This window comes from Desmodus rotundus, chromosome 10 (genome assembly GCF_022682495.2).
Source record: "Desmodus rotundus isolate HL8 chromosome 10, HLdesRot8A.1, whole genome shotgun sequence".
In the NCBI taxonomy this organism is placed as follows: domain Eukaryota; kingdom Metazoa; phylum Chordata; class Mammalia; order Chiroptera; family Phyllostomidae; genus Desmodus; species Desmodus rotundus.
In genome coordinates, this window is record NC_071396.1 from 42,832,228 (window position 1) to 42,969,354 (window position 137,127).

At 50.3% G+C, this 137,127-nt stretch overlaps 6 protein-coding genes, 1 long non-coding RNA gene, 11 other non-coding genes and 1 pseudogene across 35 annotated transcripts in view; 6 read left to right on the plus strand and 13 right to left on the minus strand.

Annotated features, from left to right (window-relative positions):
* LOC112297498 (olfactory receptor 2V2) overlaps window positions 1–2,694 on the plus strand; it is a 4,704-nt gene extending 2,010 nt beyond the window's left edge. For 3 of the 4 annotated variants that reach the window (XM_053913291.1, XM_053913292.1, XM_045189071.2), the window contains 2 exons: window positions 1,069–1,180; window positions 1,273–2,694. In XM_053913291.1, coding sequence (XP_053769266.1) covers window positions 1,131–1,180; window positions 1,273–2,242 — 1,020 coding nt within the window. In that variant the 5' untranslated portion in view covers window positions 1,069–1,130 and the 3' untranslated portion in view covers window positions 2,243–2,694. The remainder of the gene's footprint in view (window positions 1–1,068; window positions 1,181–1,272) is intronic. The other variant, XM_053913293.1, reaches the window with a different exon arrangement.
* Window positions 2,695–17,401: 14,707 nt separating this feature from the next.
* TRNAL-AAG (transfer RNA leucine (anticodon AAG)) lies at window positions 17,402–17,483 on the plus strand. Its single transcript has one exon. It is a non-coding gene; the product is annotated as a tRNA-Leu (tRNA).
* A 401-nt stretch (window positions 17,484–17,884) lies between these two features.
* Window positions 17,885–17,957, minus strand: TRNAV-AAC (transfer RNA valine (anticodon AAC)). Its single transcript has one exon. It is a non-coding gene; the product is annotated as a tRNA-Val (tRNA).
* Window positions 17,958–18,114: 157 nt separating this feature from the next.
* Window positions 18,115–18,186, minus strand: TRNAP-UGG (transfer RNA proline (anticodon UGG)). The gene has a single exon. It is a non-coding gene; the product is annotated as a tRNA-Pro (tRNA).
* A 3,294-nt stretch (window positions 18,187–21,480) lies between these two features.
* Window positions 21,481–21,553, minus strand: TRNAT-UGU (transfer RNA threonine (anticodon UGU)). Its single transcript has one exon. It is a non-coding gene; the product is annotated as a tRNA-Thr (tRNA).
* Window positions 21,554–22,989: 1,436 nt separating this feature from the next.
* Window positions 22,990–35,819, minus strand: TRIM7 (tripartite motif containing 7). Of its 3 annotated transcripts, none has more exons than XM_024552266.3 (7): window positions 35,004–35,819; window positions 31,709–31,804; window positions 28,333–28,563; window positions 27,619–27,641; window positions 27,231–27,346; window positions 26,742–26,777; window positions 22,990–25,352 (listed from the first exon to the last, which is right to left on the minus strand). In XM_024552266.3, exons 2-7 carry the CDS (start codon window positions 31,748–31,750, stop codon window positions 24,841–24,843), a joined length of 960 nt encoding a protein of 319 aa, XP_024408034.1. In that variant the 5' UTR covers window positions 31,751–31,804; window positions 35,004–35,819; the 3' UTR covers window positions 22,990–24,840. The 3 variants fall into 3 exon arrangements, with proteins under 3 accessions (XP_024408034.1, XP_071075586.1, XP_024408035.2); XM_071219485.1 differs by lacking the exon at window positions 35,004–35,819 and adding an exon at window positions 33,990–34,162; XM_024552267.2 differs by lacking the exon at window positions 35,004–35,819 and adding an exon at window positions 32,676–33,981.
* A 48-nt stretch (window positions 35,820–35,867) lies between these two features.
* On the plus strand, window positions 35,868–35,939 carry TRNAA-UGC (transfer RNA alanine (anticodon UGC)). Its single transcript has one exon. It is a non-coding gene; the product is annotated as a tRNA-Ala (tRNA).
* Window positions 35,940–36,503: 564 nt separating this feature from the next.
* TRNAK-CUU (transfer RNA lysine (anticodon CUU)) lies at window positions 36,504–36,576 on the plus strand. Its single transcript has one exon. It is a non-coding gene; the product is annotated as a tRNA-Lys (tRNA).
* Window positions 36,577–50,941: 14,365 nt separating this feature from the next.
* Window positions 50,942–51,014, minus strand: TRNAV-AAC (transfer RNA valine (anticodon AAC)). The gene has a single exon. It is a non-coding gene; the product is annotated as a tRNA-Val (tRNA).
* A 3,358-nt stretch (window positions 51,015–54,372) lies between these two features.
* Window positions 54,373–54,445, minus strand: TRNAK-CUU (transfer RNA lysine (anticodon CUU)). The gene has a single exon. It is a non-coding gene; the product is annotated as a tRNA-Lys (tRNA).
* A 393-nt stretch (window positions 54,446–54,838) lies between these two features.
* TRNAV-CAC (transfer RNA valine (anticodon CAC)) lies at window positions 54,839–54,911 on the minus strand. Its single transcript has one exon. It is a non-coding gene; the product is annotated as a tRNA-Val (tRNA).
* A 1,472-nt stretch (window positions 54,912–56,383) lies between these two features.
* Window positions 56,384–66,687, plus strand: TRIM41 (tripartite motif containing 41). Of its 10 annotated transcripts, XM_045189065.2 has the most exons (9): window positions 56,384–57,940; window positions 58,745–58,801; window positions 61,734–61,829; window positions 63,530–63,793; window positions 64,332–64,354; window positions 64,553–64,680; window positions 65,106–65,287; window positions 65,869–65,930; window positions 66,277–66,687. In XM_045189065.2, exons 1-9 carry the CDS (start codon window positions 57,131–57,133, stop codon window positions 66,290–66,292), a joined length of 1,638 nt encoding a protein of 545 aa, XP_045045000.1. In that variant the 5' UTR covers window positions 56,384–57,130; the 3' UTR covers window positions 66,293–66,687. The 10 variants fall into 10 exon arrangements, 5 of the variants coding, with proteins under 5 accessions (XP_045045000.1, XP_045044997.2, XP_045044998.2 ...); XR_008425401.1 differs by lacking the exon at window positions 58,745–58,801 and having other exon boundaries at window positions 63,563–63,793; window positions 65,106–65,739; XM_045189062.2 differs by having other exon boundaries at window positions 65,869–66,687.
* Window positions 66,688–68,084: 1,397 nt separating this feature from the next.
* On the minus strand, window positions 68,085–72,715 carry RACK1 (receptor for activated C kinase 1). Its single transcript, XM_024552263.4, has 8 exons — window positions 72,485–72,715; window positions 71,351–71,522; window positions 70,660–70,807; window positions 70,400–70,495; window positions 69,693–69,803; window positions 69,130–69,270; window positions 68,556–68,666; window positions 68,085–68,211 (listed from the first exon to the last, which is right to left on the minus strand). Exons 1-8 carry the CDS (start codon window positions 72,591–72,593, stop codon window positions 68,146–68,148), a joined length of 954 nt encoding a protein of 317 aa, XP_024408031.1. The 5' UTR covers window positions 72,594–72,715; the 3' UTR covers window positions 68,085–68,145.
* LOC112297501 (small nucleolar RNA SNORD96 family) lies at window positions 70,964–71,042 on the minus strand. Its single transcript, XR_002974057.1, has one exon. It is a non-coding gene; the product is annotated as a small nucleolar RNA SNORD96 family (small nucleolar RNA).
* On the minus strand, window positions 72,168–72,235 carry LOC112297502 (small nucleolar RNA SNORD95). The gene has a single exon (XR_002974058.1). It is a non-coding gene; the product is annotated as a small nucleolar RNA SNORD95 (small nucleolar RNA).
* Window positions 72,716–72,754: 39 nt separating the features above from the next.
* On the plus strand, window positions 72,755–83,316 carry LOC139440314 (uncharacterized). Of its 3 annotated transcripts, none has more exons than XR_011650456.1 (4): window positions 72,755–72,962; window positions 75,125–75,577; window positions 81,165–81,329; window positions 82,556–83,315. It is a non-coding gene; the product is annotated as an uncharacterized lncRNA (long non-coding RNA). The 3 variants fall into 3 exon arrangements; XR_011650457.1 differs by lacking the exon at window positions 72,755–72,962 and adding an exon at window positions 72,972–73,488 and having other exon boundaries at window positions 82,539–83,316; XR_011650455.1 differs by lacking the exon at window positions 72,755–72,962 and adding an exon at window positions 72,974–73,488.
* A 961-nt stretch (window positions 83,317–84,277) lies between these two features.
* LOC112297492 (BOLA class I histocompatibility antigen, alpha chain BL3-7) lies at window positions 84,278–99,638 on the minus strand. The gene is made up of 8 exons (XM_053913350.1): window positions 99,406–99,638; window positions 95,642–95,749; window positions 90,027–90,287; window positions 88,783–89,058; window positions 86,386–86,661; window positions 86,178–86,273; window positions 85,847–85,879; window positions 84,278–85,557 (listed from the first exon to the last, which is right to left on the minus strand). The coding sequence occupies exons 1-8, from the start codon at window positions 99,539–99,541 to the stop codon at window positions 85,538–85,540; spliced, it is 1,206 nt and encodes a 401-aa protein (XP_053769325.1). The 5' UTR covers window positions 99,542–99,638; the 3' UTR covers window positions 84,278–85,537.
* A 9,515-nt stretch (window positions 99,639–109,153) lies between these two features.
* On the minus strand, window positions 109,154–113,149 carry LOC112300545 (INO80 complex subunit C pseudogene; annotated as a pseudogene).
* A 2,270-nt stretch (window positions 113,150–115,419) lies between these two features.
* LOC128779386 (BOLA class I histocompatibility antigen, alpha chain BL3-7-like) lies at window positions 115,420–129,783 on the minus strand. 2 transcript variants are annotated; one of them, XM_053912705.1, is made up of 8 exons: window positions 129,551–129,783; window positions 125,783–125,890; window positions 120,169–120,429; window positions 118,925–119,200; window positions 116,528–116,803; window positions 116,320–116,415; window positions 115,989–116,021; window positions 115,420–115,699 (listed from the first exon to the last, which is right to left on the minus strand). In XM_053912705.1, exons 1-8 carry the CDS (start codon window positions 129,684–129,686, stop codon window positions 115,680–115,682), a joined length of 1,206 nt encoding a protein of 401 aa, XP_053768680.1. In that variant the 5' UTR covers window positions 129,687–129,783; the 3' UTR covers window positions 115,420–115,679. The 2 variants fall into 2 exon arrangements, with proteins under 2 accessions (XP_053768680.1, XP_053768679.1); XM_053912704.1 differs by lacking the exon at window positions 115,420–115,699 and adding an exon at window positions 115,774–115,949.
* Window positions 129,784–137,127: the final 7,344 nt, after the last annotated feature.

The following is a 137,127-nucleotide window of genomic DNA, read 5'->3' on the forward strand; positions in this document are numbered from 1 at the left end:
CACTCCAGGGGCTGCCAGTGTCGTGGTGAAAGTAAATGGTGCTTCTCTGTTCCGGTGGATGACACAGACAATACACGTCAAAAATGTGAGCATATGTGGGTTAAATGGTGCACATGCTCAGGAGAAAATGCAGGAAAGGGCTTTGGCTTCAGAGTGAAAGACATGTGCACATGCGTGTCATGCGTCTTTCACAGAAGACATCTCTAAAGAGATTGGCATTGAAGTAAAGTTCTAAAGCAGGTGAGAGATAGAAATTGGGGGAAAGACAAAGAGAAGGCAAGGGTCAAAGGTGAGGGTGAGGCCAGGTTGTCTGAGGAAATTAATGGAAGCACAGTGAATGAAGGGGTCATGGTAGGAGATGAGGCCAGAGGTACTGGCACCAGGGTGTGTGTTGGTGGTGGGGGTGAGGGGAAGAGAGAGGGAGAGAGATTTAAGGCCTCATAGGATTTGGGCTTTATTTGGAAGATTTTGGGTAGTCACTGACATACCCTTCAGTAAGAGAGTTATATCATATCACTTATATTTTCGCAGAAGCATTTGAACTGCTATGAGAATAGACTCAAGAGATTCCACAGAGAGCAGCCAGGAGACTGAGTAGAACCCTAAACAATCCAGTGGAGGAAGGACTGTATCTTTCACCAGGGCAGTTGCATTAGGATTACAAGGGTTAGATGGGTTCTGAGATAGTCTGAATATCAAGTTAAGAGGCTTTGCTCATGGTTTGGAATTCGGGAGTAAATGACATAGAGGAATTAAAATGATTTTGATTTATTTGGCCTGAGCAAAATAAAGAACAACTCCTGTCTCTATTACCTACCCATATAAACTCATTTTATTAACCCATACAATAATACATTATATGGGATTTTAAGCCATATAAATTATTCTTTGGGCAAGAAATAGTTCTAGTCTTGTTAGAGACAATTGAGTACCTCCACAGAATACCTGCTTTATAAAGTAAGTTTCTTATGGGAAGGCCAATATTTTGCCTGCTGAAAGAGGATTGTTTAATAGTCCTGTGCACACAGAATAATTCACTTTCTATTGTTTTCTTATGGAAACATGCAGGTATATTTATATGGTCCAACCCTATGAGCTAACAAAGATCCTACCATCTGAGACATGGGGATATGAAAGAACATCCACCTGTATGTTCCACAGCAAATGTTGTTGAGCTCTGGTAGGTTACCAAACATATAGCTGAAAGAAGAAGAATTCAGAAGTAAATAAAGTATATCACTTAATTTATGATTACTTTCTCCAAATTCTCAGGATGACTGTGAACAACAGAGCCATGGGGATGTGGTTGAATGAGTCATCCACAGATGACTTCATCCTCCTGGGCATCTTCTCCCACAGCCCAGCTGACCTTGCTCTCTTCTCCATGGTCATGGTGGTGTTCTCAGTGGCCCTCTGTGGAAACGTCCTCCTCCTCGTCCTCATCGGCACAGACCCTCGACTGCACACACCCATGTACTTTTTCCTCAGTCAGCTCTCTCTCATGGATCTCATGTTGGTCTGTACCAATGTGCCAAAGATGGTGGCCAGCTTCCTGTCTGGCAGGAAGACCATCTCCTTTGTGGGCTGTGGCATACAAGTTGGCCTTTTTGTCTGTCTCGTTGGATCGGAGGGGCTTTTGCTGGGGCTCATGGCTTATGACCGCTACGTGGCCATTAGCCACCCACTGCACTATTCCACCCGCATGAATCACAGGGTCTGTCTCCAGATTGCTGGTAGTTCCTGGGCCTTTGGGATACTAGATGGTTTGATCCAGATGGTGGTAGTGATGTCCTTCCCCTACTGTGGCTCAAGAACTGTGGACCACTTCTTTTGTGAAATGCTATCCTTGCTGAAGCTGGCCTGTGTAGACACAACAGTTTTTGAGAATGTAATATTTGCTTGCTGTGTGTTCATGCTGCTCCTTCCCTTCTCCATCATCGTGGCCTCCTACGTTCGCATCCTGGGGACCGTACTCCATTTGCGCTCTGCTCGGGCTGGTAAAAGGGCCCTGGCCACCTGTTCCTCCCATGTGACAGCTGTCTCCCTCTTCTATGGGGCAGCCATGTTCATCTACCTGAGGCCTAGGCACTACCGGACGCCCAGACAAGACAAGGTGGTCTCTATCTTCTACACGGTCCTTACCCCTATGCTCAACCCCCTCATTTATAGCTTAAGGAACCGGGATGTGATGGGGGCCCTGAGGAAGGGGCTAGACTTTTGCAGGGGTGGCAGCCAACACTGAACAGCCAGGGTAGCCTGTGCCTGGTGCCACCCAATCTTGGTTACATGATGTTGGCAATCACTCACCTTTTGTTACTGTTTTCTTACCAATGAACAGGAACAATGCCACCTGCCCAGCCTCACAGGCACGCACCTAGGGATCACTACATGGACCTCTAACAGCTCATGGGAAGCAACGCATTGCTCTTGTCGCTGGTCCCCCTTCATAGAGTCCTTGAAGTGAATTCACTCTATGTCTCAACTGTTCTTTTTGGTGACTGTTTTATTGAGTGCTTACAAAGTGTGGGGCACTATCCTGGTCCCTTTATATACTTGTATATTATTTAATTGATGATTCAGTCTAATAATCATGGATATTAGAATTCTAGATGGCAGAAATTATGTTCATAATTCTTCCTGGGTAGGTCCTAGCTTTCTCCTTTGACTCAATGAACACATTATAAAGCTTCTGATACGAAATAAAAATATATCCCTCTATTTAGAAGTGACATCTGCAGGGGTAGTGCCTTTTTATTTGCATATTATCAGTACCTGGCCCTGTGCCTTATAAGTAGAAGTTGCTCAGTGAAAACCTTGTTAAACGAACGCAACAGGAAGCATCAAATGAGATAAAATGTACAAAACATTTTTAAAGCGCTGTGTGTGTTCACATGCCAAATTTGCTGTAACAGCTGTGATTCACTCAGAACTTCAAGTTCTACGTAGTGTTCTGCTTGGAGGATGTAGATTAGAACAGAAGTAAAGACAGAATTTGAGCCATTATTTTAAAACCTATGTATATCATTCAAGATCCCTTCAGGAAAACACCACGTCAAATATTTTAACAGAGAAAAGATAATGTAAAGAGATGTTAACTGTATGTCTGAGAACTGAAATAGCACAAGAACAGTAAGGATTGCAGAGAAAAAACCTGCAGGACGAAGCTTTTTCTAGGCCTGAGAATGTGAAGGGAGGGGTTCGGGTCAGTAAAACCTGGAGTCTTGTGCCCAAGTGTCAAAGGAGGAGACACGGACCAGCTGGTCCTCAGAGGGGCGTCTGTGAGGGTCGCCCAGGCCACTGAGAAGGTTGCCCAGCCCTGACTCACCGTGGGTTGTCCAGACCTCAGAGGAAGAAGAGGGGCCTGCAGAGCTGGGTGTCAGACGTGTTACTAGTGGGTGCTGTGTGGTTGGTTCAGTAATGCAGGGGTTTAGAGGTCACTGTCTGTCCCCAGATGGCTGAGGAACAGGTGCTGGTCAGCCAGGGCTTGTTCCTCTGAAGGACGGGAGGAGACTGGCATCAGGAGAGTGAAGACAAAATCTGCAAAGTGGAACCGACAGCCAGAGTGGAGAACATGTCTGAGATGATTTTGGTGGAGAAGTGGGAAATCAAGAAGGAGTTTGTTTTCTCTCCCCTCTTCTCAGCTTACTGTCCACTTCTGTGCCTTGTTGGCAGATGCTCCTCTTAACCTTGGTGGCAAAGCAGGCCCCACATCTCAACTGTAGTGAAGACATGTGGGCTTGGAGCTGAGGGAACAGCCTAGAAACGGCAATGTCCACCCCTTTGGCTGTTCAGCAGACACCTCATTTTATCTGTATTTGAACTTCCATGCAGGGCGGCAGCAGCATAACCACGTGTCACCATTCTTTGTACTGATGGCACCTTCTTGTTCACGGTAACCATGTGTGGGCAATGATGTTACTTACACCTCATCTCTGAGTGTAGCCCCACCCACACTCAGGGTGTCAGGGAGAAAAGGAAGGATGACAGGGAAGAACAAGTTAGCTTACATACACGGTCACTCACACGTACACACGCACACCAATGGATCACGATGCCATACTTGATGTTTATAACTTTCTTCTTCTACTTCCCATTCCCTGTTCCCTTTGCCCTCTGCTAGAACCTCATTGTTCGGGATGATTTAGCTGTGGCTGTAGTCTAAATCTTTATTCCAAAGAGGTCTGAATACTCAGTGGAATTGCCTTTGGTTGGTGGCCACACATTTCCTTTATCTTTTACTCTTGGACATGGAAGCACTTGGAGAACAGCCCAATTTCCCCGTGGTTGTCATATCGATCAGCCCACCCCACTCCCTAAGAGCTGCACTCTTATCTGCCTGTTGGTTCCCCGCCACAAGGGGTCCAAAATGACCAGGTGAAGTTTCAACATCTCATTGGATAGAGCATTGTAATATGGTGGTGGAAGGAATAGCAACACCTACTGATCACTGAATCAAAGTACACACTACATTCTGTGAGCTAGAACCCCACATTTTCAGGGCTTTGTTGCTCAACTGACACCACAAATGAGTTAGTATTATAGCCAAGGCCAACTGCATCTGGGTGATGAAATCTATTCAATACCAGTCAGTTCCATGGACACACATCCATCATCGCCCTTCTTAGCTTCAAAACGAGTTCCTGGCTCCGAAGCCATGCTGTGCAGAATTCTGTGAGGATGTCCCAGGCATCCTGTCAGCGCATAGGTGGGGGTGCTGCACAAACATGAAGGGCAATGCAAGCAGATTCATCTGTAGAATAGATGTCGATTCCAGTGAAATCAAATTGCTACCTTGCCCAGGATAAAAGGGATCCAATACAGTCAACTCTTTACAGGTGACAGCGGTTCCCCAAGGGAAAGCCACCATGTTGGAAAAATTAATTTCTACTTAAAGTACAGCATAGGGAATATAGTCAATAATATTTCAATAACTGTGGGTGGTCCCAGTCACGTATGAGACTTGTCAGGGGATCACTTTGTGAGCTATATAATGTCTATTCACTCTGTTGTATACCTGACTATAATATTGTATGCCAATGGTAACTGAAAAAAAATTTTAATTTTTAATTAGTGTGTAATAATGGAAGGCTAGCACTCAGTGGTAGTGGTAAGCAGGTCAGTCTAGTGAGGATGAATCGGTGTTGATAAGCCTATGCATAACCTCTGTTCCTACCACCACTGTCTCCTACTACCCGGTCCACTGAAAAAGCACCAGAGTGGCCCATAGAATGTGGCCTCTGAGATGTGAGGAGAATCAAGATGTGTACATTGCATTGTAGGGCAGCAGCACGTGGAGAATTGGTGTGATATGCGACAAGACTGTAACCTACTTTGATTGGTCCTTGCAAGTTGTTATAGAGAAAAAGAATGTTCTAGGTCAATAAGCTGCATACCAGGAGTCAAGGGCTATATGATTTATTGCAGTAAAGTTGACCACATGGTTAACAGCCTCTGTGGTTAGAGTTATCCTCCATTTAACTTTACAGTAATCTACAGGAACTCTTAAAAATTCCTTCCTCTTCTTTAAAGAACAAAAAAAAAAGATGTGCATATTTCAAGTTAATGGTGGCACTAAAACCTGGAACTGCCCTAGCAATGCAGTATTGACTTTGGTTTGCTATTCCAGGAAAGAACAGAAGTTCCTGAACTTCCACTAGCTCTCTCTACCATAACGGAACGCTCTCCACAGTCCAGAGAGAAAATACCAGTTTCTGAGAATGTTTATTCCAAATAACCATTGAAGACCTGGGAAATAGTCACACGGTCAGTTTACAGACCTACTTCGGCCACTGTGATGTGAACTTGGGCCAAAATACCACTTATCAGTTCAGCGCCAGAAGCCTCCGCCTTGACTGGTGGACCAGAGTGGAGTTTAGGGTCACAAAGACTTAATAACGATTTAGGGCCATTATCTAGAAAGAACTAAGACCATCTGCACTCAAGTGGTTTAATGATAAAGACTCAGAATTAAAGCTTCTACATTAACAAGACATTTTATTCCAGGAAATTCTTACCCAGGAGGACAAGACTGTAAATCGGAACCTAAGAGCTATAGACTTCCTAATCAGCCACCTTTTCAAGTCAAGAGATGACTCAATTGCTCAAAATCAGTTGCTATCAAATAGTTGTTTTTCATCACGATTCTTCCTCCTTGGCTGGTGTGGCTCAGTGGATTGAGCACCAGCCTGCAGACTAAAAGGTCGCTGGTCAGGGCACATGCCTGGTTGCAGGCCAGGTCCCCAGTTGGGGGGGTGTGAGAGACAACTGATCAATGTTTCTCTCTGTCCTTTCCCTTCTTTCTAAAAATAAATAAATAAAACAGTTTTTTCAACAACATTCTTCCACAACTCACGCTCACTCTGCGGTGCCATGAATTTTGACCAGTTTCAGCCAGATCCTTGCACCACAGGAGCTGCTTCAAGTCACTCAAACACACACCCCAAAATTCTATATGTTGACCCTTGATCATCCCCTCCTGAAACACTAAGTTCTTTCAACACATGTTTACCTTCACTACATAAGTGGTTGACTTGGCCTTGTTTAATCAGGACGTTATCCTGGTCATCTATTTCTGCGGAGGTCAACACACAATAGTTTTAATTCCTAAATGTTTGAGGTTTTTTTCCTGCATGCACAGTCACTCTAGTCAATGACAACAGGTCCCTCTGGCTGAAGGTCAGAGGAAGACTTACAGTATATAGTGTCGGTGACTTCTTTGTGTCCTCTCCCGAGGACATTTTCCTTCATCAATTATTTACTAAATCTCATTCCCTTCTTAACTCTAGCATAAAATATGAAGACAGACCCTTTCCTTTGGGAGAAGCTAAAATAAAAGAGGATGAGAAGATGAGAATCTAGTAGAACTAAACCTTATGCTCTTTCACTTCTCCTTCAGTGGGTCTCACTGTTGAGGATATGCCTAGACGTGCCCCAAAGGGTATGGTGCCCCGTCACCTCCAGCGAATGTTGGTGTCCATGGGATGAGCAATGAGCCAGGCCTGGCTACATTCCATGGCCTCCTTCCTCAGTCCCTTTGAACCAGAATTTCTCTGTAAAGCCTTCTTCCTGTCTAGCTGAGGTGACCCAACTCACACACCCCCAACTGGGGACCTGGCTCACAGTCCAGGCGTGTGCCCTGAATGGGAATCTAACCAGTGACCCTTTGGTTCACAGGCCGGCGCTTAATCCACTGAGTCACACCAGCCAGGGTGGGTTTGAACATTTCTTACATTGAAATTGACTTGATGTAGTATGGCAAAATTCTGAAGAAGCCCACCCAGGACCACCCTGTGGACTCAAACCTGGTTGTAAGTACTAACAAGGGTCCTCTGTGACCCACTAGTTGCCTGCTTGGCTTTTGGTGAACTTGGATGAGTTTCTTTCGGAATCCCAAGCCTCCTTGCTTTAAATAGCAGGCCATGACTTTGTGTGAACTGTTCTTAGAAAATCTTTGTGGTGAATAAGGGTTGGGATAACCCAGGGAAAGGGAAAAAGTGGATAGCTGCTTTTAATGTTGGCTTTTTAATTGGATTGCTAACTGAGAGTGTGACAAAATCTTTGCTGGGTAAATGAGACTGAACTCTCTTTAACTGCAAAAGAGAAAGGACATGTATTGTGTTTCCCAACCGCCAGTGGGCTGACAACAGTTGTTCAGATCTCCAAATCTGGAGGGGCAAAGATGGGCATCAGAAGTCGTCCAGCGGGTGATGCAACTGATCCCAGAGAGGCTGGTGAGACCCCCCGGGGAGAGGGGCAGCGGCTCTGGAATGGCTTCACTCTGAGAGAGGGGCCCAGAGAGGAACCTGTGCCTGGGAAGGCGTCCTGGTTCTGACAGCAATGGCAAGCTGTTGCTGGCCTTGCTCAGGTATCCTTAGGTGACTGAGAATCTTTGTGGATTTGCCCGAGGAAGAGTTTCCTCTAGGACAGGGATTTTCAACTGGTGTACCACAAGAATTTTTAAAAACGTGCAATAGGTGACTATTTAGTCAGGGGCACTGACCTCTTTTCTCTTAGATTGTCAATTAAAAAAATGATAACAGCCAACGCAGCAATACCCATCTGGTGTGGATTGATCAAAATTATGCCTATTCTTTTTGGTCATATGAGCAAAGATATATAATATAATTTTTGGCGTGCCGCAGAATTTCAGTAATTAGTTTATGTGGGCCATGAGATGAAAAAGGTTGAAAAATCACTGCCCTGGAAGTTTGTCCAGACGCTACAGACCTCACAATGAACCTGGGAAACTGTGCCTCCCAGACCAGGGAGGCCATGACAGGCATACTCCCTTTAGGACTCAGATGGCCGAGATGAGCGTCCTTTTTTGGCATAGGTAGCTAGGGATCAGTAAAGGAAGGAAGCAAAGGGAATCAGACATTGTTGAGCATGGTCAACCAGGAAGCTGCAACTTGACCCACACACTCCAGGGAATCAGAGCACTGTCCCTCCAAGGAGATGACATCCCTCCCTTCCCCCATGTAAGGAGCAGCCCCCCTCCCTACAGGATTGTTGGGGAGCTGGGGGAGGTGCTTCTATGAGGCCTGAGCAATAGGAGACTGGTTGGTGAACACAGGGGCCTGTCGGTCAAGCCTGGGAGGGGGATGGGTTGGTTAGGAGGTGGCCCCATCAGAAACCCAAGAAAGCTTAGGAAGTATATTGATTATTTTGAAAAAAATGCCTGGTCCTTCCCAAGCCCTAAATAATATAATCCCAGGGGACAAAGCCCTCCTGTCTCTCTCTGTCTCTCTCTCTCTCTCCCCTTTTCTCTGTGACATGCTCACCCTGGTCATTAGTGCATTCTCTCTCCACAGGAACCAGGTGACCCTCAGACCGCAGCTGGGAACAGCAGCTAAGCCACCTGGACCGAGACTGAGACTGCTTGTGTCCGAACGATGGAGCAAAATCTCTGGACATTGGCCCTACTTCTGTCCCTGATTTTCCACAGGTGGGACGGACGGAAACAGGACACTGGGCAAAAGCAGCCTTCTATTTCCCCCCTCAAAATCTTGCCACCCCACAAACTCCTGTGTGTGAGTCGTGAAAGAGCCCCACTTTCACCAACAACACTTCAATACTTCTAAATTAATTTTTGCACAGTTAGAAAAAGCCGGCTATAAAATTAGGAAGAATGAATGGAAACACATTTGTTCCTCAAAGCTTCAAGAAGAGGATTTAGATAACTATGGATAAATACTGCTGCCCTTATTTTTTAAAGGAGATCATTGGGAACTTGACTTGTCAAAGACAGGTATAAATTGTAAATACCTCCAGGGCAAAATTGGGATACAAGTATTCTTTTATAAACTAGTGAGTTTTTCTCATGGCTAAAAGGTTTCTCTGTCTAAATGTGTTTTATACACATCTGTTGTAAATGTTGAATGATTTTCTACCTCTGGATGATATCGTGAAATTTAAAGACAAGTGCTTATAAGAACTGACTATTCTTAAATTCTCAGAAATATAGAAACTAACTCAAATACTGTTTAAGTTCATATGAGCTAAGGCTAATCCTTAGTAAATAAAAACTAGCTTAAGCTTGTTGGTTAAAGTAAAACAGACACGTCTTTATTTTACCTGGGTTTTCCCAAAATAAGTCCATGTTAATAATTGACGTTTTATGTTTATGAAGTTTCTAGACATTATAAAATGTAAAAAAAGCACTTATTAAAAATTAATTGATGCATCTGATAAGAGTCAGAGTAAACAACATCCAAGTTGCCTTTCAACATGAGAAGTTTGATTTCCAATGCAATGCACTCTTTTTTAAACACCCTTCCTCCTTTATTCATTTCCCCCCTCCTTTACATTCCCCCCGCCAGCACCTTGTCCAGAGCATGACAGGTGATGCAGGTGATGGACATCATAATAGCTGCCGCAACGGATTTACATGCCTGGCACTAGAGTGGGGATTTTCACACACACTATCCTGTTTTATCCTCACAGCCATGGTGGATGATGAAACCAGAGATCAGAATGGTTAAGGAACCTGCCCAAGGTCACACAGCTGGTAGCCCTCTCCTACTTAGACAGTCAGAGCTGCTTCCTAGCATTACAGAATGGACTTGAGGGTTACGGAGTCCCTCTGTCACTGTGGATTCTTAGCCCACCACCAGGGAATTGGAATTATGGCTCTCAATGTAACAGGGTGCAGCCAGGGGACCTCCCCTGCAAAGAGGAATTTGTAATGGGGTCCAGAACTCAGGGTGTCCAGGAAATATTAAAAACATAGGATGGCTGCACCCCCACAAGTCTGTAACTGGGAGAGGGAACATATGGAACAGGGCCATTGAGTTATTTTGCATATCAACAGTTTGGCAAATAACCTCTAGAATGGTCATTTAACATATCTATAACTTTCAGCTGGTTTTATGGATATGTTAAATAGCTGTGGCCATGCTTTTAGCCAGGTAGATGGGAGTGACTTTGACCCATGACTAACTGGGAGGCAACTCCCCCTGGTTTACAGCACCTACACCACAGCTTGGAGATGATTGCTCCATGCCACGGGGCCACACCTGCCCTGACTTACTATGGCAGCCCAGAAAGGCTGGGAAATGCGGGTATGCAGGCAGGTGTAGCCGGTTGTGGGAGGAGTGAGAAATGGGGATGCAGAGGAAGACTGGTGCTGGGATTTAAACCCAGGCGGGGCAGCCATGCAGAGCAGAACCCTGCGGCTTTGGGTGCTTCCTTTGCGACATGGCTTAGGAAGCAGGAGAGACCTTTCAGGGAAGGAAAGGGGTAAAAGGACTCTCATTGGTGGACCAGGAAATGTGCCACGTGGATTTGGATTAAGACCTGGAAATCCCAGCGACACAGCTGATGGTGCTGGGAACTGAGGGAGGCCTGCCAGCCAAGCACAGATTACTAGGAAGGCTGAGGGGCTACCTGAGCCACAGACTTCTATTTCTTTTCCTGAGATATGGTACCCCTGACTGGGCAAAGCAGGGAGGGAAGGACTGTGTGTGTTTGTGGGTGTTTTAAGGGACTATCGGATATTAACAAAGACATTAAGTCATTACTCTAAGTCTGTATAACTTTTTGAGTAAATACTTCCTTCCATTTTCACCAATCTCTGGCACTGAGAGCAATAATTTCCTGGCGGCAGGCAAGGAGAACCTAGTACAGGGGGACTCTGGGGAGAAGGGGGTCCATTCAGTAATAGCATCTTGCCCCATCCCACAGGTCTGTTCTGTAACACACCAGCACAAGTCCTTTCACCCCTTTCCTTCCCTGCAAGTGTTACACAACAGACCCATGGGCGGGGGGGGGGGGGTGGTGAATGATATACTATTACCGAAAGGACCCCCCTTTTCCTCCACTAGGTTCGCTTTGCCCACCACCAGAAGAAAGAGACTCTCAATGCCAGAGATTGATGGACAGGAAAGGAATTATTTATTTAAAAGTTATACAGACTTGGAGTAATGACTTAATGTCTTCATTAAAATACTAAAGTCCTTTAGAATACCCACAGACGCACACAGTCCTTCCCTCTCCCTTTGCCCAGTCCCGGGTACCTTATCTCAGGAAAAGAAGTAGAAGTCCGTGGTTGGGCAGCCCCTTGGTTCCCGGCACCAGCAGCTGTGTCACTGCCTCGATCTCCAGTTAATCCAGATCCATGTGGGTGACGTGGATGCTCCAGATGACGCAGATCCCAGCCCGCAGGATCTGCTGTTGTGGCCGCAATATACAAATACACACGGACTACCGAAATCCTGTGGAGGAAAAGGGATGGCGCGGCCACTCCCTCAAGAGGAGAGCTCGCTGACCCTTGCCTTGACAGGCTTTTATTGTTTTTCTAGGCCCCTTACATCAAAGATGGTCCTCCTTTACTATGCAAAGGTTTGTTTTGGGTGGTTATCTTTTGCAGACAAAAGAGAGGGTGTCACAGAATACATCAAAGGAGGATATTTGCAATGTAAAGGAAGAAGTGGTCAAAACAGGCTGTGCTCCATATCTGGAAGGTCTAGCTCAGATTTTGGGAAGATAAAGATACTCAGTAAACATTTGCTGCCTCAGGGTGAGGGAGTTTTAGCAAGAGCAAGTCTCATAGCAGTCTAGGTACAATGCAGGCCTGATTTCCCACTGGAGAACCTATCCATGGACATGGGTCCTGCCCGCCAACCTCGCTCCCCACTGGCTTTTCTGAGTGGGGGCTGAGCCACATTTCCCACACTTGGAACAGTTCCCCACAATGTGGCGCCTTCTCATGGCCCACCAGCAAGAGTCCTTTCTCCCCTTTTCTTCCCGGCAAAGTCTCTCCTGCTTCCTAAGCCGGGTGGCAAAAAGGAGCAACCCAAAGCCACGTGGTCCTGACTCTCACCCAAGTCTCGGGGTCCCCACTCCACCAAAGCCACGTGGCCCCAACCTACTGTGCCAAAGCTGTGTGGTCCTCTCCCTTCTCTGCCAAAGCTGTGTGGTCCTCTCCTGGCATGGCTGCCATGCCTGGGTTTAAATCCCAGCACCAGTCTCCCTCTGCAGCCCCATTTCCAACTCCTCCTACAATCAGTTACACCTGCCAGCATTCCCTATTCTTCCATCTTTACTTTGCTGCCATAGTAAGTCTGGGCAGGTGTGGTCCCATGGCATGGAGCCAATCATCTCCAAGCTCTCACACAGGTGAGTTGCCTGTGTGAGTTGCCTCCCAGTCACATCTTGGGTGGAAGTCATTTCCATCCCCCTGGCTCAAAGCATGGCCACAGCCATTTAACATATCCATGAAATCAGTTAAAGGTTATAGATATGTTAAATGACCACCCCAGACATTAGCTGCACAGCTGTTGCTGTACAAAACAGCTCTGAATGGCCCTGCTCCATGTGTCCCATCCCCCAGCTCAGACTTGTGGGGGTGAGGACATCCTATGTATTTTTTCTAATATTTCCTGGACACCTTGAGTTCTGGACCCCATTACAAATCCCTATTTGGGGCCCCCCTCTTGGCTGCACCCTGTTACACAGGGTCTTGCATTGTCCCCGTCCCTAGTCCTGCATTGTCTCTCCTGTGTTCTTCCAAACCGCTAAGAGACAGCTCTGCATGTCTGCTACATCCCACGGCTCCATGCCACAGGGCCACACCTGCCCTGACTTACTATGGCAGCCCAGAAAGGTGTAGCCGGTTGTGGGAGGAGTGAGAAATGGGGATGCAGAGGAAGACTGCTAAGAGACCCAAACCGCTAAGAGACAGCTCTGCATGTCTGCTACATCTTGCTCTCCTGCTTCCTAAGGAGCCTCGAAACTACATGGTTCCAACCCACACGGCTCCAGTACCTGGCTTTTAAATCCCAGTGTGGATCTTCCTCTATATCCCCATTTCTGACTCCTCCCACAATCGGCTACACCTGCCAGCACTCCCATATTTTTCCAGGTTTTCTTAGCTGTTGTAGTAAGTCCGAACGGTGTGGCCCCGTGATATGGGGCAAACCACCTCCCAGCTCTCATGCAGGTCCTGTAATCCAGGGGAGCTGCCTCCCAGTTACATCATAGGTTAAAGTCACACCCATCTCCCTGGCTCAAAGCATGACCACTATTTAACATATCTATGAAGCTAGGCTACTGTTATAGATGTGTAAAATAACCATTTTTGCATATCAGGTATAAAGCTGGCCAACTGTTGATACGCAAAATAACTCAATGGCCCTGCTCCATGTGTCCCATCCCCCAGTCCAGAACTGTGGGGGTGAAGATATCCTATGTTTTTATATTTCCTGGAAACCCCAAGTTCTAGACCCTGTTACAAATCCCTCTTTGGGGGGGCCCCAGCTGCACCTAGTTACACTAGTACTTTCTTTCCTTTTCTGGTCTCCCTGAATCTCTGCCATGCAATGAGCAGGCTTAGACCTATTCCTTTGCTCAACAGCCAACAATGGCCACCATTTGGTGAGTCTTTTCTGTGTGAACCAGGCAAGTGTCTGGTGCTTTAGATTATATGAATGCATTTAATCTTCATACCCACCCTGGAAAATGATTATTACTGTCTTCATTTGCAAAAGAGATAAAAGGCCCAGTGAGTACTTTCCCAAAGCTAAAATTAACTGAATCCTAGCTCCTAACTGTGACCCAGTGATGCCAAAGATCCCAGGTCCTCATCCTGACCTCCACTGCTCTCCTGTGTGGACCTCGTCGTGCTTGGCTGACGGGCCCAACTTTACTCCCCCCTCAACATTGTTCTTGTGCCTCTCTGCCTATCTCTCTGCTTGGCATATCTGATCAGCTTCTGCTCAGCCTCAGATATTCCAGTTATCCTCCAGGATCCAATCTCCCCTTAGGGCTCCAGGAGGCCTCTCACAATTCCACCAAACAGATGAGAATTTCCTCTGCGGCACCTTCAAGGGTAGGGCACCCAGGGCACCTGTTAGGGCACCTGTTAGGCCACCACCTCTCCTGAGAGCTACAGGCACTCGAATGGAGCACACAGAGACTGCACTCAAGGCCTTTGTGCTCCATAAACACACTATGAGGTTGGAGAAATCCACTTTCAAAAATGCAAACACTGCCACCAGATAAATAATTTCAATTAAACAACAAAGGTCAGGGTCTTTTCACTTTTATGAAGAATGTGGCCCTGGCTGGTGTGGTTCAATGGATTGAGCACTGGCCTGTGAAGCAAAGGGTCACTGGTTCAATTCCCAGTCAGGGCACATACCTGGGTTGCAGGCCAGGTCCCCAGTAGGGGGCGCGTGAGAGGAAACCACACACTGATGTCTCTCTCCCTCTCTTTCTCCTTCCCTTCCTCTCTCTCTAAAAATAAATAAATAAAATCTTTAAAAAAGAAATTATAATGCTTAAAAAATGAAAAATGTAATAAAATGTTGGACATTCTGTGCAGAACTGTACACATAAGCACCAGATTTTGCATACAGTTTCAGGGTTCATAAACCCCCTTATTAGGAACCTTTTATATTCTCTTGGTCACCAAGGCCACACTTGATTAATCAGCAACTTAATGATTCTGACACCAAGAGCTCTAACAAAGAGGTGTGATCACTGAGGAAGAGGAGGGAATTGACTGAAGAGTGAAGGTTTTGGGGCGGGAGGAAAGGGCAGACTGGAGAGTCAGCTCCCAGGGTTAGGCTGTGTCTCTTTGTCCAGTGTATTCCCAGCACCGAGGGCAGTGCCTGGCACATGGTAGCTGCTCAGTAAATATATGTTGAATGAACGAAGTATCAGGGAGGACATTCCAGGCAGATGGGTTGGTGAGTCTGGCCATCTCTATGTGGGTGGACTTCAGCTTATTGAGATGAAGAGGAAAGCTGAGACTGCAGGGACAGGCCTGGAATGTCACAGGCTGGCAGGCTATGTGGACCTCTGGTCACCTAAAAGAGACCAGTCACTTGAATATGAACCCAGGCATTCCAGTACTGTTGGAGGAAGCTGGGAAGGGTGAGGCCGTGACCCTCGTTTCTGCCACAATGGAAGTAGGTGCTCTGGTGCCCAGGGGACCAAGGACATTTATGAGAAGACTCTGAAGGGGGCGGGGTAGTCCATGTGATCTGAAGGGGTTTGAAGGAGGTGCAGTGGGCTCCATAGCCCTTCCCAACACGGTGGGGAGAGTTGGAGACACTGGGTTCCAACAGCCCCTGAGACCCAGAAGTCAGAGAGCTCATCACAGCGTTGGTAACTGGAGTGCTGTCCCTCTGCCTGGCTGCCTGCTTCACACAGGTGCCCCTTCTCTTCAGTGTCTTGTTCCACCTGTGTCATTGTCTTTCCCCTGATTCTTTTCTCCTTGCATCTGAGTTCTCCTTTCTCACCACGTCCATGTTCTAGTATCCATTGCATTGGGTCTTTGTCATCTTACTTTCCATCTCCTCTGGGAAATAACATTTCTGATATTCTAACATTTCCTCTCTTTCTTTTTTTCAGTCCATCTTAATGACATTTCTTTATCTTGTCTCCTTTACCTGGACATTTTCCCATTACTCCTTTCACACCTCCCTTCCTCTCCTGGTCCACTGTTAATGCTTTTTCCACTTCCCCTCCTCCCTGATGGCTCCCCCTCTTTCTCGTGCCTCCTTGCATTCCATGCTCTCTCTCTATGAGTTACCCTAGTTTTCCTCAGGGGGCTTCTCCATTTGTTCCTACCTGCTGTGAGTGTGGTGCGTATGGCCAGGTAGTTTTGACAACAGAGATCCCTCACAACACCCAGAGGTGACATTGAAGATAGTATCCAGTCAATGTTACTTCTTTCTTTTTTTTAAATTAATTTATTTATTTTTAGGAAGGAGAAAGGGAGGGATACAGAGAGGGAGAGAGACATCGGTGTGTGGTTTTCTCTCATGCACCCCACACTGGGGACCTGGCCTGCAACCCAGGCATGTGCCCTGACTGGGAATCGAACTGGATTACTTGTGGTAACTGAGCTTGTCCAGTTTATTGCATAGCCCCATTGTCATTCACACTGTTCTGTTCCTTTACTGTTGACTTTAGTTAAAAAAAAACAACAAAGTTTTGTGTAATTTCTGAAGAATTGTAATGAGGAAAAATACTGACACAACCCAAATTTTGCAGGCATTACAGAATTATGCATGCCTCATACCTGAGTGCTTACTGTCTTTGGGTTTTTTGTTTGTTTTGTTTGTTTTTGTTTGTTTGGTTGGGTTTTTTGTTTTGGTGGGTTTTTTGAGAAACAAAATAGAAATCATTTGCTGGTGGGCTCAGCGGGCCCACCCAGGGCAGATCCCAGACCTATGCTTGTGACAGCCTCCAGCCAAGCAGTTTACCCAGGAGAAAAGACTCACTGTTTCAAGACGTGCTGTGAGATTTCTCTTTTGTCTTCCTTTTATAAATCCTACATTTGCCTTTATTCAAGAAAATCAGCCAGTTGATTGGTCTCTGTGGGTTACTCAGTCACCACAAGTAACCCACACAGGATGGTATGATCACCATCCTAGAAATGGTGAGAAATTTAGGAGTGCAAATTTCTAACTGGGCAGGACATGGTGGGTAGTCGTATCACAGGACTATAGCTTCCTTAGCAAAGGCCAATCTTTACCTTAAGTGAGCCATATTCATGGTTCTTACACATCTAAGATAACATACCATTGAAATGTCAGAGTAATTCATGAACAATCTCAACAAGTGAGTCTCCTAGCTATCCCTGACCCTTCACACAGCCCCTCATTTTAAATGGTTGCAGTAATTCCTTAGACTGGCCGTCTGTGGGTAAAAGTATTATAAAAGGGTCTTTTTAAAGTCATCTGAAGTTTCTTAGAAGGAGTTGTGGGCAACTACCCAAAAGTATGTTTAAATGAACTTCGGTTTATTTCTTTAAAACTACCCATGCACCGCCCTTTTGGCCAATTGTTCTTTGTTTAAAATTCCATACATGCAAAAAAAATTTCGTGAGGCTCCTGGGGACCGTATCAACATTAAAAAAAGAAATCCAAATGCTCTTTTTTTTCACGAGTGGGGTAGCGTGGCCGAGCGGTCTAAGGCGCTGGATTAAGGCTCCAGTCTCTTCGGAGGCGTGGGTTCGAATCCCACCGCTGCCAACTGTTTTTATCCTGCGTGTAAGCATTTTTCTTTTTTTCTCCGTGGATAGCAAAAGAAGAATATGAAATTGAACTCCAGCGGGATGTTCTGCCCTTACTTGGAATTTAGGACTCCGTTTAGAGCATGTGGCTGCAAAGTAGCCGGACTCCCTGCAAGCTCCTTGCTCACAAAAACGGAGCGCATTATCAAGATCTGCACAGATGCCTGTGGTTGCCGCGGGAAATCAGGGATGGGATGCTGTTCTCCTCCCTGGAAGACAGCACATCTCTGTAACCAGGAGGATATGATGACGTGATGTCCTGAATTGGGACCTAGTTTGTCTCACAGAGTTACAAATTTAACCCAACGTGATAATTTTCAAATAGTAGAAGGAAAAAGATGCAAGATCGTAAAACAGACCTGTTTCCGCCCGGTTTCGAACCGGGGACCTTTCGCGTGTTAGGCGAACGTGATAACCACTACACTACGGAAACCACTACACAGGTCATCGCAGTTTCACTATTGATTGGTAGAAAAAGCTTACCCTGGTCATAGTAGCTTTACATCTGTGTAAGTACGAAAAGACCGATCCTATCCAAAACCGACAATTGTTCGTACAAGAAAAAAATTTTGTTTCGTGAAAGAAAAGGTGGGCTCGTCCGGGATTTGAACCCGGGACCTCTCGCACCCAAAGCGAGAATCATACCCCTAGACCAACGAGCCAGTTATAATGGCAGCTCACCAATCAGTCTTTAATTCTTTGTGAAATCATTTCATCACCAGGAAAATGGATTTTTATTTCTGGTATATTGGGACCACGCTCTGGATTTCTGCGTCTCCCGCGTTCGTCCAATTCCTCTCCGCCATCTTCGCGTCTGCCGCTCACTCTCAGACGCAGATAGGTCGCCCGGTGCAAACGCTTCTTCCCTCTGGGCCCCTCTCAGATGTCCTGGCATCCAAACGAGCGCCTGATCGCTAGGGCGCCCAGGCAGCAGGAAGGGGCATCCTTCCGCTTCTGGGGACTAGAAGTTCCATCCCAAGGGAGCCCAAATAAGGTGCAAGACTGGAGGCCCAGAGACCGGACGCAGAGGCCGGGAGATCCGGAAGGCCCCTGGAAAGAACCGTGCGCCGGGCTCGGAGGAGACGCAGTACGGACGGGGTCATCAGCGAGACGGGCGAAATGAAATCCAGCGTAGTCTCTTCACGTGGGGCGCCTGGTAAAATGGAGGGACTTTTCTATATCGTTTTATGGAAATATTTTTAAAAGCAACACATACTTATTTGCAAAGTGTTCGAGAAACGTAAGCAAGTGTAAAGAAGAAATGAGATGACCAAGAACCCCGCTGCCAGCGTCCGGCACCAGTGCGCGCGCGCGCTGGTCGGTACTGCGGCCCTCCGCCCTCCCGGGACTGCCCTGGAGCAGCTGTCCTAACCTGAATACCAAGAAACCGTGCGGGCATTCTCTCCCTTTCTCGTCTCCGATCTGCTCTCCCCAAAGGGTTTAATTGCACTGTTTTTTAGGAGTAAAACCGTGACTCTGATTCCCTGCTGTAAAACTCACAAAATTCACTCACCGGGGGCACAAAGGTTTATTTTGTGCCACCAGCTAGCTGTTACAAAACAGTGTAGGAGACACTAGGTGGTTGACCTACTCCGAGGGAAAAGGGGCTAATTTCTTTCATTGACGCTCTCCACTCTCTTACTCAGACTATAACGGGGTGCAGTCTGGGGCCCCCAAAGGAAGGATTTGGAACAGGGTCCAGAACTCGGAGTGTCCAGAATATATAAAAATATAGGATATCCCCACCCCCTTAAGTCTGGACTGGAGGATGAGACACAAGGAGCAGGGCCTTATGATAGTTATTTTGCATATCAACAGTTGGCCAGCTTCATACCTGATATGCAAAAGTGATTTTTTGCATATATCTATAACTGCTGGCTAGCTTCATAGATTTGTTAAGTAGCTGTGGCCATGCTTTGAGCCAAGGAGATGGGAGTGACTTTAACCCATGGTGTAGCTGGGAGGCAGCTCCCCCTACAGCGCCTGCCTGCGTGAGTGAGACCTTGGAGATGGTTCGTTCCTCTCCTGGAACCTCGCCTGCCCGGACCAAGGATGGCAGCCAAGAAAGGCTGGCAAAAATATAGGAATGCTGGCAGGTGTAGCCTATTGTGGGAGGAGGCGGAAATGGGGTTGCAGAGAAAGATTGGCGTAGGGATTAAAACCCAGGAGCGACCACAGGGTTTTGGGGGTTCTTCACTACCGGCTCAGAGAGCAAGAAAGCAAATGTTGCAGACACGCAGAGCTGTCTCTTAGCGGTTGGGAAGAACGCAGGAGAGACAATGCCGGAAGGAAAGGGGTGAAAGGACTCTTGCTGGTGGGCCATAAGAAGGTGCCACGTGGGTTTGGATTAAGAAATGGAGATCCCAGGAACACTGCTGATGGTGCTGGGAGCCGGGGGAGGCCTGCCAGCGGAGCACGGATTACTGGGAAGAACCGGGAGCTAGCCGAGCCACGGATGTCTACTTTTTTTTTCCTGAGGGTACCCCTGACTGGCCTGACTGGGCAAAGGGGGAAGGAAGGACTGTTTTGGGGTGTTTTAAGGGACTTTGGGATTTTAACGAAGGCATTAAGTTATTACTCTAAATGTGTATAAATTTTGAATAAATGCTTCCATTCCTTTTCACCAAACTCTGGCATTGAGAGCAATAATTCCAATTCTTTGGTGGCGGGCATATAAATCCACAGTGACGGAGGGACCTCATAACCCCCAGCCCGTTCTGTAACAAGCCCTCTGAGCCGCAGCTCCGGCTCTCGCCTCTTCCTTAGGGACCTGGAGGCTAGCGCGCCCCTTCCGGTTCACTGAAAGTAGGGTGGGCGCTCCTGGCTCTCCGTCTCCGTGTTGTAGGCCTGTTATTGCTTCTCTTCTCTAGGCAATTATTTAAAGAAAAGTGCAAATAATCATCCACATCCGTGACTTCCAGGCCTAAAAGCTATAAATGTGTCATATTCGCTTTCGGCCTTTTTTTTTTTTTTACCATTCATGTTTTTTTTTTCCTTTTAAACAACCAAAGAAGCAAAACTCCCACACAACTAATACATGCTGACCTTCTAACTGTTATTTATTTATGCAGTTAATGAAGTCAAGTGTACAACATGAGCCTAAATCCCCAGTGAACAATGGAGGGGGTAGCTGCCCGGCAGGCAGTTCTGGGGCGCCCACCCGCCGCGGCCTTCGCAGGCACGACCCCAGGCTGCAGGAGCCTTCGGTCCAAAGTGGACCCTCTAAAAAGCCCTGAGCGACTTGCAGCCCCGCGTGGGGACACCGCTGACTCCGGGGGTGGGGGGCGCTCTAGCGCGGCTCGCGGTTAGAAAACAGAACCCGGGTCTGGTGCACCAGAGCAGAGAATCATTCGCGGAAACCTGTGTAGACTCCGGAGAACGGGGTGAATGGAGCAGATGTGGTGCGTGGAGAAGTGGGGACCCGCTTCCCTCCCCCTACTGTGGCGCCCCGGGCTGCCGGGATTCATCGACCCCTGTGTGCCTGCCCTATGGGAAGGCCACCTCATATATGGAAGCCAGATTGCGAGGGCCATCGGAACTTTTAGTCACCGTCCCAGCTGAAGCAGTAGGTTCTCAGGGGGGCAGGAAGGGACCCCACCAGGTGGACCCCACTCAGCTAAGAAGAAAGAGTGAGAGACGAGGACGAGACCCTGCCCCCGCCCCCAGGAGGGAAACGGAAAGACCCGCCACGAACTCGCCGGGAGCGCGCGCAGAAGGAATCGAGAGAAGGATCGAAGGGGGGTGGAGTCCCGGAGCCTGTGATCACAAGGCCAAGGACGCAGTGGGTACAGCTCTTCCAAAGACAAGCGATGGGCGGCTGACACCTGTAGGGCAAAGAACAACGAGCTTCACCAGGGTCTGGCTTCCCCGAAAGGCGGAATTCTTGCTGGCTTACGCATTTTGCGCTTTTCCACCTTACAGTTTAAAAACAAAACAAAACAAACAAAAACGAGGATAGGCCCCAGCGGGATTTGAACTCGCGACCCCTGGTTTACAAGACCAGTGCTCTAACCCCTGAGCTATGGAGCCAACTACCAGCTACGCGTCTGCGCGAAAGTAGTTGATGTAAAATCAGCCTCTGTGCAGCTGCAGAATAACTCCACTGAAAGGCCAGGCAGGCGATTGGAGGTGGGGCCCGCGTTCCTCCGCCCTGGAGGGCTCAGCTGGGCGCCCAGGCTTAGCCTGCGGCGTCTGTACGTGTAGTGCCGCGAGCCGAGCTCTCTCCCTGGGAGAGAGCCCCACAGGGAGAAGGCCCCCGGTTTCACTCGCGGGCTGACCTGTGAGGGCGGGACGTCCAGTGGGCGGATCTGTGCGGACGTCCGGTCTTCCGAGCTTGTGCGGGCACGGAGGCGGGCACCCGTCGAGAGCAGGGGTCTGCGGCTTATTGTGTGCGAGGATCGGAGTCCTAGGTCAGGGCTTCGAGGGAGAAATTAGGGGAAGGATGTCAATGTGACTGTCCTAAGGGGAATCCAGGGTCGGGGGCTGGTAAGGTAGGCTGGTCGTGAGGGAGCAGAGGAGGGATCAGGAGGGAGAGGCTGAGAGAGTGGTGGAGAAATGAGAGTGCATGGGCGGGAGGAAGTGCTGGGCCAGGGACTTGGTCTGGGCCCGGGGTCCTTAGCCCCTACCGCTCCGTTAAGCAAATTAGGAAAGGCAACCTTTAGGGTCCACCTTGGACTCATGGGGAACTTGTTCTGTCACAGGGCCCATGGGGTTGAGGGCAGGGAGAGAGGGTGAGAGCTCAGGTGAGGGACAGGAGCCCTAGCCCTGCAATGGTCGGAAAGTGGCAGCTGTAGGTGGTGGGTTTGGCCTGGTTGCCCAACCTGCCCTATGGTCCTGCGAGGCCAGATGACTTAGGTCACTGGATGACCAGGACAAAATCAGGCCCCTAGGGGACACCCAGCTGGGACACTGAGGAGCCAGCTGTGTGAGAATCTAGTGGCAAGAACCTGGGTTCTTACCGCTCTGCAGCTCACAAAGATCTGGGACTAATGGGTGGCGTCAGAAGGGCCGAAGTTAGGCCAGTATTTGCTCTCAGAGGCCCAGAGATCTCAGATACCTTATGATGCCCAAAGGAAGGGAGAGAAAAATGTAGACATGCACAAATACTCTCACACCAGCATTGTGACATCCAAAGTCACCACACTGCCCTGGTGACCAAGAGAGAACATCCCTCTCACCCTCCCCACATGCAGCTATTAGGTAACTGTTGTTACATCTCCAGATATACAGCTACCTATGCACTGATAGTTCTACAAATTCTGACAGACTCACAAACACAAAAGCTGGAAATACACAGACGCTGTGCCTGCCGTCCCTAGACCTGGCCCTACAGGGCCCCCACCAGTCACCCTACCTTCTGTGACCCATGACATGTGTTACAATACTTCAGCACAGTTGCCAGATGACATAAAGAGTCATTGTGATACTCAGTTCAGAAGTCATACAATCCCAGAAAACATTATGGCTTGATGATAACGAAAGACCATTTAATTAGATAATAAATGTTAAAATGAGTTTTCCTTGCAGAAATCAGTGGTAGTCAAATACTTTGACTGGCTAGTGTTCTAGAGCTACACTTTGTGTATGAACAGGGCATAGAATTCACCTTCTGGAATGCTGCTGTAGGCTAAACTCTTAAATGGTCCTGTTCCCAGCCTGTAGGACACTGGATTCTGATGGCCTGGTGCTGCGTGCACTCGGTCTGCCTCCAGAACAGTGCCATGCCTGCCTTACAAGAACCCTGTATACAAAGTGTGCTTGAAGCGCCTTACGGGACAGAGCACTGAAGCTCCATGACTCTTGCAGGCCAGGCTACTTGACTGTCACTGTCCCTGCATCTGGATAACAACCTAGGCAGGACAGAATTAGGTTTGAAACTGGCTTTCATCTAGCCGAGCAGCCCATTAGTGGGGTTGGAAACCTAAGGCCATCACCTAACTATGGGGTGGCTAATACTTAACCACAAGTTAATAATAGGGCATGACCTAATTGCCCTAGGTCTGTTTCAACACCTAAACCCTATGCATGTGCCCATACATGCCCCCTCCAAGATCCACACATCCCTCTCCCCCACAGTCTGATATAAACACGTGTGCACATTTCTCACACAAAGAAGCACACATGTTCACCTCATCTGGCAGACTCCCCTGCTCATACTTGTGCTCTTGCTCTCAGACTGGGGAAATCAAGAATGAGCTAAGCCACTGTAGAAATGAGCTCACAATCTGTATTTCCATCTCCATCTCCCTTCGCTGGGGAGCACTAAGCAAGGAAGAGCCCACCGCCACCCTCCCAGAAGCCTAGCCTGAAAGGAGCTGGTGAATAATTAGCCAAGGTGAGAACAGCCACCAGGGCACAGGCTGAGCTAGCCTTGGCACCAGGGTCCTCTGCTGATAGCATACATTTGGCAAGTTCCAGAATCTGTCAGGGGCACGTTTGTGCTCTGCATCTCCATGCTTGTGTTAGTTACACCTGTAAAATTATATGTGCTCTCTTGTGTTTCAAAATTCTAGAGCCTTTGGTCTCCTCACTCAGAAAGACTGTACTTTGACACTTGAGAGGGATTTAGGTATCTGTGAGAACACGTGGCTGTCACTGTGACTGAGGATGGACTTATCACTCCGTATCATCAGTTTAGGGGTATTAGAGGGTAGCCATGCCTACAGACTGTTGTCTGGGGCTTTTCCCTCATGCACAGGCCAAGGGTCTCTTTCCAGCTCTGGCCCAGAACTGTCCTCGGAGCTGGGAGGCCCCTCCCTGAGTGGACGAGTTGGTCAGGCCAGCTGGATTCAGGTATCTGAAGGCAGAGCTGGCAGCTGACAAGAAGGCAAAACAGAAGTGATCATGAATGCACTTGGCCTGGCCCCAAACATTGCCCTTGGAACTGAGGACAGCACAGGACCGGGGTTTGGTGTTGTTCCAGGAAGCCAGAGGCCCTGCTGAGTCTGGGCAGTAAGCCCCGGTGAAAGGAAGCACCCCTGTCAACACTGGGGCTCCAGTGCTCATAGGCCTCCACCTCCTCACAGCTGGTACCAAATCTACATGCCAGAAACAACAGGTAGGGGACAGGCCTGGAGATCCAAAGCACCCCTTCCTCTGCTCAGTTGAACACAGGGCCTCTTTCCCACCATGCACAGTCTCATGCCTCTGGGGTTGGGTCTCCAGAAGCCTAAGGCAGCCTGTGGCAGGGGAGGGAAGGGCAGACCCAAGGTGGCCAGGCAGCTTCGGTGGAGAACAACAATCCTCCGGATGGGCAGCCAGGAGAATGCGTTCACCCTTGACTGACTGTCCCTTCTCTGGGAGGCCTGCAATGTTCCTCAAGGCCAGATTCGCAAGTAGGTGCCAGTGGAGCAGACAGAGAAAAGGGGGAACACGCGCTCTTGGAACTTGACACGAAAGGTGTAGAGGTGGCGCATGTCCTCAGTGGCATAGAAGGACACGGCCCCCACCTCCAGGTCCAGCGCCACCCTCACGCGGGACAGGTGGCCGCAGCTGAGGGGTGTCCGCTCAGGGCTGGTCACGGCCCAGTACTGCCCGCCATTGAGTTGCAGCGCCCAGACGCCCTCCTCGGGGGTGAAGGGCGTGAGACCCTTGCGGCGCACGCTCTCACGGGCCACACCAAAGGCCCAGCCATCCTGGGAGCCCACTTCCACCTCCCAGTGGTGCCGCCCGGAGGAGAAGCCGCAAGACGCCAGGACCCGGGTGTTGGTATCGAAGCGACGTGGGTGGCTGGGTAGGTCCTGGGCTCGTTGTCCTAGGCGCACACTCTTAAGATCCAGAGAGAGGATGAGGCGGGGATTGGCAGTGTCAGGATCCAAGGTCAACTCCACTACAGTGGGGGAGACAGAGAGCCAAGGCCCATGCAGGCCCCCCGCACAGCTCCCACTCCTCATTCCCGCCCACCCCTCCCAACATGTACATGCTGAAATCAAACCAATGCAATGTATGAACTTGATTTGAATCCCAGTTCAAATACAGGAGAAACCCAACTGAAAAGACAATTGAGGGATGTCGAACACTTAGAAAGAATCATCCATTTGTTCTCATTATGATGTTTTTCTGGTGGTTTTTTTCACAAAGTCTATCTCTTTAGAGATCAAATAGAGATATTTATGGAAGTGATATCTGTGATTTGCTTCAAAATAATCCCATGGGAAGACACGAGTGGGAGTGGGAGTGAAGATTGCCGAGGGTGTGTGATGAGTACATAATACCTGTTATGCTCATCTCTCTGCTTTAGTGTATGTCTGAAGTTTCCCACACTAAACAGCTCAAATGAGCACACTGGTAAGCACTGCAGGGTTCCAGGCCTACGCTAGGCCCTGCAGCTTCCTTTCACAGGGGAGAGGAGGATAGATGACACGTGATTTAAAACAAAAAAAAACAAACAAGGAAAATAAGAGGGATCACGACAGCAGGCTGTGATTTCAACAAGAAGGGCCAGGGAAGGCCTTGATGAATAGGAGCATTTAAGCAAAGACATACAGATGGCGAAGAAACCAGATAGGTGCTGTCTGGTGAAGCGTGTTCCAGGCCCAGGTGAGTGTGTGCTAGGTACATTCCAGGAGCAGTGGAGTACATGGGGGGTGGGGGGCGGGGGTGGGGGTGGGGAGGGCACAGGACGCCGTAAGGCCAGACCCCCTGGGGCCTGGAAGATCACTGTGAGAACTGCAGCCTTTACTGAGTGACAGGCCCTGTGCACGGTTCTAACAGAGGAGAGGCATGGTCTTACCCAGCTGGTTTAGATTCCGCCCAAGAAAAGTCTGACTTAGCCCTCCTTGTGGGATCGGATCCCACTCACCCCAGACCTCTGCAGGAGTAAGAACCACCTCCTGCTTTGTCCTCAGATTCCTTCAGCTTCCTCTTGGGCCTCCCTAGGCACACAGCCCCAGTCCCCAGAAGAGGTCTCAGTGTGAGGTCTCAGTCGGGAGTGAGGACAGGGGAGAAAGGCCAACAAGCCTTCCCCAATCTAAGTCTCCTGAGGCGCAGGGCACTGCTGCTGTGGACCGTAAGTCTACAGGCCCCACAGTGACCTGAGGGAGTCAGCGCTGTGAGGTGAGGATGGGGGGAAAGGTGAGTAGAGGGCAGAGTTGCCCAGGTGGGCGGGCAGAAGGAAGCAACCACACACAAAGCCTAGAGACACAGTCACCCGCAGGGAGGGAATTCTCTGCTTCACCAAACTAGGGGCTCGCTCTCAGTATCAGCGCAATCATCGTACCTTTCTCCTCTTTCTCCAGCTCTTCTCGAAGATCCTCTGAGGAGGAGACACACAGCAGGGTGTGCGTGAATGACACAGGAGATTGTCTGTCTGGCCATGATAGTGACACCACCTCTTCTGACACATTCATGGCCCCAGTGGCTCACTCACCACCCCAGATAGGCTAAGGGCACTGGGCCCAGCATGGGGCGGGAAAGGCGGTATTCTGGTTTTCCCCCCATCCGGCTTCTTTGTTCCCTCTTATGCCTGGTGCTGGTCAGAGCTGAGATCTCCTTCCTCACCCCTCTTTCTGTCCCCAGTGCCCCTCTATCCTGTCTGCCCCCAGGGGAACTTTGTGACCCAGGGGAGCCTGGATAAAGTAGCCCTCACACACCCCAGCTCTGGTCTTCTCACACAGCTTCTGGAAGGGCACATCTTTGGGCCCCAAGTCACCAGAGCCATACCACTGCCACTGGCATCTCACGGCCCAGCCCCCCACACAGGCCCTACCTTTGAACTTCTTGAGCAGCCCCTTTAAGACAAAGGTCTTGAGGGAAACATTCCAGACTTTATTCTTCATCTCAGAGGAGACTGTGCTTGGCTTGGGGGCAGGCACATTGCTGCACCTGCAGGACAAGGAGGAAGGCCCACCAACACTGTCCCACTCCCACAGTTAGGACGGCGGGGTCCTGTTGATGCAGAGAGGTAGGAAAAGGAGAGCCTGGTCTCATGCCCATAACCGCGACCAGGCAGGTGGACCGGACGGCTGCCTCAGGAGGCACCAGGTAGGGCGCGGGGAATCAGAAGGTGAGAAACTGGGAGCAGAGAATAAAAAGAGCACGCAGTGGAAAAAAGAACCAGCTTAGAGGAGACCAAGGAACTGTTAGGGTCCACTCACCTGCTTAGTGTGTTTCTGAATTCCTAAAAAGAGAGATGAAAGCAAACCAAATCAATGCCTTTGAAAAAAATACAACTGTGCCCTGCCCTGCTTCCAGAGGAACAAGCAATAAGCAGGTACTCCTGCTTATCCGCTGCCTGCGTGGGCCCTGGTGCCAAGGTCTTCCTGCTGTGGCTGGCAGCTGGGTGTCTTGTCAATGTGGCGGACCCCTGTCCACAGTCTGCAACTGCTCCCGTCATTACAGAATCATCACTGGAGCCACGTTCTGGGGCCCAGGGTCGTCTCTGCTCTCCAAGTCATGGACACAAGTTATAGCCTTTATGCAGCAACTGCTCATTCCGACCAGTGTCTTTTAAATGACTGTTCTTGACCCACTTGTGATAGTAGATTGTAACTACTTTTTTTAGATGAAATAAAATAGAATAGAAAATATCAAAGTGCATCACATTAGTAAAGGTGCTATTTTCTAAGACTTTTGTCTCAAGGATGTATACACTGAAATATGATGTAAGATACATTATTGTTATTCGTGGTCAGGAAAGTCTTATCATAGCCCTTCAGACCTCTAACCCCAGGAGAATCAGGGTACCTCTCTCCAGTCCTTTTTGGCTCCAGAGTTTGTGAGTCCACTAAATTCTCAGGATCTGACTCTGTTCTCACTGCCTTCACAATGCCTTAGGAGAAAGACTCAAAGTCCTGGGTAGCCAGACTCACCTGGAGAAAGTCAAGGTCAGGCTTGCGAGCTGTCTCCTGGATCTGGCTGATGAGCTTGGATAGCTGGGTGATCTCGCCCCCAAGCTGGGCCAGGTTCTCATTCTGCTTCTGTGTCACCTCCCGGGACAGCTCCTCCAGGCGGCCCAGGAGGCGGCCCTCCTGCTCCACCAGGAAGGCCCGCAGTGCCTGAAACTCTGCCCCTACCTTCTCTCGCTCAGCAGCCATCTGCTTCTGTCTCAGGAGAGGAGAAGATGGAGGGGTGAGGGGACATGGGCATCAAGACTTGGCATTTGGACAGGAGTCTGGAGCCATCCCACAGGGCAGGGCTCCATCCACCACACTGCTCAGGGGTCACAGGGTCACCCACACGTGCACACCCCGCACAGGCTTTAATTTAAATATTCCAACTCTGAGCTCACAGCAGCTTCAACACATGTACTCGCTTCCCCATTCACAGGTGTGCCCATATGTTCCTTTGCTCCTGGGCTCCCCCACCAACATAGGGCAACTTTAAACTCGCCTGAGAACTACTCAGGGCAATGGTTTCCTCATTTGAAAAGTGGGAGGAATGACTTAGTGCCTCCTGGGGCCATTATAAAGATTAAACTGAGGTCACTCTCTCTTCCCCAAACACCTTTATTATGTGTTAAATTCAAGAAAACAGTATCAAAATGGAGTCACTTATGCCAAGACCCACATCACCAGACTTCATTATAGTTTCCGCTCTCCCAGAAATGGAATCTTAAACCAGCCAATCAGAAATTGCCTTTGTTCAGTAATCTGCCATCCCCTATGGGGAAAGTAACCTTGCAATAACCAATCCAGTTTTTTTTTTTTTTTTGCAATTTCCTTATTCCTGCTTCCTCTGCTTCTAAAATCTCTTGCCTTATACAGCTCTTTAGGGATCCTTTCTGTCTGCTACATTAGTAATTCATCAGTCACTGAATAAAACCAATAAGATCTTTAAAATGTACTCAGTTGAATTTTTTTAACACTCACCTGCCCTCCAACTTTCACTCCTCACTTTACTTCACATTAAGAGCATCATTTCTCTTTAACAACCATGAAGGTAACATATGCTCATAATACATAATCTGGGAGTTGCAGAAAAGTAGGAAGAAGGAAGGAAAATAACACCAGCGACCAGAGGTAGCAGCACACCCACATGACCCAAGGGAGACTATGTTATGTGCAGGCTTCATATTCTGTTATTTCCATTATATTGTGCACCGGAGTTTTCACTCCTGTGTTTCCAGACACGGGCTCATGTTCCTGGTCCCTGGATTCTTTGCATGAATATGTGGGAGGGACCGTACGTGGCATGACAAGCAAGGCCACCTATGGCTAATGAGAAGTGAGAAGGATTCTGTTCCTCCAGGACAAGCTCGACTGTCACAGTTCCTCTTCTTTAAAACTCTAAGGGTGGAAAGGATGGCTGGAAGAGGAGACTGTGAGTGGATTTTGAGGTCGGGAGACCTGGGTTCAGGCTATGGCTCCCCCGGGACACCGGGCGAGCAGGCAGCTGCAGCCTGGGGCGCTTCACACATGTTAACTCACTCAACCCAATGATGTGGGCGCATGTCACCAGTAAGTGGGTGACATGGATTCTAAGTCAGAGGGTCTGACCTCAGAATCTGAATTTCTTGCAATTTTATCATATGGTCTCCCAAGGTAATAACACAAGTGAAACGATATTAGCCAAAATACTCTAAATCAGCGTTTCCCAAGCTCCGCATTACTGACATTTGGGACCAGATAATTCTTTGTGGTGGAGGGCTGTCCTGTGCATTAAGGATGCTTAATCAGCACCCTGGCCTCTACCACTAAATGCCAGTAGCCCTTCTGCCCAATGTTGATTGACAATGGGAAGTATTGTCAGACATTGCCAAATGTCCCGAGGGCCAAAATTGCCCCCAGGTGAGAAGCACTCCTAAAGAGTCAGAGCATTTTAAAATAAAAGCATTCATTCTCTTCGGTATCATGCAGCAAGAGTTGTCCTCTGCCTCTATGGCTTCATTAAGCATGTATTTTGTAATTCTAAACCATATGTGGGCCAGAGGGGTGGTGAATTGGCAGAGGACTGAGTGGAAGGTGCTAAGCAGTGTCATGGTGGGTGGGGTCAGGGACCGTGAAGCTGCCCACGCTGTGGGAGTCCCTCTGGGTCGTGGATGGGAGAGCCACTGCTTGACCCTTTCTCCCGGAGGGCAGGGTGGAAGTCTGGAGATGAGTGTTTAGCTCCTCCGTGGGGAGGGAAGTGAATGATCAGTTGCACTTTGGAGGCAGGTTCACCAGGTGCAGTTGAGGGGCAGGAAAGGAACACCTGAACTCAGGGTTTTCCCCTCCACACCACCCTCTCTCAACCTTGAGGGCAGAAGGGTCCTCAAGCTCCTGCAATTCCCAACTCCAGAACTGACTGGCCCTGTCCTAACTGACCCTAGTTACCCTTTCACTCTTTTAACACCTATTTATTGAGCTAAGAACTGAGTTTTCGAGGTAGAAAATTACAGTCCGCGATCCACGTTGTCCATCTTAATCAAAATGAGCCCCATTTCACTTCCGTGATCCATTGTAAAGAAGACAAAATAGCATTCCTACCCACCAGGGGGCGCTGGGCACACTGGGCTGCGCGTGGGGGCTGCTGGAAACTGCTGGAAACTGGTCGCCAGACCTCCTGCCCTCAGCAGCTCTGACACCCACTAAGCTCCCTTTTACCCTTAGCCCAATTTCAAAATCTAAAAAAACTCTCAAAATGAAAGAAAGTTTTTTCGTAACTCTTGGTGACAAAAATGCCCTGGGCTAACATGAGGCTATTTACTGTGTTTATGTTTTTGTTTGCATTCAATTACAAGATGCTCCAAGGCCCTAATTGCGGTGTCCTGTAATATTAAAATGATCATATATCCAGATTCGCTGGGACAGTTCCAGTTTTAGCCAGCTGCTCTAGAAGGATTATTTTAGCACTCCCATTCACTTTCAAAAGTTCTGTGTTTGCCCTGGCTGGTGTGACTCTGTGGGTTGAGCCTGACTGCAAACCAAAAGGTTTCCAGTTTGATTCCCAGTCAGGACAGGTGCCTCGGTTGTGGGCTAGGTCCCTCTTCTTGGGGACGAGGGAGGAGCAACTGATCTATGTTCCTCTCACACATCAATGTTTCTCTCCCTTTCTTTCTACCTCCCTTCTTCTATATCTAAAAATAGTCTTAAAAAAAAAGCTCTGGTTTTATAATAAAGGATACATTCATCCTTTATAATATGCACCTTATTATCTTTCTAAAATCCACCCCTGCTATTCCACAGGCACACACTCCTACACCACACACCAAGACAGTGCCAGGGTGGTGCTTGGCCCTCTGTTGTTGGGGGTGGGGTGGCAGCTCACCAAGAGCTCCTTGCCCTCCTTCTCTTCCGTGGAACGAAACATCTCATAGTCCTCCAGATCACTCTTCAAGACCTTCAGCCTGGACTCCAGGAGCTCCTGCCACAGGGTGAGAAGGGAGATATTGTGGAGAGAGGATTCTGGAAACCCCTGTGACTTCCAGGAGCCATGCAGGAGCGAGGGGAGGCCCAGCACATTGAGGAGACCAGGTTAACGCCATCTCTGGACAGGATGGAAACAGCCTGTGCAGACTTCACCTAAGGGGACAGGACAACTTCAGGGTAACGCCAAAAGCCCAAGGGTCTCACTTCCCCAAGACCACCAACCAGTGCACCATTCGGGCTGAAACACAGGCACCTCCCGCGCCCAGCAGCCCAGTATAGCTTGTCTTCTCCTTTGTTCTCCTCCTCACCGTCAGATATCCCTCCGTATGGGATATCTGGGAGCATGTAGGGAGCGAAGAAAGATGGGACTGTGTGCTAGAGGCCTCCACACAAACCTCAGCTGAGGCCCCGGCAAGGAGGCAGGAAAGACAGGAGTCTAGGATCAACAGCTTTGACACAGCCCAGACGGCTTTCTCCTCGCTCTCCTGAACCCTGGAGCCACCCACCCTTCCCCGACCTCTTGGGAAGGTCGTCCGGCTCGGGGAAAGAGCTGAGAGTTGGGTCGGCGGACGCGTGGGTTTGCCCAAGTCGCCGCTAGAGGACGGGGCCGGGCAGAAAGGGAATCGCCAAGCCTGCCGGACAACGCCCAGGCAGTCCCGTCCAGAGGGGATTCGGCGGTATTGGGGGGTGTGGGGGCGACAGAGGGTCAGCCGCACTCAGCCCCGGAGCCAGCGCTGCGCAAGAGAAGAGAGGCAGGGGCTCCTCTGAGCCCCCTGCCTGCCTGCGGCTCCTCTGCACTGCGTGCGCAGGCGGGCAGGCGGGGACGAGGGGTCGCGGGGACCCGCAGGGGTGGGGCGGGCGCTCACCTTGGCCTCCTGCACAGCCTCACCGAGCGGCACCACGGCGTGCTCGCGGTGCTCCCGGGCGCGGTCGCACACCACGCAAATGGCGCGCCCGTCGTCCTGGCAGTAGAGCTTGAGCGGCTCGCCGTGCTGCGCGCACCCCGTCGCCGCGGCTGCCGCCTCCGGGGGCCCGCGCTCGCCGGGCGCCGCGGCGGGCAGGCTGAAGCGCCGCAGCAGCGCGGCCACGGCGGCCAGCTGCCGGTTGGGCCGCAGCTGACTCGGGCGCGCGGGCTCGCGGCACTGCGGGCAGGGGAGCGGGTACGGCAGCAAGCGCGGCACGGCGGCGGGCCCCGCGCCCGGGCGCTCCCAGCAGCGCGCGATGCAGGAGCGGCAGAAGCTGTGGCCGCACTCGACGGACACGGGCTCTCGGAAGAGCTCCAGGCAGATGGAACACGTCGCCTCGCCCTGCAGCTCTGCCGCCAGTGCCAAGGCCTCGGCGCCAGAGCCCGGGCCAGTCCGCGGCCCCACCGCCGCCATGCGCGCCCGCAGCGCGCCCGAGTCTGGCGGTCCGGGGGAGGCCGCGCACCCGACTGCACGCCGCCCGGGAGCGCCGCGGCCGGGGCGGGCCTCTGGGCGCCCTCTGGAAGGGAGGGCGCGGCTGAAGACTCCGGCAGGCGGAGACTGGCGCGGGGGGCGCGCCGGGCTGGGAAACGCGCCGGGTAGGTGCGCTCGGAGGGCGCGCCAGGCGGCGCCGCGAGTGGATCCGAGTGAGGCCCAGCGCGCTGCGTCCGCTCTCCGTAGCCCCCTCGCTCAGCCCCTCCGTGGGCCGGTCCAGGCCGCCCTAGCCTGACCCAGTCAGCTGTTGTGGGTAATGGGCCGGGACAGGTGGGCACACTTGCCCAGCCGGGCGCCACTCCCGGCCGCCGCCTGAGGCCGCCCCAGCACCGGGCGAGGGGTTGGCGTCCCCGCCGCAGTATCAGGTTGCCGGAGTGCGGGCCTGTCCCAGCTCTGTGCCGAGCTAAATTTGGAGTCTGGACCCTGGCTCTCGCCCCCCAACCCCCAAGCGTGGCCTTCTCTCCACCTCTGTAGCTCCCTTTGCAGCGATAGTCCCCTCCCCCTTATTTATTCTTTGTTTTTTTTTTTTTAACAAGTAACACATTTACAATAAAATTTCCCAGTTTACTCGGTGTTTTTCCTTCGCCGCCAAATAAAACCCAGTCCTCTACGTTCCTCCAGCTTATCCCCACAGCCCCGCCGTAAAGCTGCTAGTATTATTTGCTCCCATGCCCTCTCTCCTTATGCCCCCAGACATCACTGGGGTCAAGCTTTCGCCCTCACCCTCTTCAGAGATGCTGTTGTTGTCGAAGTCGCCAGCGACCTCGGCGATCCTAACCCACAACAGAGGCCGCTTCTGAGGCCTCACCTCATCTGCCCTCTCTTCTGTGGTTTCCTTCTTCCTGACACCCTTTCTCAGCACCTCCCAGGCATTCCCCCCAGCTCCAGGGCCCGCTACTGATGGGGGACTCACGAGCTGGAAAATGTTAGTTTAAGGTAAAAAGTTATAGGCCTAGTAAGTAAAGTGTGGAGGACGGTGAAGGCTGGCGTGGAAGCTAAGGTTGACGCCGCGCTGGACTGCTTGCACCTGCGAAGCGGATCCGAGAGCGAGGCGACAGCGGCGGGGACCTGCGGGGGTTGAGAAGGAATAGATAACCGCAACCTTCCGCTGAAGGCGACTGTAACTTTTGCATTAGAAATATGTATCATTTAGATTGCCTGGGAACGGAACAATCTGTGCCCACAGCGTCTCCCCGAGTTTGCAAAGCGTCCTTGAGCTCTATGTTAACCAACCGCTATAAAATAAACTCGGAGACCATGTTCAGGGTCATTGTCTCTCCCTCAGAGGACAATGCCCCCACCTGGCCCCCGCTTTTCCTTGAACTGCTTGTGTTGTGTCTTTCTCAATGTCCCGTGGCTCCCAGCTCGGGGACCTCCACCCCACGCTGGTGGCGGCAGGAGACCTCTGTGACTCCAAAAGGAAAAAAGCTATACAACGTCATCCACAGTCCTCAGCCTCTCGCTCCCTCCACTGCATGATTTCCAGTGAGCAACAGTCTCTGCCCTGCTGTCCCACTCCCCCGCCCTATTCTCTCCACGCAGCTGTGAGAACAGTTCTGTTGAAGTATTATTTTTAAATCAAGTCATGGCCTTCCTCTTCTCGAGCCCTCCAGTGTCTCCCACCGTTCAGAGGAAAACTTTTCCTCCGAGAAGCCGCGGGTTCGATCCCCGGCATCTCCGGTGTCGTGTACAGACTTCACCCCCCTCCCTTGCACCAGGCCTCCCCTCTGCACTCACCTCTCATCGCCTGGTCCTGCGACTTCCTTCCTGCCGACGGTACCTCCTTCGTGCTCCCGCAACACTTCAGGGAGCTCCTACCTCGGGGCCTTTGAACTGGCTGTGCCCTTTGCTTGGACCGCTCTTCTCCCAGAAAACGTGCAAGACTCATTCCCCACCTCCTCCAAGTCTTCTTTCAAATGTCCCCTTTCTCGGTGAAATCTGTGTGCGGTCACACCTTACCGCATTCTCTCGCTCGGTCTGCCGCCCTCCGGAACTGGACTTCCTCTGGGACTCGAGCTGATGGAGGGGGCGGACTGGGTGCGTTTTCTTCGCCGCTGGGCCACCAATTTTTTCGAGTAGTTCTGGGTACCTCGCGGGCGCTCCGTACACTTTTCTTGGATTGAAGTAATTTGGACAGGGCCCAAAATTCAGACAGACAGTGGTTTACAGAGAAAAGGGCCTACCCCCTAGGCCCCAGTCTCCTCCCCGTCCCAAGAAATTACGAATTATTTTATCCAAATAGTATATCTTTTACTACAGGTCTCCCTCTTTTTGTTTTATAAACGTGGCATCCTGCATATCGTCTTCTTTACTTTTCTTTTTCGGCTCACAGTTCATTTGAAGCAACGCGTCAAATGACTTCCCCTTCGTTTTCCATCGCCGCCTCCAGGCGTTTATACCGGCCCTGTTCTCTTCCAGGCGTCCTCCGATCGAAGTCGCGCCCCCGTAGTTATTCAGCAGAAGACCCTGGAAACCTTCGCGACACTGCCCCCTCGGGTTTGCAGCCTCGGGGCTGTCGGGCCTCAAGGAGGCTACCGGCCCACGGGTGCCCTGCGAGAGCAAACTTCTAGGGAAGCAGAGAAAGGACACGGCTCGCGAGGAGGGGATGTAGCTCAGTGGTAGAGCGCATGCTTTGCATGTATGAGGCCCCGGGTTCGATCCCCGGCATCTCCAGTGTAATTTTGTCCTGGCTGTCACTTTTTTCCCTATTTCTGAAATGCAGCGTGCTCCCACAGCCCTGGGGAAAACTCCAGAACGTGTAAGTGAAAATAAGTAATTTACTGAATTTATTGGTGTGATATTGGTTAATAAAATTCAATAGGTTTAAGGTGTATAATTCTATAGTACATCTTCTGTATATCGTATTGCGTGTTCACCAACCCTAGATCGTGGGATTTTGCCCACATTGGAGGGGTCGGCTGCAGCCCTCACCCACTCCCATTACCTGACTCTGCCTTTTAACTCTAGATAAAAAAATCACAGTGAGCGCTCCAGAGGCTTGGGGATGCGCACATTTTCCCTTATCTCCGTGTGCTTTCCGCGTGTGGAAAAGGGCTAGAGCCCTGGCAACGGACTACAAACAGAAAACGGGCGGAAGTGGAGGGGATAACCTGGCACGACCCGCAGAGTTTGAGCTTCTGGGCTTGAACTTCTTCAAACTTGGGACTGAACACCAGCTGAATGGCATCATCAGGTTAATACTTTGTAATGACAAATGAAAGACAAGCCCTCAGCCGCGCCCGGCTAGCTCAGTCGGTAGAGCATGAGACTCTTAATCTCAGGGTCGTGGGTTCGAGCCCCACGTTGGGCGGGAGAGCAACTTTTACTTCTAAACATCCATTACCTGATGTTAGAAAAACACCAATCTCCGAAATATAATGAAATAATACAGCGAAAATTTCGTCTGTGCGAAACTTTGCTTGGCCTTTTAGTGGCAACACTCTTGTTCATTGAACGAAGTGAGTTTTAAAAAGCTTAAAATATGCGGAACAAAATTTACCACTTTAACCATTTTTAAGTGTACAGTTCTGCAGCTTTAAACACACCCACGTTCTTGGGTAACCATCACCACAATCCATCTCAAAAATTTTTGTGTCTCCCCCAAATGAAACTCTGGACCCAGTAAACAATTACTTTCCACTCTTTCCTTCCCCTAGCCCCTGGCATTCCACTTTCTGTCTCCATGAATTTCACTACTCTAGTTATCTCATATAAAACAAACCATACAATATTTGTCCTTTTGTGACTGGCTTATTTCACTTAGCATAATGCTTACGAGGTTCATTCATGCTGTAGCACGTGTCAAATTTTCCTTTCTTTTAAGGCTGAATAATAATCCATTGCATGTGTATACCATATTTTGTCTATCCACTCATGCGTCCATACATACTTGGGCTCCTTCCACATTTTGGCTATTGTGAATAATGCTGCTGTGAACTTGGGTGTACAAACATACATTCAAGTACCTACTTTGGTTTATTGTGGGTATATACTAGGAGTGGAATTTCTGAATATGCTATTTTTGGGTTTAATTTTTTTTTGAGGAATCTGCATACCTTTTTCCACAGAGGCTGCATATACACACAAAAGAAGGTGTTTAAAACATCTTTTGAGTAGATAATACACTGATACTGTTCAAGAATTGAACTACCTATAAATATATTCAATGAAAAATGTCTAACTTCCACCCTCCCTCCCTAGGTAACAACTTGTGTATCTGTACATATTCTTCCAGAATTTTGTGATGGAAGTATATTTTGATTTTCCGTTATTCTGCACAAAAATATAATTACAGCTCTATTATATTTTGAAGATCTTTCTATCTACAGACAAAATTTTCTCAATCTCTTTTTGCACTCTCTTATTGTTCTGCTGTAGATGAATCATAGTTTGTTTAACATATCACCTACTGATAGACATTTATATTGTTTCCAGTCTCTTCTTATTACAATTAATGCTGCAGTTAGTAAGCAAGTAGGGTTGTCATTTTGCACTTTGGGCTCATAATCTGTGAGGCAAATCCCAGAGATGAGATTACTGGGTCAAGATATATATATATATATATATATATATATATATATATATATATATATATGTATATATATACTATTGACATTTATAGAAATAGGCAAATCATCTACCAGCAGATAGGTCCTACAGCTATGGATCCTCCCAGCTGATATTTTCTCCCACTAGTCGTGAACGAAATTCCCTGTTTCTCCACTGCTTTGTTGGCAATGGGCTGCTTTAGCAAAAAATCTAAACATGTGCCTCTCCCCCTCCCCCACATCCTTAAAATTACCAGGGCTCCTCACTGCTTATTCTAGATAATGCCAATTGCAGGGCCTGCGGGGCACGCAGCCTGACAGGAAAAAGAACCCACCTTTTGCCACTCACAGGAGCATACTCTGACAAAAAATTCTGAAGATCACAGTGTCACTCTCGTTTACGGTTTGTAATCTAATTCTATAGGACAATATTATCTTTTTCTTTTCAGGCCTGTTTCTGCAGAGGCCACCATGTTTTCTTCACTTGCAAGCCACAACATCATTGGAAAAGCCTACTCAGTTATTTCTGACTCTGCAAGTTTTCTCTCTTCCACAGGAAGAATCCAATCAGATATAAGAAATTAAATTTGTATGTGATTTTTTACTTGGTTGGTGTCACATGTAGCATATACAAACTGTTAGATCATGCATGTAGTTTGTGAAGCAGTTTTATAATAATGACTATATATCATTTATAAACAAACTAATCATCAACCATCCACTTGAATATATTTATTTAAAAACCTCATTTGAAACAGAAAATCATCTCCAAGTTGAATATATTCATGCCTATTTTCTAACGAGTCTAAAAATACGCCAGGGTCAGCTCTTAACCTGTCACTGGTTTCCCTTTCTAGACTTTACCAAGTCATTCCCCCAGGGTCTGTGAGAGAGATGGCCCAACCCACACCAAATGCTCACCCCCTTATTTCATTGCCATTTATATCACCTCATATGGGTGGGCTTAAGGGTGCAAGTCCCCCAGATAAAAGACAGTTCTCAGTCGCATACTGGTGTCCTGGGGAGTGTGAATTTTGGGTAAGGAGAAAGATAAAATGTCACCCAGAGCAACCTGATTCTGAAGGACTGCCTGCAAAAGGAAGAGTGGCCAAAAAGATGACCCAGGACGACCTGCTCCTTCTCTCTGTGTCAGGACCCATTGGCTTAAAATCACTGGATATTTTGGGAAACCGCCTCTGTTGTCATTTGAGATGTTTAGTGTGTAAGGGCAAGGGGGAGGCTTTTGAATATGGAAAAGAATGCAAACTTGTTTTGTGATTAATATTCAATGCATTACAGTTGTAAATGTTCAAGCCTACACTATTCCTAAGGGTTTTTTTTTTTTAGATAAATACATCTTTGAAAAAGATTTTGTTTATTTTTAGAGACAGGGGAAGGGAAGGAGAGAGGGAGAGAAACATCAATGTGTGGTTGCTCTCATGCACCCCCTACTGGGGACCTGGCCCTCAACCCAGGCATGTGCCCTGATGGGGCATCGAACCAGCAAGCCTTTGGTTCACAGGCTGGTGCTCAATCCACTGAACTACACCAGCCAGGGCCATTTTATTCTTTTTTTTGTTTTTTAATTCCAGTTGTCCCACATTCCCCTCCCCCCACTTGCTCTCCCCTGCCTCGCCCCCCTCCCCACAGTCAATCTCCACCCCATTGTCCATGCCCATGGGTCCTCTATACATGTTTCTTGACTTGCCACTCCTCATTCTTTTCCTCATTATCCCCCTCCCCGCTCCTTCTGGTCTCTGTTACTTTCTTCTTTATTTCCATGTCTCTGGTTGAATTTTGCTTGTTTGTTTTGTTGATTAGGTTCCACTTATAGGTGAGATCATATGGTACTTGTCTTCCACCGCCTGGCTTATTTCACTTAGTATAATGCTCTCCAGTTCCATCCATGCTGTCACAAAGGTAGGAGTTCCTTCTTCCCGCTGCGTAGAATTCCATTGTGTAAATGTACCACAATTTTTGATCCACTCACTTACTGATGGGCACTTAGGCTGTTTCCAGCACTTGGCTATTGTAAATAATGCTGCTATGGTTATTCTTAAGGTTTTAAATCAAATATTAAAACAAATAATATTGTTTTTCTTATAAATTAGCAATTCTTGAAAGAACCCTTTAATTAAATAAGGTGTCATCACGAACACCTAAGCCATTGGTGATATTTATTCTCTTAGATATTTCAAATGGCAATTACAGATATATCTATCTGAAACCTCTTTTAGTGGGAGGAGAGGGAGGCACTGGTTGGGTCATACAGCTGGAGTGCAGAGCTGATGTCTGAACCTTCATTGCTCCTGCAGACTCCTTGCTTTAACCACCTACCCACAGCACCTAGAAACCCCAGATGTATTGCTTATTTGCAATCTTCTGAATGAACCTGTGTGCTCATTCATCTGCTCTTAAAAACTCCACATTGAGGTCCTACTGTGTTCCTTATTGGTCCTCTAAGAATCCAGTGTCCTCCACACATTTTTCAATCCACTTGCAAAGAAAAACAGCAAATGGTGGAGGTGGTGTCATCAGGATGCAGAGCCAAAGGAGATATTTGCTGTGGCTTCTTACTCTCCAAGCTCCTAGTCTTTCCTCTGTCTTTGAACCTACTGAGCTCCCTCTTACTTTAGGTGTCTTCTCTAATATCTTTGAAAGGCTGGCTCTTTATCTTCCTGACTCAGTTCATGGTCATCTCTTCTGATAAATCTTTCCTGACCCGTCTCTCTAATGCTGTCATTGCTTGCCTGCCACTTTTTCAGGTCACCATCTTTAATCCTTAAGTTTTTGACAGTCCTTATAACTCTGAGGGTTTTTTTTAAATCCTCACCTGAGGATGTTTATTGATTTTATAGAGAAAGAGTAAGAGAAGGGGGGTGGGGGGAGAAGGAGAAAGAGAGAGAGAGAGAGAGATCCATTGCTTGCCTCCCATGCATGCCTAGACCCAGACAACGCTCCAAGCAATTGAGCCACCCTGCCAGGGCTCTGGTTATTTCTTTATCTGTTTACTTGTTTGTTATTTTAATTGCTTATCAGAAGGTAAACAGGAGGGTAGGGACCTAACCTGTTTCTTATTGCAATGTAATGAATAAATAGATGAAGTTTCCTTTTAATAGGGGCACAGCATAGGTTTGTTCCAAGTGTCTCATCCATAGCAGAGCCCAAATTCATGAGATCTGTAGCTATTAATACTATTTCCTAAATTTCAAAGACATTCCAAGTTCTACAGAGTACCAGAACTACCAGAGGGAAGGGGAGATGGTCAACAGAGTAACTATGGAAGGATAGTGTGTGGGATCTGAGGACTATAAAGAGTGGGGGGCAGGTAGTGAGAGGGCGAGGGTGGGGGGTGGGCAGTGGCGGAGGTTGAGGTAAAACAGAAATTTTGGAAAAGAGAAAATTGTTGAAGCTGGGTGATGGGTACTTGGGGTTTCATAATACCATTCTCTCTACTTTGTTTCTTGATAAAAAGGTTTTTTAAAAAAGTAACATTATTAGTTTTTAGTGAGAAATTAAAAATTTAGGTAAAAAATTTTGCGGAGCAATGGTGTTGTAGAGTAAAATATTTATTTGGGGAAAAAAAGTAAAGATCTAGCAAAGCTACAATTAAATAGAACCCTCAATGTGAATGAACTCATATCCTTTAAACTATTTCCCTAGGGTAACTTGGAAGCGGGGAGCCAGGGGCCTTCTGCCCCATGTACTACCCTGGCACCCAGATTTGGCTCTTTTCTTTTACTCTTCACTGAAAAAAAGAAAAATTGAGCTCCCGGAACATCCCCTTGAATCCTAGCACAGGAAAAATCATAGCCAGGCCAGGAATGTGCTTGCTGCCAGGAAACAAGAATGCTTTCAAATTGTCTGGGCAACTCTAAAAGGACAAAGGGGCTGAAGGAAAGGGGCTTCTACTGACAAGCAGCTACCATTTCAGCCTCAAAAACAGAACAATAGTGTTGTTGAAGCGAGATGAGTCTAAGAAAGCTGCCAAGCCGTAACGACAAGTTAGCCTTAACGACAAGTTAGCCTTAACTGTAACCAAGAAGCAATAGGACTTACACAAGCGCGTTGCCCAGCCCAGCTGGTGCTTTGAGGTTAATTGTGTTGTTTCGGATTCTGTTGCAACAACGGCTTAAGAGAACATTTTATTCTTGTGAACATAGAGAAACCACCCCCGCCCAGTTGGTCAATGCTGGCGGTTAAGACACTCACCCAAGAGAAACTGCCTTGCACTAGAATACTCAAGTTTGAAATTTTCCACTCCCCTGCCCTGGTGAACAACCCCGAGTGTGCCAAGAAATCATAGCCAATCGCTAACCGCCACATCTGCTTCTGTGCCGACGCTTGCTTGCTCGCGGGACACATCGAGAGTCCGCCCCTGCGCAGGTTAAAAGAGTTGGCCATTAAAGTAACATCTATGAAAAAGTCCTGAAAGTCTCCGAACATGTTTCTCGCCTGGGTGGATGCAACATTTTGGAGGCCCCAGCGGGATCCTCCCTAGGCGGAGGTCCGGTTCGGGAACCGAAAGGACGCTGGCTCGAGCCCAGTGAGTACCCGGGAGGATCCTCTGTCTGTGTCTGGGCTCCGGAGCGAAGTGTTGCCTGAGGTGGTCGGCGGGTCGCCGCGGGCCTGGTTTCTGTTCTGTTCAGGTTGTGACGGGTCAGGTCAGGGAATTTCCGCGCCGCCTAGCGCAGCGGTGTGTCCGAGTCTGAGTGCGGCCGCTTTCGGTTTGAATGTCGAGAGTGCGAGACGGCCAGTTTTGCCTGAAATTGGTCTTTCTGTTTCTGTACATTGTCTGGGCTTTGTTCGTGTTCGCTAGTATCATTACGGGAGACGCGGAGAGAATGGGTCAACAGGAGTCCGCGCCAGGCAGCCCCCTCGACTGCCTGTTGAAGAATTTCTCCGACTTCCAGAGGAGGGCACGGGGCTACGGCGGCCACCGCCGGACCTGAGTTCCCCCGAACCCTGAGTCAGCTAGAATGGCCGACCTTCGATGCTGGGTGGCCAAGTGAGGGCACTTTTGATCTGCCCGTCCTGTCTGCCGTGCGGGCAGCAGTATACCGGGTTCCCCACCCGGACCAGTTTCTGTATGTAGATGTTTGGGTAGATACAGCCACCGAGCGCCCAGGCTATGTACGGAAATGCATGCGGGGAAATGGGGGAGGGAAGAGGACACTCTGCCTGGCAGCCGGGGCTAATCAGAGAGGCAGCGGGAGGCGAGGTCCAGGCAGAGACCCGCCAGTGAAACAGCCCCCCGCTGCGCCTAGACTCTACCCCGTGCTGCCGGGGCAGCCGGAAGACCCCCTAGGTCCTGTAGAAGCCCCTCCACCCTGTAACCGAAGGATGGACCCAGATTCTTCCCGCCAAGATGGTGGCGGGCCCGCGAGCCCGCCACACACCAGGGGTGGGGCGCAGTATGGTGGGGAAGGGAGGGCGGTGCCCTCGGCCGCGGCGGGAACGGCCGCCATTACCCCACCGGGAGGGGGCCGCCCTTTGGCCGCGGCGAGAAGCGCAGCCGGGCCCAGATGCGCCGCCCAGGGCAGCACCCAGGCTGATTTGTGTCCCATTCTCCACCAGCGATTTGTATAATTGGAAGCACCAGAATCCCCCGTTTTCTGAGAAACCCCAGGGATTAATCTCCCTTCTTGAGACCATTTTTAGGACCCATCAACCCACATGGGATGATTGTCAGCAGATTTTGCAGACCCTGTTCACCTCTGAGGAGAGGGACAGGATCATTAGAGAAGCCGAGAAGGCGGTTATGGGGGAGGAGGGTGAGACTGCGGCTGGCAGAAGGGAAATAGAAGATATTCTCCCCTCTCAGCCCCCGAATTGGGACCCCAACAGCAATGGGGGAAGGGAGGCGCTCCTCCAGTATCGCCGGGCTCTTCTCAGGGGTTTGAAGGCAGCGGCTAGGAAGTCAACTAATTTCAGTAAAGTCAGTGAGGTAATCCAGGGTAGAGAGGAATCTCCGGCCGCGTTCCTCGAAAGGCTAATGGAGGCATATAGGGTCTATCCCCCCTTAGACCCAGAGGCTGAAGAAAATAGAAGGCTAGTAAATATAGCCTTTGTGACTCAGGCAGCCTCAGATATCAGGAGGAAGGTCCAAAAAAATAGAAGGATTTGAAGGAGAAAATAGAAGTAAATTGCTTAAAATAGCTCAGGAAGTATATGTGAATAGGGATGACCCCGAGGTAGGGAGAGCGAAGGAAGTCGCCAAGATCCTCCTTGCAGCCCAAAAGCCCCCAGAATCGGGGAGAGGGAGACAGCACCAACGAGGCAGGGGAAAGGGACCGCAAGGAGGGCGGCTAGGCAAGGATCAGTGTGCCTACTGTAAGGAGCATGGACACTGGAGGAGAGATTGCCCAAAGAGGCGGACTGGCAATGAGAAGCAAAATCGGATCCCTGAAGTCCTGCTCCAGACTTCTGACTGATGGGGCCAGGGCTCCATCCCAGTCGGCTCCCAGGAGCCCATGGTCACCTTAACAGTCGAAGGCAAGCCAACAGACTTCCTAATTGACACGGGAGCCACCTTTTCTGTTTTGAGAAAGCCTCAGGGGCAAATTCAGAAAGCAACCACTAAGATTGTAGGGGCAACAGGCAAGGCTGAAGCTTACCCGTGGACAGCCGCCAGAATCACCAATTTAGGGCGCGGCACCATAACCCACTCGTTCCTAGTCATTCCAGATTGTCCCTACCCCCTGCTGGGCCAGGACCTGCTGCAGAAACTCCAAGCCTCCATCACCTTCAAGCAGAGGGACAGTGATGCCCCCGAGGGAGGCGAGAAAGTCAGCCTAGAGGTAACCGTGCCTCTATCTGAAGAGTATCTTCTAGCAGCCCTCCAGGAAGGTAAGGACGAGGTCACTGGGGTACCAGAGGAGCTGCGGGCAATGGTGCCCAGGGTATGGGCTGAGACCAACCCACCAGGACTGGCTGCCCACCAGCCACCAGTCATAGTGCAGCTGCTGAGCACCGCTAGCCCGGTGTGGGTGAGGCAGTACCCAGTACCTGCATGGGCCAAGCAGGGCATAGCACGGCACTTGAAGCGCCTGCTAGAGGCAGGCATTCTCCGCAAGTGCCAGTCTGCCTGGAACACTCCTTTGCTCCCAGTCCAGAAGCCTGGGACCCAGGACTATCGCCCGGTGCAGGACCTGCGAGAGGTGAACGCCTGTGTAGAGACTATTCACCCCACGGTGCCAAACCCCTATACCCTGCTGAGTTCGTTGCCTCCAACTCATACTTACTACTCAGTACTGGACTTGAAGGATGCTTTCTTTTGCATTCCCTTGGCTCCCCGGAGCCAAGAGATTTTTGCCTTCGAGTGGAATGATCCAGAAGAGGGGTTGGTGGGGCAGTTCACATGGACCAGGTTGCCTCAGGGGTTTAAGAACTCCCCCACCATTTTCAACGAGGCCCTGAGTAAGGACTTGCAGGCCTTCCGCTTGACCCATCCGTCCATCGTGCTGCTCCAGTACGTGGACGACATCCTCATAGCTGCTGCCGACGAGGAGGAGTGCAAGAAGGCTACCCTGGACCTGCTCCAGGACCTCCAGCAGATGGGGTACCTAGTCTCCGCCAAGAAGGCCCAGATTGTCACCCAAACTGTAAGTTATCTAGGGTATAATTTACAAGGGGGACAAAGGACATTATCCAGCCAGAGGATCCAGACCGTACTGCAGATTCCAGAACCTACTAACAAGAGGCAAGTGAGGGAGTTCCTGGGAGCTGTAGGATATTGCAGGCTCTGGATACTAGGATTTGCAGAGCTGGCCAGGCCACTGCACGAGCTCACCTGGGGTAAGGAAGAGCAGTTCACTTGGACGGACAAAGAAAGAAAGGCCTTCCAGGCCCTCAAGAAGGCCTTAATAGCTGCCCCAGCATTGGCCTTAGCAGATATGGCCAAACCCTTCCAGCTGTTTGTCGCTGAGAAGGGAGGGGTAGCACTAGGGGTCCTCAGCCAGGAGCTTGGGCCCTGGAAGCGGCCAGTAGCATATCTGTCCAAGAAGCTAGACCCCGTAGCGTCAGGCTGGCCAGCATGCCTAAGAGCACTTGCAGCCACCTCTACTTTAGTCAAGGAGGCCAGCAAGCTAACTCTGGGCCAGGACATCCAAGTCATCGGGGAGCACTACATAGAACAAGTGCTACGAGCCCCCCCAGATAGGTGGCTGTCTAATGCGCAGCTGACGCAGTACCAAGCACAGCTACTAAATCCCCCAGCAGTACAGTTTCTGAAGACGGCAGCCCTGAACCCGGCTACTCTGCTAACCCTACCGGACCCCACTGTGGTCCATGACTGTAGGCATGTACTGGACACGATCACTGGCGCCCGGCCAGACCTCAGGGACCAGGCCTACGAAAAGGCAGATCTAACCCTGTACACTGATGGAAGCAGTTATATCAAAGACGGACAGAGGTATGCAGGGGCAGCAGTGACCACAGAAGATAAGGTCCTGTGGCAAGGGGCACTACCCAAAGGGACATCTGCACAGAAAGCGGAACTGATAGGGCTAACACAGGCCCTCCAGATAGCCAAGGGGAAAGTAGCCAACATTTACACTGACAGCCGTTATGCATTTGCCACCGCCCACGTCCATGGCGCTATCTATAAAGAGAGGGGACTCTTAATAGCTGGAGGCAGGGATATCAAGAACAGGGCAGAGATCCTAGCCCTGCTGGACGCCATTTGGCTTCCCTCCAAGGTGGCCATCATCCACTGCAAGGGACACCAAAAGGGAGAGTCCCCAGTCGTTCGGGGAAATCATTTTGCAGATACAGCTGCAAAACAGGCCGCAGAAGAAAGCACCAAAGCACTCCTCCCCCTTTTGCCTCAGCCTGCACTACCCCCAGATCCTAGCTATACCCCAAAAGAGGAACAAGAAGGAAAGCAGTTAGGGGGAGAAAAGAATAAGCAAGGTGGATAGAACTTCCTGATACTAGACTCTACCTGCCCCAGGGAGTCATTAGAGAGATAGTAAAGGGGATCCATGCCAGTTCGCACCTAGGACAGAATAAGTTAGAACAGCTTATCAAGAAGTATTACCTAGGGCCCCAGGTTAGGACATAGTTCAGTCTACGGTCTCCAGGTGTCAGGCCTGCGCAAAAGTCAATGCCCAGATAAGAAATTGCCCCCACTAGTTAGGTATAGAGGAAAACCCCCCAAAGAACTATGGGAAATAGATTTCACTGAGATGACCCCAGAAAAATCAGGATTCAAGTATCTGCTTGTGCTGGTTGACACCTTTACTGGGTGGGCAGAGGCCTTCCCCACTAAAGGAAAGACAGCCTCCGTAGTCTGCAAGATCCTACTAAGAGAAATAATCCCTAGGTATGGGATTCCAGTAGCCATAGGATCAGACAACGGGCCAGCGTTCATCTCTAAGATTTCCTGAGAGCTAGCTATCAGATTAGGCATAAATTGGAAATTGCATTGCATCTACAGACCTCAGAGCTCAGGCCAGGTGGAAAGGATGAATAGGACTCTGAAAGAAACTTTAATTAAGTTACAAGAGGAGACCGGCGAAAACTGGGTAGAGCTACTCCCTTTCTCCCTGTTTAGGGTTCGATGCACCCCTTATACTAATAGATGGGCCCCCTATGAGCTCATGTTTGGGCAGCCAGTTCCCCTTGTTCCCCAGCTCACTAGGGAAGAGGTAGAGGTTGCTAACCACAACTTCCTCAAGCCCCTACAGGTGCTGCAGCAGATCCGGAGGGAGGTGAGAGAACGAAGGAAACAAAAAGCAGCTGTATCGGGATGCAACGCCCAGAGGCCCCCGCCACCGGACCCTGGGCAGTGGGTATGGATCCTTAACCACTGCCGAGGGAACCCGGAACCGCGGTGGCAAGAACCTTTCCAGGTGCTGCTCAGCACCCCCACTGCAGTCAAGGCGGCTGAAAAGCCTTACTGGATTCACCTCTCCCACGTAAAGCCCGCAGACAATCCAGGTGAGACCGAGAGATGGAGCGTCAGAAAGGATCCAGACCAGCCCTTAAAGCTTACCTTCTCGTGACAGTAGGGCTGGTCCTCCCCCTCTGGACAGCAGGAGGTGGATTAAAACTACAAGAGTGGGTGCTAATTAGAACTGCTGATGGCACAGAAATTGCTTCCAACTATACTTGGGGGGGAAATATTCCAATAACCTTAAAAGCTGACTTCTCTAAATTCTTCGATGATCAGTTTTGCAAGTCTCCCGCTGCGGTAGCAGTTGTAAACTCCCTATCTAATTGGCAACGCCTCTCAGTCCCATTCTCTCCATGCGATAACGTGGTCAAGAACTACGCTCTTAGGTACGCTGCCCATTATGGATGCCCAGAACCACCTCAGAAAAAAGTTTACCCTTGTGGGACCTACAAGGATTTCTATTGTAGGCGATGGGGTTGTGAGACTTTGGCATCAGGCTGGACTCCAGGAGCAGGGCAGGACAAGCATATTATCCTTCACCGCGACCCAAGTAAGCAGCCTGGGTCAGAATGGAATGAGAACTGCTCTAAGGACAACTGCAATCCAACCACGGTAACGGTCTTAGACCCAGGGGACCCCGAGTGGGTTAAAGGCCGCACATGGGGGGTTAGGCTCTATGTATCTGGAACAGACCCAGGGACTTTCTTCACAGTGAAGAGGTTGCCAACTAAGGGCTGACCTCTGTTACGTGGAAGGGGGGGAGGAGGAGGCCTCCTTCCAGAGCCCCTTCCCCCCCACCAAGGAGGAGCAGGGTGAAGCCCCCACGCTAAGCAGTCACCCCACAAGTAGGGCAGGGGTAGAGGGGAGGCCGTCACCAGAGAGCCTTGCGAAGGAGGAACTGCGACCCCCACTCCAGGAAGTCGGCATATCCCTGGACAGACCCCGCCACCAAGGGGTCTACGCTCTAGAGCTCCTAGAGAAGATCTTCCCTTTCTTCAATAGTACCCAGCCAAACCTCACTGAATCCTGCTGGCTGTGTCTAAGTCCTAGGCCCCCTTTCTACGTTGGAGTAGGAGTTAATTCCTCCGGGGCGGGGGGAGGGGGGGGTACTTAGCCCCGACCCTAGTAAACCTCACAGAACAGCAGACCAGTCAAGAGCAAGACCAGGTAAACGAATGCTTCCTCGAAGGGTCAATCACTCTTGCAGAGTTCCATGGGAAAGGAACTTGTTACCTATTAGCCAACTTCACCCTGCAGGGGTCAAACTTTAGTGACTGCTGCTTGACAGAGGAAACTGTCCCACTCCCTCCAGGTCAGATCACTATAACCAAAGCTCCTGAAGGGGTGTGGTTCGTCTGTACCAAGGGTGTTTTCAAGTGCCTTGTCCCCACTAGTAGACCTGAACTGTGTGTTAGTGCTTCCATCATTCCCCAAGTGTACCTGTATGGAGGAAATCCTGACTTCCTGCTAAGAAGCGCCGGGCAAGAACCCAGGTGGGTAAAGAGAGTGCCCTTACTTGTTCCCATAATAGCAACAATAGGGGTAGTCTACTGATATTCCTATTAGCTCTAACCCTAGGACCTAAATAAGCTCTTAGCATTTATCGCATAGCCACAGTTAAGTTGATGGTTCTGTCTCAGCCTTACACCGTCCTTCCCCTCGAAGATGAATAGTTTGAATCAAGGGTTTGATTCAGTCTCACAACAGAAGTAGGGAATGTTGCAACAACAGTTAAGAGAACATTTTATTCTTGTGAACATAGAGAAACCACCCCCGCCCAGTTAGTCAATGCTGGCGGTTAAGACGCTCACCCAAGAGAAACTGCCTTGCACTAGAATACTCAAGTTTGAAATTTTCCACTCCCCTGCCCTGGTGAACAACCCTGAGTGTGCCAAGAAATCATAGCCAATCGCTAACCGCCACATCTGCTTCTGTGCCTACGCTTGCTTGCTCGCGGCTATAAAACTGATAGGCTGTAAACGCTAGGCGCGCCTCTCATCTGCAGCACTTCTGAGCACTGTCTCCGGGACACATTGAGAGTCCGCCCCTGCGCAGGTTAAAAGAGTTGGCCATTAAAGTAACATCTATGAAAAAGTCCTAAAAGTCTCCGAACATGTTTCTCGCGTCAGTGGATACAACAATTCTTTCACCGTCTCCCCAAGGAAGCCGATGAGAACTCACGTTAGCTGAGGCCCAGATCAAAATCCACCTGGAGAGAGTGACCGGCCTGAGTGACAGTTCTGGCCTCCTGGGGCCACCGAGGTGCTCAGCTCGGTGGGGGGCCGGGGGGCCAGGAGATGCTCGGGCAGCCCGAAACCTGGGGTGGGAGACCCGTACTGACTCGTGTCAAACCGGTGGGTAAAACGTGAGGGAGCCGCAGGGGCAACCCCTTGAGGACCGGGGGCCGGGAGGTGCGGGCAGGGAGCGGGCAGGGAGCGAAAGCGGTTCGGCAGGGAAGCCCAGGCTCGCTCCCGGCGCGAGGATGACGTTGCGAAGGCCCTCGGCGCGGGGCGGCGGCAGGCTTTGCCCGCCGTGCAGTGCATTCAGACAGGCATTTCACACGGTGCCCCGTCTCTTTCCCTTCAGCGTCCCCCCCCCTTCATTTCCCTGGACCCACCCCCATTTCTTGAGCCCCGCCCTTCCTCGCCTGCAGGGGGGCGTCCGAGCTTCCTCGGCCTCGCGGGAGCGGGACTGGTGGGTTTCTCCGAGGGACGCGCCATGGTAGGCTGGGTCGCAGCCGCCCGCCGCGCGGTCGAGGGCGCGGTTATTGCGACCGTGCGTACCGTCCCCTAAAAATCTTCTCCCTGGACTCATTTCCGCAGGGCGCGGTTATTGCGACCGTGCGTACCGTCCCCTAAAAATCTTCTCCCTGGACTCATTTCCGCCCCACACTTCCGACTCATTCCTTCTTCCACTTTTTCGTATTTCATGTATCGTTGCATGGCATTCCCGCCTTTTGTTGCTTTTTTATCGGCCTGGATTGCAAGCCCTTTGAGAGCAATTCCTAATGACACCGGCCAGCTTCTTCGCTCCACAAACCCAGGGAGGCCGGGAATATCCCCACTGAAGTGAACTGGTGAGGGCTGGGAAAAGATAGGAGTAGGGGTGAAGCTGCAATGACGTGCTACGCAGACGTGCATGTGCGTTCCCATGACAAATTACAAACGTAGACAAATTCACTGATCAGAAGTAATCTCTCAAAGGAAAAAAGACACAAGAGAATAACCCACTGTTTCCGCCCGGTTTCGAACCGGGGACCTTTCGCGTGTTAGGCGAACGTGATAACCACTACACTACGGAAACACACAAGAAACTACTTTTTCTTGAGTATTACAAGGCTTAGATCATGTTCGCCACCCAGGATTTCCGGTTCCTCCTGCCAGTTCAGAGCCTTAGGATATTGCTCCAGAGTACAAATACTGCGCTGTTCCTAGGTAATAATTTTTTTTCGAACTGCAGAGCGCGACCCGTTAGTGGGTCATAAAGTCAGTCGCGTCCAGTAATTAAAAAAAAAAAAAAAAAAAAAAGTGAGCAAAAGCAGGTGGCCTCGCAGGAGGGAAAGTAAAATGCAGCTTCGGAAATATTTCTTCTTAGGAAGACAGTTGCAGTGTTTAAATCTTCACATAATTTGTGCTCTATTGACGGTTACAATCTAACGAATTAAAAAACAAAATGCGTTCAAAGTATATGAGTTTTGAATATATTTCGTCAAAATGTAAATTAAAGTAGCTATAGAGGCAAAAATAATTTTACACATGCTTTTGAAAATAATTATATATTTCTTATAAATTATGTAAAATGTCTATTTTAAAAGGGGAAATTGAAATGAATATCCAATTTTAAGTCAGTGATATCTAAGTAACGCTAAAAGTGTTATTAAATTTTGAAAATGTAATGATTATATAAAAATAAAACTAACCGATCCTAGCATTTTATGTCCAGAATTGGGATGTTTTAACACATGTTATATGTGGATCTACATATATGCAAATTTAAGAGTAGTATCGATGGCTTAATATTGCAAAATGTTTTCCCATCTATTACTCTTATTCCTGTAGACCTGGGGAGTCAGGAATTGGAATCGAGACTGAGTCCTCCTGAGCAGGACTCCTTGGTGAGTCTGTGACCCAGAAGCCACCCTCCAGAGCGCAGGCGAGGGGAGCTCTCTCTCATCAAGCCTAGTTCAAGTCACCAGGAGCCTGCAGACAACCCAATCCATGGATGCTTTACTGCTTTCCCATAGTAGACCATAATTTAATTCTACCGATCTGTACCTCCGATCCTCTTTTTGCACATTTCGACTCCCTTGGCCTTGGTGGAAGCTTCTCTGATGGCTTTCCTCCTCTTCCAACTCTTCTTCCATCTACTGGAGGCCATCTTTCCTGGAGAGTCAGATCCTCGCTCACAGCTTGATGCAACCTCTTATCCTCATCTGTGGCTTCAGCAATGACCGTTCTCCCCAAGCTTCAGATCCTTGTATCTTGGACATGTCCTTTTAGACATTTCCCAACCTGTTCAAGGCTGAACTCATTACAGTAGTACCCCTTGTTTGCACAGGATATGTTCAAAGGCCCCCAATGGATGCCTGAAACCAGAAGTATGCTTTTTCCTTTACATACATAAGAATGTATAGAAAATACATTTGGCATATCCGAATTGCCAGCACCAGTAGTCTTGCATGTTAGGGCCATTATTAAGTAAAATAAGGTTTATTTGAACATAAGCACTGTGACACCGTGACATTCTGATCTGATGATCCAGATGGCTACTAACTGACAAACATTGGGTAGCATATACAATGTGGATACTGTGGGCAAAGGGATGATTGACATACTGGGCCAATGGGATTGTAATGGCATAAGATTTCATCTTGCTACTCAGAATGGCCAGCAATTTAAAATTTATGAATTGTTTATTTCTGGAATTTTTCATTTAATATTTTGGGACCATGGTTGACCCAGAGTAATTGAAACCAGGGAAAGCAAAACCACTGATAAAGAGGACTTCTGTATTTCTCTCTCCTCTGCAACTCCATTATTAAATCACCTAAAGGGGAAACCCAGGAGACCCTCTACTGCCCAAGGTACAAACCATGCATCCAGCTCCTTCACTGGCTGCTGCATTGCCCCTTCCTCAGCCATCTTTTGTCTGGACTATAGCAATCCTTCCAGCCACACTCCCCTCATACCTCCTACCCATCATTTCTGAAGGATCACTCTTAAATGGAAATCAGAGTGAGTCCCTCTGCCTCTGTGCCCTATCATCACCACTCAGTATGAAGACCAAAGATCCCGCCAGGATCCTATGCTTTTGCTGAACATCTGACCTGATGAATCTGATTCCTTTGTGCCAAGAGTAGTGTGGGTCACTTACTTGGAGGGGAGCATTTCAGACCGGGCCAGCAGGAGGGGCTGCCGTGGAAGGAGTGGAGAGGGGAGAGAAGCTGGAATTGTAGTAAAAAAACTCCTGGAATATTCAGATTATTGGAAGACAGGGAAGAGAACCTTGTCTACCATGGTTTCTCTTTCATTAAAAAGTCACCTTTTATAAAGGAATGTTTTACAGTCCCAGTGAAGGTGGTAAAAAATTTTAAAAATGATCCTGAACCCACAATTTGCAATGGAATCCACAAGACTTTGTGCGAGATGAAATGTCAAAGTTCACACTCCTCCAACACTAGGTTTTTTGACCCATATGTTGCAAGATAAGACCAGAGCTACAGTAACTCCCCAGAGACACATGAAAGAGGACTGAACTAGCAACTCTGCCTATGTTACAAACTCTAACCTATTCCAGTGCAAATTGCTCTCACGGGACATCAGGATGCCACCTCCCGAACCCATCCCCCTTCAGCTATTCTTCTTAGCAAGATTAATAAACCAGCTTTATATGGCCAGCAGCCTTCTTTTGTGGTTTGCTGTGTATGTGGGGAGACTTCTCCAGCCAGAAAATAGAAAATAGGCTGACCAAGGAAATAGTCAACAAAAGAAATGAATTTCAATTGCAGTTACGGAAAAATTTTGTGGCATGACACGTAATGTGAGGATGTTCATGTTAGGGCAGGGTGTTCCGAAATAGAGGATATTTCTACATTCCTTTACGTGTGGGGGCATATGTGGAGGCTGGAATGTGCGGGGTAACATCTCACAAAAAAACAGTGACGTTTAAAATCGAGCATAAAGAGAATATACTGAAGATGAGGGTCTCGTTACAAAGGGGAAAACAGGCGGTGGTGGTGAGAACGCGGAATCTCCACCTCTTATCACCTAGTAAGGTGCTCGCGTATCACTGGGCTACGAATTAGACTGATGAACGTCCAGGCGGGGGGGCCCTGGGGTCCCATCACAGCTACGTGACCCTCCCAGCGCTTCAAGTCTGGGACACACGGGCGACTCTTCTGATAAACAGAAGGCGCTTGGTCCTAGCTGACCGTAGGCAGGCGGACTTCAGTAATAGCCGCTGGAGGGACAGACACTGGAATTTGTCCGCTAGCACCCAACCCTCGCTCAAATCCCTAAGGCCTGCACGGGCTTTAGTGTGGAGTGTATTCCGATTTGAGGTCTTTGGCTCAGCTACTGGCGCTGACGTAACTGGGGAGGCTTTGGTGCCGAGAGTGCAAAGTTGCTTTTGGAACGAAATAGTTTCCAAAAAGACACCCGCACGCCCAACGTGGGGCTCGAACCCACGACCCTGAGATTAAGAGTCTCATGCTCTACCGACTGAGCTAGCCGGGCGACAAGTGAGATAATTTCCTCTGTCTCAAGGGATCAAGATTCAGAGGCAGGGACACTAATGTAGTTTGAGGACCAATTGTACGAGTATTATGGACCACCTGCTGGGCACCTAGCTCTGTGCTAGGCACTAGGCTCCTCGACGTGGGAGACACAGCCCAGTGGGCTTATGAGATCAAAAGATTATTAGCTACAGTTGGACAACTGAATTTACATTAGAAACACTCATGGGGAGCCTGCTGTGAGCTGACTCTCCTGTGGTCCCGCTTCAGTCACAGACTCCCACAAACAGACATAGAGAAGACGTGCACACGGACCTTCCTTCCATGTGACAACCACCTGTCCTCTAGATAATGGGATGAAGTGACAGAAGATCTGGAAAACAGATCAAAAGTATGTTTCCGCCCGGTTTCGAACCGGGGACCTTTCGCGTGTGAGGCGAACGTGATAACCACTACACTACGGAAACCCTTGGCCCGGGCTATTGACTAACACCTCCCTGAATGTACCCATGGTCGCGAATGGCGTCCTAAAACGAAGCCCAACTTCCGCCTCTGGTTCAGGTGAATTCTGGTTCGGGTCTTGTGGTCGCACTTTTATGCCACAGCAGGACTCGCAGCTCCTGGAATGGTCTAATATAGTCCACCCATGAGGATTCATAGTTTTGGCACCATCCTCTTAGGACGCACAGGTCCACTTGGAGTTTCCCCATAGGGTGGGGTAAAATTATGCGTGCCCTGCCCTGACATCACGCAAGGCCGGCACTCACTGGGGATTCTGTACACGAATTACGGTCCTGTATCTTTCTCCGCAGTCTTTTTAAAAAATTAAAGAACACAATTTTAAAAAGCATCAGGTATTATTTCTCTTGCACAAATAATCTATTTGACATAGATCAGGGATGTCAAACTCATTTTTACCAGGGGCCACATCAGCCTCACAGTTGCCTTCAAAGGGCCGAATGTAATTTTAGGACTGTATATATGTAACTACTCCAAAACTAGGGGCAAGGAGCTCACCACTTGTGTGGGGGAGGGGGGGAACAAGGTGTCCGGAGGGATAAAACCAGGTGGAGGTTTCAGCCCGCTGGCTTTGTTTTTGCCACCTGTGACACAGATGTTCATAATGCCCTCTTTCCTAATACTGTTCTACATCCCGATAGGATTCTCTCAAGTAAAATCAGTACCACAAACCCATTATGAGTCCCTCCTTTGACACTGCGACCCCATGAACACAGACCTCGAGGTATTTTGGCTGCAGAGCAGGAGTATTGCACAGCCCGGAAAGTGATGAATGGATGCATGAATCAATGGCATTTAGAGATAAAAGGTGTTTGGGTTTATGGGTTTTTGTTTTTTGTTTTTGTCTTTAAGGTAATCCATTTATTTGGTTCCAAATTCAAAAGATACAGAACGACATATACGAAAATGTATCCTTCCTATCTTGGACCCTCCGCACTCCCAGAGAACCTCTGCTACTATTCTTCCAGAGACAGGCAACGACGATGATGATAACGGGTAGCTAAATCACATTATCTCGCTATGTGCTAAGCAACATTCTATCGCTTTGCATAACAACTCTAATTTCACAATTTATTAAGGATAATAGAAACTATAATCCTTATTTTATATGAGTAACCACAGGACTATAAAAATATCAAATAATTTAACATCCTCCCCCTCTTCCTTTTTTACAGATGGCAGTGCACTCTATACAGTTAGTACCTTGCTTTTTTCACTTAATACATCTTGAAGAGGATTCCTTTTTACAGCTGGAGTGTTCCACTATGTGAATGTGCATGTAATGTCTTGCCACTATCCCTTTGCTGATGTGCAGTTAGGACAGTTCTTCTAATGCGACAGTTCTTCTAATACGGCACCGGCCCCTGACGGTCACCGAGAGAAGCTCCAAGTCCTCAAACAACAAAGTCCTCTGCCTAGAAGGACCGGAAATACTTCAGGGCGCTCACCGAGACCCGCCCCTCCGCTTCCGTTGTCAGCCGTGGGGTCTTGGCTGCAGTCCTGTGTCCGGTGGAAGGATGGCGACTGCCCGATGCGGTCATAGCACCGACAGCGGACGACCGCAAAAGCTTCCGCTGTTTCCCGAAGTTTATCCCCCTTGGCGGAGGAAGGGCGTAGCCGGTCCTTCTGTTTTGTCTGTGTTTCTTGCTCCCCCGCACCACAGAGATGTGGGCCTCTATCGTTCAAGTTATCCCTCCCTGCACCCGAGTGGATGCTAGAGCGTCTCCTCGTCGCTTCCTGTTGCCCGGCCCGGGGCGGGAAGAAGGGAGCGTTGCGGGACCGAGGAAGAAACACTAGGTTGGGTGGCTTGTAGGCACCGGAAGTGTTGAGGAAGACCGGAAGTGAGGAGGCGGAGCCAGGAAGTGATAAGGGGAGGGGGCCGTATGAGGAGGCCCAGGGAGCGTTGGGGCAGATTTGCACTCAGGGCCACCTGAGGGACTCGGCGGTAGCGCTCAGCTGTGTCCTCTCCCCTCGCAGAGACACAATTGTCGTCTGGGAGTAGGACACTGTTAAGGGGTGGGTTGTCGGGAGGACATTTCTCTGGCTGCGCTAGAGGCGAGGTGTGGAGAGGCAGGGCTGGGGGTGGGGCCGGGTCGTCAGGGCGTCTGAGAGGAAAGACCCCCCCCTGCCCCCCCCAACCATCTACACTGGCTGAGTGGACACTAAGATGGCTGCCGTTGCCATGGCACCCAACCCTGTGCAGACCCTTCAGGAAGAGGCGGTGTGCGCCATCTGCCTCGATTACTTCACGGACCCCGTGTCCATCGGCTGCGGGCACAACTTCTGCCGAGTGTGTGTAACCCAGTTGTGGGGAGGGGAGGATGAGGAGGACAGGGACGACTTAGACCGGGAGGAGGAAGAGGAGGAGGACGGCGAAGAGGAGGAAGTGGAGGCTGTGGGGGCCGGTGGGGGCTGGGACACTCCCATGAGGGATGAAGACTATGAGGGCGACTTGGAGGAAGAGGTCGAGGAGGAAGAGGAAGGTGTGTTCTGGACCGGTGGCATGGGTGGGTCCAACTGGGACAACATGGACTATGTGTGGGAGGAGGAGGATGAGGAAGAAGACCTGGACTACTACTTGGGGGACATGGAGGAGGACCTAAGGGGGGAGGACGAGGAGGAGGAAGAAGTGCTGGAGGAGGATGAGGAAGAGGAGCTAGACCCTGTTACGTCACTGCCCCCGCCTCCAGCCCCTCGGAGGTGCTTCACCTGCCCCCAGTGCCGAAAGAGCTTTCCCAGGCGGAGCTTCCGCCCCAACCTGCAGCTAGCCAACATGGTCCAGGTGATAAGGCAGATGCATCCAGCACCCGGTCGGGGGAGCCGTGGGAATGAGCAGGGCATTTGTCCCAAACACCAAGAAGCTCTGAAGCTCTTCTGTGAGGTGGATGAAGAGGCCATCTGTGTGGTGTGTCGAGAATCCAGGAGCCACAAACAGCACAGCGTGGTGCCATTGGAGGAGGTGGTGCAGGAGTACAAGGTGAGAGAAGATGGGAGTTTAGTGGGGAGGAGAGGAAGTGGAGCTGGGAAAAGGAAATGTCTTCTCCCCAAAGAACCTCATGTACTGGTGAGCTGATTCTCCTCATCTAAGCACTTACTGGCACCAAGGGTTAGAGAGAAGGATCCTGTACACAGACACAGTGAAGACCAGAGAAGACTGGCTCCCTAAAGGAAGTTGGGCAAAGCTGGTGACTGGGCAGTGTCTCCTGGGGAGAAGCCACTGGTGTTTCCCAGTTCCACTGTCTGTAAGAGTGCAGGTGAGAGGCCCCTAGGTCTTTACCACTAGTCTCATTTTCCTTTGGGTGATCTTAAGTCTGTTCTTAACAGAGACCCCTAGAGATGGCAAGAACTTGGGGCCTCAAAGAACAGGAAAGGGCTCTGAGGATCAGGTGCATGCAAATGACTCCTAGTGTGTCTGACTCAGATGCTCTGCACTTGCCTTCTAATGGGTTCCCCACCCACCCCATGATACGGCTTTGTTCTCCCCCAGGACTTTTGCTGGATCTGCGTCATTCTGATGTACTGGCCAGAACTTCTTACCTTTCCTGGGAATTCAGAAAAAAGGGAGAGACTTTTAAGTCAGTAGTCCTGGCTCTACTCTTGGTTACTTGGGGCAAATCTCTGAATGTCTTTGAACTTTATTATCTCCAGGACTAAAAGTTAATATTTATTGAATGTATACTACGAACCCCAGGCAATGTACTAAGCAATTTTCATGGACTGTCTCATTTAAAACTCAGAACAACCTTGTGAGTTTGATATGGTTTCTATTCCCATTTTACAGATCGGGAAACAGAGTCAGAGAGATTTAAGTAATATACACAGGGCCACACAGCTACTAGTAAGTGATGGACTTGGTTATGACCTCCCCCCCACCCCGTCTCCCCACCCCTGGTCTATACTGTTAACAAGGTCACCACTATTTGGATGTCTGTTTGTTTGACTTTTCTGACATACGACTTCATCTTGGAGCCTGATTATATTTTTGTTAATATCTTGCCCCCTACTTCTTACCCTGACTGTTTAGACCTAGGTACAGGAGAGCTGGCTGCGAGACCGCCAGCACGAATGTCATGGCTTAGCGAAGGCCTGGGTGTGTTTGCAGCAATGGGACAGGGAAGGGGGAAGATAGCATCTACGTGATCGGCACAGTGCTTTTTTGTTCTGTGCCTTGTGTTTTCACACCTCCCGATTCCTACAGTAACCTCGTGTAGATATTATCATTTCCCCAATTTCAGAATAATGTATCTAGAGCTGTGGTATAGCTAAAACAAACCAATATCCTCTCATGACAGGGTAACTATTCCTTTCATGTAGTGATCCTCAAACCTGGCAGATTAGCCAGGTTGTTAGTGGAGGTCTTCAAAAGAAAAGTGAGCCTTACCCCTAGAGATTCTGAATCAGTGACGAGGAGAGTATCTTTAGACAGCCCAGCTTAGCATGGCACTCACTGCATTGGTAGTATCACCTGCCTTTTCGGCCCTGCATTATTAGGGGAGGTTGTGAGCCCCTCTTGTCCTTCCCTTTTATATCCCCTCAGTTCCTAGTTAACTGTACCCATCAAACAATGTGTAGTCACTTTGTTAACTGGTTCCCAGGGTGGAATATCCATAGGCATTCCACCCCTTTCTCCTGCATGCTCCTCTGGCAGGACTTCCAAACTGTTTCTGAAACTGGATTTTGATTTGTGTTAACCGCGTCTATTGAATGCCAATCCAGTTGGGCTCTGCTATGAATAATCTGATGTTAACTGATCAGCAAATGTCAATGCATAAGTTTTATTATATAGAACTAATTTGAGTGACTGCCTTTCTAACTTATAGGGTGTTTTACAGGCAAGTAGTTTATTTCATTCAAGTACATACACTAAACTAGCTTGGCACTGTGTTGTTTTAAAGAAATATTTCTTTATCGAATAGGTGATACACAGATGATGTATAAATAAAGCTCCAAAAAAAGGTAAAGGTCCTTGAAGATTTCTCTTAAATAGTTGGATTTCTATTTGGATTTCTGCTTATGAATTTTTGTCAACAATTTAGGAAAAATATTAAATGGAAAATTTAAGCATCATAAATTCTGTATTAATAAAATTGAAATTATTAACACTACTGGAGAAAAGTAGAAAGTAGTATCAAAAGGCAAAATTTTGTGTAGTTTATGCTATTTTTATGTTGGAGATTGCTTGTAATTTTGTTATTACAGTAATTTTTTTCTACAACCACTTACCTGTGCAACAACTGCCTTTGTACCCTGGGTCAGTAACTTCTTTAGTTCAGAGGTCATTATCAGACTCTCACTGGCAGCCTAAGGCCTAAGCAGGGAATACTAGATAACACCCACTGATGTGCGGCTACATACCAGGTGTTGTGCAAAGCGTGCTGTGCAAGCGGTAGGTTGTATTACTCACAGTTCTTATTTTCAGATGAGGAAACTGGAATCATGGCTTGGTTCAGGTCACCTGGCTGCATTTGGGATCAGATTGGAGTCTAGGCTTGAGATCTTCTGCCTTGTGTTACCCCTCCAGGAAAAGGAGAAATAAACAGACGTAGAAGACAAAAAAATGAACTAACAAATCATTTGGGCTTGTTTCACCCATTCTGGTGTCTCTAATAGCCCTTTTAAAGAAAAAAGACTCCTACAAATGTTTGGAACACAGAGCTTAAGTGCATATTTTCATGTGAAGATTAATACTTTAGGAGGGGAGCTCTGGCTGGTGTGGCTCAGTGGAATGAGCGCCGGCCTGCAAACCAAAAGGTCACGAGTTCCATTCTCACTCAAGGCACATGCCTGGATTGTAGGCCAGGCCCCTGGTGGGGGACATGTGACGGGCAACCACACATTGATGTTTCTCTCCCTCTCTTTTTCCCTCCCTTCCCTTCTGTCTAAAAATCTTTTTAAAAAAATAACCCTTTAGGAGAGGGACTTTGCTTTTCATTTAGCAAGTGACTGAGTGGGAGAGGAAGTAGATGGGTAGAGAGAAACAAATTAAACTGGCAACCTTGTCCCCAGGAACCCCTGTGTGTCTTGAGGAAGGCAGGCACACTCGTAATGATTACAGTGCCTGGGAACTATTATAAAGCTTGTGTTCATATTCCTTGGGATGCCAGAGGAAGCTGAGGGAAGGGAGGATGAGGGCCATAGTCAGGTAGCTGGGTTTTAAAGGAAGAATGCCTTGGGCCGAGTGGAGAAGGGCATTCCCCGGCAGAGGGAACAGCATGGATAAAGGTATGGAGTTAAACTTAGGAAAAGACAAGGAGTTTTATGTGGATAAAACTAAGTCTGTGGAAGGGGTAGGTACAGGAGGGAAGGCTAGAAATGTAGGGGCAGTGAGAGCCTCATGTTTTCCAAGTGGTGGAGAAGCACTGATGGATTTTTACCACATGAAAATCATCAGAAAAGTACTCAGATGAAAGTTATGAGGAAGATTGTTTATGAGGGGGAAGGGACCATAGGCAGGAACATTTATGTGGAAGGATGTTGTGTGGTGAGGTGCTCCAGCCAGGCCCACTCTACCGCTGAGTGTGGGGCGCTCTAGTCATCAGGACCCTCCCTTTAGAGAACACATCCAGGGCTGTGGACAGAAGTGCAGGTGGAGGGTTGGAGCCTTTGTCGGCATCTGCAGAGAAGGAAGGGAATGGGCTGCTCATTTGATAACTGCGGTGCTGATCAGGCTTTGAGACCCAACCCACTGCAGGGAGGAGGGGCGAGGTGGTTCTGAGACCAGGTTCCTCTCCCAGCCCAGGCCTTTAGCCTTCCTTTTACTATTCCCTCAGGCCAAACTGCAGGGGCATGTGGAACCTCTAAGGAAGCAGCTGGAGGCTGTGCAGAAGATGAAAGCCAAGGAGGAGAGGCGGGTGACAGAGCTAAAGGTGGGTGGATGTCCTTGACAGGGGCTGACTGGGGCTGTGGTCAGGGCAGGGAAGATGGGCTGCCCACTCTCACAAATGGTGACTAGATCTGCTGAAGAGGGGCAGCTGAGGCCTGGGAGAGAAGTAGACAGACACCCTCCCAGAGTCCTGAGGAGAGAGAGGCATTCCCAGGTTCTAAAATGGGGGTGAGAGGCCTAGCTTGGAGAGGTTAGGCCACCTCACCCCAGAGCCAGTGTCCCACCACACTGTCCCCACCATGCTGGATAGCAGAGAGCAGAAGGGGGCAAGGCAAAATCCATACAGCAGCCATCAGAGAAGCCCCAGATCCCAGGGTAGATGGCAGGTGGTGGGCAGAGCAGCTCGGAGCAAGAGAGGGGCCAGGGTACCTAATGGAGGGGAGCAATTAGTGAATGTTAGAATTGTAGAGACATAGTATCTTCTAGTCCAGTGTTTCTCAGCCTTGTTTCCACTATTGTTCACCTCTCCCCAAGGAGTATTTTTAGATACTGTTTCCTCAATTCCCACCCATCATCCCCTATCTGTTTTTGTAAGGCCACCAGGCCCTGGAATGGCCTGGTGCTGAGCTTCAGAGACCAAGTGCAGGGCATCCCTCCTATCAGACCTCTTTCCCTAGCTCTTCTGTGCCTGCCCCCTGGCCAGTGGCTGGGCCTTAGCAATTCCCAGGGCTTGTGCTTATTGCCACCTACACTTCAGGGTCTTCTTCTGCTGGCAGCTGCCTGGCACTGAGTGGTGGTATCTGGGTCTGGGAGTTGGGGAGTCATCTTGCCTCGAGCCAGCTGCCAAAATTGAGACTTGGGGTCCCTGGTGTGCAGATAAAGTGTAAGGATCTGTGTGTCACTGGGACAGAGGGAGAAACTGACTTTTTACTTCACCCACTTGGCCGATCAGGACTTCCCTCCCAACCCTGGCCTGTCACTCTGTCCCAAGAATGTCACCAGCTGATACATGGACAAAAAGTGTGCCCACCATTTGGGATTGCCCAGTCCAGGCAAATGGGATGGGTGTGGACAGATGTTTTCTGTTATTATAATAGAAGTACCTACATAATAATCTCCTTGATTTTGCCTCTTGGCCCTTAAAGCATGAAATATTATCTGTCCCTTTACAGAAAACGTTTGCCGATTCCCGGTTGGGTGACTTCCCCAAGGTCACGAGTGTGATAGTCAGGACCCTAACTTCATATCTTGATTCCTGAACTTTCTGTTTATTCATTCCAAGAAATTCTTACCAAGCACCAATTCTGTGTTGGGCACTGTGCCAGGGTCCAAGGATCCTGTGGCATCCGAGTTTACAGTGCAGTTGGGGGGCAGAATATTACAGGGTACTCCAGTGTAAAGTTAACATTTCAAATTGAGAAATATGCCATGAGGAGACATTGTGATATTTATGGGGGTGGTCCTGATTTAGATCTGGAGGGGAGGGAAGGCTTTTCTCAGGGATTATTTAAGCTTAGACCTGAAGAGTGAGACAAGTTAGGTAGCCAAGGTAGAGATGAGTATTGCAGGCAGAGGTGGATGAGTTTTGGACCAGTGTGCTGGGGGTGGGGGAGTGATGCCTCATAAGGCCGGGAGGTGGGGAAGGGGACAGGTACCTCTTTCCATTTGGGATGTAGGGCTCCTTTGTCTTGGACTGAGGGGCAGCAGTTGCAAAACTGGGGGTTTATGTTTCTGTGTGTTGAGGTGGTATCCACCATCCCCTTTGCATCATCCCAGAGCCAGATGAAGTCAGAGCTGGCAGCTGTGGCCTCAGAGTTTGGGCGGCTGACAAGGTTTCTTGCTGAAGAGCAGGCAGGGCTGGAGCGGCGCCTTCGAGAGATGCACGAAGCCCAGCTGGGGCGGGCAGGAGCAGCGGCCAGCCGTCTGGCAGAGCAGGCGGCCCAGCTGAGCTGCCTGCTGGCTGAGGCCCAAGAGCGGAGCCAGCAAGGGGGCCTGCGGCTGCTCCAGGTGAGCAGTGCCCCCTTCCCTGTCTGCTCCCGAGCACCCCGTGTTTGCTTTGTCAGGCATTGCTTTCCAAACACCTTGTCCATGGCTTCCTTTTCTCAGTGGGAGGAACACACAGGGATTTCACCTGTGGCGGAAGATATGTGTTACTGTCGATTGTGGTGTGTATGTGTGACCATACCCAATGAAAAAGAAGATTCAGTTGTAGAAGGAGGGTCTCAAATGAGAATAGAGGGAAGAATTTTTGACGGTGACATCCTGAAAAAGATGACCAAGTCATATTGTGAAAATTATTTTATTGGAGTTGAAAATTCTATTCCTGGGCTCACAGCAAGATGAGATGAGTTAGGTGTGCCGAGGCACAGGGATGATTGAGATGGATGCGTGTTTACTGAGGGTCCTGAGGTGCTTTTTCTCACTCCCTGTTTAAGTTCAGTCTTTCTCTGGCTGGAATCAGACTGGGAGAAAGGACCCATCCCTGCACAGCTGACTCTCTCTTTGTCTCTTTCTCCCTCTCCTTCTTTGTGTTTGTTATTCCCAGGACATCAAGGAGACTTTCAATAGGTGTGTTCCCACCCTTTATCCTTTGTGACCCAGTGGCATCTGGTTCCCCATCCCCACCTCTTTTGGCTGTCCTGCTCCTCCTTCCTTGCCCAGGACCCGCATTTCTGCCTCCTGTATCCTTCTCTCCTTCCCCTCAGCTTCTGTTCTTCCCTCTGGGAATATCATGGTCCCACCCCCTGCCTGGTCCCCTTCCTCCAGGTGTGAAGAGGTACAGCTGCAGCCCCCAGAGATCTGGTCCCCTGACCCGTGTCAACCCCATAGCCATGACTTCCTGACAGACGCCATCGTGAGGAAAATGAGCCGGATGTTCTGTCAGGCTGCTCGAGGTAGGGAGGTCACCTGGACGACCTTCCTTTGCCTTTCCCTTCACAGACCTGAGATTGGGTTCTGAGGGAAGATGGGCCCCAGGGGAAGAATGGGGGCAGAGATGGAGCAGGCAGCAGGTAGGCCATCCGGGGCTACAAGCCAAGACTTCTTTCCTAGCCCAGGTAGGTATTGGGGGTGAGGGCTGGCAAGAAGAGCCAGGGCCAGAGGGAAGACCTGTCCAGTGTTCTGGATCAAGAGTGGGGAGAGAGGTGGAACCCCTAGGAACCTGAGCCTGGCCTCTAGGAACGGTGGGGAACTGAGGACAGCTGGGGGTTGGGGAGGTGAAGTGGGGGGAAGGGCATTAGAAGCGGCCGAACCTTGGCATTGGCTAATCATGGGGAACAGTGGGCCGATCCCTGGCGTATTTGTCCTCCCCCCTCCCAAGTGGACCTGACGCTGGACCCCGACACGGCTCACCCGGCCCTGATGCTGTCTCCTGACCGCCGGGGTGTCCGCCTGGCAGAGCGGCGGCAGGAGGTTGCTGACCATTCCAAGCGCTTTTCAGCTGACTGCTGCGTACTGGGGGCCCAGGGCTTCCGCTCTGGCCGGCACTACTGGGAGGTAGAGGTGGGTGGGCGGCGGGGTTGGGCGGTGGGTGCTGCCCGTGAATCAACCCACCATAAGGAGAAGGTGGGTTCTGGGGGTTCCTCCATGGGCATCGGGGATGCCAGCTCTTCCTCACGCCATCACCATCGCCGCCGCCGGCTCCACCTACCCCAGCAGCCCCTGCTCCAGCGGGAAGTGTGGTGTGTGGGCACCAATGGCAAACGTTATCAGGCACAGAGCTCAACGGAGCAGACACTGCTGAGCCCAAGTGAGAAGCCACGGCGCTTTGGCGTGTACCTGGACTACGAGGCTGGGCGCCTGGGCTTCTACAATGCCGAGACTCTGGCCCATGTGCATACCTTCTCAGCTGCCTTCCTGGGCGAGCGTGTCTTCCCCTTCTTCCGGGTGCTCTCCAAGGGCACCCGCATCAAGCTGTGCCCTTGATCAGCCTGCCACCCGCAGGGGCCCCTCTGGTCAGCACTGGTGGGGCGGGTGGTGGTGGAGGGTGGCCCGTAAGTTTGGGGGCTCAAAGGCTCCCAAAACTGTTACTGCATTGCTTCCTACTCTTCCTTGACCCCAGAACCCTGCTCTTCTCCCTCTAGGAGCCTAACGAACCCTTCTGGCCTCCAGCTCGGCCTCCTCTCACCTACTATCTGTCCAACAGGTTTGCATGGGTCCCTGATAACAGCTGCTTGGTCTTCCCTCCCTCTGTATGCCCAGGGCCTGAATTTGAGTAGGGGAGGGGATATTTAATTTTATTAACTTCCCTTTCCCCACCCCTGCTTTTCAACCTTCATGTCAGTTCCCAGGCTGGAGGATTTGGGCAAGACTCATGACTACCCCCATTCCAATTACATTTTCTGATGCAAGTTTTAGCTAAGGGATTTGGTAGCTTTCTGGGGGGAGGCAGGCTGGACTAAGGGTAGAGCTGGATAATAAAGAACCATCTACTCTCTGGGGGAAGGAGGGATTCTAAATTTTCTTCCATTCCCCGATTTCTACCTCCATAGACTGGCCAGAATTTAGCTTCAATGAGAGATCTGGAATGGTCGACATGATTGAAACTACATCTCCCAATAAATTATTTTCTCCCCATTTTTTCCAGCACTTCATGTAGGAGCAAAGCTCACCCTACCCCTTTCACTGCCGGGCTCCTTTCCCCTTTGTTCAGTAGTTCCTTTTGTCATTCTCCATCATCTTCATGTCTTTAGTTCCATTTGATGAGCCCTGATGGGGAGCCTGGGGACCAGGGTTTGGGTCCCCATGAGGAGAGCCTTGGGTATAATCTATTTTTCTAGTAACCCTTTGCCTTGTCACTTACCAGCTTTTGTCCTGTGCTTTGATGGCCCAGGTCAATTTATGTTCCTGGGGAAAAGGGAAGTTGGGTTGTGTTGTGGAAATAAAAAGTTTTATTTGCTGCTTTTGTGTAGTCCATTCCTTTAGATGAACCCAATCTGAAGATACAACCTAGAAGCCATTTCATTTCTTCCACAGTAACCCAGCCCTCCACTAAATTGAGGTGGTTAATTACATCTTGTCACATCTGACTAGTGCTGTTAGGCATGAGACCCTGCTCTCAAGAGATGGGGGTATAAATCCTACCTTTCCTCCCCACTTGTATATCCTGTTTTATAGGCACTCTTCATATTGTACTTGACTTCATTCTGACTCCTATCCTACTGCTCTAAGGCTTTGGGACAATGGTTTCCCCGATAATCTCCACACCTGTGGCTCTCAGGCCCAGAATCTAGAGCACATTTCCAAAGGTTTTGTAAGTGAATTATTTGGAGCCCCATAAAGTTGGATCTAAAGCCAGAGATGCCTCCTTACCATTAGTCAAGGAGGAAATAGGTCAGGCTACTGTACAGGCTACTTCAACATGCTGTCATTTACCTAGCTCTGTGATTATGCATACAACTGGATCACTCCACAAATGTTTAGAAAATCCTGAGGACACTTTTCCTCACTGCTTTTAGAGGGAGAAAGACAAACATTTATCAGTTGCTTCCCCTGTACACCTGGGCTGGAGATCAAACCCACCTTTTGGTTACTGACAGACATACCAACCAAGGCACTCAAGCCAGGGCTCTATACATTTTTAATCTCCAATTGTGGAAGGAGTGAAATGCAAGGGATTATTAAGCAACAACTGTTCGGGTGAGTTGCCCTGCCTTAATTAAAAAAACTCCATTTTAACAAGATGACCAAATTTGATGTCGGGTATATACTCGTCTTAACCTGTTGAATTCCGTAAGTTTTCTGCATTAGTCTTTTTAGAGGAGTAACATACTGCATCTTTGTTCAATTTCTTAGGTGTTAAGAGAGTTGTACCTGAGGATTCTGCTAATTTCATTTTAAAAAAAGATCTATTTTTTAGAGAGGAAGAGAGGGAGAGAAACATCAATGTGTGGTTGCCTCTTGCGTACCCCTAGCCAGGAACATGGCCTGTAACCCAGGTATGGGCCCTAGACCAGGAATTGAACTGGTGACCCTTTGATGCCCAGGCAGGTGCTCAATCCACTGAGCCACACCAGCCAGGGCTCTGCTAATTTTAAAATGATGGTAACCAGTGTGAATAATCAGTCCCATTCACTGAACAATCTCTTCAGGCTTAAGGGAGGCCCTGAGAATCTGTATCTGAAACAGGACACTGTGATGAGGGAACCTAACAAGACTGACATCTCCCCCCCCCCCCCCCCCCCCCCCCCGACCACGGCCAAAGCCTTGTTTACTTGGTCCAGGCTTCCAGCCTGCTAGTATCTTAACCTGTATGCAGCACAGCACAGGAAGTAGTCTTTTTCCTAATCAGAGAAAGACATTTTCTACAAGTCAGAAAACCAGGGTTGTTTTTTTTATTTTTAAAGCTCTGCCAGGTATTTCTAGCGGGTGCCGATGGTCACCTGCCACACTCGCACCAGGTTGTCTGTATAGCCGGCAAAGAGAGTCTGCAAAGGAGAAATGATGGTGGTTAAGCCAGAGCCATGGAACTCTGCAGTCCCACCAGTGCGGCAACATGGCCTGTATTTAAGATCCCACTGTTCTACCTGACTATGGGTGTTTATTCCTAGAGGAGGCAATAGCTGGTAATAAGGATTCACATGCTTGTAAACTTGTCAAGGTAAAGTTAACTGAAGACACAGGTAATCACTGCCCTCCAAAGCAGGTATACATACACACACTGTCTTCACTGGCACAGCCAAACAGGCGCCCCCTCCCCATTATCCAAATGTTGTCATGTTACTTTACATCAGAGATGTGGTTGTGACTGGCAGGAGACACACCCACTTACCTGGCCATCAGCAGACCAGGCCAGAGAGGTGCACTGGGGTGGTTCTGCCTTGCTGCTGGTACTGATAACTTCTTGCTTCAATTCATCTACAATGATCTTGCCCTCCAAGTCCTGGGAAAGAAAACTCTTAGCACTTTAATGCCATTGACACTAACCCTCCTCCTCCAAAAGTCCCTCAGTGACCTCAAGAGGATTTTTTTTGCCACCCCCCATATTTGGCAAAGCCTAGAGGCATTTTTGGTTTGTCACTATGGGAAGGAGTTTGCTAGGCATCCAGCGGGGAGCAGAGACCAGGGATGCTGCTAAACATCCTAAAATGCACAGGACTGCCCCCTGCCCCATAATTATTCAGACCAAAATGTCAATTGTGCTGAGGTTGAATAAGCTGTTATAATTGGTCATCCTCTTTTGGAGGCAAAGATCTCCTAATCACTGCAAATCCCAAACTCAGGAAATTTTAACTAGCTTTTCCTGGGTCTCCACTGACACCCTGACAGTTGTTCAGGAAAACCACAATGTTTTCTGGGCTTACAGAACGCAGCTAGGTACTTACTCAACTGCAGCCCGTACTTACCCAGATCTTGATGCTGGGGCCAGTGGCAGCACAGAGCCAGTAGCGATTAGGGCTGAAGCACAGGGCGTTGATGATGTCCCCACCATCAAGTGTATAAAGGTGCTTGCCTTCGTTGAGGTCCCACAGCATGGCCTGGCCATCCTGGGAAAGAGGAAAGGTGAGTCAGGACAATGTGACCTCTTCCAGATGTCAATTCCAGCTGCCTAAAGATCGTCTTAATTCTTAACTATCTGCACCCCTGTACCCTGAACTTCCCAAGAACTAACGACTCAAGTACCAATATTTACGTCTGTACACCTTTAATACACCACCTAACCGATCCCACCAAATGTCCATGACTTCTAAATCACTATGATCAGTTTGGAAAACAAGATCCTGACCTCAACAGTTTTAAGAAACCAGCTTTATAGAAGACAGTCTTCTCCCTTTAAATAGTATGTCTCATCTCTATCATTTCCAGAAAGTGATCTTTAGAAATATTTATTTTTTAATTGCTATCTCATTCTCTTAAATATTCTAAGACCCCGTCCCCACTGAGTAAGAGACTCCTAGGTCCTGAGTACCTTGCCTCCAGAAGCACAGAGGGATCCATCTGGAGAGACGGTCACAGTGTTCAGGTACCCAGTGTGGCCGATGTGGTTGGTCTTCAGCTTGCAGTTTGCCAGGTTCCATACCTAAATTGGCAGGGGAGGTGGGCAGTGGGGGAGTAGGGGTAAAGAACCTGGCTCTGGATCTGCCTGAGCCAGAAAGGCTCAAGCCAAACAGAAAGGGCTTTTAAACCCTGTTTAAAAGCATTCCTGGGTAGCGGGGGTGAGAATTCCAGCAGTGACCAAAAGAGCTAAAGAATTTATCTTGGCCATGGCCCTGGCTGGCTCAGTGGATTGAGCACAGGCCTGTGAACCAAAGCATTGAGGGTTTGATTCCCGGTCAGGGAATGCCTGGGTTGCAGGCCAGGTTCCCGGTATTGGGTGTGCTAGAGGCAACAACACACTGATGTTTCACTCCCTCTCTTTCTCCCTCCCTTCCCCATCTCTCTAAAAATAAAAATCTTAATTGTCTTGTCGTCTTGGCTACTTATAGACAATTAAGATTAAAACAGGTAACAACTACTCTATTGCCTTAAAGGGGTTCAGGCTCATCAATTAGCTACTTTAGACCAACTAGCAAGAGGAAACTGAAAAGGAGGGACAAAACTTGGAGACTATGACCACATGGGAGGGAGAGAGTGGGAACACATCCCAGCCAGCAAAGACCCTGGCTCTAAGCTCACCTTGACCAGCTTGTCCCAGCCACAGGACACGATGATAGGATTGCTGCTGTTGGGTGAGAAACGGACACAAGACACCCACTCTGAGTGGCTCTCATCCTACAGATGAAAAGGAAATTAGGGAAAACCATCTTGTCCCATGAACCTCTAGACCGCCATCCCTTGGTTCTAGTGACAATCTTCAAGATCACTGAGGTCTGAAGTCACTACACAAGGCCCAGGTTAAGGGTGGGAGAGAACCTTTACGCGTGCCTTCACTTTACCTGGACAGTATATTTGCATACACCCAGAGTATTCCACAGCTTGATGGTTTTATCTCGGGAGCCAGAGACGATCTGCCGGTTGTCAGAGGAGAAGGCCACACTCAGCACATCCTTGGTATGGCCCACGAATCGGCGTGTGGTGGTGCCCCTGGGAGGAAGGACTTGGTCACTGTCTAGAAAGACTTTGCGAGCATTCTTCCAGTCAGACTGTTTCCTTGGCCTTATTCCTGCCCCAGCGGAGTTGCACTTACTCACACAACCCTGGACGTGGCTCTGATCACAACAGGCTGAGAATATGCCAGAGGATCCTTTCAGAATTGCAGGACATGTCCTCATTCCCACGTGGGGATTGGCTGACAATGTTGCCTGTCATCACCAGGATCTTCCATTATGTGTGTTATGTTCCAAAGACTGAGCTCCCAAGATAGAACCTGTTCAAACTCCTGCCTACTCCCAATGGCAGTATCTGGCAAAACTGCTCGACCAGACCCCTCACCAGCACTTCTGCACGACTAACTGAAAGCAAAGAGGAGGGAGGTCAAACAACCAACTACCCTCTCTAGGTACTCTCTTGACTCACGATTCCCACAGGGGAACTGATGGCCCAGGGGAAACCACCTCCCAACAGCATCTCCCTCATTTCTGCTCGGCGTCCCCCCAGTGCCCCAGAGCTAAATGAGCAGCTACTTGCGTTGTAAGATCCCAGAGGCGAAGGGTTCCATCCCAGGAGCCAGAGAGGGCAAACTGGCCATCTGAGGAGATGACCACGTCACTAACAAAATGTGAGTGACCACGAAGAGCACGCTGTGGGATGCCGTAGTTGGTCTCATCCCTCGTCAGCTTCCACATGATAATGGTCTTGTCTAAGGGTGAGTACAACAGAAAATAAAACCCAGTGAGGAGGCCCACAGGTCACCTGCTCACCCACTGGATAATCCGGGATGCCTCCACGTCATCGGTGGGTGAGAATGTAACAAGGTAAGGACACTCAGGGAGGGAGGGGAACTGCAGGCTGTGAGAGCATTACCAGCCAAGGCCAAGTGACTAAGGGGGCAGCTAAACGGTAAGGTGAGAATTTACCTCAGGTGTGCAGAACTTTACCATAGATTAAGGATGCCCTTTCCTGACATACAGACCAATTCAACATCTATTTAGTCTTATCTGAGATCTAATGCAAAACCCAGCAGCTTGGATGTGGGAAACCTCGTTGAGGGCTGCCAAAAGTGCTGGAATTAATCAAGTCGCTTTACACACTCCAGCATGGACGCTTTCACTAAAACGTGTTTCACTCGAGCTTTCCGATTAGCGCCAGACACGAGCTTAGCCTCAGACCATCTTTAATAGGGTGGGCGCAACCGGAAGGAACATGAAGCTTCCAAAGGCAGTCAGGTACAGAGATGAGAAGGAAAACCCAACACAGAAAGGGCAGGCTCCGGCCAGCCAGGAGTCTAGTTACGCTCGGTCCCCACGGAGTCCACCCACTTCCCATTGAGCACAGGGCCGGGCGGCAACTCAGAAACAGCCTCTGGGTCTCAGCACGGGCACTCAGATGGCATGTTGGTGTCATCACCGCCTCACCCGACCCGTAGGCTCCTGGGCACACTTAAACACACCTGTAGAGACCTGAGCAAGAAATTTTTTAAAAGCCCCCAACCCTGCAACCCTCCTAGCAGCCACTGGCTGATCTGACCTACGTCTCGATGTGTGCATCCCAGCTGAGGCCTAGGCACAGGGTACACAGCCAACTTACACCCAGTTTTCCTAGCCGCCAACACGCGTGCAACCCCCTTATTCGCCAGCCCTGACACGCATCTCAGCCCCGTACCTCGAGAGGCGGACAGTATCATGTCCGGGAACTGGGGAGTAGTAGCAATCTGGGTCACCCAGCCATTGTGGCCCTTGAGGGTGCCACGAAGGGTCATCTGTTCAGTCATGGCGGTGGCAGGTGCGGGTGTCGCCGCAGCGACGAGGATGGACGAAGATCCCTCAGAGAAAAGAGCAGCGCAGCCCCTGGCGCCGCGGCCCTGCCTAGGAAAAGAGAGAACAAGCCTCCGCCGGAACCGGAAATACCCGCCCTCTCTTGTAAAATGGTGGCCCCCATGATTCAATTCTACGCAACATGGCGGTGCCTCGTAGGGCATAGGGCAAGGTGAAACAACAGGATGCCATGGTCCCCTCGCAACGCAGCACAATTTTGTAGCGCGTGCAACTACATTGTGAAACCAACACTACCGTGTTTTAAAAGCCTCCTCGAACGCTGACTGGGATGTGAGGTCCAAGAAGCGGAAGAGGGAATGTGCCAGGTAAGTTCTCCCGAGGACCGCACAGCACCGCCGTGTCAGCTTGGTGGCTCAAATGGTAACGGTGGGCAATACGAAAAATAAGGTATCACATTTTGATTTTCTCCCCTTTTTTAATTGTTCAAGTACAGTTGTCTCCATTACCCCCCATCCCAGCCCTCCCCACACTGTATGACACTTTTAATATAAACTGTCTCAGGAGAACTGGTAAGCCCTAAAAGACTTCCGTACGCAGTGGTCAGCTCTTCCCTGAAGCGGTTTACGTTCTGGTGGTTTGGGCTGCGGCGCTCTGAGTCCGGAAGTACGTAGTCACGCCCCCGAGGGCAAGCATTGGTTACGGAGCCGGAAACGCGGATGAACGGGACGCCGCCCTATGGGCTGGGGACCGCCAGCTGCTCCCGCCGCCGCTAGAGTGCGGAGAGCTGCTGCAGAAATTGAACGGCCCCTGACTTGTGGGAACTCGGGTCGAAAGCCGCCTCCGGGCCTAAACACCTTAAAGAAAGGCCCGGAAGGACGTGCGCCCGGACAGGTAAGCGGTTGAATGTGATTACCTGGCTGCCTGCCGGCCTCCCTTTGAACCGCTTGGCGTGTGAACGTGTAGTGCCTCTCACGCCAAGCACACGCCGCAGGAGAGACCGTGCTGGCCGCGCCCCCCTCAATAAAGGGCGGGGCACACATCTGGATGATGGCGGCCGTTTCTAAGCAAAGTTAAGGGAGAATTAAACGTTTACTTTTCTTTTTGTAACATATACTGTCTGTAGTTTTAAATGTGTGAAATGAGGTTGGAAATTCTGGCACCCACAATAATCCTTGGCAGATTAAATGCACGCAACTCACTCAGGGAGCACCTCTTCGGGGCCCGGCTCTGTTTTAGGTCTTGGGGCTGCGGGGCCTGTTTTTTGGAGTTGGACGGGGCTGGGGGAAGGAATGTTGGGGCGGATTGGAACGAAGACAAGGAGGTGTGGGACAGAGACTCCTGTGGATATGGGGAGGGAATAATTTTCCAGTTGGAGGGAAGGTGTATGGGAGGAAATGTGTACGAGGGAAAGAGCTGGAATGTTAGAGATGCTGAGACGGAAAATGAGATGGAGGTGAGGGGGCGTCGCAGGCTTGGGGAAGAACCTTGGCAATAAGTGCTTGGATGGCCTCTTGGAAAGGAGGGAAGAAGTTAGGTGAGGGGAAATAGCAAAGTGGCCGTGGGCTATGGCTGCTCAGGTGTGCGGATATCCCTCCCTTGAGAGCACCTGCTCTCCTGGTGTCCTGCAGTCTCCCCTGCCTTCCTCAGGGCTCTGTTCTGACTGCTCCTCCGCAGCCCGATGACTCACCCAGGTAGCCATCTGCACCCCGAACTCACTGCCCTTTCACTTTTCTACCACTGCACTGCCCCCCAGCCCATGTGTTTTGTTTCTCCTGTGGTCTAGTCCCTGCCTACACCCACCCAAGTATCAGTCTGCTGCCTGTGACTCTGGTCAGACCAGCAACTCCCTGTATCTGGGTGTGGAGACATGCTTGATCTGTACAAAGCAGAGAATTTCCTCTCTGCCCTCCAGAGCACTCGCTCCTCCACCTCCTACCTCCACTCCCCAAAGACATCAAAACTCAAGTCACACTATATTTTTCCCCCTCGAAAAACCTTATTTGGTTCTTGAACTTTGACCAAGGCATCCCTGTGGAATTGGAATCCTTGAGGTAGGGCCAGGAGTCCAGGTTTAAAAGGAGTCTCCCCGGTCACTAATGCATGCTCAAGGATGGGACCTTTCTGCACTGCCAGGCCCTTTTTCAGAAGCCGGTGGTCTGCAAGCTCGCCCCCTACCTCCCTGTGTCTTCCCTGATCCAGAGAGCTAGACTGGGACCACAATAGATGCCTTTGCCCTAGAGTCCACCAAATCCAAGCTGGTGATGCCAGTGGAGGAGAGGGAGAAATGGAATGTAGTGGACTTTCTGGAGAACCAGAGCCTGCAGGATTTGGGCTTTACACTTCGGAATTTTCCTCCAACCACTGCCTGGCCTCTCCTCATCTCAGAGGGAGTGTCGGTAGGCTACAATGCCACTGTGGGACAATCCTGAGCCAAGGGAGTGTAGCTAGGAGCAGGGACAGGGTTGAGGCATCCTTTCCCATTCAGATCCAGATGGAGTTGAGTCCCACCCACACCTGCTTCCCTCAGGCACCACATGGCTCCCACCTGGCCCAGCTCAAGGGCCCACCTGGACTCCTCACTCCTCCCAACCAGGAATCCGTGGATTTAATCTTCATCAGCAAAGAGATCTCAACTTCTTCCTGTGGGGTGATGTCCCTCCTGTGTCTGTGAATCCAGCTGTGCCTCCAAGAAGTCCAGTCCAAGCCTTCAGTTCTCTTCTCATCCAGAGTATAAACTTTTCTCCAGCCCTTTGGAGGTGGAAGCCTGCTGGAGGCCCCACCTGGCCTTTGGGAAAGATTCAGACTGTCTTCAGAGCCTCCCCTACCCCCAAACACCCTTATAGGCAGAACCATTCTAGGTTGGGCCGAGCTCCACCACTCCTAGCGGGGAATTCATCTGGATCTCATCTACTTCTTGTAGGAGCGCCTGGCCTGCCCTCTCTCCCATGTCTCCATGGGTACCACCTCCATTCCACACAAGGTAAGAATCCTAAGAGGAGATTGGAGAAGTTCTTGTAAGGAAGTCTGCCTCACCATTTCTTTTCTGGAGGGAGACCGCAGTAGCTGCACAGCTGGAAAGAGCCCCTTGGGCTTCTTGCCAGAGGCCCAAGATCTCCTCTCCAAGGAGCAGGGGCCTTCAGCCCTCCCTGTCAGCTTTCAGGTGAGGGCCATTGTAGGTTGTCGGCACAGTGCTGAAGTAAAGGAAGGTCGCCTTACCCCATCTTCCTTTTCTTAGTTAAATCTAAGCTGCTTTAAGGTCTCAGCTCAGGTTGCCACCTCACGGAAACACTCTGACCTCAGGTCTCAGTGAAGGTCCTTTGTTTCATGCCCTCATAGTGTGTCTGGGCCTTCACAGCATTTAGCTCTATTTGCCATTGAATCCCTTGAGGCCCTCCCCTTAGCGCTCTGAGGACAGGGGCTGGTCTCTTTCTGTTCTCATACTGCATTCCCAGCACAACATAGAGGGTTTGGCATGTGGAAGATTCTAATCTTGGTGACCTGCCTCGGACTTAGTAAAGGGCAAGTAGTTAACAGGAGGGGAGGGTGTTCTAGGAAGGAGGTGCACAAGGGGTTTGCATGCAGAAGTTTGGGGGAGATGGTTTCAAGAGGGACAGTAGGAGAGGATGAAACCCACGGTGGGCAGGGAACCCTAGTCCAGAAGGAATTGACTGCTAAGGAATTCGGATTTTTGTGTTGAAACCTAGGGAGTTCTGATCCCTCTCCTGGAGGTTTCTCATCCCTCTCCTGCCTAGGCATGAGTTTGTTAAAAGGCATGTGTTGTCACATTGTAGGCTAGGCTGGAGTAAGACTAGAAACAAGAGTTCTGTAGCTGGATGGGAGGGTTTCTGGTAGGATCATGAGACTCCTATAAAGGGAGGGTCTGAGGACTCCCCAAAGGCCTTATGAGTGAGGGGTTGAACATCTCTTCTAGTTGCTCTCTCCTCCCTAACCCGCCTTCACTCCAGAGTCTAGAATTGGACTATATATAGGAATTATTTAATGATTGACTCCTAAAGAATTAAGCTCAAAAAGGTTGCTGACAAGGAAACATAGGAGTATGATTATAGGTTCTGTTCCATTCTTCCTAGTAAGAGCCGGGGATGTGGCATTAAATCAATGCCAGGAATAGATCTTACAAGAAATCACATGTTTTGTTTTGTTTTTGATAAAGATTTGGTCCATCTTAGGCAGAAATCCGAGTTCTAACAGTCCCTGAGAAAGCAGACCTGAAGGCATTCTTCCCTGGGAGACGGACTGTGGGAGTCCCCAGGACTTGGGTGCTTTAGCTGATGTGCAGTCAGAAGCTGTGGAAGTGGGCGTGGTCCAGGTAGAACTGTAAGACATGTAGGGAGAAGGCAAGCTCTGGCTTTGATCCAGGATGTAAAGCAGCATTCGGTGGTAGAGAAAATAGAAGTTGCCCTAAGGTGCCTCTTCTGAGCTGTTTACCACGAAGAGAATTTCACGTGGACTAGGGTCAGGAGAATGTGTTGAAATGGAACCTTGAGGCTGATTAGCTTACTGCAGATATGAGGGCTGAAGAGACAGTCCTCTTGGCTCACACTTGGGTTATGAAGCCAGAGCCTGCTAAGGACCACCCTTTGCTGTATGGGAGAGGGGATTCTGTATGTGGAGGAAATTGCAGACAAAAAAGGGATATGTGGCCTCCAGGAAGCCTCTTTCAGGCCACCTGGATCCCCTTTTATCTTTGTGGGCCCTGCTTGGTACCGAGTGGAGTTGTCAACCAGAAGGCTCAGACTAACTCTGGATCCACGTAGGTTAGGGTGCCGGAAAAGGTTAGGAAGGCCTAAGTATGAACCTCAGTAGGTAGGATAGCTATGGAGGAATGAGCCTCCCTGTTCTTTATAAAGATTTGTTTTTAGAGAGAGGGGAAGGAGGGAGAAAGAGAGGGAGGGGAACATCGATGTGCGAAAGCTACATTGATCAGTTGCATCTCGCACATCCCAGCTGGGGACCTTTCTTGCTATCTGCAGAGCCTTGGCCTCCTAACCCCAACTTCTTTCACAACCTCAACTTCTGTGTTCATCGCCACTGTCCCACGACCCCTCAGACACCTCAGACTCAGCATACCCTACATCGACCTCTGTAGATCCTTTTGCCTTCTTCCACTCATTATCTCTCCATTCACCATCTACTTACCCATCCATGCATTGTTCATTCTTCCACCTAGCCATCCATTCACCCCACTCATGCATAATCCATCCATTCATCCATCCACTGTCAACTATCCACGTTATAGGAACAACAACAAAAAAAGTAAGACATAATTAGTCCCTTCAAGGAGTAGAGTTATAGGTGTGTGGTCACCCTTCACTGAAGTTTTTAGAGGTTTTTTTCATTTTTTACTTGACCCTCAGTAAGAAGCACATTGCACATAATCCAATACAGACTTGCACGTATGTAACTGAAACAAAATTTCTGGAAATTATTCTTTTCCTATGGCATTCAAGGCACCCTGATATGTTCTATTTTACTTCAGTAAACTGCTGTTCAACATCCACTGGGGTGATTGCACCCCTCACTCATTGGTCACTGCCCTGAGGAAATCACCAGTCCTAATGGAACCTTCAACCCAATGCAACCTCTCCCTCTCTCCGCCTGAACTTGAACTGTAAGCAGCACAAAGTAAGGGTGGTGAATGTACACACAGGTTCTCTGTCGTAATGCCAAACATACAGCGAGTGCTCCCTGCAGGTCTTCTGAGTGGCTAAGTGAATCAAGTCCTGCTGATCTTTATTTTCTCAAATCTAGGCCGCCTTCTCTGTTCCTGCCTTTCTAGATCTGACCCGATCAGCTTCCGACTGATCAAAACGTTTCCTCCAGGGTTGCTGCAGCACAGGAGCTCCAAACCCAAACTGGGGGAGCTGCTGAAGTGTTCGTGATATTCTGGAAAAAAAAAAAAAACAAAAAACCACCCAGTGGACTAGCTGGTGTAGACATGCCATTTATTACGCACATCACAGGGGAGGGCACCGACAGCGGCGGGCGTCCACTTCGTCCGTGTGGACCACACTTCTAGTCTGAGGCTCGTTAGAAGGGGGCCCGGACGAAAGAGGCATGTGTCCTACAAGTGACCAAACGACATTACCTCCGTGTGTAAAAGGTCAAGAAGCAGTCTACAGGACAAGAAGCTGCTCCCTTAAGGAAGGAGTTACAGTCCCTTCCCCAGACAGTCCACGTTCCTTCGGGCCAGTGGCCATCTGACCAGCCTTCAGTCCTGGGAGGGGGGTGGGCCATGTTCATTGAACCCGCAGTGAGTTGCCCTCATTTCAGTCCATTCTGGAACCATCCATCAGAAATGGAAGTCCACTCACACCAGGCTGTTGCCTGTGTTTTGTTTTGTTTTGTTTTTTAAGATTTTATTTATTTATTTTGGACAGAGGGGAAGGGAGGGAAGGAGAGGGAAACATCAACGTGTGGGTGTCTCTCATGTGCCCCCTGTGCCCCACACTGGGGACCTGACCTGGCGCCTCTGTATCTTTTGATTGATTGTTGTTCACTCACCTAGAAGGCTCTTGTCTCAGGGCTTCAAGCTGATACATTCCTAATTACCCTTCAGTTCTCTGCCCAGGCACAATCTCCTAAAGGAAACTCTTCCTCAAGGCTGGCACCAGGCTGTGTTAGGATCCCAACTCTCTTATTTACTCTCTGTGTGACCTTGGATTAATTAAAAATGCTTTTTATTACAGTTGATACTCATTATTTATATTAATTTCAGGTGCACAGCATAGTGGTTAGAGAGTTATATAGTTTACAAAGTGATCCCCACGATTGTTCAAGCCACTTGGATAAGTTTCTCCACATCTTCGTGTGGCAGTTTCCTGTCTGCAAAATAAAGATGATACCAGCACACGTCCGGGTTGCTGTGCCATTGAATTCATCGACATCTGTAAAGTGATGGGGACGGTGCCTGCTGGGGTTATCTTTGTATCCTCATCACCTGCCACTGTATTCCCGTCCTGTAGTCAGTGTGCCTTGGGAGGAACTCCCCCATCTTCTGTGTGCTCCCACTTTGTAGAGGGTCAAGTGATTGGGACCCTGTGGAGAAAAATAGCCCACCACGTATCATCCTAATGGATCTGAGAGCCTTGTATCTGGAGAGGGTGAAACCCAGGCCTGACCCATCTAAGGCAGGACCCCTATCTGTGGTGTTATTTGTTAGGGAGCTAACAAGTAAACGCCTGGTATATGATCTGAGAGCCTTCTTGGAGGTGGAAACCAAGGAGCTGCTGGGGCAGGGGGGTGTGGGGTGAGTGGGAAAATCTCAGCAACAAGAACTGGGACTGAGCTTCAAGGTTGGAATATATGTCCCCATGTGTGTATGCATGTTCTGCCCCGCACAGGGAAGGGGGTGGGGGATCAAGCTGGGGAACAGATAGAGGGAAGAGGAGGCTGCTCAGAAGCAAGTTCCTGCCTGCCCCGGAGGAGCTGAGCCTAGGTGGGGAGAAGGATAGCTAAAGGAAAGAGCAAGGGGGAGCTAGTGGGAGAAGATAGTGAGGAGGCCAGAGGGGGCATCTCGAAGGAACTGGTGAGACCTAAAGAAACAGCGGACACCCATTCTCAAGAATACCTAAAGGAATGAGGATCTGTAAAGTTCAACACCTGTTTTATCTTACTCTGTCCTCTAAATGACCTCTCCTCAAGTCCAGCTGGGAGAAGGGCCTTGTTCAGATTCCATCATGTTGTGAAGCTTAGCTGCTTTTTCCAGGGTATATGAGAAACCTGGTCTTCAGCTCTCATTAACCCTCACAGCCCCCAGCAACCAGGTGTGCTCTTCTATTTGCATGCGCTCTGCTAGCTTTCTCCTGAGCCCAGCTGGGAGCTGTGGGTTTTCAGGGCAGGCCACCTGGACACAAGGCTCCAGGTGCCACTGTCCCAGGGCACTGAGAAACCAGCAGCAGGGGAGGGCAGCTGAGCTGGCTTAGCAATGATGGTGGCTGCCAGGGCATTTTTCTTAGGACTCTGATTTCAGAACATTTATCCGTGGGAACTCACAGCAGCCTTTTTAGGTGTGCAAAGCTCATATGGGTCCAACGGCAGCTCTGATCGGTGTGGTTGGGTGTCATCTGCAAACCAAAAGGTTGCCGGTTCTATCCCCGGTCAGGGCAAATACCTGGGTTGCCGGGCGGGTGCATGTGAGAGGCAACCAATCAATGTTTCTCTCAGACATTGATGTTCCTCTCCCTTTCTCCCTTCCTTCCCCTAAGAATAAACAAATAAAATCTTTAAAAAAAAAAAAAAAAAGGAGTTCAATTGCAGATGATTTAAGTCCAGTTCCTAGTGAGGTGAGGAGCTAAACCCTTGTCACGCAGACACTGGACACCAACTGTCAGAGGTGCCAGAGAGGTGGTCCAGCATGGGCTAGGTCACACAGCAGTTGGCACATCTGGCCCTTGGTTTCTTTCTGTAAAGGCCAAGAGCTAAGAATTTTTTTTTTTTTTTAATTTAAAGAGGTTGTAAAAAAAAAAAAAAGAAAACAGATGACTATGCAGACAGAGACTGTATGTGGCTGGAAAAGTCTAAAACATTTACTACCTGACACTTTTCAGAAAGGTTTGCTGAGCCCTGGGCTAGGAGGCCGGGAGAGAGGACTTCCAGAATGCCTTCTGATGGTACGATTGTGGCTCGTGTCTTCCCTGTGGGTTCAAGATCCGGGATCTTCTGCTCCTGGCACTCCCTTCCCAGTCAGATCCCAGAAGTCCTGGCTGGACAGGGTGAGTGTGACCAGTGGGTTGGCCTCGGGTCCACTCGTGGGCTTTTGGTTGGTCTCACTGTCACAGAATCCAGGAATACTAGTGGTTCTGTCTCTGCTCTGCTTGAAATGTAATAGCCACACAGAAATGCACAGATCATAATTTCACAGCTGCAATACATTTTCAAAGTGTACACTGAGAACAAGAAATGGAGCACCCCCAGAAATCCCAGGTCCACCTCCACTCATTTCCCACTGCCAGGGGTTAGTTTTGTCTGTTGGTGAACTTCACAGAAATGGAATCATGCAGGAGGGTGCTTGTTTTCACACAGTGCATGCCCTGGTGGCAGGCAAAGAATCCAGTGACAGAGGGACCCCGTAGCCCCTGGGTCCGTTTTGTAACAAGGTACCAGAGAGAGCCTGGGCACGAAGAACCCTCACAGGACCTCTGTGCAGGGAGGCAGCATGATGCAGAGGTGGGGACTGAGTATCTCCAATGATTAGGGGCTCGTACTGGGTCCCTTTAGTTCCGTTTTATGCTTCTATAGGCAAGACACTGAACTAGCTTCTACAAGAAATATGATTTAAAAGAGTTGGAGTGGTACCTGGTTGCCAAGGGTCCCACAACCAAATTCCAGAGTAGATACTCCCTGAAGGTCAGGACGGCCGTGCTCTTAGCAGCAGGAAGACCAGCAGTGTCCCTCTGGTGTGCAAAGTTGGGGTGGGGGCTGCTCCAGCAAGGGGAAGGTTAGTAGGACCCAGGAAAGGGGAGGAGGACCCTTTCCCACCCCACCCACCCACAGGCAAGGGAAAGTGTAGCAGTGTCCCTTCTGTGGACGAGAAAGGGCTTCTATGGAAAGTAACCTCATGGGGTGATCTGATCATAAATTCCTAATTGGGCAGGTCGTGGTGGGTAGTCACACCTGACATAATTTCTTTAGTAAAATAGCAAGCCCTGTCCATTGTTCTTGTGCATCTAGGTTGACACCCCTCTGAAATGCCAGAATACCCCTCAAAGGCATTACCACCTGTAGAAAAGCACACCCTGTTGAATATTCTGTAGTTCCCCCCCCCCCCCCGCCCTCGCTTTCTCCCACCTTCATGTAATCGTCCTTAGCTCCCTCCTTAATGTCAAAATCCCTAAAAGAAACAGAAACTTCCTCCAGAGGAGTTGAGATCTTCTTGGCATGTCATTAGTTTGGCTCAAATAAATTCTTTTATTTTTTTAAAGATTTCATTTATTTTTAGAGAGAGAGGAAGAGAGGGAGAAGGAGAAGCATCGACCAGCTGTCTCTTGGCATGCCCCACATCTGGGGACCTACCCGGCCTGCAACCCAGGCATGTGCCCTGACCAGGAATTGAACCAGTGACCTTTGGCTCTCAGGCCAGTGCTCAATCCACTGAGCCACACCAACAAGGACATGTATGACATCTTTCACACCCTGGGCTCTGGGCCTCCCAGGGCTGCAGACAGGTTCCCAATGTCCCCACAGGACACTCTGTCAGGCCCTGAGGTGTGCTGAAGGAGAGGCACAGGGTGCCTGGCCTGTGTCCTCAGGACCAAGAGCTCCCTCTTCCTGTCTCAGCCCCTGCACATCAGGTGGCCGAGAGACCACCTGAACTGTTTGCTGAATAAACGAAGACGTGTTCCCAGGGAGACTCATTCACAAGGGAGACATGGGGTTTCTGCTCTGTTGAAATTCAGAAAGGTGAGGCTGGGCCTTCAGAGGCACATCCTTATTTTTTTTTAAATATATTTCTTGATTATGCTATTACAGTTGTCCCATTTCCCCCGCTCACTCCACCTCATCCTGCCCACCCCCTCCCTCCCACATTCCCCCCCTATAGTTCATGTCCATGGGTCATACTTATAAGTTCTTTGGCTTCTACATTTCCTACACTATTCTTACCCTCCCCCTGTCTATTTTCCACCTATCATCTATGCTACTTATTCTCTGTACCTTTCCCCCCCTCTCCCCCTCCCACTCCCCTGTTGACAACTCTCCATGTGATCTCCATCTCTATGGTTCTGTTCCTGTTCTAGTTGTTTGCCTAGTTTGCTCTTGTTTTTGTTTTAAATGTGGTCGTTAATAACTGTGAGTTTGCTGTCATTTTTACTGTTCCTATTTTTTTTCTTCTTTTTCTTAGGTAACTCCCTTTAACATTTCATATAACAATGGCTTGGTGATGATGAACTTCTTTAACTTGACCTTATCTGAGAAGCACTTTATCTTCCCTTCCATTCTAAATGATAGCTTTGCTGGATACAGTAATCTTGGATGTAGGTCCTTGCCTTTCATGACTTGGAATACTTCTTGCCAGCCCCTTCTTGCCTGTAAGGTCTCTTTGGAGAAATCAGCTGACAGTCTTATGGGAAGACCTTTGTAGGTAACTGTCTCCTATTCTCTTGCTGCTTCTAAGATTCTCTCCTCTTTAATCTTGGGTAATGTAATTATGATGTGCCTTGGTGTGTTCCTCCTTGGGTCCAGCTTCTTTGGGACTCTCTGAGCTTCCTGGACTTCCCGGAAGCCTATTTCCTTTGCCAGATTAGGGAAGTTCTCCTTCATTATTTGTTCAAATAAGTTTTCATTTTTTTGTTCTTCCTCTTCTCCTTCTGGCACCCCAATAATTCGGATGTTGGAACGTTTCAAGATGTCCTGGAGGTTCCTAAGCCTCTCCTCATTTTTCCAAGTTCTTGTTTCTTCATTCTTTTCTGGTTGGATGTTTCTTTCTTCCTCTGGTCCACACTGTTGATTTGAGTCCCAGTTTCCTTCGCATCACTATTGGTTCCCTGTACATTTTCCTTTGTTTCTCTTGGCATAGGCTTCATGTTTTCATCTGGTTTTCGAACAGATTCAACCAGTTCTGTGAGCATCTTGATAACCAGTGTTTTGAACTGTGCATCCGATAGGTTGGCTATCTCTTCCTCGCTTAGTTGTATTTTTTCTGGAGCTTTGAAGTGTTCTGTCATTTGGGCCTTTTTTTTTTTTTTTTTTTGTCTTGGCCCCTCTGTTACTTTAAGGGGCGGAGCCTTAGGTGTTCCCCAGAGCGGGGTAACGCTGGTTGCTGTGCTGTGACGCTGTACATGGGGGAGGGGCCGAGCTGGAGCAATGGCGCCCGCTCCCCTCTCCACCGAATTTCAGTCTTTCACTCCGCTACCCACAATCTAACTGGGCCCCTTGGTGCTGGTTCCCGAGTGGGTGGGCTTGTGCACACTCTAGGCCCCTGTGGGTCTTCCAACGACCTCTCCTGTGAGGCTGTGAGTCTCTCCTGCTGCCGCCCAACCCCCACGGGCGTTTTCAATCAGAGGTCTGAGGCTTTATTTCCCCCGTGCTGGAGCCCGCCTTTTGTCCGGTTTATCTGTGCTCGAATGTGGGGCTGCAGGGTCTGCTAGTGGTCAGACTGCCTGCCCCGTTTGTCCCACACTCCGCCAGTCTCGGTCCCACCACGGCAACGCGAGTCCTCTCTGCCCTGGCTGCCAGTCTCCGCCCCTCCTACCGGTCTGGATGAATGTTTATTTTGTATTTCCTTGGTGTCGGACTTCCTTGCCGTTCGATTTTCTGTCAGTTCTGGTTGTGCGAGGAGGCGCAGCGTGTCTACCTACGCCGCCATCTTGGTTCTCCTCCAGAGGCTCATCCTTAACAAGCATTTCCATAGGAACGTTACCGTAAAAGTCACATGTGCTTATTGTACAAGTCCAAACCATCAAAAAGGACAGGAAGGAAAATAGGGACCGGGCTGTTTCCCCTCCCACAGCTTGCCCCTGAACACCTGTCCCTGTAAGCTCCTTCTGAGGGACACAAGGACATCCTCACACCACACTCACTTGTGTTGGGGAAGTCACAGGGTGCCCGAGATGCTCCAGTGGGAGTCACACTGCACATGAAGTTGTCCCACAAACTGTCAACTGTGAAAGCTCTGAGGAGTTATTACTGCCCCCTCCCCTCTCCCCAAAAAGGAAACACTCACATTTTTGAAAGGACCTCAGGAAAGTGACAGAGCTATCTTAGTGGCACAGAACGCTTGTAAGGAGGGTAGTGAGGGTGAGGAGTGCTCAGTATGGAGGGTGGGGTGGGCCCCATATGTTCAGATCACATCTGCCAGCCAGCCAGCCAGTGCAGGGGGCTCCCAGGGCCCCGCACACCGTCCGGAACAAGTCCTTGGTCTGTGACAGTGAACTTCTGTCAGCAAAGCAGCCGAGCAGCCACTGTTCTCCCTGGGCTTTGGGAATTATATGGGTTCCTCTCCACCTGCAGGGAAGAAGGAGGAAGGTGACCCTGACTTGCTCCTGGTCCCCGCCCCCCCGAACCCAGGTGGTGGCTCCCAGGAGTGCCCTCACCACACCCTCTGCCTGGTTCCAGGCCTGCTGGCGAGAGCGGGGGCCAAGGCCAGGGAAATCCCCTGCCCCAGTGTCCTGCCTCTTCCTTGGGTTCTATGGCACCTCAGCCACAATTGGGAGCACCTGGGCCTCCTCTCCCCAGCCTGCCACCCCACAGTCACCTGGGGGCTCCTCTCCCCAGCCCGCCACCCCACAGTCACCTGGGGCTTGTTCATAAGGTTCCGTGTTCCTGCCTGTGGGAAAGAACACAAAACAAGAGATTAGGTGAGTGGTGGGTAGAGGTGGGGGCCTGGGCCTCCACCTCCCCTCTTCTCCCCCTCTGGGCCCTTTGCACAGTCAGGCCCAGCAGTCTCCCCTGATGGTGGGATCCTTAGGGCCCCAGGGTGGGGCAGGGCTGCGGGGTGGGGGGAAGGGCCTCAGCAGTAGCTGCTGCTCCCCGAACAGATGTAGCTGCAGGGATGGGAGCAGAACCTTCCTCCCTGTGGGCTGGACCAGCGGGACGGCCACCTGCTTTGTTCCCATCTCACCTACCTTGAAGGTATCTCCTGGTCAAGATCACAACTACCACGGCCAGCAAGAAGAGGGCACAGGTAACCATGGCAATGAGTCCTTGACTAGAGGGCGGTTCTAAGGAAGGCAGAGAAAAGGGGGCACCGCCCCAGACCATGGGACTATCTCCGAGGGCCCTGGGACCTTCCCTGCCCCCATTGCCCCCTCCTAGCCAAGCCCAGCGCCTTACCCCAAGCCACGGTGAGCACGTGGTTCAGGCCAGAGTGCTGCACACGGCAGGTGTACGCAGCCTCCTGCCCGGCTGGCACCTGTACAGCGGCCCACGTCTGGTAGGTGCCGTCCCCGCTAGGGCGGGTCTCCACATACTCAGTCTCCAGGGCCAACTCCTGCTCACCCAGCCACCAGCTCAGTGAGATATCCTGCGGGTAGAAGCCCAGGGCCCAGCACCTCAGTGTGGCACTCCTGTCCTGGGTTGTGTGCCTTGTCACGTGCACTGTGGGTGGCTCTGCAGAGAGAGGTGGAGGGAGGAAGGCTGGTGAGTGGCTGCTCTGCCTGACCCCCTGCTTGATCCAGGCTCCTCCAGCACCTTCAGTGGTGGAGGACAGGGAGCAGATGGGGACTGGTCTCTCTCCGGGGGAGGCACTCAACCAACATTGGAGGTAGGGATGACCATTGCCAACCGCTCCCAAGGGGCCTTGTCTTGAGAATTCCCATGGCGGTGATATAACTTCCTGCCCACCTCCAAGGGAGTCCGAGGTGGGGCTGTTGGGTTCCATACTGACACCCCCCTTTCTTCCCACAGACACCCTAGGGTTTTTTTTTTTTAGAGACTTTACAAATTTGCTGTGACCTCCTGCGCACAGCAGGGCCTGATGGGAGGCTGTTAAATGAAGTCAGGAATGCTGCCCCTTGCCACCCCTGCCCCCCTTAGAACAAGCACAGCTGTGAGCATGTGCTCTGGAGCTGGACAGCTGGGTTTGAAGCCAGCCCAACCCCTGTCCACAGCCTCTGTCTCCCGGGGCCTGACGGAGCTCCATCACTCCTTCCTCTCAGAGTTGTTCTATAGGACACTTGAGGTGTGACTGTTCGTTTTGTGTGTCACCTCGACTGGGCCATGGGGGGTCCCAGCATTTGGACGGTTCCTCGGGGAGGTGAGGGTGCATCGGGGCGAGTCTGTGGACTCAGGAAAGCAGCTGGAGATCTGAACAGGACAGAGAGGCTAATGGGAGGGAACGCCTCCTGCCCGATTTCTTGAGCTGGGACACAGGTCTCTTCCTGGGTCACCAGCCTGACAACACCTGGACTGGAACTGCGCCATCGGCTCCCCCAAGTCTCCAGCTTCTTGACTGCAGACCTGGGAACTCCAAGCCTCCGTAATCACGTGAGCCAATTCCTTACATCACATCTCTTTCTCCCTTTATACCTACAATACAAATCCTGTTGCTTCTGTTTCTTTGGATAACCCGAGCAATGGACCAGGTGAAGGAGGTAGGAGAACCCCTAGTGCTGAATGAGAGTTTAACAGTATGGTGCTGTAGAGAGGCATGGGCCATTATTACCCTCCTCGTTGAACTGGGGAAGAAGCTGATGCACAGAGAGGGCAAGTAACTTGCCCAAGGTCACACAGCCAGCAAGTCCTGGAGCCAGGATGTGGATCCATCTGGAGGCTGAGCTCAAGTACCTGGGCTCTGAACCACCGTGCTCTGCTCTCATACCCACCCACATCTTCTCCTCATGACACTGTTCGTCCTGACCTCCTCTGAGGAGGATCCTCTCCATTCCCTCAGCTCATGCACGCCCCACTGCTCGGTCAGCAGACATCCACGGTGTGCCGTGTGCCCTGACCCACCCCGCCCCTGGCAGCCTGCGGCCTCTTCCCTCATACCCCAGGCACCCACCTTTCTCAGTGTCCATCCCAGCCTTTACATCTCCAGCCCTGGCCAGGGACAGGAGAAGCTTAAGATGCACCCAGGTCTGGGGAGCATGTTTACGAGCCTTGTATGGAAGGAGGGGGATGAAGGGCCTCAGCTTCCCCAGAAGTCCCCAGTGGTCTGGGAGTGGTGAAGGATGCTCTCCCCTGAGGCCTGGAGTCATTTCCCAAGGAGCAGAACCACAGGATGGGAAACCCCCAAAGGACTTTATGAGCCCCCAAGTTTAACCCACTGGCTCTCCAGACAAAGAAAATGAGCCTGAGCCCCGGCCGGTGTGGCTCAGTTGGTTGGCACGTCGGGTTCGGTCCCTGGTCGGGGTGTGTATGGGAGACAGCGATCGATGTCTCTCTCCCCCTCCCTCCCTCCATTCCCCTCTGTCTGGAATCAATAAGCATGTCCTTGGGTGAAGGTTAAAAAAAGGAAAAATATAAATGAGGCTGAGTTGGGGGGCTATTCCCCAAGACCACACTCGGACAGGGGATTCTAGAACACCTCGCCCACCTCACCTGGAGGGAGGGCCTGAGGTCCAGGCTCTCTTCCTACCCTGGTGATTGGCCGTCTTCCGAGGCCTCAGCTGGCTTACCTAAGCCAGGGTGACACGGCCTACCCCACCCCAGGCTTCTCTGTCAAATGGGACAGCTGTGGAGAATGGGAGCATGGGGCCACCCTCTGCATCACCACACGCTGGGCCTTACCTCTCCGGGTGAGGATCTGGCTTCCCAGCTCCAGATACCTGTGCAGAGAGGTGAGGCAGAGGCTTTCCAGGTAGGCCTTGTCATACTCAGCGTAGCAGCGCTCCGAATCCCACAAGCGCTTGGTCTGCATGGCCACAGGCTCAGCTGACACCCAGCTCAGAGTCTCTGAGTCCAGGGACAGGTGGTCCTGCCCATCAAAGCCGAAATGCCAGAAGTTGCTGGAGAGGCTGTCCTCCTGGATATCACAGCCGAACATGCGCTGGGCGCTGTGTATGCCTGTGTGCAGGACAAGCGGGCCGAGGTGAACGGGGGGCTACAGGGCCCAGGAGCCCACCACCCACAGGGGCCTCCAAAGTGTGGGGGGCAGAGTGTCAGCATTTTAAAAAATGCTCCCGAGGTAATTTTTATGAGCAGCCAGGGCCGAGAAGCTGCCTGGGCCTCTCCTGTGGGAAGAATACTTGAGTTCATGATCAGACACACCAGTACTTTCTATGCTAGTGAGGAGAAAACTTGGTGACTGATAGGTGTAAGATGCCCTCAACGGTAACCCAGTTTCAGAAGTGCACACCTGGCAGTTAACAGTGATCCCAGGGGCCCTGGGCTGAGGCACAGCCCTTCCCAGTCTTGGTCCTTTACATCTAGTTGTTCTGGAGCCTTTGGGGCTCCGAGGCTTTTAGTCATTTGGGAGTCTGGGCGCAGCCAGAGGGCTCAGTATGAAGAAGCTGCCTCTACAGGGTGCCAACACAGCCCCACAGTGGGTGTGAGCTCTGGTTGCTGAGCGACGAGGCTGAGGCTGAGAGAAATGCTCCCGTCCCTTGCTAATGTTGGGCAGAACAGGGGTCCTTATCTGGGTTCTGTCCTACCCTGTGTTGTCTGCCTAGTTCAAGTCTATCTGGCCTCCCTCCCTTACTTGGCACAGAATATGACCAGGGGTAGGTGTGATTTGAGACATTTGGGAAGGGTGAGGAGTAAGGCTGGGAAAGGTCTGGAACCTGGTGAGCCAATGGGGGAGACATTGTGTGCTCCCAGTTCCTGTGGATGCTTCCTGCACTGGCTTGTGGGCCAGCTGCTGAGGTCACAGCTGATGCTGAAGGCCCTTGTGGCCCCTGCCTGGCTGTGGAGGAGGAGACTGGGAAGAGCCATGCCTCAGGAGCGTGCCTGCACCCTCTGGCAGGCTGGATGGCTGGACTGAGCGACCACTGTTCCCTAATGGAAGGAAGGGAGTGGGGGCCCGCCTGACGCACCTCCACTCTGGTTGTAGTAGCTCATCACGGTCCACAAGTTCACCTGCTGCACCTCTGCCCAGGCCCTGTGCTTCTGGGTCTCTGTCTCCCAGTACTGGGTGTCCAAGGACGCCATCCACGGGGCCTGGGGCTCGGCCCTGCCCACACGACTGTCGTACCGTAAGAAGGGCTGGTCATCCACGTAGCCTACAGCCAGAAACCGGGGGAGGCCAGGGCCTGGCTCTGACAGGGTGAGGTAGTGGTAGTGGAGGGAATGCGTCCCTGTGGAAACACAGACCGTCTGAGGCTCACACGCACCGCCAGGCTCAGCACTGGGGGTCGGGGTGAAAACCCACCCAGAGTTTTCACTATCGTGAGCAAGAGCAGGAGCAAGAACTAGCAATTTCAGTTACAAAAGTAGGGCATCTAAATGGTTCAAATATCAGCCACTCAAACGTTGAAGCCAAAGTTCATGCGCTCAGGGTTGTGACTTTACTCCCAGTGTCTCGGCTCCTCACTCAGGGCCTACTTACTCATACTGTACACTCCTCGCTGGTAAGCTAGTAAGTGTGGTCATCTGGTTTCCCATCCCGCAACTTAAGAGGTGTGAGTTTTAAAAAAGTTTGTTTGGAAGCTTAATTTATGTGGATTGTTCACTCCCCAGAGAAGCCTATAAAGGTTGGCCAGCACTCTTTGCTTGACCCAGGACTGCTTGGCCCCTGGACTCCGCTGCGGGTTGATGTCTTTAAGTGCAAACACTGCCACAGGCTACTCTCCACTGAGTCCCCAACGTACCCACTGATCCATCCCACTCCGTGCTGGAGAAGACATCCATTCGGCAGCCAGTCCCAGCTCAAGCTATTAAAGCAAATGCTGTACCTTTAGAACCTCAGCCTACTTTTCTCAGGGATAGCCACGGCTCACTCCCTTAACCAACCTCTAAAGTTTTTGCTCAAATGCCACCTGATTCTTAGCCAGGCCTTCCTAGCCCACCCATGGAAATATTTACACCCCTCTCGTCCCCGTACCCCACTCCCCCCGCCTCCATGCTTGGGTCTCTGAGTTGTTCTCCAGAGCATTACCACCTTCTGGAGAATCTTTGCTCTCTACTTGTTTCTCTTACTGATAGTCTCCAAGAGCAGGGATCCCTGTAAGGATTGTGCTATTGTTTTCCCAGTGCCTAGAACAGCTTTCTGCACACAGTAGGTGTGGGTGTTTGAATACGCAAATGGGAAAGCTCAGTCAAACCCATCACAGAGCTGCCAGCCCCAGTTCTGCTAGTCTCTGCCCAGCACCCCCCGCCCCCGGCCCCCTGAGGTTCCCTGACCACAGCATGGCCTCCTCTCTCCTCTGGGCCAGTTTCTCTCTTCCCTCCAGGAAGCACCCCCAATCCTGCTTGGAGATCCTTCAGAGGGGTCTCTGTGTACCCTGAGAGTGATGTGGGCTTCGTGAGGGGGGGGGCAGCACATCTGACTGTCACCGCTGTTTCCACAGGCCTGAGGGAACATCATATGTTTGTTGAAATGGACAAAAAAGAGCCTGAATGGCAGTGAAAATAGTCACAGCTGCCATTTGGAAGTTACCACTGTGTGCCCTGCCTTGGGCTAGCTGCTTGTCAGCAAATCGCCGTCTCAGTTACCCTGAGGGTAACCCCAGGGCGTTGGTGTGATCGGTCCCATTTGGCAGATGAGGTAACTGAGGCCCAGGGGAGGTCCAGTGTAGCCCCCAGAGGCAAATGCACTAGGAAGAAGGGAGCTGGGTTCTCCCTCACACCTGACACCTTCTCCTAAGCTGAGGAAAGGGGCACTGTCCTTTCCCGGCTGGAGAAGCTTCGTATGGAGGCGAGGGGTCAATGTTGAGTGTTGGAGTGAAAGGCTGACATCCAGGCCTGGGCTGGTGCAGGCCTCCTGGGAAATGGCTGGCTTCTCTCTCAGGTTTCCTTGCAAACCAGAGTCAAGATCAGTGGTGGAGCTCTTGGGCTGAGGGCTGAGAACGGGTACACAGGCCTTGGGGGGACAGAGGATGCAGCAGCTCCGCCTCCCTGGGCGTGGGGGAGGGCCAAGAGCCTGTGTCCTCGGGTGGCTGCGGGGTGTCTCAGGCCCTTGAGTTTCCTGTCCAGAAGCGGAGTGTGCTGGGCTGGGCACCGGCCCCTCAGATACTCCTGGAACGTGTGCACGTCACCCTCTGCGGTAACGGGGAGTCTGTGGATGTAACTGCAGGCTCTTGAGATGGGGACATTATCCTGGATTGCCTAGCAGGCCCTACATGTGTCCTCATGAAAGGGAGGCAGAGGGAGATTCCCTAGCTATCAGAGGACTAGGCAACACAGAAGATGGAGCACAGGAAAATCAGAAAGCACTACGAGCCAAGGAATGCAGCCCTAGACTTTGGAAAGGGAGGGAACTGGATTCCTCCTTCCAGCCCTGCAGGGAGCCGGTCCTACTCACACCATAGTTTCGGCCCAGTGAAGCCCATTTTGGAGCTGTGACCTCTAGAACTACAAGACAATAAATGTGTTTTGTCTTAAGCCACCAGGTTGTGGTCATCTGTTACAGCAGCTACAGGAAATGAATACACATGGTATTGTATTGAACTAAAGCCTGTTGCATCCTGTGAGTTTGGGAGCCAGTTCCCACCTGTGGGCCCTGAAGGTCATGGCTGCTGCCCTGAGACAGAGAGAAGAGGATGCACAGTCTGGAAGGAAGGCCATCCTTGGACAGTGGCAGTGAGTCCAGAGTCTCAGCCCCACCAAGACCGAGGCCCGACGGATGGGGAGTGTGGGGTGAAGGGATCCCGTGGGGTTCAGGGACCCCAGCGTTCCACCGTGGAAGCAAAGAGGGCGCAAAGGTGCTTACATGCTCTTCCCAGGTGTGGGAAGGTGACAAAGAGCAAGTAGTCCCAAGGTCAGGCTTGGCTGGAAAGGGAGCGACACCCACCGGTTGTCCTGCCAGGGCAGGTGCGCAATCTGCTCACTAGATGATGTGACTACAGAAGTTCCCCTTCTCCACTTTCTACGGGTTATCTGTGGTCAACCACGGTCCAAAAGTACTGAATGGAAAATTCCAGAAATGAACAACTTGTAAGTTTTAAATTGCACGCCATCTGAGTGGTGTGATGAAATCTCCGGCCCTCCCACTCCCCCTGCCCAGGATGTGAATCATCCCCTTTGTGTGGCGGAGCCACGACGTATAAACCCGCTGTCTGCCAGTCACTTAGTAGCCCTCTCGGCTCGCAGGTTGGCTGCAGGGCACCGCAGTTCTTGTGCTCAAGTGACTGCATAACGGCCCCAAAGCACGAGAGTAGCGATGCTGCGGATTCGGCTGTGCCCAAGAGAAGAAGCCTTACTGTGCTTCCTTTCAGTGAAAAGGTGAAAGTTCTCAACTTAAGGAAACAAAAAAATTGTGTGTTGAGGTTGCTAAGATCTATGGTAAGATCGAGTCTTTGGTCTGTGAGATTGCCTAATTTATAAATTAAACTTTATCGTAGATAGCGTGTATAGTAAAAACGTAGTGTCCGTAGCGTTCAGCACTGTCAGCGGCATGCGCATCCCCTGGGGATGGTGCCACGTGTCCCCCGTGGAAAGGGGGCACTACAGGATTTATGAATGCTATCTGCTTTCGTTACCAATTATTTTTGGTTAAAAATGAGGAATAGTCTACCAATGTATTATTTTTTTAATTTATAAAACCCTTGGGTACTGAACTCTGTCCCAAGTACTTACGAGAGTTTCGCTCAGTTCACCCTCGTGACACCTTCTCGGGCAGGTACTGTTGTACCTGTCCGTGACAGATGGGGAACCTGAGCCACAGAGAAGCGAAGTCACTTGCCAAGCTCACTACAACCAAAGCAGGGCCGGATGGCACACACCCACCCGGTAGTGAACACACTTCTGGGTGAGCCCTGCCCACCCTGGCAGCCCAGTGGGGACGTCCCCGCCGTCCCACTCGGTAAGGGCTTTGTGACCAGCTGCTGTGCATCTGGCCCTCGGCAAGGCCCTGGGGGTGCTGGCATAAGCAGAACAGCCCCCAGCGCCTGCTCTCAGCAAGCTTACGTAAATGCAGGGTAAGCAAGATAAATGAATACACTGTACAACAGGCTGGACAGAAGTAAGTGCTGAAGGGAAAACAATAAAGCAGGTATGTGAAATGTTAGGGGAGGGGTTTAAAATTTTAGATAGAATGGTCAGGAATTGCCTTCCTGTACAGGAAACTTTGAGGAAAGACCCGAAAAAGCAGGCATGGAAGTTTGGGGGAGAGCCTTGCAGCAGAGGGAAAGGTCCTGAGGTACAGGGGTGTTCAGGGCCTTCTGTGATAACACAGGGAAACCCAGTGGCGCCGTGACTCGCTGCGGCAGTAGGGACGAAGGGTGGGCCAAATGCTGGCTTCTCAGGCGTGTGCAGACGTGTCTGGAATGGCCTTCCCTACCTCGGAGCTCGGGTTCCTGGCTGTGACCTCTGCTCCGCTCCAGACGGCTGCACCCGTGGCCTGCCCTCGGCACTGCGTGCCCATCCCGGCAGTCAGGGGCCCGTTTTGAGGACAAGCTCACGATGGTGGCCCCTCACTCAGCAGACTGCCAGGTACTGCCTCGCATGCGCCCAGTGAGGAGCCTGCCTTCTCTCCTGCCCTGAAAATCCCACTGCTGTCTGCTCCTTCTGCCAGATGGTCCTGGGGGGCCCATCCTGCTCTCTGGGGGCCTCACACATGGCCCACACCCCTCTTTTGCCTCAGGAAGACAGTCGGAGCTGTGACTAGACTCCCACGTGCTCACCAGGCCCAGGAGGGACCATCATGCCTTGGGCTCCAGCCCAGAATGTGGCAAAATTAGCTGTGGGAGCAACTGTCAGGCCGCCTCGCTGGCTCTGGTGCTCCCAGGTGCCACCTCTGCCTGGCTGTCGTCAGTGCCAGGCACTGTGGGGCCACAGCAGGGGGAAGTGAGGGACATATGGCAGCTGTGCGGGGGAGTTTGGTCCTGCTGCGACATGGCCGAAGGAAGTGGCCACATGCCCATTGCTGCCTCAGGGCCTGCCTGTGCCATTGGCCCCTTGCTGTCCCTTCCTGGTCACTAGGCCATGTGGCCAGCCCCTCAATGGGCAGTCCTGCACCCCTGAAGCAGTCTCCATCTCCCTCTGACTGTGGTGGGGAGAGAGGTGCCTGGTCCCTTCCCTCCCTCCAGCCCAGGAGACTGATTCTGCCTCTGTCCCACCTCCCCACAATGCGCGTGGCACTGCTGCTCTCCAGCTGTGTGGCCTTGAGGGAGGCAAGCCTTCCTCCACTGTCAGTGGGAGTCTCACAGCACTGGAACATTCACTGAGGTCGTCAACGTGAGGCACAAGTACAGGAGGCCCCCAGACATCACCTTCCCAGTCTCTCCATCCTGTTTGGAGGGGAGAGATGGGCCTGGGAAGGAAGGAGGTGGGTGGGGAAAGCTGCCTGAGTGAGGAGCCAGCCCTCTGGAGACCAGATCCCAGCCCCCCTAGGCACCCTCGGGAGGCTCTGGCCTCTGTGTCCCCCAACCTGGCACAGTCCATGTTCCCTGAGCCAGTCCACCAGACTCCCAGACTGCAGACACGCCCTCCTGCAAGCTGGGGCTCCTGGCCTCTGCCATCCTGTCCGTCCAGCAGGCGGGCAGGGCCTTACCTCCAGGCCATGACTTGTTTTCTGGCTTCAGGTTGGCCAGTTCTGCCATCACCACCTTTGCTAAGGAAGCTGGGCGATCGGCTACCACAGGCAGTGCCCAGGGGCTCTCTGCAAGGGGGAAATGGAAAAGGGAAGTATGAATCTCCAGGCACAAATATCCTACACACCCTCGTGTCTGCTGGGAGAGAGGGCATGGAATGGCAATGAGAGGCATGTTGGAAGTAAAGAGGGACCTGGGGGCCTGGCCTCAGGAGTCACCAGAAACTTCCCCAGCATGCAGGTGCAAAGTCAACAAGGGGAGTGCTGGGCCTCAGTGCCAGGTGTGCTTCCTCAACTTTTTAAGTATTGATGCATGGTGGGTTTTTTTTTTTAATTTGTTTTCTATTTTTTTATTGTTCAGATGCATGAAGTTTTTACTGGCGTTTCCTGTAAGGTGGGTCCTGACTGTTACCACTTAGAGGGGAGGGAAGCCAAGGCTGGGCTGCCCCTCTTCTGCCCCAGTTATCTATCACCCAGCAGCTCGGACAACCTTGGATTGAGTTATTCTGCAGAGAGGGGCACTGGACACTGGCAGGTGCTGAAAGCTCCCAGGGGCCGCTCATGTGCTGCCAGGTGGGAGCCGCACTTCCTGGCCCGCATGCGCGCCCAGTCAGTGCTGCCAGCCCTGACCTCTCCCCTTGCAGTACCACTCATCCGAAAAACATTGAGCACCTACCACTCACCAGGCACAGAGCCAGCGAGGGGTGGCGGTGTGGGGACAGAGATGACGTGAGGCAGACACGGCCCCAAGGGAGGTCAGTCCTGGCAGGGAGGGAGACAATTAAACAACTGGCTCCAGTAGGAGCTGATGAGTGTGGGGTGCAGGAGGTACCAGGTGCTGGTAATACCATGGGGACAGGAGGGTGCTGGGTCAGGGGTCTTGTAGGCTGAGGCCCAGAGGAAACCTCACCAGCTGTGAGTTTCCAGGCAGTGGAGTAGTTGAGGAGGGAAGAACATTCTAGGTTAGGGAGTCTTCAGGCGTTACCCCCTGGACCAGCTGCATCAGCATCACCTGGGAACTTACATTCTCAGGCCCCTGCCCTAGTGAGTTCGAAACTCGGGAGGTGGGGCCCAGCTTTCTACTGTCCACAAGCCTTCTGGGTGACTCTTAGGTGACTCTAAAGCTTGAAAACCACTGCTCTTGGCAAAAAGAACTAGCAAAGCAGGAATGCCCAGAGTGAAATTCAGGAAATCTAGGAAAACTAAGGTCAAGGGCAGACTGAAAAATTTCAAGAAATGAGTCTGGGGAGGAAAGAAAGGGCTATATGACCTCTTCACACCTCAGTTTCTCCATCATAAAGTGGGGGACGATTGGACTGTTGTAGGGTTTAAAAGTTAATATTGCAACATTATAACTAAGTTATATTGCAAGGCCAGAATCGTGTCTGAGCTGAGGGGCTGCTGTTCAAAGCATCTGTCAAATTAGTCCACAGGCAAGGCCACGTCGGTGCAGGTCCCAAGGACTGGAGTTCATGGGCAAGGTCTGGGCCAGAGAAAGGACACAGCTGTGGTCAGCATGGAGGGGACCCTGAGTCCATAAGCCTGCCATGGAAGGAAGGGTGGGGGAAGCACAATGAGAAGGGCCAGCTTATGCACCTGAAGAGGATCAGGGAAGGGTAGAGGGAGACCACGGGAAGTCTCAGGGGTCCCAGCCCGTCAAGCCCCTAGGAGCATGGCTCTCAGCGCGGCACTCTGGCCTCTGAGGTCCCTCCCTGAGCCCGCCCTTCGCACTGCTCCCACCTCAGTGCCAGCAGCACACCCAGCTTGCTCCTCGGGCAGATGCCCGAGAGCCCCCCCATCCTGCTCTCACCCCACAGCCCCTAACTCCAGCCTTGCCTTAGTAGCCAGCTTTGTAATTGCCCATCTTAATTATTCTGTCTCTAGTTGTCTTGGTCCCCAGGGCCACTGATTAATTCTACCTTTTTGCCTCTGTCATCTGGTCAGGACGCTCTGCCTTGGCTCTTGCCCTGAGGCAACATGGGCTCCAGAGCCAGCCTCCTGGGGTCCAAATCCTAACCAGCCAGTGGGACTTTGTGTGACCTTAGGTAGCCAGACAATCTCTGAGCCTGTTTCCCTGTGTTTACCATGGGGATATACTGAATCAGTGTAATGTGCTATGAGGCACAGCTGCCTGTTGCAGCACTCACAAATCTGCCCTGAAAGCCTCTTCCTTACTCCTCAGTACCTGAAGGGAAGGCGGGCATCCCGGAACATTGTGAAGGGGCCTGCCAGGAACATCTGGCTTTGTCCCTCCACGTGCCATCTCCCTCCTACAGTTTGGCACACAACTGGGGTTACCCCATCCACTCCTTCCTGCCTCCTTGGCTTAGGGTCCCATCCCCCTGGGCCAGCCCTGACCCTTTCCCCCCACCAGGCTACAGAGCCTGTGTGATACACCCTTGACTGAACCATCCCTGCCCCGCACAACAGAAACGTCCCGTGTGCCCCACAGTGCACCAGGGAGGGGCTGTAAGAGGGGCATGGGTTCTTACTCTGGGGTCCATGCATCCCCCCAAGCTGTGTGAACCTGAAAACTCGAGTTCCAGATCCTCAACTTGGAGGGAAAAAAAGAACCTCTTTATTTTCAGAGACTTCTAGCAGACTTTTAGCCTCTCCGCTCATGATGATTGAAGGCACAATGTACAGCAGAGTTAGCAGAACCTGTGCTTTGGTCCCATACAAGCCACAGGTGTTTCTGAATCCCAGGACAGCTGTTGCAGACACCTGGGGACACGCTTTCCCCTCCTCACTACTTCCATACAATGGGAGTGGTTAGCCCTGTTGCTATGCATAATTAAATGTAACTTAGAAGCACATATATTACATATCACAAATTTATATTTCTAGGTAAAATTTTTGATAGCTTTCTTGAAACGTAATTGGATTCCTTTGTATTCCTATGTATTTCATTTTATGTATTGATAACGTTCTGAGACGGCATGTAAGGCACAAAAGGTTTAAGAACTCCCACTCCACGTTCCAGTGCTGCCACCTCGTGTCGCCTCTGGGCCATATTTTAAATCTGTAGATTGTAAATTGAGGATGTTCTGAGAAGCGGAAATGGCTTCTTGTAAGTGAAGCTCTTAAGACCCGCTGGCAGAAAGGACCCCAGCTATTGTTACTGCTACAGTAGTGCGCACTTCCCGGCGAAGAAGCACCGTGCAGGCCGCAGTGGGCGGTGGCCTTTCGGAGGGGCGGGAATCCAGGATGAGGTCAGGCCAGGCCAGCTCTGCAAGCAAAACTGAAACTGGGAAAGAACGGAAATTCCACGGGAGCCCCCGGGAAACCCGAGAGAGCCTCACCGAGGAGGGGCCAGGGAGAGCCACCGCGAAGGGCCGGAGCCCGGCCGAGCTGGAGGACCGGACGTGTCGGCCGCCCTCAGATCCCTGTCTTCAAGGAGCTTGACCGGATCCTTCCTGGAGCACCCGGCCCCGGACGCCCAGTGCGCGCACGAGTGGCGTCCTCCCCCGCGCGGTCCCCACCTGCTGGCCTCTCACCCCGATCTGGGGGCTGCACGGGGACGTGGCAAACAGAAGCCCTGCCTAGCCCAGGGCTCAGCGTCCCCCACGGATTCTGCTCTCCAAATCACCACGCCCCCCAAGCCCGGAGGTGGCCTCCGCAGTCTCAGCCACTCTCTCCAGCGCTTTCCTCCACCCCCACCCTCACTCGGGTCGCGCGAGATCGCGACTGCGCCCCACGACTTCCGCCCCTCCGCCACCAGTCACCTGTCGCGCTCTCCCCCGCCAGTTCCAACAGCAGCAGCAGGAGCAGCAGCGACGGGCACGCCGGGCTCCGCGGGGCCCCGGGCGCCAGACTGGCGCGCTGCCTCCGGGCGCTGGTCCCAGCGGAGACCGTCTTCATCTGTGTGGCCGGTGACCTTGAGTCAAAGCTCCCAAACCGGGTCCCGGGCGACGGAAAGCTCTGTGTCTCTGGTGCTGCTCAGCGGCTTCCTGGCCCCGCCCCCGGCCCGGCCCCGCCCCGGCCCGGCCCCGCCCCGCCCCCGGCCCCGCCCCGCCCGTGTTCTCTCCACCCCCGCAGTCCAGCTGGGCTCCTGCGGATCCTCAAGGAGAGAGAGGATGGTCCTCGGAATGAGAAAAACAGGACAAATACGAAAGAAAGCCGGTCGTGTTGATAATTATGAAATACAGCTTATGTGCTTCTTCACTGCCTCACTACCCGGCGGCGGAGCCAAACAACGTCACTGTGTTTGGGGAAGGGGAAGTAGGGCAGCTGTCGGGCCAAGGCACTGTCCTGCTAATCCAACTGTGCTTTGCTACCTCTGTTCGTTCGTCCCGGGAAGAACATCTATATTACAGCTAGAGCTTAGTTATTTGTCCCATCCAGGGTCACAGTCCCCCTGAATTCTGACCCGGGGCCCTGTGTTCAGGACAGAAGATTTCAGCTGGGCATTTTCTCCTGTTTTGAAACTTCATGGGAGGCCCTGTCCCAATTGCCTGAGGGTGTTCCAGGGACATTGGCCAAACTCTTCCCCTTCCCTGGCTCCACTATCCCTGATTTCCTGCTCAGACATCCACACGATTCTCCTACAGTGTTTCCCATGGGGAGGTGAAGGCTAAATCCTCCTGTGGGTGCATCTGAGACTCTCAGATCTCCACGTCCTTCCCAATGGTACAGCTTACCTTTCAGGGCGAAGGGCCTGGGTGCAGAATACTGGGCTGCTCCTAGCAGGGTGGGAGAGGCTCACCATCAAAGTCAAGTTGTTAAAATGAATTATAGCTCTCAGATCTCTGCCTCCAAAGACTAAAGACAAGTAAAGACACCTCAGGACTTCCACAGGCTTCTGCAACATATGTCAGATTTTGTAGAAAGAGCCCAGGAAACCCAGACTCTCAGGGGACCTGATGTGATTGTCAAAACCACTTGCTGAAGAAAGAAAGGGCCACTCCGAAGCAGAGATGGAAAGCCGCATTTATTATGTGTTAAGCACCAGAGAGCTTGCAAGATAGTCTCTCTGAGCCAAGCTGGTGACCTGACAAAGGGTTTTGGAAAGCACAGTCCTCAGGGACTAGGGACTATTTTCAGAGATGAAAGTGTTTGCATTCAGCTTGAGGGCGGTGGCAGATGCGCAGGGCATGGTGAAGGGCTGACTTTCAGAACTGTGGCCCCTGGAGTGAATTGTCACTGATCAATGACCACACTGGTTGAAAAGTTCCATGGTTTCTTGGTGTCATGTCTACATAGTGACAGGCCTTATGGGAGCTATTAATTCTCACCTTTTACAACCTCTGGCTAAGGTGTCACCTGCCAATAACAGGCTCCCTGGCTAAGGTCTTCACTACTCTGGCCTGAGACCTTCAAGGAGAAGGAAGCATGGAAGATGGCAAACAGCACATGTTGGTTCTAAGTGGTTGATGTCAGCTGGCTCCAGGGAGCACGGCACCCTCCTGGGTGGGAGTGCTGGCTGCTACTGCCCATGAGCAGCAGGGAACGACAGTGCTCTGGGCTGGAGCCCGTGCCCTCTCTCCCAACCTACACGTCCCAGGGTCTGCGTAGCACACCTGAGAAGGATGAGGCAGGAAAAGAAATACTAAAGGTTGTCCAGGTCCACAGCCAGGAGGGACACTCAGGGTGGGTGGGGTGGAAAGAGAGAGAGGAGTGTAAGTGGACAAGAGCTCCTGGCCAGGGAGGATTTGAAGCTATAGTGACCATGGTCCTGGCAAGCTCATGCTGAGAAAGCTGCTTTATGGCAGCAAACCCATCCCCAGATAGCAAACCCAGCCCCAGATGGCTGGGACCTGGCAACCCTGGTGGGACAGACAGCCTTTCAAAGCTCCAAGGCCTCTTAGAAAGGCCAGCTCCCTGTTGAAAGGCAAGTCTGAGGTCAGTGCTCCCTGGCTGGAGAAAGGTCATGTTCTCCCCACCTCCACCCTTGGTGCTGCGTCTCCACACTCACGTCTGTAGCCGGGCACTTCTCTCTGGCCCTGCAGAGAGGGCAGCAGGAGATGGAGGCACAGAGACTCGGCCAGGAGGCACTAATCGCTCCTCTTTCATTTCTGATTTTGTTTATTTGGGTCCTCTCCTCTTTTCCCTTGATGAGTCTGCTTAAAGGCTTGTCAATTTTGTTTATCTCTTCAAAGAACGAGCTCCTGGATTTTTTGATCCTTAGAATTGTTCTTTTAGTCTCTAGGTCATTTAATTCTGCTGTGATCTTGGTTATTTCCTTCCTTCTACCTGCTCTGGGCCATGTTTGTTGTTGTTCCTCCAGATGTAAGGTTAGATTGTTTATTTGAAATGTTTCTATCCTTTTTAGGTAGGCCTGCGTTGCTATTAACTTCCTTCTCAGGACTGCCTTTGCTGTGTCCCGTAAGTTTTGTACTGTTGTGAATTCATTTTCATTTGTTTCCAGAGACTTTTTTGATTTCTTCCTTGATATTGTCATTAACCCCACTCATTGTTTAGTAACATGTTATTCAGTTTCCATGAATTTGGCTGTTTTTGAGTTTTCTTCCTTCACATTGGCTTCTAGTTTCACTCCATTGTGATCCAAGAAATTGCTTGATATGATTTCAATTATCTTGAGTATGTTGAGGTTTGTTTTGTTGGTAGGTCTGTCACTCTCAAAGACAGACCTATCCTGAGATCTGTCTTTGGGAATGTTCCGTGTGCATTTGAAAGGAATGTATATTTTTCTTCTTTGGGGCGAAACAGTCTGTGTCTATCAGTTAAGCCCATTTGATCTAGCATGTCATTCAGTGCCACAATGTCCTTGTTGATTCTTTGTTTGGAAGATCTGTCCATTGGTGGGATGGCAGTGGGATGTTAAAATCCTCCAGTGTAAATGTGTTACTGTCTGTATCTTTCTTGAAGTCTTCCATGATTTTCCTTATACATTTGGGTGCTCCGATGTTGGGTGCATATATGTTTACAATGTTTATGTCTTCTTGACATTTCTTCCCTTCAGTATTATTAAGTGACCTCTTCTGTCTCTTTTTATGGCCTTTGTTTAGAAATCTATTTTGTCTGATCTAAGTGTTGCTATGCTGGCTTTTTTTTCCCCTGTCCCTTTGCTTGGAGTATTTTTTTCCAGTCCTTCACTTTCAGTCTGTGTAGGTCTTTTGTCCTGAGGTGGGTCTCTTGTAGGCAGCACGTGTGCGGGTCCTGTTTTCTTATCCACTCGGCAACCCTATGTCTTTTGATTGGAGTATTTAATCCACTTACATTTAAGGTTATTATTCATTTGTACTTATTCATTGCCATTTTACTTCCTTTGTACCAGTGTTCCTCTTTCTTTCAAGGTTTTCCTTCCTCTTCTTTTTTTTTTTTTAAAAAGATTTTATTTATTTATTGAGAGAGGAGAATGGAGGGAGAAAGACAGAGAAACCTCAATGTGTGGTTGCCTCTCACACGCCTCCTACTGGGAACCTGGCCTGCAACCCAGGCATGTGCCCTGACTGGGAATCAAATGAGCAACCCTTTGGTTCTCAGGCTGGCACTCAATCCACTGAGCCACACCAGCCAGGGCTCTTCCCCTTCTTAAAGCAGCCCCTTTAGCATCTCTTGCAGAACTGGTTTGGTGGAGGTATATTCTTTTAGCCTTCTTTTATTTGGGAAGCTCCTTATTTGGTCTTCCATTTAAATTGAGAACCTTGCTGGTTAGAGTGTCTGGGTTGCAGACCTTTGCTTTTCATTACTTGGAATATTTCTTGTCATTCTCTTCTGCTTGTAGTGTTTCTGTTGAGAAATTAGCTGCTAGCCTTATCGGGTCTCCCTTGTATGTTACTTCCTGTTTCTCCCTTGCTGCCTGTAAGATTCTCTCTTTGTCTTTAAATTTTGCCATTTTAATTATGATGTGGCTTGCAGTGGCCTCTTTGGTTCCTCTTGATTGGGACCCTCTGTGTTTCCTGGATTTGTGTGGTCTTTTCTCTCATCAAATTAGGGAAGTTTTCCATCATTACTTTCTCAAACAGGTCTTCTATTCCTTGCTCCTCTTCTTCTCCTCCTGCTAACCCTATTGTATGGATATTATTCTGCTTCATGTTGTCTTGCATTTCCCTTAACCCCTCTTCATTCCTTTCTAGTCTTTTTTCCTTTTCTTGCTCTTTTTGGGAGCTTTTTCTACTTGGTTCTCCAGCTTACTGATTCCATCCTTTGCTTCACTGAGCCTGCTTTTGATCCCTTCTACTATGTTCTTTAATTCAGAAATTGCTTTCTTCCTTTCCTCTTGTCCCTTGTTGATTGTTTCTAAGTCCTTTTTAATGTTGATATAGTTTGCAGTGAGTTCCTTGTAGTTTCCCTGTAGTTTTTGGTAATTCTCACTGAGCTCATTGAGCTTCCTTATAACCATTGTTTTGAACTCAGTATCTGATAGGTGACTTGCCTCTATTTCATTTAGCATTCTTTGTGAGGATTCCTCCTTTCCTTTTGATTGGGGGTTGTTTCTTTGTCTTCCCATTGTTTGCGGGACTCTTCTTGTTAGCTTCTGCTTCTTAAATTGGTCTGCTTTGACTCCCTGTCTTTGTGGTGAGAACTTCTGTGGTAGAAGACCTGTGGGACTCAGTGGTCCAGTCTCCTTGATCACCTGAATGTGATGCTCTTGGGATGCCCTTTATGCCTTTTATGATGGTTCTTGGATGTAATTGGGTTTTGATTGTTGTAGGGTCTCCCTTAGGTGGGTCCTTCCCTCCAGCTGGTTGACTGAGGGTCACTCCGCCCACCACGTGTTGTGTGTCATTGTGCAGGGGCTGCCAGAACAAAACCACAAAGCCCAGGAAACAAACCCACACCTGCAAATATAACTTGCCCCCCAACAATCCCACTGTCAACAGCAAATGAACCAGTGTAAGAAGGGTGGAATGAAATTAAGGCTATTGTAAGACAGGAGACAGACATGAGATGGCTGACTGAAAGAAAAATGATTTTGAGAGGGCAGAGCTAGGAGCACTAATAAGAGTTGGGAGTTGGAGTAATGGAAAGAGAGAAGAAAAAAATTTACCTCATGAATAAAAAAGGGAATGAAGAATGCGGAATGGAGTATGAGAAGGGAAGCATATAATATTAGGTTGAAACAGAAATCAAAATAATATAAAATAAAATAAACTGAGAGAGAGAAAGAAAAAGGAAGGAAAAATAGTAAATAATTGATAAAAATATAGGAGCCAAACTGGAGAGAAAGATCCACCACAGTACTATCAACAAGAAACAAACTAAAATTAATACAGGTAGTATAGGAATAAGAGGGAAAAAAAGAAGGAAGGCCTAAGAGATGTTTAGAGGAATGGAAAGTGATTTTGAAATAATGGAGGGAGAGGGAATACTAAGAGTGAGGAACAAAAACCAGGCTAAGAGAGAAAAATTAAAATATGGGATGTAAGGGAAAAGAAAAATGAAACAAAAATATAGGAGAATACAGAAAAATAAAATGGCAGGATGAAAGAGAAATATAAGAAAGACAAAAAAGAAAAGGAATACAGTAACTGAAATTAAGAATACATTGGAAGAAATTGGCAACAGGCTGATTATTACCAAAGAATGGGTCAGTGACCTGGAAGATAGAATAGTGGAAATCACCCAATTGGAACAGCAAAATGAAAAAAATAATAAAGAAATAAGGATAGTATAAGGAACTTCTGGGACAACATCAAGTGCTCTAACATTTGCCTTATAGGGACTCCAAAGGGAGAAGACAGAAAGGGGCAGAAAGTATATTTGAAGAAATAATGGCTGAAAACTTTCCAGGGGAAATCTGGGGAAGAAAACAGATATTTAGGTCCAGGAAGCACAGATAATTCCAACAAGATGAACCAAAGAGGCTTTATACCAAGATATATTGTAATTAAAGTGGCAAAGGTTAAAGATAAAGAGTGATTCTTGAAGGCAGCAAGAAAGAAACAAATGATGTCCAAGGAAATCCCCACAAGATTGTCGGCTTGTTTCTCTGCAGCAACTTCACAGGCCAGAAGGGAGTGGCAGGAAATATTTAAAACGATGAAAGAAAGGAACCTACAACCTAAAATACCATATCTAGCAAGGTTATCATTCAGAACTTAAGGTGAGACAGTTTCTCAGACAAGGAAAATTTAAAGTACTGTATCTTGCTGTGTATAACGTGCTCCCATGTAAAATGTGCATCCACATTGTTGGTCCAAACTTTCAGGAAGAAAATCCTCTGACTTAATTTTTTTCTTTTTTAAAAATATATTTTTTGATTATGCTATTACAGCTGTCCAATGTTTTTTCTCCCTTTTTTCCCCTCCACCCTGCACACCGCCTCCCCCCAGCATTCCCTCACCTTAGTTCATGTCCATGGGTCGTACATATAAGTTCTTTGGCTTTTCTATTTCCTCTACTATTCTTAACCTCCCTCTGTCTATTTTGTACCTACCATTTATGCTTCTTATTCCCTGTGCCTTTTCCCCCATTCTTCCCCTCCCCCTCCCTGCTGATAACCCTCCATGTGATCTCCATTTCTGTGGTTCTGTTCCTGTTCTAGTTGTTTGCTTAGTTTGTTTTTGTTTTTTAGGTTCAGATGTTGATAGTTGTGAGTTTGTTGTCATTTTACTATTCATAGTTTTGATCTTCTTCTTCTTCTTAGATAAGTCCCTTTAACATTTCATTTAAGAAGGTGATGATGAACTCCTTTAACTTGACCTTGTCTGGGAAGCACTTTATCTGCTCTTCCATTCTAAATGATAGCTTTGCTGGATAGAGTAATCTTGGATGTAGGTCCTTGCCTTTCATGACTTCAAATACTTCTTTCCAGCCCCTTCTTGCTTGCAAGGTTTCTTTTGAGAAATCAGCTGATAGTATTATGGGGACTCCTTTGTAGTTAGCTGTCTCCTTTTCTTTTGCTGCTTTTATGATTCTCTCCTTCTTTTTAATGTTGGTTAATGTAATTATGATGTGCCTTGATGTGTGCTTCCTTGGGTCCAAGTTCTTTGGGACTCTCTGAACTTCCTGGAAGTCTATTTCTTTTGCCAGATTGGGGAAGTTCTCCTTAATTAGTTGTTCAAATAAGTTTTCAATTTCTTGCTCTTCCTCTTCTGGCACCCCTATGATTAGGATGTTGAAACGTTTAAAGTTGTCCCCAAGGTTCCTAAGCCTCTCCTCATTTTTTTGAATTCTTGTTTCTTCATTCTGTTCTGGTTGAATGTTTATTTCTTCCTTCTGGTCCAAACCAGTGATTTGAGTCCCAGTTTCTTCCCCATCACTGTTGGTTCCCTGTACACTTTCCTTTATTTCTCTTTGCATAGCTTTCACGTTTTCCTCTAATTTGTGACCATACTCAACCATTTCTGTGAGCATCCTAATTACCAGTATTTTGAACTGTACATCTGATAGGTTGGCTATCTCCTGGTCACTTATTTAGTTCTATTTTTGGAGCTTTGATCTGTTCTTTCATTTGGGCCATCCTTTCTTGTCTTGGCTCACCTGTTATGTAGTAAGGGGTGAAGCCTTAGGTAAATCACTTTGTTGAACACCTGAAACTAATATAATATTATTGTATGCCAACTATCTTTAATACAGAATATCTTCATTCACACTCTCAAAAAATCACCACAACCACTTTGTGAAGTGAATGTAATTAGGACCCACAAACTCTATAATCATCTTTCCTTGTTTTCAAATAGAAAATGATGAAGAGTAAAGAAGGGAACGGACCCAATAAGCCCTGAGAGGTGGGTGAGCAAATGAATGTGTAAAATCCATGAGTTTTAAAAAGAAGCAATTAAAGTTTAGATCAACTTTTTAACACTTGTTTCCACCCCTATGCAGAAAATAATTAACTCAGCAAGTCTGGAGTATCCAGACTCTTCACATCCCAAAGAAGGATTTGGCTCTTGCTCTGCTCCTGGAAGGTAACCTGATCCTTTGGGCGTTATTGCTTGTTCTGCCTGATGAGTGTGTCTGTTCACTTGGGTCACAGCAGATAGTCTAGGCTGACAATGTGATTTATAATGGGACTTTGACCAGGACGTATCACTTTGACTTCAGGAGGGACTGGAGGCTGAAGGTTAGTCACATGGGTGGTGACTGACGTCCAGTGAAAAACTCTGGACACTGGGCCATGGGTGAGACTCCCTGGTTGGCCCTGCATGTTGTCACACATCGTTGCTGAGAGAATTAAGCGCCGCCTACACAATGGCACTGAGAAGAGGCCACGGGAAGCTTCTACTTGGTGTCTCCCAGACAGTGTCTTTTCAGGTGCTTCTATTAATGTGTATCCCTTTGCTGTAATAAACTGTAACTAAATATAATGGCTTTTCTGAGTTCTGTGAGACCTTCTAGTGAAGCACTGAAGCTGAGGGTGGTCTTGAGGACCTCTGTACTGCACCTTCCTGCCCCCAGTCATTGCTTACCTACACAGACTGTGTTTAGGACTCTCACATCCTTCTTTAGGAACAGGAGAGACAGAAATGAGATGTTTGCATAGATGGATGGATGGCTGACAGGCCTGACTGCAAATGAAACAAAACATATTCCTTCACGACTCTACCAAGAATGTGTAAAATTAGTTTCCAGAAGGATATAACAGCTGTGAATATAGAGAAGAAAAGACTGTGACATAAAAGGTATAAACTTAAAGGGAACAAATGGTTTACATCCTATTCAGTAAAGATTAAGGTCGTGTCCTTTTTTTAGAGACATTACCACCTACCAAAGTTTGTTCTAACAGTGGAAAACTCGGTAATAACCAAGTATTAGAGCAAACAAACATCAAACACCAAAAGCAGGACCATGAAAAAGTCTGGAATGTGTGAAAAGACAGAACCAATTAGGGGAAGCCTACATTCTGACCTAACTGTGTTTTGTTGTGGCCAGTGCAAAGTGGGATTTGACAGTGTGACATGTGCATATATCGTATTCCATCCTGCCCTGGCTGGTGGCTCAGTGGATTGAGTGCCGGCCTGCGAAGCAAGGGGCCCCTGGTTTGATTCCCAGTCAGGGCATGTGCCAGGGTTGCGGGCCAGGTCCCCAGTAGGAAGACACAAGAAGCAACCACACATGGATGTTTCTCTTTCTCCCTTCCCCTCTAAAAATAAAGAAATAAAATCTTTTAAAACATTCCATCCTGTACATGGAACTTTATTAACTTTATTATGTAACAAAATCAGACTGGAGAAATCAGACTAGAGACCATCAGATTGCCGATCACATTGCAGTTTGGAGAATTTCTCCTTAAACCAGATGGTTGTGATCTATACTAAGCCCACCAGCTCTCTTGGGGAGTCCCAGCAGCTGCATCCTCCAAGGAGGGGGCTTTATCCCTGGTGGCCACTCCAACAGCCAAAGAGGAAGTGCCGTCTGGAGCCTCACACTCAGGGCCCTTAACTCACAGGCCTGGCCTTAGAACTAGATGAGCCTCTTCACATCGCCCCTCTCAGCACCTGGGGCCCGAGGTCACTAACCTTGGTCTACTAAGGTTGGGGGAGCACGGAAGCCCAGTCTGGGGGAGTGGGGATCTAGGATGAGAGAGCTGGACTTGGTAGCTGCTGGGAATCATGGCATCTGAGCTTCTTCCTCCCTGCCTCTCTGGAGCTTAACCACACTGTCCAAGGTGCAGGAGGCAGCTCCATACAACTCTGGGAAGAAAAGCAGCATAAGACTACAAGCTGGAAACTGGCCCTTACCATGCCCTACTGGGGACTAGGCAGCAAGGAATCACCATGTAGTGCCCAGTGCCGCTCCCAGCAGACGTGGCTTGGTGGTGGTGGTGACCACTGATAATGTCGAGCAACGACCAGCCCACACAGCCCCCAGGAAGGCCAGCCAGTTGGGATAGAGTGGAAAAACTGAGGCAGCTGCCTGGGTTCCTTTCATGTAACCCACCCCACTCGGGCAGTTGATGGGGTGGCCTGCAGTCCCTCCCTTCTCCCCTTCACCTGCCAGAAGCAAGGAAGGGTTTCTGAGGTCCGAGCATAGGAAGCAAACCCCTTACCCAAAGGCAGCTGCTTCCAGGAATGAAAGGGGGTGACCTGACTGGGACCAAGTCCTCACTCCAAGCCCAGTGGGGCCATTCTCAGACCCTGTGACAGGGAGTAAGGGCACTGCCTTCCTTCCCCTGCTGGACCAGGTGTTCTAGGTCCCACTTCTCCAAAACAACAAATTTCCCCTTTCCTGGCGCCACTGCCCACTTCCTAAGATATACTGTACTCAAAGGGAGTGGGAGGTGGAGCTCTGAACCTGTCTCAGTCCCCAGCCCAAGAAAGAGACAAGCTAATATGGAGGAGGAAGTGAGGGAGGCAAAGGCCATTTACAGCCAACCCAGACTGCCACCTGGTCCAGGCACTGTGGTTACCAAGCAGGACTGAATCAAGCTCAACCAAGGTTAAAGGGTAAATGTGGGAGAGAAACGGGAGGGGGCAGGTGAGCCTGGGAAAAAGGAGGGAGAAGACAAGTGCAGAAAAGAATGGGGAGGCTGGGAGGGAGCCTCAGCTCCACCAGGCCCAGGTGGATAGATGTGCCTGGAAGAGCTCTGACTCTGCTCTGCCAACTTCCAGGGGGAGCAGTCATTGCTTTTTCTTGTCAGTAACTTTATTGAGGCGACAAATGAAATATAACTTAACTCAACAGGAAAGAGCACACTTGGAGGAAAAAAACGCCTTAAATTAAAGCCAAACATTCTTTCCAAGGCACAGCAGTGACCCTGCCAGATGGACAGCAGAATGAGTATGTTTGTACGAAACAAAATTACGAGTCCAAAGTCTGCCTTTGAAGTAGTTTTCCACTTCATCTCCACTTCTCAAGGCTCAGGGAACGACGCTTGCGGCCAGGTAGCCAGTGACAACATCTGATGGCAGCTTCTGAAGGCAGGACAACTCGTGGATGGTGTGAAACCACGGCTTGTTCTGCAGGTCAGTATAATTGGCAAGAAGACCTGGGCATCAGAATCCTTCTTAGCTGATTTGAAGGATGGAGGACCATCAATACTGAAGGAGTTAGGCTGGTTGTGTTGCCACAGCAATGCCCTTTCAGAAGCAAGAATTTGTTTCAGGTTCTTTTAGCTACTGCGCCACCATGGCCAGAGTGCCCGAAGTTGGAATCTTGAAATGGCAACGTTTGGAAGCTTTTTCCATAGGGCCTGTGCTAAAATCAGAGGCCACCATTTTATTCCCACTTGTGGCTTCCATGTTGATACCCTGTGCAAAGCTGGAGGTGGACACTTCTTCCTGTTTTTTCCTTTTTAATTTTTATTATCATTTAAAAATATTTTATTGATTGTGCTGTTACAGTTGTCCCAATTTTTCTCCTTTCCTTTTTCCCCCACTCCCCTCAGGCAATCCCCTCACCTTTGTTCATGCCCATGGATCATGCATATAAGTTCTTTGGCTACTGCATTTCCTACACTGTACTTTATATCTCCAGGGCTATTCTGTAACTACCTATTTGTACTTCTTAATTCCTTCACCTCTTCGCCTATTCCCCCATACACCTTCCCATCTGGTAATCATCAAAACTCTTTCCATATCCATGACTCTGTCTCTGTTCTTTTTACTTGCCTAGTTTGTTTTTTAGATTCAGCTGTTGATAGGTATGTGCTTATTGCCATTTTATTATTCATAGTTTTGATCTTCTTGTTTTTCTTAAATAAGTCCCTTCAACATTTCATATAATAATGGTTTGGGGATGATGAACTCCTCTAGTTTTTTTCTTGTCTGGGGGCCTCTTTCTGCCCTTTGAATCTAAATGATATCTATGCTGAGTAGAGCAACCTCGACTATTTTCACAACTTTGAATATTTTTTGTCAACCCCTTCTAGCCTGAAAAAGTTTCTTTTGAGAAATGGGCTGACAGTCTTATGGGAACTCCCCTGTAGGTAACTAACTGCTTTTCTCTTGCTGCTTTTAAGATTCTCTCCTTTAAAAATAAATTTTTAAAAAAGATTTTATTTATTTATTTTTAGAGAGGGGGTAAGGCAGGGAGAAAGAGAGGGAGAGAAACATCAATGTGTGGTTGTCTTGACCTGGCCCACAACCCAGGCATGTGCCCTGACTGGGAATCAAACCAGCGACCTTTTGGTTTGCAGGCTGGGGCTCAATCCACTGAGCCACACCAGCTAGGGCTTAAGATTCTCTTTATCTTTAACCTTTGGCATTTTAATTAGGACGTGTCTTGGAGTGAGCCTGTTTGTGTCCATCTTGTTCAGGACTCTCTGTGCTTCCTGGACTTGCATGTTTACTTCCTTCACCAAATTAGGGAAGTTTTCTTTCCTTATTTCTTCAAATAGATTTCCAATTTCTTGCTCTTTCTCTTCTCCTTCTGGCATCTATGATATGAATGTTGATACTCTTGTAGTTGTCCCAGAGACTCCTTATGCTATCCTCGGTGGGTTTTTTTTTCTTTTTTTTGATGCTTTCTTCTTCTTGTTGTTCTGATTGGTTGTTTTTTGTTTCCTTATGTTCCATATCATTTATTTGATTCTTGGCTTTGTCCACTGTACTGTTTATTCTCTGTAAATTGTTCCTTTCCATTAGTATTATCCTTTATTTCTGCCTGGCTCTTTTTTATGTTGCTGCAGTACTCACTGAGTTCCTTGAGCATCCTTATAACCAGTGTTTTGAATACTTCATCTGATAGATTGGTCATCTCCATTTCTGGAGTTTTGATCTGTTCTCTCATTTGGACCATGTTCCTTTGTCTCCTCATTTGGCAGACTCTCTGTGTTTGTTTCTGTTTATTAGGTAGAACCACTATGACTCCCCGTTTTGGTAGTGTGACCTATAGGTGCAGTGGCACAGCCTCCCTCATCACGCAAACTGGGTACTCGAGTTGCACCCTCTGTGTGGACTGAGTACACCCTCCTCTCATAGTTGAGCCTTGATTGCTGTTGGCAGGTATATGCGAGATTTACCCAGTCCAGTCAGCTGCAAGGACTGGCTGTGACCACTGACCACAAACCTCTGCCCTCCTTGGAGGATTAGCTGTATTAGGGCAGGATGGTGGTGCTCCAGCATGGTCTGTAGCTGTCCACTGGGTGTGCCGGCTCTGGGTTTCCTGGGTAGTGCCGTTCAGGGTCAGCCACCACCTGTGTTCTGCCCAGGACCACCGAGCATGAGCTACAAAGCAATCTGAGATGGCTGCTACTTGTGCTGGGCTTGGAGGTCCCTAGGCAGAGCCAAATTGTGATCCAAAGCTGGCTGCTGCTAGTGTCTGGCCTGGAGCTGCTTAGGTAGAGGTAGGAGGGCTGGGGGTGGGCTGTAATTTGGGTGGGGCAGAGCCTCTGGTAAATACCAAGGTGGGCAAACAGTGTAAGCCAGGTTGATGGAGTCTTAGATATGGCTCCTACTTGCCAGCTCTGTGGCTCTGTTGGGGGAAGACTCAGAAAAGGCACAATGGCCTCTGCTCGCTTTTCTGTCTGGGAGAAAGCTGTTCTCCAGCTCTCTCCCTGATACCAGACACTTCAGTTCCTGCCGGTATCCCACTGGTGCCTTTCGAGCTGCTACTCCAGTGTGCTGGAGCTCAGAGGGAGTGAGTCTTTGTAAGTTCTGCGCTGGCACGCTTTAAAAGGAACTGCGAGAGGGTCCAGTAGTTTTTTCACCAACTAAAGTCCCACTGGTTATCGCAGCCAGAGTGATGGGGGCTTGTCTTTGTGGCACTGGAACCCTGGGCTGGGGGGCCTGGTGTGGGGCTGGGGCCCCTCACTCTCAGATAGTCCTTATGAATTTTTTTTCTCTTTTAAATATATTTATTATGCTATTACAGTTGTCCCATTCTCCGCCCTCCCACTCCACTCCATCCTGCCCACTCCCTCCCTCCCACATTCCCCCCCTATAGTTCATGTCCATGGGTCATACTTATAAGTTCTTTGGCTTCTACATTTCCTACACTGTTTTTACCCTCCCCCTGTCTATTTTCCACCTATCATCTATGCTACTTATTCTCTGTACCTTTCCGCCCCTCTCCCCCTCCCACTCCCCTATTGACAACCCTCCATGTGATCTCCATCTCTATGCTTCTGTTCCTGTTCTAGTTGTTTGCCTAGTTTGCTCTTGTTTTTGTTTTAGGTGTGGTCGTTAATAACTGTGAGTTTGCTGTCATTTTTACTGTTCCCATTTTTGATCTTCTTTTTCTTAGGTAACTCCCTTTAACATTTCATATAATAATGGCTTGGTGATGATGAACTTCTTTAACTTGACCTTATCTGAGAAGCACTTTATCTTCCCTTCCATTCTAAATGATAGCTTTGCTGGATACAGTAATCTTGGATGTAGGTCCTTGCGTTTAATCTTGGGTAATGTAATTATGATGTGCCTTGGTGTGTTCCTCCTTGAGTCCAGCTTCTTTGGGACTCTCTGAGCTTCCTGGACTTCCTGGAAGCCTATTTCCTTTACCAGATTAGGGAAGTTCTCCTTCATTATTTGTTCAAATAAGTTTTCAATTTTTTGTTCTTCCTCTTCTCCTTCTGGCACCCCAATAATTTGGATGTTGGAACGTTTCAAGATGTCCTGGAGGTTCCTAAGCCTCTCCTCATTTTTCCGAGTTCTTGTTTCTTCATTCTTTTCTGATTGGATGTTTCTTTCTTCCTTCTGGTCCACACCGTTGATTTGAGTCCCAGTTTCCTTCGCATCACTATTGGTTCCCTGTACATTTTCCTTTGTTTCTCTTGGCATAGGCTTCATGTTTTCATCTGGTTTTCGAACAGATTCAACCAGTTCTGTGAGCATCTTGATAACCAGTGTTTTGAACTGTGCATCCGATAGTTTGGCTATCTCTTCCTCGCTTAGTTGTATTTTTTCTGGAGCTTTGAAGTGTTCTGTCATTTGGGCCATTTTTTTTTTGTCTTGGCCCGTCTGTTACTTTAAGGGGCGGAGCCTTAGGTGTTCCCCAGGGCGGGGTAACGCTGGTTGCTGTGCTGTGACGCTGTACGTGGGGGAGGGGCCGAGAGGGAGCCATGGCCCCCGTTCCCCTCTCCACCGGATTTCAGTCTTTCACTCTGCTACCCACAATCTAAGTGGCCGCTCTGGTGCTGGTTCCCGAGTGGGTGGGCTTGTGCACACCCTAGGCCCCTGTGGGTCTTCCAACGACCTCTCCTGTGAGGCTGTGAGTCTCTCCAGCTGCCGCCCAACCCCCAGGGGCGTTTTCAATCAGAGGTTTGAGGCTTTATTTCCCCCCCACGCTGGAGACCTGGGTTGCGAGGTCTGCTTCGATCCCCACCGTTTGTCTGGTTTATCTGTGCGCGAGGGTGGGGCTGCAGGGTCTGCTAGTGGTCAGACTGCCTGCCCCTTTCGTCCCACACTCCGCCAGTCTCGGTCCCGCCATGGCAACGCGAGTCCTCTCTGCCCCGGCTGCCCGTCTCCGCCCCTCCTACCGGTCTGGATGAATGTTTATTTTGTATTTCCTTGGTGTCAGACTTCCTTGCCGTTCGATTTTCTGTCAGTTCTGGTTGTGCGAGGAGGCGCAGCGTGTCTACCTACGCCGCCATCTTGGTTCTCCTCCAGAGGCTCATCCTTAACAAGCATTTCCATAGGAACGTTACCGTAAAAGTCACATGTGCTTATTGTACAAGTCCAAACCATCAAAAAGGACAGGAAGGAAAATAGGGACCGGGCTGTTTCCCCTCCCACAGCTTGCCCCTGAACACCTGTCCCTGTAAGCTCCTTCTGAGGGACACAAGGACATCCTCACACCACACTCACTTGTGTTGGGGAAGTCACAGGGTGCCCGAGATGCTCCAGTGGGAGTCACACTGCACATGAAGTTGTCCCACAAACTGTCAACTGTGAAAGCTCTGAGGAGTTATTACTGCCCCCTCCCCTCTCCCCAAAAAGGAAACACTCACATTTTTGAAAGGACCTCAGGAAAGTGACAGAGCTATCTTAGTGGCACAGAACGCTTGTAAGGAGGGTAGTGAGGGTGAGGAGTGCTCAGTATGGAGGGTGGGGTGGGCCCCATATGTTCAGATCACATCTGCCAGCCAGCCAGCCAGTGCAGGGGGCTCCCAGGGCCCCGCACACCGTCCGGAACAAGTCCTTGGTCTGTGACAGTGAACTTCTGTCAGCAAAGCAGCCGAGCAGCCACTGTTCTCCCTGGGCTTTGGGAATTATATGGGTTCCTCTCCACCTGCAGGGAAGAAGGAGGAAGGTGACCCTGACTTGCTCCTGGTCCCCGCCCCCCCGAACCCAGGTGGTGGCTCCCAGGAGTGCCCTCACCACACCCTCTGCCTGGTTCCAGGCCTGCTGGCGAGAGCGGGGGCCAAGGCCAGGGAAATCCCCTGCCCCAGTGTCCTGCCTCTTCCTTGGGTTCTATGGCACCTCAGCCACAATTGGGAGCACCTGGGCCTCCTCTCCCCAGCCTGCCACCCCACAGTCACCTGGGGGCTCCTCTCCCCAGCCCGCCACCCCACAGTCACCTGGGGCTTGTTCATAAGGTTCCGTGTTCCTGCCTGTGGGAAAGAACACAAAACAAGAGATTAGGTGAGTGGTGGGTAGAGGTGGGGGCCTGGGCCTCCACCTCCCCTCTTCTCCCCCTCTGGGCCCTTTGCACAGTCAGGCCCAGCAGTCTCCCCTGATGGTGGGATCCTTAGGGCCCCAGGGTGGGGCAGGGCTGCGGGGTGGGGGGAAGGGCCTCAGCAGTAGCTGCTGCTCCCCGAACAGATGTAGCTGCAGGGATGGGAGCAGAACCTTCCTCCCTGTGGGCTGGACCAGCGGGACGGCCACCTGCTTTGTTCCCATCTCACCTACCTTGAAGGTATCTCCTGGTCAAGATCACAACTACCACGGCCAGCAAGAAGAGGGCACAGGTAACCATGGCAATGAGTCCTTGACTAGAGGGCGGTTCTAAGGAAGGCAGAGAAAAGGGGGCACCGCCCCAGACCATGGGACTATCTCCGAGGGCCCTGGGACCTTCCCTGCCCCCATTGCCCCCTCCTAGCCAAGCCCAGCGCCTTACCCCAAGCCACGGTGAGCACGTGGTTCAGGCCAGAGTGCTGCACACGGCAGGTGTACGCAGCCTCCTGCCCGGCTGGCACCTGTACAGCGGCCCACGTCTGGTAGGTGCCGTCCCCGCTAGGGCGGGTCTCCACATACTCAGTCTCCAGGGCCAACTCCTGCTCACCCAGCCACCAGCTCAGTGAGATATCCTGCGGGTAGAAGCCCAGGGCCCAGCACCTCAGTGTGGCACTCCTGTCCTGGGTTGTGTGCCTTGTCACGTGCACTGTGGGTGGCTCTGCAGAGAGAGGTGGAGGGAGGAAGGCTGGTGAGTGGCTGCTCTGCCTGACCCCCTGCTTGATCCAGGCTCCTCCAGCACCTTCAGTGGTGGAGGACAGGGAGCAGATGGGGACTGGTCTCTCTCCGGGGGAGGCACTCAACCAACATTGGAGGTAGGGATGACCATTGCCAACCGCTCCCAAGGGGCCTTGTCTTGAGAATTCCCATGGCGGTGATATAACTTCCTGCCCACCTCCAAGGGAGTCCGAGGTGGGGCTGTTGGGTTCCATACTGACACCCCCCTTTCTTCCCACAGACACCCTAGGGTTTTTTTTTTTTAGAGACTTTACAAATTTGCTGTGACCTCCTGCGCACAGCAGGGCCTGATGGGAGGCTGTTAAATGAAGTCAGGAATGCTGCCCCTTGCCACCCCTGCCCCCCTTAGAACAAGCACAGCTGTGAGCATGTGCTCTGGAGCTGGACAGCTGGGTTTGAAGCCAGCCCAACCCCTGTCCACAGCCTCTGTCTCCCGGGGCCTGACGGAGCTCCATCACTCCTTCCTCTCAGAGTTGTTCTATAGGACACTTGAGGTGTGACTGTTCGTTTTGTGTGTCACCTCGACTGGGCCATGGGGGGTCCCAGCATTTGGACGGTTCCTCGGGGAGGTGAGGGTGCATCGGGGCGAGTCTGTGGACTCAGGAAAGCAGCTGGAGATCTGAACAGGACAGAGAGGCTAATGGGAGGGAACGCCTCCTGCCCGATTTCTTGAGCTGGGACACAGGTCTCTTCCTGGGTCACCAGCCTGACAACACCTGGACTGGAACTGCGCCATCGGCTCCCCCAAGTCTCCAGCTTCTTGACTGCAGACCTGGGAACTCCAAGCCTCCGTAATCACGTGAGCCAATTCCTTACATCACATCTCTTTCTCCCTTTATACCTACAATACAAATCCTGTTGCTTCTGTTTCTTTGGATAACCCGAGCAATGGACCAGGTGAAGGAGGTAGGAGAACCCCTAGTGCTGAATGAGAGTTTAACAGTATGGTGCTGTAGAGAGGCATGGGCCATTATTACCCTCCTCGTTGAACTGGGGAAGAAGCTGATGCACAGAGAGGGCAAGTAACTTGCCCAAGGTCACACAGCCAGCAAGTCCTGGAGCCAGGATGTGGATCCATCTGGAGGCTGAGCTCAAGTACCTGGGCTCTGAACCACCGTGCTCTGCTCTCATACCCACCCACATCTTCTCCTCATGACACTGTTCGTCCTGACCTCCTCTGAGGAGGATCCTCTCCATTCCCTCAGCTCATGCACGCCCCACTGCTCGGTCAGCAGACATCCACGGTGTGCCGTGTGCCCTGACCCACCCCGCCCCTGGCAGCCTGCGGCCTCTTCCCTCATACCCCAGGCACCCACCTTTCTCAGTGTCCATCCCAGCCTTTACATCTCCAGCCCTGGCCAGGGACAGGAGAAGCTTAAGATGCACCCAGGTCTGGGGAGCATGTTTACGAGCCTTGTATGGAAGGAGGGGGATGAAGGGCCTCAGCTTCCCCAGAAGTCCCCAGTGGTCTGGGAGTGGTGAAGGATGCTCTCCCCTGAGGCCTGGAGTCATTTCCCAAGGAGCAGAACCACAGGATGGGAAACCCCCAAAGGACTTTATGAGCCCCCAAGTTTAACCCACTGGCTCTCCAGACAAAGAAAATGAGCCTGAGCCCCGGCCGGTGTGGCTCAGTTGGTTGGCACGTCGGGTTCGGTCCCTGGTCGGGGTGTGTATGGGAGACAGCGATCGATGTCTCTCTCCCCCTCCCTCCCTCCATTCCCCTCTGTCTGGAATCAATAAGCATGTCCTTGGGTGAAGGTTAAAAAAAGGAAAAATATAAATGAGGCTGAGTTGGGGGGCTATTCCCCAAGACCACACTCGGACAGGGGATTCTAGAACACCTCGCCCACCTCACCTGGAGGGAGGGCCTGAGGTCCAGGCTCTCTTCCTACCCTGGTGATTGGCCGTCTTCCGAGGCCTCAGCTGGCTTACCTAAGCCAGGGTGACACGGCCTACCCCACCCCAGGCTTCTCTGTCAAATGGGACAGCTGTGGAGAATGGGAGCATGGGGCCACCCTCTGCATCACCACACGCTGGGCCTTACCTCTCCGGGTGAGGATCTGGCTTCCCAGCTCCAGATACCTGTGCAGAGAGGTGAGGCAGAGGCTTTCCAGGTAGGCCTTGTCATACTCAGCGTAGCAGCGCTCCGAATCCCACAAGCGCTTGGTCTGCATGGCCACAGGCTCAGCTGACACCCAGCTCAGAGTCTCTGAGTCCAGGGACAGGTGGTCCTGCCCATCAAAGCCGAAATGCCAGAAGTTGCTGGAGAGGCTGTCCTCCTGGATATCACAGCCGAACATGCGCTGGGCGCTGTGTATGCCTGTGTGCAGGACAAGCGGGCCGAGGTGAACGGGGGGCTACAGGGCCCAGGAGCCCACCACCCACAGGGGCCTCCAAAGTGTGGGGGGCAGAGTGTCAGCATTTTAAAAAATGCTCCCGAGGTAATTTTTATGAGCAGCCAGGGCCGAGAAGCTGCCTGGGCCTCTCCTGTGGGAAGAATACTTGAGTTCATGATCAGACACACCAGTACTTTCTATGCTAGTGAGGAGAAAACTTGGTGACTGATAGGTGTAAGATGCCCTCAACGGTAACCCAGTTTCAGAAGTGCACACCTGGCAGTTAACAGTGATCCCAGGGGCCCTGGGCTGAGGCACAGCCCTTCCCAGTCTTGGTCCTTTACATCTAGTTGTTCTGGAGCCTTTGGGGCTCCGAGGCTTTTAGTCATTTGGGAGTCTGGGCGCAGCCAGAGGGCTCAGTATGAAGAAGCTGCCTCTACAGGGTGCCAACACAGCCCCACAGTGGGTGTGAGCTCTGGTTGCTGAGCGACGAGGCTGAGGCTGAGAGAAATGCTCCCGTCCCTTGCTAATGTTGGGCAGAACAGGGGTCCTTATCTGGGTTCTGTCCTACCCTGTGTTGTCTGCCTAGTTCAAGTCTATCTGGCCTCCCTCCCTTACTTGGCACAGAATATGACCAGGGGTAGGTGTGATTTGAGACATTTGGGAAGGGTGAGGAGTAAGGCTGGGAAAGGTCTGGAACCTGGTGAGCCAATGGGGGAGACATTGTGTGCTCCCAGTTCCTGTGGATGCTTCCTGCACTGGCTTGTGGGCCAGCTGCTGAGGTCACAGCTGATGCTGAAGGCCCTTGTGGCCCCTGCCTGGCTGTGGAGGAGGAGACTGGGAAGAGCCATGCCTCAGGAGCGTGCCTGCACCCTCTGGCAGGCTGGATGGCTGGACTGAGCGACCACTGTTCCCTAATGGAAGGAAGGGAGTGGGGGCCCGCCTGACGCACCTCCACTCTGGTTGTAGTAGCTCATCACGGTCCACAAGTTCACCTGCTGCACCTCTGCCCAGGCCCTGTGCTTCTGGGTCTCTGTCTCCCAGTACTGGGTGTCCAAGGACGCCATCCACGGGGCCTGGGGCTCGGCCCTGCCCACACGACTGTCGTACCGTAAGAAGGGCTGGTCATCCACGTAGCCTACAGCCAGAAACCGGGGGAGGCCAGGGCCTGGCTCTGACAGGGTGAGGTAGTGGTAGTGGAGGGAATGCGTCCCTGTGGAAACACAGACCGTCTGAGGCTCACACGCACCGCCAGGCTCAGCACTGGGGGTCGGGGTGAAAACCCACCCAGAGTTTTCACTATCGTGAGCAAGAGCAGGAGCAAGAACTAGCAATTTCAGTTACAAAAGTAGGGCATCTAAATGGTTCAAATATCAGCCACTCAAACGTTGAAGCCAAAGTTCATGCGCTCAGGGTTGTGACTTTACTCCCAGTGTCTCGGCTCCTCACTCAGGGCCTACTTACTCATACTGTACACTCCTCGCTGGTAAGCTAGTAAGTGTGGTCATCTGGTTTCCCATCCCGCAACTTAAGAGGTGTGAGTTTTAAAAAAGTTTGTTTGGAAGCTTAATTTATGTGGATTGTTCACTCCCCAGAGAAGCCTATAAAGGTTGGCCAGCACTCTTTGCTTGACCCAGGACTGCTTGGCCCCTGGACTCCGCTGCGGGTTGATGTCTTTAAGTGCAAACACTGCCACAGGCTACTCTCCACTGAGTCCCCAACGTACCCACTGATCCATCCCACTCCGTGCTGGAGAAGACATCCATTCGGCAGCCAGTCCCAGCTCAAGCTATTAAAGCAAATGCTGTACCTTTAGAACCTCAGCCTACTTTTCTCAGGGATAGCCACGGCTCACTCCCTTAACCAACCTCTAAAGTTTTTGCTCAAATGCCACCTGATTCTTAGCCAGGCCTTCCTAGCCCACCCATGGAAATATTTACACCCCTCTCGTCCCCGTACCCCACTCCCCCCGCCTCCATGCTTGGGTCTCTGAGTTGTTCTCCAGAGCATTACCACCTTCTGGAGAATCTTTGCTCTCTACTTGTTTCTCTTACTGATAGTCTCCAAGAGCAGGGATCCCTGTAAGGATTGTGCTATTGTTTTCCCAGTGCCTAGAACAGCTTTCTGCACACAGTAGGTGTGGGTGTTTGAATACGCAAATGGGAAAGCTCAGTCAAACCCATCACAGAGCTGCCAGCCCCAGTTCTGCTAGTCTCTGCCCAGCACCCCCCGCCCCCGGCCCCCTGAGGTTCCCTGACCACAGCATGGCCTCCTCTCTCCTCTGGGCCAGTTTCTCTCTTCCCTCCAGGAAGCACCCCCAATCCTGCTTGGAGATCCTTCAGAGGGGTCTCTGTGTACCCTGAGAGTGATGTGGGCTTCGTGAGGGGGGGGGCAGCACATCTGACTGTCACCGCTGTTTCCACAGGCCTGAGGGAACATCATATGTTTGTTGAAATGGACAAAAAAGAGCCTGAATGGCAGTGAAAATAGTCACAGCTGCCATTTGGAAGTTACCACTGTGTGCCCTGCCTTGGGCTAGCTGCTTGTCAGCAAATCGCCGTCTCAGTTACCCTGAGGGTAACCCCAGGGCGTTGGTGTGATCGGTCCCATTTGGCAGATGAGGTAACTGAGGCCCAGGGGAGGTCCAGTGTAGCCCCCAGAGGCAAATGCACTAGGAAGAAGGGAGCTGGGTTCTCCCTCACACCTGACACCTTCTCCTAAGCTGAGGAAAGGGGCACTGTCCTTTCCCGGCTGGAGAAGCTTCGTATGGAGGCGAGGGGTCAATGTTGAGTGTTGGAGTGAAAGGCTGACATCCAGGCCTGGGCTGGTGCAGGCCTCCTGGGAAATGGCTGGCTTCTCTCTCAGGTTTCCTTGCAAACCAGAGTCAAGATCAGTGGTGGAGCTCTTGGGCTGAGGGCTGAGAACGGGTACACAGGCCTTGGGGGGACAGAGGATGCAGCAGCTCCGCCTCCCTGGGCGTGGGGGAGGGCCAAGAGCCTGTGTCCTCGGGTGGCTGCGGGGTGTCTCAGGCCCTTGAGTTTCCTGTCCAGAAGCGGAGTGTGCTGGGCTGGGCACCGGCCCCTCAGATACTCCTGGAACGTGTGCACGTCACCCTCTGCGGTAACGGGGAGTCTGTGGATGTAACTGCAGGCTCTTGAGATGGGGACATTATCCTGGATTGCCTAGCAGGCCCTACATGTGTCCTCATGAAAGGGAGGCAGAGGGAGATTCCCTAGCTATCAGAGGACTAGGCAACACAGAAGATGGAGCACAGGAAAATCAGAAAGCACTACGAGCCAAGGAATGCAGCCCTAGACTTTGGAAAGGGAGGGAACTGGATTCCTCCTTCCAGCCCTGCAGGGAGCCGGTCCTACTCACACCATAGTTTCGGCCCAGTGAAGCCCATTTTGGAGCTGTGACCTCTAGAACTACAAGACAATAAATGTGTTTTGTCTTAAGCCACCAGGTTGTGGTCATCTGTTACAGCAGCTACAGGAAATGAATACACATGGTATTGTATTGAACTAAAGCCTGTTGCATCCTGTGAGTTTGGGAGCCAGTTCCCACCTGTGGGCCCTGAAGGTCATGGCTGCTGCCCTGAGACAGAGAGAAGAGGATGCACAGTCTGGAAGGAAGGCCATCCTTGGACAGTGGCAGTGAGTCCAGAGTCTCAGCCCCACCAAGACCGAGGCCCGACGGATGGGGAGTGTGGGGTGAAGGGATCCCGTGGGGTTCAGGGACCCCAGCGTTCCACCGTGGAAGCAAAGAGGGCGCAAAGGTGCTTACATGCTCTTCCCAGGTGTGGGAAGGTGACAAAGAGCAAGTAGTCCCAAGGTCAGGCTTGGCTGGAAAGGGAGCGACACCCACCGGTTGTCCTGCCAGGGCAGGTGCGCAATCTGCTCACTAGATGATGTGACTACAGAAGTTCCCCTTCTCCACTTTCTACGGGTTATCTGTGGTCAACCACGGTCCAAAAGTACTGAATGGAAAATTCCAGAAATGAACAACTTGTAAGTTTTAAATTGCACGCCATCTGAGTGGTGTGATGAAATCTCCGGCCCTCCCACTCCCCCTGCCCAGGATGTGAATCATCCCCTTTGTGTGGCGGAGCCACGACGTATAAACCCGCTGTCTGCCAGTCACTTAGTAGCCCTCTCGGCTCGCAGGTTGGCTGCAGGGCACCGCAGTTCTTGTGCTCAAGTGACTGCATAACGGCCCCAAAGCACGAGAGTAGCGATGCTGCGGATTCGGCTGTGCCCAAGAGAAGAAGCCTTACTGTGCTTCCTTTCAGTGAAAAGGTGAAAGTTCTCAACTTAAGGAAACAAAAAAATTGTGTGTTGAGGTTGCTAAGATCTATGGTAAGATCGAGTCTTTGGTCTGTGAGATTGCCTAATTTATAAATTAAACTTTATCGTAGATAGCGTGTATAGTAAAAACGTAGTGTCCGTAGCGTTCAGCACTGTCAGCGGCATGCGCATCCCCTGGGGATGGTGCCACGTGTCCCCCGTGGAAAGGGGGCACTACAGGATTTATGAATGCTATCTGCTTTCGTTACCAATTATTTTTGGTTAAAAATGAGGAATAGTCTACCAATGTATTATTTTTTTAATTTATAAAACCCTTGGGTACTGAACTCTGTCCCAAGTACTTACGAGAGTTTCGCTCAGTTCACCCTCGTGACACCTTCTCGGGCAGGTACTGTTGTACCTGTCCGTGACAGATGGGGAACCTGAGCCACAGAGAAGCGAAGTCACTTGCCAAGCTCACTACAACCAAAGCAGGGCCGGATGGCACACACCCACCCGGTAGTGAACACACTTCTGGGTGAGCCCTGCCCACCCTGGCAGCCCAGTGGGGACGTCCCCGCCGTCCCACTCGGTAAGGGCTTTGTGACCAGCTGCTGTGCATCTGGCCCTCGGCAAGGCCCTGGGGGTGCTGGCATAAGCAGAACAGCCCCCAGCGCCTGCTCTCAGCAAGCTTACGTAAATGCAGGGTAAGCAAGATAAATGAATACACTGTACAACAGGCTGGACAGAAGTAAGTGCTGAAGGGAAAACAATAAAGCAGGTATGTGAAATGTTAGGGGAGGGGTTTAAAATTTTAGATAGAATGGTCAGGAATTGCCTTCCTGTACAGGAAACTTTGAGGAAAGACCCGAAAAAGCAGGCATGGAAGTTTGGGGGAGAGCCTTGCAGCAGAGGGAAAGGTCCTGAGGTACAGGGGTGTTCAGGGCCTTCTGTGATAACACAGGGAAACCCAGTGGCGCCGTGACTCGCTGCGGCAGTAGGGACGAAGGGTGGGCCAAATGCTGGCTTCTCAGGCGTGTGCAGACGTGTCTGGAATGGCCTTCCCTACCTCGGAGCTCGGGTTCCTGGCTGTGACCTCTGCTCCGCTCCAGACGGCTGCACCCGTGGCCTGCCCTCGGCACTGCGTGCCCATCCCGGCAGTCAGGGGCCCGTTTTGAGGACAAGCTCACGATGGTGGCCCCTCACTCAGCAGACTGCCAGGTACTGCCTCGCATGCGCCCAGTGAGGAGCCTGCCTTTCTCTCCTGCCCTGAAAATCCCACTGCTGTCTGCTCCTTCTGCCAGATGGTCCTGGGGGGCCCATCCTGCTCTCTGGGGGCCTCACACATGGCCCACACCCCTCTTTTGCCTCAGGAAGACAGTCGGAGCTGTGACTAGACTCCCACGTGCTCACCAGGCCCAGGAGGGACCATCATGCCTTGGGCTCCAGCCCAGAATGTGGCAAAATTAGCTGTGGGAGCAACTGTCAGGCCGCCTCGCTGGCTCTGGTGCTCCCAGGTGCCACCTCTGCCTGGCTGTCGTCAGTGCCAGGCACTGTGGGGCCACAGCAGGGGGAAGTGAGGGACATATGGCAGCTGTGCGGGGGAGTTTGGTCCTGCTGCGACATGGCCGAAGGAAGTGGCCACATGCCCATTGCTGCCTCAGGGCCTGCCTGTGCCATTGGCCCCTTGCTGTCCCTTCCTGGTCACTAGGCCATGTGGCCAGCCCCTCAATGGGCAGTCCTGCACCCCTGAAGCAGTCTCCATCTCCCTCTGACTGTGGTGGGGAGAGAGGTGCCTGGTCCCTTCCCTCCCTCCAGCCCAGGAGACTGATTCTGCCTCTGTCCCACCTCCCCACAATGCGCGTGGCACTGCTGCTCTCCAGCTGTGTGGCCTTGAGGGAGGCAAGCCTTCCTCCACTGTCAGTGGGAGTCTCACAGCACTGGAACATTCTGAGGTCGTCAACGTGAGGCACAAGTACAGGAGGCCCCCAGACATCACCTTCCCAGTCTCTCCATCCTGTTTGGAGGGGAGAGATGGGCCTGGGAAGGAAGGAGGTGGGTGGGGAAAGCTGCCTGAGTGAGGAGCCAGCCCTCTGGAGACCAGATCCCAGCCCCCCTAGGCATCCTCGGGAGGCTCTGGCCTCTGTGTCCCCCAACCTGGCACAGTCCATGTTCCCTGAGCCAGTCCACCAGACTCCCAGACTGCAGACACGCCCTCCTGCAAGCTGGGGCTCCTGGCCTCTGCCATCCTGTCCGTCTAGCAGGCGGGCAGGGCCTTACCTCCAGGCCATGACTTGTTTTCTGGCTTCAGGTTGGCCAGTTCTGCCATCACCACCTTTGCTAAGGAAGCTGGGCGATCGGCTACCACAGGCAGTGCCCAGGGGCTCTCTGCAAGGGGGAAATGGAAAAGGGAAGTATGAATCTCCAGGCACAAATATCCTACACACCCTCGTGTCTGCTGGGAGAGAGGACATGGAATGGCAATGAGAGGCATGTTGGAAGTAAAGAGGGACCTGGGGGCCTGGCCTCAGGAGTCACCAGAAACTTCCCCAGCGTGCAGGCGCAAACTCAACAAGGGGAGTGCTGGGCCTCAGTGCCAGGTGTGCTTCCTCAACTTTTTAAGTATTGATGCATGGTGGGGTTTTTTTTTTTTAATTTGTTTTCTATTTTTTTATTGTTCAGATGCATGAAGTTTTTACTGGCGTTTCCTGTAAGGTGGGTCCTGACTGTTACCACTTAGAGGGGAGGGAAGTCAAGGCTGGGCTGCCCCTCTTCTGCCCCAGTTATCTATCACCCAGCAGCTCGGACAACCTTGGATTGAGTTATTCTGCAGAGAGGGGCACTGGACACTGGCAGGTGCTGAAAGCTCCCAGGTGCCGCTCATGTGCTGCCAGGTGGGAGCAGCACTTCCTGGCCCGCATGCGCGCCCAGTCAGTGCTGCCAGCCCTGACCTCTCCCCTTGCAGTACCACTCATCCGAAAAACATTGAGCACCTACCACTCACCAGGCACAGAGCCAGCGAGGGGTGGCGGTGTGGGGACAGAGATGACGTGAGGCAGACACGGCCCCAAGGGAGGTCAGTTCTGGCAGGGAGGGAGACAATTAAACAAACAACTGGCTCCAGTAGGAGCTAATGAGTGTGGGGTGCAGGAGGTACCAGGTGCTGGTAATACCATGGGGACAGGAGGGTGCTGGGTCAGGGGTCTTGTAGGCTGAGGCCCAGAGGAAACCTCACCAGCTGTGAGTTTCCAGGCAGTGGAGTAGTTGAGGAGGGAAGAACATTCTAGGTTAAGGAGTCTTCAGGCGTTACCCCCTGGACCAGCTGCATCAGCATCACCTGGGAACTTACATTCTCAGGCCCCTGCCCTAGTGAGTTCGAAACTCGGGAGGTGGGGCCCAGCTTTCTACTGTCCACAAGCCTTCTGGGTGACTCTTAGGTGACTCTAAAGCTTGAAAACCACTGCTCTTGGCAAAAAGAACTAGCAAAGCAGGAATGCCCAGAGTGAAATTCAGGAAATCTAGGAAAACTAAGGTCAAGGGCAGACTGAAAAATTTCAAGAAATGAGTCTGGGGAGGAAAGAAAGGGCTATATGACCTCTTCACACCTCAGTTTCTCCATCATAAAGTGGGGGACGATTGGACTGTTGTAGGGTTTAAAAGTTAATATTGCAACATTATAACTAAGTTATATTGCAAGGCCAGAATCGTGTCTGAGCTGAGGGGCTGCTGTTCAAAGCATCTGTCAAATTAGTCCACAGGCAAGGCCACGTCGGTGCAGGTCCCAAGGACTGGAGTTCATGGGCAAGGTCTGGGCCAGAGAAAGGACACAGCTGTGGTCAGCATGGAGGGGACCCTGAGTCCATAAGCCTGCCATGGAAGGAAGGGTGGGGGAAGCACAATGAGAAGGGCCAGCTTAAGCACCTGAAGAGGATCAGGGAAGGGTAGAGGGAGACCACGGGAAGTCTCAGGGGTCCCAGCCCGTCAAGCCCCTAGGAGCATGGCTCTCAGCGCGGCACTCTGGCCTCTGAGGTCCCTCCCTGAGCCCGCCCTTCGCACTGCTCCCACCTCAGTGCCAGCAGCACACCCAGCTTGCTCCTCGGGCAGATGCCCGAGAGCCCCCCCATCCTGCTCTCACCCCACAGCCCCTAACTCCAGCCTTGCCTTAGTAGCCAGCTTTGTAATTGCCCATCTTAATTATTCTGTCTCTAGTTGTCTTGGTCCCCAGGGCCACTGATTAATTCTACCTTTTTGCCTCTGTCATCTGGTCAGGACGCTCTGCCTTGGCTCTTGCCCTGAGGCAACATGGGCTCCAGAGCCAGCCTCCTGGGGTCCAAATCCTAACCAGCCAGTGGGACTTTGTGTGACCTTAGGTAGCCAGACAATCTCTGAGCCTGTTTCCCTGTGTTTACCATGGGGATATACTGAATCAGTGTAATGTGCTATGAGGCACAGCTGCCTGTTGCAGCACTCACAAATCTGCCCTGAAAGCCTCTTCCTTACTCCTCAGTACCTGAAGGGAAGGCGGGCATCCCGGAACATTGTGAAGGGGCCTGCCAGGAACATCTGGCTTTGTCCCTCCACGTGCCATCTCCCTCCTACAGTTTGGCACACAACTGGGGTTACCCCATCCACTCCTTCCTGCCTCCTTGGCTTAGGGTCCCATCCCCCTGGGCCAGCCCTGACCCTTTCCCCCCACCAGGCTACAGAGCCTGTGTGATACACCCTTGACTGAACCATCCCTGCCCCGCACAACAGAAACGTCCCGTGTGCCCCACAGTGCACCAGGGAGGGGCTGTAAGAGGGGCATGGGTTCTTACTCTGGGGTCCATGCATCCCCCCAGGCTGTGTGAACCTGAAAACTCGAGTTCCAGATCCTCAACTTGGAGGGAAAAAAAGAACCTCTTTATTTTCAGAGACTTCTAGCAGACTTTTAGCCTCTCCGCTCATGATGATTGAAGGCACAATGTACAGCAGTTAGCAGAACCGGTGCTTTGGTCCCATACAAGCCACAGGTGTTTCTGAATCCCAGGACAGCTGTTGCAGACACCTGGGGACACGCTTTCCCCTCCTCACTACTTCCATACAATGGGAGTTGTTAGCCCTGTTGCTATGCATAATTAAATGTAACTTAGAAGCACATATATTACATATCACAAATTTATATTTCTAGGTAAAATTTTTGATAGCTTTCTTGAAACGTAATTGGATTTCTTTGTATTCCTATGTATTTCATTTTATGTATTGATAACGTTCTGAGACGGCAGGTAAGGCACGAAAGGTTTAAGAACTCCCACTCCACGTTCCAGTGCTGCCACCTCGTATCGCCTCTGGGCCATATTTTAAATCTGTAGATTGTAAATTGAGGATGTTCTGAGAAGCGGAAATGGCTTCTTGTAAGTGAAGCTCTTAAGACCCGCTGGCAGAAAGGACCCCAGCTATTGTTACTGCTACAGTAGTGCGCACTTCCCGGCGAAGAAGCACCGTGCAGGCCGCAGTGGGCGGTGGCCTTTCGGAGGGGCGGGAATCCAGGATGAGGTCAGGCCAGGCCAGCTCTGCAAGCAAAACTGAAACTGGGAAAGAACGGAAATTCCACGGGAGCCCCCGGGAAACCCGAGAGAGCCTCACCGAGGAGGGGCCAGGGAGAGCCACCGCGAAGGGCCGGAGCCCGGCCGAGCTGGAGGACCGGACGTGTCGGCCGCCCTCAGATCCCTGTCTTCAAGGAGCTTGACCGGATCCTTCCTGGAGCACCCGGCCCCGGACGCCCAGTGCGCGCACGAGTGGCGTCCTCCCCCGCGCGGTCCCCACCTGCTGGCCTCTCACCCCGATCTGGGGGCTGCACGGGGACGTGGCAAACAGAAGCCCTGCCTAGCCCAGGGCTCAGCGTCCCCCACGGATTCTGCTCTCCAAATCACCACGCCCCCCAAGCCCGGAGGTGGCCTCCGCAGTCTCAGCCACTCTCTCCAGCGCTTTCCTCCACCCCCACCCTCACTCGGGTCGCGCGAGATCGCGACTGCGCCCCACGACTTCCGCCCCTCCGCCACCAGTCACCTGTCGCGCTCTCCCCCGCCAGTTCCAACAGCAGCAGCAGGAGCAGCAGCGACGGGCACGCCGGGCTCCGCGGGGCCCCGGGCGCCAGACTGGCGCGCTGCCTCCGGGCGCTGGTCCCAGCGGAGACCGTCTTCATCTGTGTGGCCGGTGACCTTGAGTCAAAGCTCCCAAACCGGGTCCCGGGCGACGGAAAGCTCTGTGTCTCTGGTGCTGCTCAGCGGCTTCCTGGCCCCGCCCCCGGCCCGGCCCCGCCCCGGCCCGGCCCCGCCCCGCCCCCGGCCCCGCCCCGCCCGTGTTCTCTCCACCCCCGCAGTCCAGCTGGGCTCCTGCGGATCCTCAAGGAGAGGATGGTCCTCGGAATGAGAAAAACAGGACAAATACGAAAGAAAACCGGTCGTGTTGATAATTATGAAATACAGCTTATGTGCTTCTTCACTGCCTCACTACCCGGCGGCGGAGCCAAACAACGTCACTGTGTTTGGGGAAGGGGAAGTAGGGCAGCTGTCGGGCCAAGGCACTGTCCTGCTAATCCAACTGTGCTTTGCTACCTCCGTTCGTTCGTCCCGGGAAGAACGTCTATATTACAGCTAGAGCTTAGTTATTTGTCCCATCCAGGGTCACAGTCCCCCTGAATTCTGACCCGGGGCCCTGTGTTCAGGACAGAAGATTTCAGCTGGGCAGTTTCTCCTGTTTTGAAACTTCATGGGAGGCCCTGTCCCAATTGCCTGAGGGTGTTCCAGGGACATTGGCCAAACTCTTCCCCTTCCCTGGCTCCACTATCCCTGATTTCCTGCTCAGACATCCACACGATTCTCCTACAGTGTTTCCCATGGGGAGGTGAAGGCTAAATCCTCCTGTGGGTGCATCTGAGACTCTCAGATCTCCACGTCCTTCCCAATGGTACAGCTTACCTTTCAGGGCAAAGGGCCCGGGTGCAGAATACTGGGCTGCTCCTAGCAGGGTGGGAGAGGCTCACCATCAAAGTCAAGTTGTTAAAATGAATTATAGCTCTCAGATCTCTGCCTCCAAAGACTAAAGACAAGTAAAGACACCTCAGGACTTCCACAGGCTTCTGCAACATATGTCAGATTTTGTAGAAAGAGCCCAGGAAACCCAGACTCTCAGGGGACCTGATGTGATTGTCAAAACCACTTGCTGAAGAAAGAAAGGGCCACTCTGAAGCAGAGATGGAAAGCTGCATTTATTATGTGTTAAGCACCAGAGAGCTTGCAAGATAGTCTCTCTGAGCCAAGCTGGTGACCTGACAAAGGGTTTTGGGAAGCACAGTCCTCAGGGACTAGGGACTATTTTCAGAGATGAAAGTGTTTGCATTCAGCTTGAGGGCGGTGGCAGATGCGCAGGGCATGGTGAAGGGCTGACTTTCAGAACTGTGGCCCCTGGAGTGAATTGTCACTGATCAATGACCACACTGGTTGAAAAGTTCCATGGTTTCTTGGTGTCATGTCTACATAGTGACAGGCCTTATGGGAGCTATTAATTCTCACCTTTTACAACCTCTGGCTAAGGTGTCACCTGCCAATAACAGGCTCCCTGGCTAAGGTCTTCACTACTCTGGCCTGAGACCTTCAAGGAGAAGGAAGCATGGAAGATGGCAAACAGCACATGTTGGTTCTAAGTGGTTGATGTCAGCTGGCTCCAGGGAGCACGGCACCCTCCTGGGTGGGAGTGCTGGCTGCTACTGCCCATGAGCAGCAGGGAACGACAGTGCTCTGGGCTGGAGCCCGTGCCCTCTCTCCCAACCTACACGTCCCAGGGTCTGCGTAGCACACCTGAGAAGGATGAGGCAGGAAAAGAAATACTAAAGGTTGTCCAGGTCCACAGCCAGGAGGGACACTCAGGGTGGGTGGGGTGGAAAGAGAGAGAGGAGTGTAAGTGGACAAGAGCTCCTGGCCAGGGAGGATTTGAAGCTATAGTGACCATGGTCCTGGCAAGCTCATGCTGAGAAAGCTGCTTTATGGCAGCAAACCCATCCCCAGATAGCAAACCCAGCCCCAGATGGCTGGGACCTGGCAACCCTGGTGGGACAGACAGCCTTTCAAAGCTCCAAGGCCTCTTAGAAAGGCCAGCTCCCTGTTGAAAGGCAAGTCTGAGGTCAGTGCTCCCTGGCTGGAGAAAGGTCATGTTCTCCCCACCTCCACCCTTGGTGCTGCGTCTCCACACTCACGTCTGTAGCCGGGCACTTCTCTCTGGCCCTGCAGAGAGGGCAGCAGGAGATGGAGGCACAGAGACTCGGCCAGGAGGCACTAATCGCTCCTCTTTCATTTCTGATTTTGTTTATTTGGGTCCTCTCCTCCTTTCCCTTGATGAGTCTGCTTAAAGGCTTGTCAATTTTGTTTATCTCTTCAAAGAACGAGCTCCTGGATTTTTTGATCCTTAGAATTGTTCTTTTAGTCTCTAGGTCATTTAATTCTGCTGTGATCTTGGTTATTTCCTTCCTTCTACCTGCTCTGGGCCATGTTTGTTGTTGTTCCTCCAGTCTTGTAGATGTAAGGTTAGATTGTTTATTTGAAATGTTTCTATCTTTTTTAGGTAGGCCTGCGTTGCTATTAACTTCCTTCTCAGGACTGCCTTTGCTGTGTCCCGTAAGTTTTGTACTGTTGTGAATTCATTTTCATTTGTTTCCAGAGACTTTTTTGATTTCTTCCTTGATATTGTCTTTAACCCCACTCATTGTTTAGTAACATGTTATTCAGTTTCCATGAATTTGGCTGTTTTTGAGTTTTCTTCCTTCACATTGGCTTCTAGTTTCACTCCATTGTGATCCAAGAAATTGCTTGATATGATTTCAATTATCTTGAGTATGTTGAGGTTTGTTTTGTTGGTAGGTCTGTCACTCTCAAAGACAGACCTATCCTGAGATCTGTCTTTGGGAATGTTCCGTGTGCCTTTGAAAGGAATGTATATTTTTCTTCTTTGGGGCGAAACAGTCTGTGTCTATCAGTTAAGCCCATTTGATCTAGCATGTCATTCAGTGCCACAATGTCCTTGTTGATTCTTTGTTTGGAAGATCTGTCCATTGGTGGGATGGCAGTGGGATGTTAAAATCCTCCAGTGTAAATGTGTTACTGTCTGTATCTTTCTTGAAGTCTTCCATGATTTTCCTTATACATTTGGGTGCTCCGATGTTGGGTGCATATATGTTTACAATGTTTATGTCTTCTTGACATTTCTTCCCTTCAGTATTATTAAGTGACCTCTTCTGTCTCTTTTTATGGCCTTTGTTTAGAAATCTATTTTGTCTGATCTAAGTGTTGCTATGCTGGCTTTTTTTTCCCCTGTCCCTTTGCTTGGAGTATTTTTTTCCAGTCCTTCACTTTCAGTCTGTGTAGGTCTTTTGTCCTGAGGTGGGTCTCTTGTAGGCAGCACGTGTGCGGGTCCTGTTTTCTTATCCACTCGGCAACCCTATGTCTTTTGATTGGAGTATTTAATCCACTTACATTTAAGGTTATTATTCATTTGTACTTATTCATTGCCATTTTACTTCCTTTGTACCAGTGTTCCTCTTTCTTTCAAGGTTTTCCTTCCTCTTCTTTTTTTTTTTTTAAAAAGATTTTATTTATTTATTGAGAGAGGAGAATGGAGGGAGAAAGACAGAGAAACCTCAATGTGTGGTTGCCTCTCACACGCCTCCTACTGGGAACCTGGCCTGCAACCCAGGCATGTGCCCTGACTGGGAATCAAATGAGCAACCCTTTGGTTCTCAGGCTGGCACTCAATCCACTGAGCCACACCAGCCAGGGCTCTTCCCCTTCTTAAAGCAGCCCCTTTAGCATCTCTTGCAGAGCTGGTTTGGTGGAGGTATATTCTTTTAGCCTTCTTTTATTTGGGAAGCTCCTTATTTGGTCTTCCATTTAAATTGAGAACCTTGCTGGATAGAGTAGTCTTGGTTGCAGGCCTTTGCTTTTCATTACTTGGAATATTTCTTGTCATTCTCTTCTGCTTGTAGTGTTTCTGTTGAGAAATTAGCTGCTAGCCTTATCGGGTCTCCCTTGTATGTTACTTCCTGTTTCTCCCTTGCTGCCTGTAAGATTCTCTCTTTGTCTTTAAATTTTGCCATTTTAATTATGATGTGGCTTGCAGTGGCCTCTTTGGTTCCTCTTGATTGGGACCCTCTGTGTTTCCTGGATTTGTGTGGTCTTTTCTCTCATCAAATTAGGGAAGTTTTCCATCATTACTTTCTCAAACAGGTCTTCTATTCCTTGCTCCTCTTCTTCTCCTCCTGCTAACCCTATTGTATGGATATTATTCTGCTTCATGTTGTCTTGCATTTCCCTTAACCCCTCTTCATTCCTTTCTAGTCTTTTTTCCTTTTCTTGCTCTTTTTGGGAGCTTTTTCTACTTGGTTCTCCAGCTTACTGATTCCATCCTTTGCTTCACTGAGCCTGCTTTTGATCCCTTCTACTATGTTCTTTAATTCAGAAATTGCTTTCTTCCTTTCCTCTTGTCCCTTGTTGATTGTTTCTAAGTCCTTTTTAATGTTGATATAGTTTGCAGTGAGTTCCTTGTAGTTTCCCTGTAGTTTTTGGTAATTCTCACTGAGCTCATTGAGCTTCCTTATAACCATTGTTTTGAACTCAGTATCTGATAGGTGACTTGCCTCTATTTCATTTAGCATTCTTTGTGAGGATTCCTCCTTTCCTTTTGATTGGGGGTTGTTTCTTTGTCTTCCCATTGTTTGCGGGACTCTTCTTGTTAGCTTCTGCTTCTTAAATTGGTCTGCTTTGACTCCCTGTCTTTGTGGTGAGAACTTCTGTGGTAGAAGACCTGTGGGACTCAGTGGTCCAGTCTCCTTGATCACCTGAATGTGATGCTCTTGGGATGCCCTTTATGCCTTTTATGATGGTTCTTGGATGTAATTGGGTTTTGATTGTTGTAGGGTCTCCCTTAGGTGGGTCCTTCCCTCCAGCTGGTTGACTGAGGGTCACTCCGCCCACCACGTGTTGTGTGTCATTGTGCAGGGGCTGCCAGAACAAAACCACAAAGCCCAGGAAACAAACCCACACCTGCAAATATAACTTGCCCCCCAACAATCCCACTGTCAACAGCAAATGAACCAGTGTAAGAAGGGTGGAATGAAATTAAGGCTATTGTAAGACAGGAGACAGACATGAGATGGCTGACTGAAAGAAAAATGATTTTGAGAGGGCAGAGCTAGGAGCACTAATAAGAGTTGGGAGTTGGAGTAATGGAAAGAGAGAAGAAAAAAATTTACCTCATGAATAAAAAAGGGAATGAAGAATGCGGAATGGAGTATGAGAAGGGAAGCATATAATATTAGGTTGAAACAGAAATCAAAATAATATAAAATAAAATAAACTGAGAGAGAGAAAGAAAAAGGAAGGAAAAATAGTAAATAATTGATAAAAATATAGGAGCCAAACTGGAGAGAAAGATCCACCACAGTACTATCAACAAGAAACAAACTAAAATTAATACAGGTAGTATAGGAATAAGAGGGAAAAAAAGAAGGAAGGCCTAAGAGATGTTTAGAGGAATGGAAAGTGATTTTGAAATAATGGAGGGAGAGGGAATACTAAGAGTGAGGAACAAAAACCAGGCTAAGAGAGAAAAATTAAAATATGGGATGTAAGGGAAAAGAAAAATGAAACAAAAATATAGGAGAATACAGAAAAATAAAATGGCAGGATGAAAGAGAAATATAAGAAAGACAAAAAAGAAAAGGAATACAGTAACTGAAATTAAGAATACATTGGAAGAAATTGGCAACAGGCTGATTATTACCAAAGAATGGGTCAGTGACCTAGAAGATAGAATAGTGGAAATCACCCAATTGGAACAGCAAAATGAAAAAAATAATAAAGAAATAAGGATAGTATAAGGAACTTCTGGGACAACATCAAGTGCTCTAACATTTGCCTTACAGGGATTCCAAAGGGAGAAGACAGAAAGGGGCAGAAAGTATATTTGAAGAAATAATGGCTGAAAACTTTCCAGGGGAAATCTGGGGGAAGAAAACAGATATTTAGGTCCAGGAAGCACAGATAATTCCAACAAGATGAACCAAAGAGGCTTTATACCAAGATATATTGTAATTAAAGTGGCAAAGGTTAAAGATAAAGAGTGATTCTTGAAGGCAGCAAGAAAGAAACAAATGATGTCCAAGGAAATCCCCACAAGATTGTCGGCTTGTTTCTCTGCAGCAACTTCACAGGCCAGAAGGGAGTGGCAGGAAATATTTAAAACGATGAAAGAAAGGAACCTACAACCTAAAATACCATATCTAGCAAGGTTATCATTCAGAACTTAAGGTGAGACAGTTTCTCAGACAATGAAAATTTAAAGTACTGTATCTTGCTGTGTATAACGTGCTCCCATGTAAAATGTGCATCCACATTGTTGGTCCAAACTTTCAGGAAGAAAATCCTCTGACTTAATTTTTTTCTTTTTTAAAAATATATTTTTTGATTATGCTATTACAGCTGTCCAATGTTTTTTCTCCCTTTATTCCCCTCCACCCTGCACACCGCCTCCCCCCAGCATTCCCTCACCTTAGTTCATGTCCATGGGTCGTACATATAAGTTCTTTGGCTTTTCTATTTCCTCTACTATTCTTAACCTCCCTCTGTCTATTTTGTACCTACCATTTATGCTTCTTATTCCCTGTGCCTTTTCCCCCATTCTTCCCCTCCCCCTCCCTGCTGATAACCCTCCATGTGATCTCCATTTCTGTGGTTCTGTTCCTGTTCTAGTTGTTTGCTTAGTTTGTTTTTGTTTTTTAGGTTCAGATGTTGATAGTTGTGAGTTTGTTGTCATTTTACTATTCATAGTTTTGATCTTCTTCTTCTTCTTAGATAAGTCCCTTTAACATTTCATTTAAGAAGGTGATGATGAACTCCTTTAACTTGACCTTGTCTGGGAAGCACTTTATCTGCTCTTCCATTCTAAATGATAGCTTTGCTGGATAGAGTAATCTTGGATGTAGGTCCTTGCCTTTCATGACTTCAAATACTTCTTTCCAGCCCCTTCTTGCTTGCAAGGTTTCTTTTGAGAAATCAGCTGATAGTATTATGGGGACTCCTTTGTAGTTAGCTGTCTCCTTTTCTTTTGCTGCTTTTATGATTCTCTCCTTCTTTTTAATGTTGGTTAATGTAATTATGATGTACCTTGATGTGTGCTTCCTTGGGTCCAAGTTCTTTGGGACTCTCTGAACTTCCTGGAAGTCTATTTCTTTTGCCAGATTGGGGAAGTTCTCCTTAATTAGTTGTTCAAATAAGTTTTCAATTTCTTGCTCTTCCTCTTCTGGCACCCCTATGATTAGGATGTTGAAACGTTTAAAGTTGTCCCCAAGGTTCCTAAGCCTCTCCTCATTTTTTTGAATTCTTGTTTCTTCATTCTGTTCTGGTTGAATGTTTATTTCTTCCTTCTGGTCCAAACCAGTGATTTGAGTCCCAGTTTCTTCCCCATCACTGTTGGTTCCCTGTACACTTTCCTTTATTTCTCTTTGCATAGCTTTCACGTTTTCCTCTAATTTGTGACCATACTCAACCATTTCTGTGAGCATCCTAATTACCAGCATTTTGAACTGTACATCTGAT

Excerpts from the sequence above, each read along its gene's own strand:
- LOC112297492 (XM_053913350.1), bottom strand. The coding sequence starts at position 99,541 with ATGAAGACGGTCTCCGCTGGGACCAGCGCCCGGAGGCAGCGCGCCAGT. Across the intron at positions 95,750-99,405 it reads GGCGGGGGAGAGCGCGACAG|AGAGCCCCTGGGCACTGCCT; the intron begins GTGACTGGTGGC and ends TCCCCCTTGCAG. Across the intron at positions 89,059-90,026 it reads CTACTACAACCAGAGTGGAG|GCATACACAGCGCCCAGCGC; the intron begins GTGCGTCAGGCG and ends TCCTGCACACAG.
- TRIM7 (XM_024552267.2), bottom strand. The coding sequence starts at position 33,188 with ATGGCGGCGGTGGGGCCGCGGACTGGCCCGGGCTCTGGCGCCGAGGCC. Across the intron at positions 31,805-32,675 it reads AGGCTGTGCAGGAGGCCAAG|GAGCTCCTGGAGTCCAGGCT; the intron begins GTGAGCGCCCGC and ends ACCCTGTGGCAG. Across the intron at positions 28,564-31,708 it reads AGGAGGGCAAGGAGCTCTTG|AAGCAGATGGCTGCTGAGCG; the intron begins GTGAGCTGCCAC and ends CTCCTGAGACAG.
- LOC128779386 (XM_053912704.1), bottom strand. The coding sequence starts at position 129,686 with ATGAAGACGGTCTCCGCTGGGACCAGCGCCCGGAGGCAGCGCGCCAGT. Across the intron at positions 125,891-129,550 it reads GGCGGGGGAGAGCGCGACAG|AGAGCCCCTGGGCACTGCCT; the intron begins GTGACTGGTGGC and ends TCCCCCTTGCAG. Across the intron at positions 120,430-125,782 it reads AAACAAGTCATGGCCTGGAG|GGACGCATTCCCTCCACTAC; the intron begins GTAAGGCCCTGC and ends GTGTTTCCACAG.
- TRIM41 (XM_053913349.2), top strand. The coding sequence starts at position 57,131 with ATGGCTGCCGTTGCCATGGCACCCAACCCTGTGCAGACCCTTCAGGAA. Across the intron at positions 57,941-61,733 it reads AGGTGGTGCAGGAGTACAAG|GCCAAACTGCAGGGGCATGT; the intron begins GTGAGAGAAGAT and ends CTATTCCCTCAG. Across the intron at positions 63,794-64,331 it reads GGGGCCTGCGGCTGCTCCAG|GACATCAAGGAGACTTTCAA; the intron begins GTGAGCAGTGCC and ends TGTTATTCCCAG.
- RACK1 (XM_024552263.4), bottom strand. The coding sequence starts at position 72,593 with ATGACTGAACAGATGACCCTTCGTGGCACCCTCAAGGGCCACAATGGC. Across the intron at positions 69,804-70,399 it reads GCTGGGACAAGCTGGTCAAG|GTATGGAACCTGGCAAACTG; the intron begins GTGAGCTTAGAG and ends CTGCCAATTTAG. Across the intron at positions 68,667-69,129 it reads GCCCCAGCATCAAGATCTGG|GACTTGGAGGGCAAGATCAT; the intron begins GTAAGTACGGGC and ends TTTCTTTCCCAG.